Raw genomic sequence first — 107,467 nt, 5'->3', positions numbered from 1 at the left:
TATGCATGGCCAAGAGGCACATGAAAAGCTGCTCAACATCACTAATTATTAGAGACATGCAAATCAAAACTACAATGAGGTATCACCTCACACCGGTTAGAATGGGCAGCATCAGAAAACCTACAAACAGTAAATGCTGGAGAGGGTGTGGAGAAAAGAGAACGCTCTTGCACTGCTGGTAGGAATGTAAATTGATACAGCCACTATGGAGAACAGTACAGAGGTTCCTTGCAAAACTAAAAATAGAACTACCATATGACCCAGCAATCCCACTGCTGGGCATATACCCAGAGAACACCATAAATTAAAAAGACACATGCACTCCAATATCCACTGCAGCACTATTTACAATAGCCAGGAGATGGAAGCAACCTAAATGTCCATCAACAGATGAATGGATAAAGAAGATGTGGTACATATATACAATGGAATATTACTCAGCTGTGAAAAGGAACAAAATTGGGACATTTGTAGAGACATGGATGACCTAGAGACTGTCATACAGAGTGAAGTGAGTCAAAAAGAGAAAAACAAATATTGTATATTAACACATATACGTGGAATATAGAAAAATGGTACAAATCAACCAGTTTGCAAGGCGGAAATAGAGACACAGATGTAGAAAACAAATATATGGACACCAAGTGGGGAAAGTGGGGGGGAGAGGTGTTGGGGGGGAATGAATTGGGAGATTGGGTTTGCCATATACGTATATTACTAATAAGAAAAAATATCAAATTGTACACAAAATATATGCAGTTTATTGTATGTCAAAAAAAAAAAAAAAAAAAAAAGACTTGCTGAAGACCTTAGTCTTGTCCACCTAGCCAAGCAATTAGGCTACAAACTCTGCCCAGTCCCAACCAGGTCCCCAATTTCTTTAAGACCTAATGACCCTATAAATATCCTCCCCTGACTTCCTTATTTTCAGACCTGTGAAGGCTATCAAGGTGGTGTCTTCTTACTACATAGAATGGGTGTAATAGACTTAGTGTTGCTTGACCAACGGAGTTTTCTGGTGGTCTTTTGGGTAGTTGTCAAAAGTGAAAAGTTGCTCTAAGCTGTGAAACAACAGTTTTATTGTAACTTGTCAGAAATGAGGCCACTATGTCATACCAAATTGCCTGTACATTTTGAGTATTGAGTTAATTGTCAAGATTTCTTTGGATCCTTCCAATAATTTTGGATCTAGTAATCCTTGGATTCTTTCCACCCTTGAAAATTCATAAAGCTCAGAAGCTTTATTTCTCATATCAGTCCTGGGCAACTCTTACCCTCCTTCCTTCTTTCCTCTGTCCCCATCCCCAGAAAGCGGAAGAAGTTGACCAGGGACCAATGTGAATTTGAAGCCATGTACTGTCAAGGATGGTTGAAGTAACAATGGCTATTAAATGCATTCAAAACCAAACACTTACTGGATGTGCACAGTGCTTGTTTTCCTGGTGGAAGAAGAACAACCTCCAAATAAACAGACAACCTCCAAATAGATAAATATGTAGACAATTATAAGTTGGGGAAAAAAATGAACCAAGAGATACAAACAAGGTGCAATAATTACAGGTTATAGGGTTGGGAGGTAGAAGGATGAAGGGACTTATTTAGAGAGAATAGTCAAAGAAGGCCTCCCTGAAATGTATACTGGAGCTAAGACCTCAGAGGGGGCAAGGCTGGATGAAGGTGAAACAGGAGAGGGGCTTAGGACACAAAATTTTAGGGAGACCCTCCCTCTCAGGTTCATGTAAGTGTAGGTTCAACCCTTTCACGACCCTGAGATGGAGGGCCTCCTTAAGGTTTTCTCCCAGGTGTCTCTCTTTCCCCATCTTAGTCTACTTGGTCTGCTGGGGAAGAGAAATAGCCAGTCTCACAGGGACTGTGGGGTGTGTGTGTGTGTGTGTGTGTGTGTGTGTGTGTATGTATGTATGTTGAAGAAGGCAGTGGGACAAGGGATTGGGGTGAAGGAAGCATGAAAGAGTAATTCTAGACAGAAGAAACAGGATACACAATGGCCCAGATGTGGAAAAGAGGTTGGCTTGTTTCCGGAGTTGAAAGGATGCCCTTACACCTGGATCAGAGTGGACAGAGGGAGGAGAGACCCAAGGTGAGGCTGGAGAGGCAGGAGGTCCCAGCTGAGCTGGCCCTCGTAGACCCCTAGAGGTACACAGCCCTCATTCTTAATGCAATGAAAATAGGTTTGAAACTGGGAAATGATATGAATGAACATACATTTGAGCAGATTTCTGCGAAACAGATTGGAAGGGAGCAAGGGTGAAATCCGGGAGACTTTAAGAATGTGTTTGTATTTCTGCAGGCAAGAGAAGATGACCTAGACCAGATGGAGGTAGAAAGAAGTGGACAGAGTTGAGATCTGTTTTGAGGAAGAAGTCATAGGACTTGCCGACCTGTGACTGTGGAGCTTAGAAGGGAAACGTGGCTGGAGCTCTAAGCTGTGGAAATGGGTGGGCTCCTCTAGGGAAGGAGATAGAGGAAGGGAGGGAGCAGAGGAAGCGAAGCAGAGAGATGAGGGGCCGGCTTGGGAAACTCCACACTCAGAAGTCAGTAGAGAAGAGACCAGAGGGTCTTCCCTGGTGGTCCCTTAGCCACTAGTGGTCCAGTGGCTAAGATTCCACACTCTCAAGGCAGGGGCCCCGGGTTCGATCACTGACTGGGGAACCAGATCCCACATGCATGCCCGATCCCACTAAAGAGTGCAAGTGTGGCAATGAAGATTCCACGTGCCACCTCTAAGACCCGGCCCAGCCTAAGTAAATAAATATATATATAAAAAGAAGAAACCAGAGAGGAAATCAGAAGGTGAGGACACACAACCCACTGTCCATTGACAGATGAATAGATAGATGTGGTAATATACACACATAGTAGAATATTATTCAGCTACAACATGGGTGAACTATGAGGACATTATGCTAAGTGAAATAAGCCAGTCACAGAAAGACAAATACTGCATGATTTCAAGTACTCGAGGTATCTAAAGACGTCAGACTCGTAGAAACACAAAATAGACAGTGGTTACCAACAGCAGGTGAATAATAAGGTGTTATCCTTCAATGGGTATAGAGTTTCAGTTTTGCAAGATGAAAAGATTCTAGAGAACTATTGCCCAAAAAATGTGAATATACTTAACACTAGCAAAATTTTAAAATGGTTACCATGGTAAATTTTATGTTATTTTTTTTAACCACAATTTAACAAATAAAAGTAATTTTTAAAAAGAATGGTGTCCACAACATTGTAAATCAACTATATGCCAATAAAAAACTTAAAAAAAAAGAATGGTGTTTCTAAAAACTGACGCACAGACATAGGGAAAAGACCTGTCGTGGCCAAGAGGGAAGTGGGGTGGGAGAGGGATGGATGGGGAGTTTGGGATTAGCAGATGCAAACTGTATAGAATGGATAAATAACAAGGTCATACTGTAGAGCACAGGGAACTGTATGCAATATCCTGTGATAAAACACAGTGGAAAAGAATATGAAAAAGAATATATATAACTGAATCACTTTGCTGTACACCAGAAACTAACACAAGGTTGTAAATCAACTACACTTCAATAAAATAAATTTTAAAAAAGAAGAAGAAAGAAAGGATCAGCTTTAAAAAAAAGCAAACACAAGAATGATGTTTCTGTAAAGGAAGAGGTGGTTGACTGAGTTGAGGGCTGCCAAGAGAGCAGGCAAAAGAGAACAGAGAGTCAGCACGTAGGTTCACTAAGATGGAGAACAAATGCTGGTGACTTTTGTGCAGATGGCTGCAGCGGTGTGAAGGAGGAAACAGGACTGAGAGAGAACTGAAGGTTAGGAAGAAGACACAGCCCATGTGGACAGTTCTCAGGAGAAGGTTGGCGAAGAAGGAAGTCGTGGGGTAGAGAGAGTAGGAGGAGGGGCATCCAGTTTTTCGGTTTTTTAGGGAAGAAGAGACTTGAGTATACATGAAGGTTCCTGGGATGATCCATTGTAGAGGCAGGAAATAGGAAATCTAATGCATGTCACCCTGGAGAAGACCTGAGGAGACGAGGACAGAGCTCCTGGGAAGAGACGAGTGCTGACAGGGAGACAGATGCTGCCTCTAACATGGCAGGAGGGAAGGAAGAGAAGGTGGGGGTGCCTGAAGGTGGGTTTGTGGATTTGGAGGTGAGAAGTGGGTGGAGTTCTCATCTCACGGTTTCTCTTTTCTTTGTAAAACATAAGATGAGGTTGATAGTGTGAGGACTGGGGGGGACGTTACATCAGTGGTTGGAAGAGAGTGAACGTATATCATCAGTCATCCAGGATCATGGCAGATCGAGCCTGCCAGTGAGTCACAGCAAAACTGACCAACCCATGGAGGGGCTGTGGGATTCTGCATTCATTATTGTAAAGTGATAAATATACATTTTTAAAATAAATTTATTTGTTTATTTATTTATTGGCTGTGTTGGGTCTTCATCATTGCACATGGGCTTTCTCCAGTTGCAGCAAGTGGGGGCTGCTCTTCGTTGCAGGGCGCGGGCTTCGCAGTGCAGTGGCTTCTCCTGTTGCAGAGCACGGGCTCTAGGTGTGCGGGCTTTAGTAGTTGTGGCACGTGGGCTCAATAGTTGTGGCTTACGGGCTCTAGAGTGCAGACTCAGTACTTGTGGCACAGGGGCTTAGTTGCTCCACAGCATGTGGGATCTTCCTGGACCAGGGCTCTAACCCATGTCCCCTGCATTGGCAGGTGGAGTCTCAACCACTGCGCTCCTAGGGAAGTCCATAAATATAAATAGATTTTCTATTTTATCAATACTAAGACACATCTCTGAAATTGAGATAGACTCTGGTACTGTTGCATGGTTTCCTAGCATTGATTCAGAGCTTAATTACCTGCATTTTTATTTCTCAGTGGTCCATAAAGCAATGGGTGTCTTTTAATCAATGGCATCTTAGAGGCAGTGAAATATGGTAATTTTATTCCTGCCAGGTTCAGCTGCTTGTGTGCAGATGCAGAGAAGGCCTTTCTTTCAGGATTTCAAAGACAAGACAATAGTTGTCAGTCACAAAGAGACTTATTTGAGTCCACTCGAAGAATAATATAATTACGATGTGATTGTGAGCACTGCCTTCTGAGGAGATCAGCTCTTCGTTGCTGGAAGTGTTTCACGAGTTTAGTCTACAAGGCTGATCTCTAAGATTGTTTGTCAGGTTAAGATTCTCACAAAATTCTCTTGTAAGCTTAACTGTCATGAGATGACAGCTCAGAATCCCTTCACCAGGATGTCCAATATTTCAGGGGTCCCCAACTCCCAGGATCTGATGTCTGATGATCTGAGGGGGAGCTGATGTGGTAATAATAGAAATAAAGTGCACAATAAATGTAATGTGCTTGAATCATCCCGATACCGCCCCCCCACCCCCTGTCCTTGGAAAAATTGTCTTCCACGAAAACAGTCCCTGGTACCAAAAAGGTTGGGGACCACTCAGGAGCTGTGTCCTTCACGGAGGTATGGTTATCAAAGAAAGGGTCCAGAATAAGTCTCCATTCATCAAATATTTATTAATTACCTACTGTATTCAAGCAGTCTGTTAGTTTTGAGGTAGGAGATAGATGGCCTCCAGGCTAGGTGTTTACAGCTGGCCTCCCGTTTACATCTCATGAGACAGGAAAGAAGATGAGCTCTAGGCCGGGCATTCATTACCAGCCCCCTGTTTACATTTCCTAAGGCAAGAGACAACTGGACTTCGCATTACATATTTATGACCAGACTCCTGTCTACGTTTTGAGATCTGCACCTCGAAATAAGAAACAGCAACAGAAATGGAGTAAATAGCTGGACGTTTGGACACGTACGGCAGGGACAGAGAGGGGCTAAACCCTGTTAAGAGATCAAGAGGTCATATACTCCCCATCTTTGGGACAAGGGGGACACTATGCTTGCACAAAAGCCTTCATGGGATCAAAAAGGCAGGGGATGCCAGACCATAATAAGTCTTGCTATCTCCCTCCCAGAGGCCTTTGTGATAGGATCCATCTTAATTGAGGGGTGCGTGCGCACCCAGGGGAGGGTCCAGAGGCAAATGAACCCTGGGGTCAAAACAATATGATTGGTCAAGCAGAAGACAAAGACCCAGAAGACCACCCCTTTATACAGAATTTAAACGCCCCAAAGGCATGACTCTGGGGACTCTCTTCCTGAGCTCCCCCGTGTGTCTTTCCGCGTGTACTTTGCTTTTCCAATAAGCGTTTTTACGCTTCTCTTTACCTTCTGCCTCCTCGCCTGAATTCATTCTTGACATGGCAGGCAAGCGCTAGGGACCCAGGCCCTAGCCACTGGCCCCTGTGGTCCAGTGGTTAGAACTCCCAGTCTGGTAACGAAGAATTAAGATCTTGCTTCCAGGTACTGCGCGCTGCTGCTTGCTGCAAGCTGCCGCTTACTGCTGCCTGCGTCCCAAATCAGTCTGGGGGGGGGAAATAAAAATAAATAAAATAAAAATCTAGGTCTCTGATCTAAAGGAGCTTATAATCTTCTGTAGGAGACAGTTAACAAAGAGTTGTCACCAGAGGTGTTCACTCATCCAATCACTTGTGTAACACGTATTTATTGAGCTCCTACCAAGCACCAGGCACAGTTCTAGGTGCTGGAAATACAACAGTGATAAAATTCACCAGGTTCCTGCCTCCATGGTCTTTACCTTCTTGTGGAGAAAGACAACTAACCAAAATACACCAATTAGCATTATCATTTGCACTAGTGATATGTATGAAGAAAATACATGGAATACTATAGAGAATGACTGGGGTGCAACTATCAGAATATCATTTTAGCTACTTTGGCTACAAGAATGGAAAACCTAATGGTCACATCAGTCCTAGGAGCATTAATTATTTATCTAAAAAGTCCAGAGAAAGTTATTGATCCCAGAGTGGGTTCAGTAATTTAGTGGTATCATTAAGGACCAAGGCTTTTTCCATCCTTCTATTCCCCCATATGTTGAGACATACTGACATTTTTCCTCAGACTTCTTGCCTCATGGTTGCAAAACAGCTGCCATAGCTGCAGACATTACATTCTCCTACAGTTTCCAAAGCCAGAAGGGAGAAAGGGGTAGGTGAATAGGGGCAAAATAACTATTTTTTTCCTAGTGTGGCTCCCTTATATTATCAGGAAAAATCCTTTCTAGAAGCTCTCTTTTCCCCCAATAGACTTCCTCTAAGACTCATTGAACACAAATGGTCATCTGCCTAGAGTAGCCAGCAAAGAGGATCTGTATTGCCACAGTTGGTTCAAAATAATGATGAGTCATCAAATCTAGATTTTTTGGCAAGAAAGAAGACGGAATGACCTTGGGTGGGTAAATAATGATTACAAAATAAGGGGATGCTTCTTTAAGGAGATGGCATTTGAACTGAAACCAAAAAGGTGAGGTAGTGCTAGTCTTGTGCACCATGTACCCAAGTGATGCAGAGGCAGGACCTGGGCCAGTTGGTCACGGATGGTCTGACAACAGAGGAGACACTTGAGGACAAGAATGAGTCACTAGGTGAAGCTCTGGGTGGAGCTGGGCAGAGGCCTTTCAGGCTGCAGGAGAGGCCAATGGGAAGGAAAAAGAATGTGGCTCAATTTGTAAGTGAGAGCAAGATGAACAAGACAGGTTAGGTCACAACCCTGGTGAAGATGACTTCAGACGAGAAGAGTCTGATCCTAAAATTACAAAAGTAGTGATAAGGCAATTGTATGCAAAAGGTGGTTACTCAGTTTCACTTCAGGCTGTGGAGGAGACTTCCTCAAGAAAGAGAAAGGTGGTTTGGAGCTTTGGACACTTGAAACAACACCATGAAACGCTTCAGCAAGGCATTACCAGTGTGTAAGTTGTGAGTCAGGGAGCGACTGATGACGAGATTGGAGCCATGCTCGGGAGGTCTGCTTTACTTAATTCAGGCCAGTACTTGCCTTTCCAAAAGGTGAGAGTCCCTGTTAAAAATAAATGAGCTGGTATATCTCCTTTGTGCAGTGTGAAGCTGGGCTTGGATGATCTCAAAGAACACCTCCATATTCCAGGTCTCTAGTAGATGCTTAAGAAAAGTTTAATGAACAAATGAACTATAGACAAACCTCAGTCTTTCCTGTTGGCAAAACTTTGCCTATCAGTATAAATTGGACGTTCCTTCCAGGCCTGGCCCAGCCCTGCAGGCTCCATTAATTGGCCCCAGGGCCAGCCTCCATCAACCCTTCCCTGCTTTGGACTTACTGGTTTTGGACTTACTGGTTTAGCTCTTAGCCAAGAAGGCCTTGTACATTTCCCATGTTCATGTTTCTTTTCTTCTCAACTAGACAGTGAGCTCTGAGAGGTCAGGAGTGATACTTACATAAATCAGTATATCCACAAACATATAGGACATTGGGTATATGGTATATACACAACAAAAATATTGAATTTTCACATCTGATGGATGGACTTGAGTGGATTTCAACCCCAAAAGATATTCTCAAATCTCTGGTTGTTCCCTAGAACAGAGGTCCCCAACCTTTTTGGCACCACAGACTGGTTTCGTGGAAGACATTTTTTCCACTGACAAGCTGAGGGGAGACGGTACAGGCAGTAATGCAAGCAACACGGAGCAATGGGAGCAGCAGATGAAGCCTCCCTCATTCACCCGCCGCTCACCTCCTGCTGTGCGGCCTGCTTCCTAACTGGCCATGGACCAGTACCGAGGTTGGGGACCTCCACCCTAGAAGATCCAGAGCAACCCAGGAAGCAAAATGAGGATGAGGGTGCTCAACGATTGAAAATGAGGAGTGCCTCTCACTGTGTTACAAGAACTCCTTAATGTGGGTTTTGAAAAATACCACACCTTAGATAAATGTGAGTGTGGTTTTTGAAAGATGGGCTTGGGAGAGCTAGAAAGTCCATGAATGCTAAAAAAAATATTGGAAACGATTTGTGAGTATTTCAAAGTTAGAAAGATACATCACTATGCATGTTGTCTTCCAAGAGCCTTGGTCCTTGTGTCCGTCAGTAGAGGCTAGGTTATGCTGAAGTAACAAATAGTCCCTAGATTTCAGCAACTAGAGACAATCAAGAGTCACTTTCGCTCATGCCCGTCACAGGTCAGCAGGGCTCTTGCTTATTACTCAGGAATGCAGGATGGAGTGGCTACTGTTTTGAACTGCTGGTCACCATGGCAGAACTACTTGTATGACCCCATCCAACCACAAGGAGGTTAAGAATGGCAATGCCACCTTATGCCTGAACTAGGGACATCCAGAAACAATGTCTGGATGCCACCATGCTACCATAATCCTATTTGCCAGAAAGCCAGCCAAAGACAGAGCTCCAAGCACAGACACTTGAGTTTTCCATATCCCATTTTCAGGCTTAGGCAGATGCGTGAGGATGTTAATAGCTGTGACCAAGTACCACAGACCTTGTGCCACCTCTGTACTCCTGGGTCCCTTGCCAAAAAGGGAAGCCTTGGCTTTTTGTGAGAGTCTGCGTGTGTCACCCAGTGTGTGACTCAGCCACGCTCCGGCACTCTGCCCCTCCCACTGCAAGGGCTACTCCCAAGCAGGACTTGCCTGTCAGGATGCAGGGTCCCTGCCTCTGGGGCTGGCTGCCTGTGCCAGGGCAGGGCTGGCCTGACAGCCTCAGCCTGGGGAGCTGCCATTCAGGGCTAGATTGACTGCTCAGAGATACAGGAGCCCAGACTTCTGATTTGTTGCAAGATATGGCAGAGCAAAGCCACTGATACCTGCATCTCCAGCTGCCACGGAGTGGGGCACATTTGCCAGTGACTTTGTCGTTGGCTAGCCAGGGTGAGTAGTCCCATGCCTTTCTCCCTCCAAGGACTTCCTTTGGAGAATTTCAGAGATGAGCAGCCGATTGTGATTCTACCCTTTCGAGGCTTTGTAATTTGGGCTTTCATTAATAACATGCACAGGGAATAAGTATTAGAAAGGCATTTGGTAACCTGGGGACATTTGACATAACTCAGTAAGAGCACTAGTCCGGTACGAAAATATTTTTGTTTTTACTGATTACTCTCTGCTTCTCTGATCCCATGCAAATATCAGAGTCCAGGAAACTGGACTCTTTAAAGGAATTATTTTCTTTTTCTGATGACCTGGAAGCGATTTATTACAAATACAGAAGGTAATTCGCTTTTTTAAAATCATTATTTCCCCCATCACATGCTGTAATGTTTTCTCTATAGTTTTCACTTATTATCAAATCATCACCTGCTTTAAAATCTCCTTGAATACAGAGGAATATTTTTACACCTTCACACACACACAAATCCTGCACTTCTGACGACTCACCTGTGGCATTAGAATTCTTGATCCTGGACGTTATTTTCCTCAGATCAGACTTTCTCAGGAGGGATGTAAGCTTTGGGAAGATTTCTCTTGGCCCATAAGCTAGTCTGCACTGTGTTGTTCTTTGCACAGGGGCAGCGGGTGGCAGGGAGGGCACCTAAATGTCTCCATGTCTATTGCCTTTCATGTCCTTCCTTAAAATATTGTTGGAATTGATGCTTAACTTGATTCCTGCCTTTTCCTGAAGGATTCTTTGTTAGCATTTGTTGAACTTTGAAAGTCTAGTTCTGCTTAGAAATTGTTTTCCTTCACATTTTGATAAAATGAGTTTTTCCCCTCTAAAGTGAACTTGCAGATTAAAGAGTGAGGCTGGAATGGACCTCACATTTATTTGGGTTTATGAAATTTTCTCCTACAAAGCTCATTCATATTCTTAGAGTTTGGAAAAATCAGCTTACTTGTAGCTTGCAGAAATGATTTCAGATACATTTCTGGGCAAATGCTTTGCCTTAAAAGCTGCAAAACTTAAAAGACAGCAAAAACAATTTTGCTGTCTTTAGGGATTGTATCCTAAGATCACGCAGACCCAAAGCCCTTTCCAGCAGTATTTGCATGATATAGAGTTATGGTATCACTGTCCTTTTGCAAAATAAATGAAATGTTGTAAACAGAAACCAAGACTCTTATTCAAATATGATGTGATCAGGGGACAGCTCTAAGCCTGGTGACTGCCTGGTCTTTCTAGAATTGGACATAGGAGCAGAGGCACAGGCGTTGTGGGTGGAAGTGGTTTGCCTGAGTCCAGGCAATAACCAATAACGGGTATAGTGTCTACAGGCAATCATATTTCTAAATATGTTCTAAAAAACTGGAACTAAAATCAAACAAACAAATGAAAAACACACCCCCAAAAAACCTGGAACTAACTTACAGGCAGTCTACCTTTTATTGTCAGCAGGTTCTGGTCATTCTAAACCACATCAGTGATAAAAGACTTCTCGCTGCTGGGGCAAATCGCTCCCCTCCTCCTCCCCCACTCCCCTCCTCCTCTCCCACTCCCCTCCTCCTCCCCCACTCCCCTCCTCCTCCCCCACTCCCTTCCATCCCCTACCTGTCACCCCTTGGTATGGCGCCTGCCTTGTACAAGATTTGACTTAATTCACCAGTGGCAAAACAGTCTGCTTTAGAACACGATGGCTACTTCCACAAAACCATTGTTTATCATATGGTCTAATTATCTTTAATCTCACTATCTTGGGAACACATGTCTTCGGGTTTTTAAAAAATGTATTCTTCTTAATGTGATCTTGATCTCTCAATCCAGTAAACCCTCTGTTTCTTTGTTTTTTTATTATTACTTAGGGATGAGGCTATAGAATTTTATCACCTCTGCATATACTCCTGAATCTCTTGATTGCCATAAGCAAAATCCTAAGTCACGCTACTTTAAGCCCTGAAGGTGATTTTACGATGATGATACGGGGGTATCTCATAGAACTGAAGGCATGCAATACAGAATCCTGAGTGTCACCAGGACGCTCTTTATAATCTTTGTCTTTCTTGGTGTATCTACTTTTTGCGCTATTTTTCTTTCTGTAGTTGGGCTGTTCTCAATTCCGTTATACTAATATCACCAGGGGAGTTAAAAAAAAAAACAAAAAACCACTCATCCCTCAATGTTAATAATTAGTGCAACCTAGGTGAAAGGTGTGTAGGTGTTCACTGCACTATTCTTTCAACTTCTCAGTGGTAATGAAATTATTCAACATAAAACGTTTTGAGGAAAATATTAGTGTCTGAGCCTTACTGCTAGAAATTCTGATTCAGTGGCTCTGGAGTAGGGTTCAGATGTTCGCAATTAAAATATCAGTAAAAGGTCCGCTGGGAATCCTAATGTGTAAAGCTGGAAATTACTGGTATGGGCTGCCGTCTTTTCCAGCTTCTCTAGAACGGAGTGAATCCCGTTTCTTTCCTGAAAATTCCTGGGGTGAGGACTGGCCAGCCCCAGCTGCCTGTGGTCAGCTGCCTTTCCCTAACCCAGTCAGCTCTGGCCAGGCCCATCGTTCAACATTGCTGTGTGCACAGTAAACCCAGAAGACGTAGGCAGTTTCCAGAAAAGCGTGGGTGAGGTGGGGGGTCAGCGAGGCAAAATGATTAATAATAGTAGTAGTAGTAATAATAGTAATAATAGGTGTTCAGTGTATTCCTCCAGTAGAAATGCAAATTGAGTCCTGAACTGCTGCACTTGACAATATCTGACTGTGGATAAGCCAAAGCCTTTATGTCCTATTTTAGCTATTTTTCAAATTATGTCATTGTTTTCAAAGAGTGGAATGATGGAGAATTATTCTTTGTTAGTTTGAAAGTTTTGTATAGCAAAATACAAGTTAAATATGTTTGATAACAAAACCCAAAACTCTGTCCATATCAAAGCAGCAGCTCTTACAAGTTGCTATGTATTAAATCACGTAGAGGAATAAATACCATTCATGCCAGTCATGTCTAGGCATGATATACTGATTGCAGCAGGTATGTTTTCCACCATCACATACATCTGGTCTTTAAAATTTCACATTTTCATAAAGAAATTCTCTAAATCAGCAAGTTGGCTCTGTCATACCTCCCCTCACAATTGTCATGTAGGAAATTCTATCTCAGTCTTGTCTTTGAAGAGGCTGCTTCTTTTTCTTTTTTCTCTCTCTCTCTCTCTTTTTTTTTTGGCTTTGTAAATATTTATTAAATTACTAAACTGGATTAAGTAACGTTTTAAAGAAAGTTCTCTAAGAGCAGTGTTGGTGAGCCCAAACCAGGAAGATAAAGTTTAATGGAAACCAGCATCAAGTCCTATTCTTAGGTTGATATCAGTAATAAAAGGGCCTTATGTTTGTACAAATTTGCAGAGATTACTAGTCATTTACATATACTTATTCCATTCAATGCCTACCCCAAAATGCCACATTCCTATATTACCACTTTTTAATAAATATAGACAGTGTAATTGTGATACAGACAGTATAAACAACTTGCCCAAAGTCACACATCTAGTCAATTGCTACTGAGCTCACGATCAGGTCTTCTGATTTTTTTTTTAAGCTCTTTATTGGAGTATAATAGCTTTACACTGTTGTGCCAGTTTCTGCTGTACAACAAAGTGCATCAGCTGTATTTATAGATATGAAGGGGCTGCTTCTTGCCAAGGACCTGGCAAGAATTCTGAGAGTCTCACGCAGTCACAAATTGTCTTGTAGCTGGAAGAGAGTGGCACCATCATTGCTGTGCCAGCTTGGGGATGGTCACCTTTTGTGATGGTGCCCCATGCTGTGGACCTCCGACTGCAGCCTTCCTTGTACCCTGAGTCACCCACAGAAGGTCTTGTCCTATCTCTGGGCATTGGGTCCCTGGTGACCAGGAAGTCTGTGCTCCTAGGGGATGGTATTGGTGAGGTGAAAGAGGCGATGCGTGAAGCTGATGAAAACGGCTGAATGATGACGTGTTCCAGCTGGTTCCAAGAAGAGAGCTGGGCTTCCTGGAGTAAGGACTGGAATTTAGGAGAGAGGAAGACTCTGTGATTCCTGAAGGAATCAGAGCAGGAAGAGAGAGGAGGACAAACACATGGAGAAGAAGGGGCAGGTTCCCATGCCCCTGGGAAGTTGCAGAGATGGGGAGTGATCTGATCAGTCTTTGGCCCTTTAGAAAAGAGTCAGTGTGATCTGTGTGGACCTGGCTACCAGAGAGGAGAGTGGGACCCAGATGTCTCAGTGTGGGCAATGCGGGACTGAGCACAGAGGCCCAAAGACCAGTAGTGGTTGTGCATCTCTGGCGTGGCCGGTGTCACATCCTTGCATGCCTCTCTCCTGATGCCAGGATATCATCCCCGGGGAGGAAAGAAGAGGAGAAGAAGGAGCAAGTGATGAATTTATCAAAAGAGACCTAGCTTAAACTGCAAGTCAACGAGTTTGCCTTGTAGGGGCAAATTTTCCATCATCAGTGCTAATTAAATTCAGTTACAGTGCAAAAAACTGTTCCATCCGTGCCCACTTAGCTTGATGACTGGCTGTGTACTGGTACATAGAGGATCATAGTCTCTGTGGACTCATCCTAAATGTAGACTTAAGTACTGATTCTTCCAGAGGGTCTTGCTTCCCTCCGAAAAGCTGGCTGTGCCTCTGAGATGCTCTCTCTCTTTCTCCTGAGCCCTCTGTGCCTTAGTTCTCCTTGGTTGCTTCCTCTGTCTAGGATCACATCCTGTGAAAGCCATCATGAAACTTATTTGGTACAAAAACCTCTTCCTGCCCAAGGACCAAATTGTAAATAAATTGTCCTTTGAATAGAAACATCAATACTATTTACTCCCTCATTTCATCACCCAGAATGAGAGGAAAATAAGAGTATTTTCAGACATTCAAAGATTAAGAGAGTTTGCCACTCAGAGATCTTCATTTAAGAAGTTTGAGAAGAAATGTAAAATAGATAGCTAGTGGGAAGCTGCTGCATGACACAGGGAGATCAACTCAATGACTGGTGATGACCTAGAGAGGTGGGATAGGGAGGGTGGGAGGGAGGCTCAAGAAGGAGGGGATATGGGGATATATGTATAAATACAGCTGATTCACTTTGGTGTACAGTGGAAACTGGCACAACAGTATAAAGCAATTATACTCCAATAAAGATCTGGAAAAAAAAAAAGAAGTTTGAGAAGATACATTCCAGCAAGAAGTAAAGTGAATATAGAGAAAATGCATGTAGTAGAAGAAAGAATGTCAAACGTAAGGGACCGCAAGAGGAAAGGTGTCTTTTTTCCAAAACTCAGAACTGAACAGGACAGACATATTCTTTCAGGTTTAGGAGTTCGATGGCTCCTTGTTTCCATACTGTTTTTTAATTTCTGAAGGCCTATTTGGAGACATTTTCCCTTTTCTTTTTATATTAGAAAATAATTATCCGTGACTCTTCCATATGTATGAGTTATGAAGAGTTATCTTCATATATATGATATAAATGGGAAAATACCAAATGTCAAATTAGATGGAGTTAAAGTTCACACAAAAAAATCATGAAACGTGCATCTTATTGACAGATGTTCCCATTACTATCATGACATTATGATATTATATATAGTACTGTTACCTCGTACTAATATATTATCAAAGCTCTTGATAAATGTTTCTAATGTTTGTATAATATTCCTTTATATAGATTTATCAGAATTTACTATGCACTTTATTATTATCTGACATTTATACTGTTTTCATAGTCTTTTTTTGCCACTATATATCCAAATGCTATGAGCAAACTTGCATATCATGCTTTTTCCCTGTACTTCAAGTTGTTTCTATAGGACAGAGTCCCAGAAGTGCTGCAGTACCACAGTAACTTGAGTTTCCCTAGTTACTTAACCTTCCTTTCCAAACTTTGTACTAGTTATAACCTCTTACATTTATCTTGGCTGCTTCTGTCAGATTAAACTCCCGCTCTGGTTTTGTGGTGACTCACGGGGCAGGTGGTTCTCGGGGTACACCTTCACCACGTGCCTGACATCGATGCCATCTGCCCATGTCCCTTCTGTTCACTCTTTACCTTTCAGGTATGAGTAATCATCCACTACTCAGCACTGCTAGAAATCTGTCTGCACAAAGAGGAAAGCATCCAATTCAAAAGAGGGTTCGCCAAGCTGGCCAATGGGGAACCAATGAAAATGATTTAAAGTTTAAAAAAGTGAGCATCTGGAGAAAACAGAGGACTTATGTAAACATATGGCCGGGTAGCTCTGTGGGTGTGGTTGGGATCGTGGAGAGCCATTCTTGCTCCCAAGAATTGGGCCCATTAACCTGGGTCAGTGCCTTTACTTCCTACCGTTGGAGAGGTTACCTCTCGAAAATCCCTGTTAGGACGAACATTTACTTGGGGTGATTAAATCACAAACTATTGGTATTCATTTTCACGTGGCTGGTAGTCAGCCTATCTAATTAATTAATTGTGCCTTCTTGGCAGAGGAATTCGTAAAGCTTAAGACCTAACAACGGAGGTCCTTGATGTGGGAAAGTTTGCCTCATAGTAAGGAACTCTGTCTAAGGAGGGAGATTCTAGACTGGAGCCAAAAGTGAGATCCTGAGCATCGCAGTACAGCATGGAGATGACTCAGGATGAAGACCGAAAGAGTTCTGAAGGCAACTCTACTTTGTACATTTTTAAAGGTTATTTAAACCTAGATCTGTGTGTGTGTGTGTGTTTATTTTATGGGGGGTGGAGATGGTGATCAGCCCTTTTACATCTCCAGTGAGGACAGGAAAGAAAACAGGGACAGAGTGATGTAGTTAAAAGTGCCCCGGACCAGGACTCAAAAGAGTTATTGGTTCTTCCAGTAACTTGGGGTGTGAACTTTCAAAAGCCACTTCCTATCTGGACAATTTCCTCTTCAATAAAAAAAGGAAAATGAAAACTTCTCTGCCTGCCGCAACAAAGGGAGATCAACTTGATGATGGGTGATGCCTTAGAGAGCCAGAACAGGGACGGGGGAAGGGAGTTGCGGGAGGGAGGGGATATGGGGATATAAGTGTAAATACGGCTGATTCACTTTGGTGTAACTCAAAAACTGGTACAAGACTGTAAAGCAAACATATTCCAATAAAGAACTTAAAAAAATTTTTTTTATGGTCTCAAGGTGAGAGTTATGTGTGAAATGTTCAGAAAGAATTAACCCCATACGAAGATAAGCTCTTTCTTATAGTAGGAAAGCCACATGACATACTGATAAAGATCACAGACCTGGGTTCAAATCCCAGCCATGCCACTTAGTACCTGTGAGGTTAGCCAGAGTCAACTTTTAGCCCCTTAATTTTGGAAAATTGTGAAAGTCACATTAGTCACTCAGAACTACCCGATGGCATTAAAAGAGTGAATGTAGATATAGTGCCGGATGAAGAGTAATAGATTGTATCTATTTGTTTTACCTTCCTCTTGCCTTCCATAATGGCTGCATTCAGGCAGGAGGATAGGATTGGTCAGTGACTAGAGGTGAAACGGTGGGATGTCTACATGACAGATGCTATGGAATTCTCTGAGATCATCTGGAGTGTCTTCCCACAGTCTGTCTGGGGACTTCCATGGTGTTTTGTGGATCTCACTGGAAGCCTCAGCAATTCACGACAACACCTAATCATGCAAGGAGAAGCCGCAGATTGTCCGCTGACGAAGCTGGTGCTTGAAACACTCCTGGGTGTCTGATCAAAGTCTGTCTGGGGTTTTGTTGACTCTTACTTGTGATTGCGGTCACTGCTATTCCAATACTTTCTCTTCTCCTAATCAAGATTTCAGGGTTGAAGTTGCAAATTTTTTTTTTTCCTCCAAAACCACCCTATATAGTTGCTCTGGTCTCTATCACTTGTGTATGTGAGTGTGTTTAAATTAAGCACGTGTTTTGTCCCGACGGGGCCACACTCAGAACAGGTCTTGGCGTACTGCTCATATGTTTTCTTTTTGCCTGTTTTGTCTTTGCCAATCAACCAAATGGCTTTGGGGTGGAGGAGTTCAACATAGAGATAGGAAAAGGCACTTCAAAATTAAATTGGTAACAAAGATGGGTATCACTTTGTGGAATCTGGAACTTGGGGACACTTCCTGTCACGTCTCTTTGTCTAGCTTTGACTTTGAGGGTCAGGAGGTCTCCAGGGAGCAAAATCAGCCAGGTTCCCACCCCCAGTGGTGCTTCTTGGAAGCGCCATTAGGCCACGACTTCCCGAGATGCTGAGGGGATACGGAAAGAAGTCATCCTTGCTGCCATTGTTTAATTTCTATTTAGGACACTGTTTAGTTTCTGTTGAGACATTGCTTGGAGAGGAGAAGCTCATTTTATGTTTGTTGAATAAAGACATAAGTTAACACCTTAAGCACCTTGATCCAATTTGGAAAGCAGTCAACAGAGAATGAGAAAACATTCTAGGTTGGATGGTTGGAAACATTATCTCTGCAGATCTAGCTATTGTACTCACACACTTTGCCGAGTTTGTTTTTGTTGTTGCTGTTGATTTTTTTTTTAATAAGGGAGGGGGAAGCAGTTTCTTAGTAAAAAATATTCCAACCCTTTGTATTTGGCATGTTTTACTGTGTGAGATTTCACTGCAGAGGTGATTGCTTCATGAGTTTGTGGGGTTTTTGTTTTTGTTTTTTTTTGGTGAGAGTCACATGAAGTGACTGCTTTTTCAGGTTGTATGTTCTCAAGAGATAAGCCTTTTCTGAAATAAATGTCTAATGAATTTTGTTTGGCTTGGGCTACATGAAACCACCATTTTTAAACATCTGCTTGAGAGGAAAGAGTTCCACTTCAGCTACCCCTGCATTTCAGGAAAGTGAGGGGCTGACCTGGGAAAGGAGGTCTGGACCATTAGAGACTTTGACTTTTTAAAAAAAATAGGAAGGAGGCTGGGTACAAGGAGTGGGTAGTCAAAGATTGGATTCCTGTTACTGTTTTGCCACTATACTCTTTTGCTGCTTCTAAACTTCCTGTTTTCACAGAACTAGAGAAAGAGCTCATGACTTTGGCTAACTGTCAACAAATCTGGAAGAAAAATGATTTTCCTTAAGTCCAGATTAAAATACATCACTTTTAGTAAGTCAGACAGGGAAAGACAAATGTATGATATTGCTTATATGTGGAATCGAAAAAAAAAAATGATACACATGAACTTACTTAAAAAACAGAAACAGACTCACAGACTTAGAGAACAAACTTATGGTTGCCAGGGGTAAGGGGTGGAGGGAAGGGATAGTTAGGGGGTTTGGGATGGACATGTACACACTGCTATACTTAAAATGGCTAACCAACAAGGACCTACTGTATAGCACAGGGAACTCTGCTCAATATTATGTAACAACCTAAATGGGAAAAGAATTTGAAAAAGAATAGATACATGTACATGTGTAACTGAATCACTTTGCTGTGCACCTGAAACTATCACAACGTTGTTAACCAACTATACTCTAATATAAAATAAAAAGTTAAAATATAAAAAATATGTCACTGTATTCAGAGAGCAATGTATTATAAGTGAAATACACAAAAACATCAACTTTAGAAAATGCTCAGTTTGGTTAAAAGAATTGAAGCAAGGCTAAAAATGCACTAAAAATTAATCACACTGTTGCTGAAACTTGGGGAGAGATAGCATTGCAGAGTTGTGGTCCCCAGTGCTATGACAAGGTAGCCCTGGATAGTAAGGAAGAGGGCAGAAAATTCTGGGCCCCAGGTAGCAGTATAACTATCAAAAAAGACCATAGTGCAAAGTATAGCGAAGGTCATTACCACATAAAACACGAAGTACTCATTTTGCCGCACATAGAAAGATGATTTTAGTAATAATCAAAAGTTAATAAATTATTAACGTGATAAAAACAAAAACAACTATATTCAAAATTTAAAACAAAATGACAGCAGAGAAATTTTTCAACATGTCTTAAAAATATTAAGCAAACAGAATAGTTTTCATCCTGATTGGCTGACCTTAACTAACCATTCAACTCCTACTCCCTTCCTTTTTGCAGCATCTATTGGAACGCCGGGGCTGGGCCATGTTAACTCTAGGAAAGTTTGTTGTCTTATATCATCCGTTAAATGATTTAGCTGATTAATTTTAGGTAGGAGAAAGAACATGATGAGAATTTTAATAAACATTAATGTGATTCAGAAAAACATAGACATGCTCAGGTTTGGAGAATTTTGTCAACAAATTCATCAGTAGTTTTAATTTTTTCCAATTTTGATGAATGTACCCAAAGTCCTAATTGCACTGGTGATGATTCTGACAAGTGCCTATGATGATTTTCATCCTGAAATTTTCATGCATTTGAATGACTTAGGTTGGAATAAAGGATGAACACAGGACTTCAATTTACTTGAAATTACTTGTCCATCTGGTTGGCTAATATGTTTAAAAATAATGAGCAAAAAAGTAATGCTTTGGCTTAAAGAACTATAGACCTTTAATATACATATATAATGGAATATTACTTAGCCATAAAAAGAATGAAATAATGCCATTGGCAGCAACCTGGATGGACCTAGAGATTATCATACTAAGTGCAGTAAGTCAGACAGAGAAAGACAAATATTACATGACATCACTTATATAAAAAATAGTACAAAGGAACTTATTTACAAACAGACTCACAGACATAGAAAGCAAACCCTATGGTTACCAAAGGGGAACAGGGGAGCTATAAATTGGGAGTATGAGATTAACAGATGCACACTACCGTATATAAAATAAACAACAAGGATTTACTGTGTAGCACAGGGAACTATATTCAATATCTTGTAATAAGCTATGTAATGGAAAATAATCGAAAAAAGAGTACAGATACATACATATATATGTATAACTGAATCACTTTGCTGTACATCTGAAACTAACACAACATTGTAAACCAACTATAGTTCAATTAAAAACTTTTTTGTTAATTAAAGGAAAAAAAACTATAGGACCTTCAGAAAACTGTTAACAACAGACTGAAATAAGCAATGCAAAATATTTGAAATAATCATTAGATTTCAGGGGAATTTCAGTTAGGCAAGTATTTCAATGCAGCAAACGTGACAAAAATGTATTTTATCTAGTCTAAAATAATGGCATTTTTTGCTATAGAATTATGCATGGTTCTGGCTAAAAATGGCCAAATAGCAAATATCAACCATTGCAAAAGCTCCTGGTCTTTGTTGACGACATCCAAGGCTTCTGACTCCTTCCATTGTAAAGCAAAGAAACAACTAATAACTTTCAAAGAGCATCTTACTCAGGGACGAAAAATATTGAAGTTATTAAAATTTATATCTATAGAGCATAGACCCTCGGTGCAAATCCTCAGTTCTTCCCTGACCCCGTCGCCTCCTTCTCTCCTTTTCTCTTCCACACTGAATATTCTATGTCCCCACCCTGTGTCCAGCACTGTTCTAGGTGCCAAGAAATCATTTTAGTTTTGACATCAATTTTGGCAGAAATAGCAATACCGGGGCATGTCTAAGATCAGTTTTGAGGAAGTTGCTACCTACCTATGGAAATACAGCTCCAGAGTTAGGTGGAAACGAGGGATAATAGGCCAAGCCTGGCCCTTACTTCCCTTCAAAAGATGTTTCTAAGCTGAGTTTGCATGTGGGAACTCCAGCTCACTTTCCACCCTAGCCACCCACAGGTTTCTCAGCCCAGAGAATGAACCATCATTCCGGCTCCCTGAATACAGGCTGTGGTGTATCACACATCAGCAGGCAGCTTTCTTTGGAGGGATTCCCATACTAGGTGTCACATACAGGGCAACAGCAGAAGCTGGAGGTTATTATAGAGACTGCCTGCACCTCCCAGGTCCAAGCTGGTGCTCACACCTGTAGCATCCCGGTGAAGTCAATGAGAGACCGCGGGGACCCCACCTCTGGAGCAGAGGAGCCCGAGCAGACAGCAGTCTCAGGCTGAATGGATCTGCACAGAACGTTGAAAGTTTCAGATTGGAGACATTTTGCCTTTTCATTCATTTTTACAGAAGCAAGAAAGGCAGCTGTGCAGAAGACGATGACTCGGATGCTTTTGCTGTACTGCTTAGTGTTTCTTTTGCTCACAGAGTCCTGTAGGACATTACTCCAGGTAAGAAAAGGGAGGTGGGAGGATGAACTGGTGGGGAGACCAAATGGAAACTAGAACCCATCACTTAGCCAGCCCATCTGAGCTGAAGTGTAGGAAGAAGATAGTGATAGAATGGTCCAATCAGAAGAAATTGCAACTACAGGTCACCAAAACCCATTTTAGTTATCGCTGCAAATTATTTTCCCATCCACTTTTTCTATAAGTTCCTGAGATGCAAAGGGCTTCAAATGATGTAAGGGTGATCAACTCTTCTATCCTTTGATGGTGAGGCTCTCAGTTGCTGGTAGCCAGGGCAGTGCCGCTTCCTTAAAGGCACTTGAGAATGTGGGGGTGGGTAGGGGTGTTTCCGTGAGTGGGAAATGGTTAATGGCACTGAGTGGGCAGGACCTAGGAATGGTCCTGGCACAGTGAAGCACCGTCGCACCCCAAATGGCATCTCCTTTGAGAAACCTGACAGTGAATCTTACTGATGGGCTGAAGGAGTAGCGAGCATTGTGGTTAATGGTTAGTCAAGGTCTGGCCAGGTTGGAGTTTGTAGCCATGTACTGTTTGTAAGTTTTGTGGAGCAGTGAGCTGTATGGCTCTCTGTGGAATATTTTCCCACATACGATGTCATTAAAATTTCCTTATTAGTTACTTATTTAAAACTAGGTATAGAGAATCATCGAAAGAGAGAGGACATAATATTTTGAGTTTCTTGGGAAGAGAGTATTATTATTTGACCACGAGATCTGGAAGGGAGCTTTGAGCTCAGCTGGTGAAGCTCCACTCACTTTTATTCTAGAGAGAGAAACTGAAGCACATGGTGTGGGAGTGTGATTCACCTGAGGTTACACACCTGCCCAGCTACAGGGCCAAGGCCAGGACCCCTGTCTTCAGAGTCCCAGTTACTTGTTCTTCCCATTTTAATATGTGCCTTCCTAGCAAGAGCCTCCTTAGGAAAGAATGACTTTGAAAAGCCTTTCTAGAAGTTTCCAAGTAATATTCATCCTCTAAATAATTAGAGCCAGTTTCTGGGAGACATTAGAGATCCCTTCAGAAAGACCTTTTCTGGGAGGCACCCCAACCCCACGGCTTGGTACTATTTCCTCTCTTCATTTCCTCATCCTCACTTTCCCAAAGACGGAAACTGGAGGCTGAGAGTGGGAGGTTGGCTTTGTTTTCTTGGTTACTGGGACTCACCTTACCAGAAACATTCCATCCTTTTCTTTTTTCTTTTTTTTTTTTCAGCTGCCTTGGGTCTTTGTTGCTGTGCGTGGGCTTTCTCTAGTTGCGGAGAGTGGGGACTCCTCTGCGCTGTGGTGTGTGGACTTCTCATTGTGGTGGCTTCTCTGGTTGCGGAGCCGAGGCCTTAGAGTGCACAGGCTTTGGTAACTGCAGCACGTGGGCTCAGTAGTTGTGGGTCACGGGCTTAGTTGCTCTGCAGCATGTGGGATCCTCTTGGATCAGGGCTCGAACCCGTGTCCCCTGCGTTGGCAGGCGGATTCTTAACCACTGTGCCACCAGGAAAGTCCCTCTGTCCTTTTCTTAATTTACAAGTTGCTGGAGGCTGAGCTTCTTTTTGGGTGCTTCCCCTCTCCTGACCTCACGCAGGCAGCTCTGCAGGTTTAGCAGGTAACACGTTTGCACGTGTCTTTTTCACAGTATTAAGTTGATGATTATTGGCATCTGAAGCTAAAGTGGCCTGTATTGGATGCCACCCTAGAGATGAAGTGACCAGGAAGAGTTGTGTATGGGTGGGCTTTGGCACATTAACTGGGAAGTGAATCATTGTCTTCAGCTTAGAAGACAGAGTTTCCAGAATTCCTTGTAAATAGCATGCCGTGGCCTTCTGCCCTCCTATCTGACTAGCATAACGTGCCTTTACTGGAGTCCCTTTAACGGGCCAAGTCTTATCCAGAGCTGTTCATTTTTAAGTGCTTTATTGTGGTGCATTGGAGACCATGGGTTTAGGGCATCTTGAGATGCTTGTACTTCCATATGTCTTTCCCAACCTTCTCCATTTAGATGTGGGTGGAAAGAGCTCTGTTGTAGGAGTTAGGAGAGCTGGGCTCTAGTTCTAAGAGGAATTCCCTGTGTCACCTTGTGCATGATACCTCATCTGTCAAACCCTCACTTTCCTTATCTGTAAAATAAAAGGGTTGGACTGGATGAGTTACAAGGTCTTCCAAAACCCTAAAAATATTCTTTTAGCATTCTTGTTCAGTGGAAGGCCTTTAACTCTTCCATGTATGTAAAAAGCCTTGATTCTCTTCATGGTGAAATGAGAAGTCTTCTTACACTGGTGCTTTGAAGGGTATCGTAGCTCATGAATCCTTACTGTTACCTTTTTCACCTTGGCCAGACCTCAAAAGCTCAATTCAAATTTTCCGTAAATTCTCATTTGGAAGATAATATGGAGGATTTAGCCTTGCTTTTTGATAACATAGAGAGAAACGATATCGTGAAGGAGAAAGGGACATGAACTTACACAGCTGAGTCACTGGTTTAGAACTTGGAATGCAAGTTGGAGTAACTGTACCAAAGCTCTTTCCAGCCACTAGAGGGTGAGCTTTTGGTGCAGAAACAGGGAGTTTCAGTCTCTCTCCACACACGCACACACACACACACACACACACGTACATACATGCACATATCTGTCAATAGTACATACATGTTATATAAAAAATATTTTCTTTATACATACATACGTACAAGACACAGAACTATCTACTCCGGGGCATATAAAGATGGACGATACATGATCCATGTTCTTAAGGAGCTTAGGGTTTTATTGATAAGGTACTATACAGACATAAAAAAAGTTAGATAAAAAGATGGCAGGTCACGTGTGTATATGCCAAGCACTGAGGAGTGGTGGGATGGCATGGATAGGAAATCCTTTAAGGGCCAAAGAGGGAAAGATGTATCATTTAGAACTGGATCAGTAAAGACTTCTTGGAAGAGGCGAACCTGAGCTTTGTATCTAATAGACATTTAGTAAGTCCATGTTCAGAGAATAATGACAGCCAAATCTTAACCACCTCTTACAATATTCCATGCCCTGTGCTAAGTGTTGTCCATAGATGGTCCCTTTTATTCCCCATAAAAATGCTCTGAGGTATCATACAGTTATAATGCTATAGTTCCTACCTTAATTTATGGATAAAGAAACTGAGGCTCAGAGAGATGAACTTTCCGTGGGTCTCAGTGGTGATTTTGGGATTTGAACCCAAGCAGTCTGCTCCCACAATATGACTGACAGTGCTTCTCAGTGAAGGGTCTGGTATGATGTGGGTGGGTGGCATAGAGAGGGGTTTCTAATCAGGTGAGGTAGGGATGTTCATGATGTGGGAGGAGCCAGATTTTGGGGGAGCTCCCTTAAAAAAAAGAATAGAAGATGACAAATACAAAATTAAGGGAAAAGTGAATATCTACTTGGAATAAAAAAACTAATCATAGCACATTTCAAATTTAGAAATGCTGAAGAGTACTACCTTCTGTAATTACTCAACATTCCACAGTAATAAATTAATAACAATATTTTTATGAGTGAACTGCCCACATTTCCCCCCTACATTTTTTGGCTGCATACTTACATGTCAATAATTTTGTCGTTTTTTTTCCTATAAAGAGAATAGAAAGATGATTCTGTTTTACCTCTAACACTGATGATCAAATTTGTTTTTTATTGTTGCTTGTTTAGAAAAATACATTTCAGCTTCTCAGTTCATTATTGGTAATGTCATGTAAACAAGTAAGACAGACTGTTGTCAAATTTGGGGAAACCTCTAACAAGCTTTTTCCATATACGAGCTGCAAAGTATCCAGGGCACTTAGGATTTTCTTGTTGTGTGACTAATTGTTAATACTCTGAGAACGAATGCCACTTATATGTTGATAGCCTCCTTGTAATGCAGATGTGATTGCAAATTAGATAAATATACCTTATTAAGTCCAAACTAAACATATCCCCAACTCAACTTCTACTTGCCCAGATTCCATAAATAGCTACATCCTCCAAGTGCTATCCAAAAAGAGAGAGAGAGTGAAGCAGGGGGAGTTGGAGTGGGGAAAAAAAAAGGACTGAATAGATAATGGTTAAAGTATTTTGCTTTTGAAAATTTCATAAAACGTGTGCTCATGTGAACACATTGCTAGACTCTTTTGGTGCCTGGAAGGGGCCCACCTAAGAAAGGGATTCTGAAGCTTAACCTTCCTTAACGTCCCAGTAAGTCCACCTCTGCCCAGGATGCATTTCCTGGATAGAAAGCAGATCGTTCTTCCTGGAGTGGAAGGAGGCTTCGTGCTGAATAGCAGTGGAGACAAAGCTGTCCAGGCTGAAGGCAAAATGAGGCCACGGGGACATGTTTCACGGTCTTAGATCTGGTGGTGCCCTGGCATTATAGCTGATATATATAGATGTGGTTGTTAACCTGTGATGAAAGTGAATCATTGGGTGGACATATCAGTGATGGATTTCGACCTGAATTTTGATTTTCCCTTCCTAGGTGGCCAGCAAGAGCAAGGAGCAGGTGTCAGCCAGGCCACACGGTATGTTGGCAGCAGTTACTAAAGGATGGGAGTGTTCCTGTCCATCTGCTGTAATGCAGGGCTCTTCGCAGCCCTCTGTCTCCTGACGTGGTAGATGGGACTCCTTGATGGCTTGTAATTGGACTCTTCTTTTTCTCATCTTAAATTGTACCTTTGAGCCCTTCTCCCCACTTGCTCCATCCTGGTCTGAGAGTTCTTTGCCATAAATCCTTTGGACTGAGCCAACTCAGAATAGAGCAGTGGCTGGCACTGGTCTATAAGACCTTGTTGATGACATAACTCCTTGTAAAGTTTTGGAGCTGGGAGGTTTCCTAAAGAATATCAGATGCGGTAGCTTCCAAACTGTATTCTGGGGAGCTGTAGGGGGTTCCTGTGACATGAGAGTGGACTCTGTGGACTGAATCCTGGGCTCCTCCCCCTCACTTCAGCTGAGACAGTTCCACTTTTATCTATTTTAAACATCTGAGTTCAGGATATGAGTTTGTTGGAAAGGATAAGACACTGACACTGAAATAGATGATGGTCACTGATCTATTTCAATCATCTTCCCCTTTACAAAGAAAAGACATCTGATGTCCACGGGATTTATGTGCCCTCACTGCGCTGACACCTTGGTGATTGGCCCATGCGGTCTGGAGCTCAGTCCTCTCCATCAGATGCTGACACTTTTAATTTCCTCAGGTATATGTGCTGGTGTTTGTGTGGACAATTCCTACTGTAGCCAACCTTGCCCTCCAGACACTCAGGGGAATATGGGGTTTTCATGCAAGCAAAAGAAATGGCACAAGATCACTGATACCTGCCGGACTCTTACTGCCTTCAACATCTTCGAGGTAACACCATTTCTTTCTTATGTAAAGAGGAGCCCCAGATTAGCAATGCATGTTAACACTCAATACGAGAGAGAGGGCTTGAGGCGGAATACAAATGCACCTACCTGTCCTCCCTCTATATACGGGAAGGGAATTCTTTGAGCATCTAAAGGTTTGTGCTCCAGTCTCTTGCACCTTGTCATGACATAAGGCACCTGATAGGTCAGAGCTAGGAGAGGCTACTTCTCCATCTTCACGTATAGCTCTTTAATACTCCTAAGCCTCAATGGATACTCAGTGTGTCCTTCACTGGACTGTAGCCCGCGGCAAGCCTGAGAATTTTGCAGAATTCAGGCCCCCACCTGAGACCTTTTGAATCTGAATCTTCATGTCATCAAGATCCCCAGGTGATTTCTGTGCTCAGAAGAGATGAGAAGCAAGCTGCCCCAAAGGGAAGGACTTTATGGCCAAGCAAATGAACATATTTCCACCTATACTTAAGTCATTACACATTTGGAAAAATCCAATTTTTATAAATAAAATCAGGTCCAATGTTATTTCTTCTTCTTTTGTTTCTGTTTGTCCTCTTCTGGTGGGGGATTCACCTTTCTGACTTTCAGCTGCTGATTCCTCCAGAGGAGTCAATGCCTTAGCACCTCTTTTGTCCTGGGAACTTTCCCATTCCCTGTTTTGGGGTGTGGCCAGTGGAGGCTATCCCTGAAGTTTCCTGATCAGACTTCATAGAGCTGCCTGCCCCAGGGTGTCTGCCCACAGGCCCACCCCCAATGTGAACCAAGATACACATGGAGACCCACATCCCATATGTTTTCATATTGAAATGCTTAACATCAAGTTTACAAACTGCTGAATAAAATACGTTCTGTTGGTCTCCCTTCCCAGATTGCATCCTGCACTGAGGGCAGTAGAAAGCCGAGGCCACACATCTATAATCTGAAAACAGGTCCCTTTTCCTGTCTCGCTGCCTAGGGGTGAGCATGATGGTGCAGGGTCCAACCCTGGCAGCACAGACTTAGGGAAGAGGTCCCGGAAGCGGGCTTGGAATTGTCGAGCAGGGAATCCGAGTATCTAGGGGCAGGGACAGGGCTCTGAGTGGGCGTAGCCTCAGGCCGTGGACTCCTTGTCTCATGTGAAGGGGCTGGCTGGACCAGAGCCACAAAGGGGGCCTCTGAAGCTATGGTTGGCAGTTTTTCTTGTAAAGGACCAGATAGTGAATATTTTAGGCTTTGTGGGTCATAGGGTCTCTGTTGCCACTACTCAAATCTGCTGTTACAGTGTGAAAGCAGCTACAAATGATAGTTAAATGAATGATCAGGCTGAGTCCCAATAAAATTGTATTTACCAAAAATCAGGTGGTTAGCCTGGGGCTGTGGTTTGCCACCCCTGCTCTGGGGTGGGGTGGGGGGACCCAGAACCTGAATCTGCGGGAGGTCTATCTCTATTTTCAGTCATTCTTCTGTCTGGGTGTTCCAACTGATTCATCCAAATCCAGTTCGGAATTTCAGTTTTAAAAATATGTTCATGTCTCATGCTTTGTTGCTCAGCAATAGCAGAAATAACCTTAAGTGGCACTAGAAATTTACCTGTATGCACAGAGTGAACGTGCAGTCTATGTATGCAGAGGGGTCGGCGGGGTCTGCTGAAGACCACAGTTGCTGTTTTGGGGAGGGAGCAGGCAAGCTGCGACTTTCATTTTGCGTGGAAACACCTTGGTATTGGGCAGGTGACTCCACAGCAAATGTGACTCTGAAAATGTAAAATACAAAAGCATTATGCAATATGCAATTGTGTAATCAGGCTGTCCTAAATTTTAGTAAAAGTCATTTTACATTTAAAACAAAAGGAATATTGTAAAAACTTCTTTGTTTTTGTCACTTCTTAGGCAGATGCCTATTCTGTGCAACTGTTTGGAGGAGTAAAAATAAATGAATATGCCAGGAAGTCTGAGACCATTACAGATTTGTTAATGGAAAAGTGTCCACATGATCTGTCCTGTGTGATCAGGAACATTCAGAAGGCTCCCCGGATCCCGGGAAACATTGCCGTCATCGTGCAGCTCTTACACAACATCTCGACTGTGCTAATGACAGATGTGAATGAGGCAAAGATGCAGGTGAGTGGCCTTGAGTATGTGGTGGAGTATTATTTTGGTGGGAAAGGAATGCAGGTGAGTTGGATACTCTGTGAGCTTTTTGGGGTCTGAGGACCATATCTTTCATCTCAGTATCTCCAATGCTTAGCACGGCAAGTGTTCAGTAAATCTTCATTGAAGAACGAATGAACAAATGAATAGAAAAAATGAAAGCATTCAATCAACAAATATTTAGAGAGACCACTTACCAACGCCTGGATCGAACATTGGAGTACATTTTTCCAATGTTTATTTGGCTACTGAAAACTAAGAACCATGCTAGATCCGCAGAGAGAAAGACTTCTCTTACTTTCATTCGTGAGTCAGAACATGTTTCAAAAATGGAAAATAACTGAGTGCAAAGAAAACAGCTATACATGTCTGCTGCAGGAATGTAAAATGAAACTGGATTCATTTCTTTTTTTATTTGGTCTTCAAAGCAGAGGATATTAAAAAGTAAGTTCAGCCTCTGGGGTCAATTTCCAGTTTGGTATGTTTCTGTGCAGGGTCCTACACACACTTGGGATTCAATAGATGCTAATTATGTAATGGGTGCTCTGGCCGGGGTGAGCAAATGCTAGTTTCACCAAGGTGTGAAAAGGAATTGATGATGGCAGTGGGCAAGCGGAAGCTGCCACTCTTCTGTCTCATAGGAAGGAGGTACATGAATGGGAGGAGGGCGATTCCTTTGCAGCTCTAACCTCACCTGGGAGTCTCATTAAGATGCTGATTCTGCACAGATGTAGAGAACAGACTGGTGGTTGCCAAGGGGGTTGGTGGTGGGAGAGGGATGGATTGGGAGGTTGGGGTTGGCAAATGTAAACTAGTATACAGAGAACTGGATAAACAACAAGGTCCTACTGTAAAGCACAGGACCCTATATTCAATATCCTTTGATAAACCGTAATGGAAAAGAATATAAAAATGATGTGTATATATGTATAACTGAGTCACTTTTCTGGAGAGCAGTAAATAACACAACATTGTAAATCAACAATACTTCAATTAAAAAAAGAAGATGCTGATTCTGATTCATTAGGTCTGGGATGGGGCCTGAGATTCTGGAGCTCAAGGAAGTTCCAGGGGTTGCCTATGCGGCTGGTTGGAGGACCACACTTTTTGAAAGTAAATCTTGACCAGCCAGGCAGATTCAGAAGGCACCTCAGTACTAATGCCAGTTCTTCATTGACAGAGTTACAGCACCATGGCCAACCACATTCTTAACAGCAAAAGCATCTTGAACTGGACCTTCATCCCCAACAGAAATAGCAGCTGTGTCCTGCTACACTCAGTCAATTCCTTCGCGAGAAAGCTATTTATAAAGAAGCATCCCATTGACATTGCAGATGTCTTCATCCACACGATGGGGACCACCATCTCCAGAGACAGCACCGGAAAGAATTTCACTTTTTCAATGAGAGTTAACGACACCAGCGACATGGTCACAGGGAAGGTGTTGATCAGTAGAGATGAACTTCAGCAGGTGGCTTCTCCTTCTCAGGCCGTCAGCATTGCGTTTCCAACTCTTGGGGCCATCTTAGAAGCCAGTGTTTTGGAAAGCCTCACCGTGAATGGGCTTGTCCTATCTGTCATTCTGCCCAGGGAACTTAAAAGAATCTCACTGATTTTTGAAAAGATCAGCAAGTCAGAGGACAGGAGGACACAGTGTGTGGGCTGGCACTCCCTGGAGAGCAGATGGGACCAGCAGGTCTGCCAGATGATTCAGGAAAACTCCCAGCAAGTGGTTTGCAAATGTCGCCCAAGCCAGTTATTTACCTCTTTCTCAATTCTGATGGCGCCCCACGTCTTGGAGAGCCCGATCCTGATTTACATCACGTACATAGGCCTGGGTGTTTCTATTTGCAGCTTGATCCTCTGCTTGTCCATTGAGGCCTTGGTCTGAGGCCAGATAACAAAGACAGAGATCTCGTATTTACGCCATGTGTGTGTTGCTAACATAGCGACCGCCTTGCTGATGGCCGACGTGTGGTTTATCGTGGCTTCCTCTCTCAGTGGTCCGACGAAGCACCACAGCGGGTGTGTGGCAGCAACATTTTTTGTTCACTTCTTTTACCTTTCTGTGTTCTTCTGGATGCTCGCCAAGGCGCTCCTCATCCTCTACGGAATCCTCATTGTTTTCCATACGCTGCCCAAGTCAGTCCTGGTGGCATCCCTCTTTGCAGTGGGCTACGGGTGCCCTTTGGTCATTGCTGTTGCCACAGTCACTGTCACTGAGCCTGTCAAAGGCTACCTCCGGCCTGAGGCCTGTTGGCTCAATTGGGACATGACCAAGGCCCTCCTGGCCTTTGTGGTCCCAGCTCTGGCCATCGTGGTCATCAACTTGACCACGGTCACACTGGTGATCGTCAAGACCCGGCGCGCGGCCGTCGGCAGCTCCATGCTCCAAGAGGTGAGGGCCATCGTGAGGGTCAGTAAGAGCATTGCCGTCCTCACGCCCCTGCTGGGACTGACCTGGGGATTCGGAATAGCCACCGTCCTTGATGGGGGCTCGCTGGCCTTCCACATTATCTTCTCCCTGCTTAACGCCTTCCAGGTAAGTCCAGAGGCTGCTGACCAAGTCCACAGTGAGAGCGCTCAGGAGGAAGTTTTGTGATCGGGAGCATGTAGAGTCATATTTCTTTATAAAAGACAAAGAATTTGAAATAGCGTATTGACTCAGGAAATAAGCTTTTGTTCCAGAAAGACCTGGATTCAAATCTTGACTCTTTCATTTGCGAAAGTGTAATATTCTCTTTGCCAAGCCGTGCTTTCCTCACTTACAAAATGGGTAGAAGAATTCCCACTTTATAAAAGTGGCTGAAAATGAAATAAAACAGTGAATGGGAGAGTATTAAACACTAAAATGACTGAAAGATCATCAATAGCCTAACAGTAGGTTCAGCTGTTACTGTTTAGAAATTAAATGATACCACTTCCCCAAAAATCTAGGTATGTAAGTGGAGGTGTTAAAATGTGCACATTTATCACATTTCTTTCTGTGTAGAAGTTTTAGTGACCATTGGAAACCATCTTATTTTAATGAGGCACACCATCCAGAGTGGTAGTAAAGATAAGTGGTTTTACCTCTCCTCTCCCATCTCACTTCTGTGAATTAAGCAAAGTTCACAGTTTTATGTGTATCCTTGCCAAGTTTTCTATGCTCATATACAAATATATTTTCACATAATATAGGGGTTAAAAAATGTATGTTATTATGCAACTTACTTTTTCCATGTTAGATTATATTTTCTGTATAAAAATATAACCTGACATTTTTATCAGGTGACTATGTATAAATGTATCTCTTTAATGATTCCCTTCCTGACTGAAATTTTGGTCTTTTCATTTTTTTCCGTGACGGTGTACCAAGAAGTCAAAGTTTCTTATCTTGAATGCTAAATATGTAGATAGCAACTAATCAAAAAGAAAGCTTTTATTTTTCTAAAGATCTCTAAAATCTTGTTTTCCCTGAATGTACGCTTATTTGAAAATAAGACTATTTTCAACTACATGTTTTACCTGCAATAGAAATTTTAAGTCAAATGTTTTCCTGTTTTGCTCTTTCAAAATTTAAGTATACATGATTTCATTCTACAAGAAATATTTTGATGCCTTGAAGAACAATGTTAATAATAATAGGGGTGCCTCACTTTTTCCCCCCAAATTGTGGTTTTTTTAATTAATTAATTAATTAATTTATTGTGACCTTGGGTGATTCTCTTTTTTAAAATTAGTTTTTATTGGAGTGTAATTACTTTACAATATTGTGTTAATTTCTATTGTATGGCAAAGTGAATCAGCTATATGTGTACATAATCCCCTCTTTTTCCGGATTTCCTTTCCATGTGCCTCACCTTTTGTATCTCTGCTTTTTGGCATTTCTTTGGAAAATATTAATTGCACCCTACATTTTTTGTATAGTTCTTGGTAATTATCGATTGCCCTACCCATGTTTATGCAACGAGTTATTGGTAGGGCTGGGATCAAAACACGATGTGCCTGAACTTCTGTTTTGCATACTCCATGGCCATTCGTCATGAATCTTAATGAGCTCATGTCTCACTTTTCAGCGTTTTCTTTCCTTGTCTCCCTTGGGCCCACCTTGCTGTGTTTTTTGTTTTGAACCAGGCTGTGAGCACTTGTAGTTTAGTACCTTGAACGCCTTTTACCTATTATTACAGGGTGCACTTGTAACTTCAGCTCAGCTTCTGCCTTGACTCCTGACAAGGAGGAGAGTGGGGCCATCTAAATGCCGGTACCCGTGGGATAGTGCGGAGCTGAGAGCAGGGTCTGGGTGAAGGCCAGACCCCCCAGGGCAGGCGTGAGGCAGCGCTGGGCTGGAGCTGGCTCGTACTGGCTCAGGAGGGCCGACTGTTACACATTCAGGAATTTTGCGAGCTGGTTGTAAACTTAAACATCCTTGTAAATTAAATTATATGAACTTTTATTTAAATAAATTCAATTGAAAACAAAGGTCATACATCCTCAAAATGCATCGCTTTGTAATTGTTTGCCTCCATTTCATTATGCTCTTGAGGCTATTGGCAACTATTGTATCTGTGTGGTGGGAACACTGGGTCATGATGTGCCCATCTCTTCCTAACTCCATGTTTAGTGACCTCACGTTGCTACATTTAAATAAGCCATAGTGGGGTACATCCCTGGTGGTGCAGTGGGTACGACTCTGTGCTCCCAATGCAGGGGACCAAGGTTCGATCCCTGGTCAGGGAACTAGATCCCACATGCCGCAACTAAAAAAAAGAAAAAAAGAAAAATCCAGCATGCTGCAACTAAAACTCTAAAACTCAGCACAGCCAAAAATAAAAATAAATAACAAATATTTTAAAAAATCAGTCATGGTGGGAGTATTTAACCATGGAGATTGGCAAGCGCTACACATTAGGAGAGTTGGTTATTTTTATTTACCAGCAAATCTGTGGATCAGGGCATCCTCAGGATGCTCAGTGTGGGAGAAAGAGACAGTCCTAGGTCTACTGATGGGAAAGATGCAATCAATTAGGCAGGAAGAAGCAGGACACGTGGTGACTTAGGAGGGACTGACACGTGGAGCAGCTGAGGCTGATGGGGCAGACAGAGAAGAGAGACTCCTAAACATACTTGGAGGTCAGTAGGTTGTAGACACTTTTAAAGATTTCCCACAGTTTCCAGTCCTGTGGGAGCATCTCCACTGGTTTTAAAGCTCAAGCAGCCCTTTGCTAGGGAAGTGTTATTATGTGGTCCGTTGCTACTGTGACTGCTCACTTGTCAATCCATAACTTCTGGCGGGTGTCCTCCCTGGTATTTACTGAGAGTAACTGTGGGCTGGGTGAGGTTTGGGGACCCCCTGTAGCTGTTTTGGTGGGAAAAAGTAAATGTCGCCGTCCATTTGGGCTGCTATGACAAAAATACCATAGATTGGGTAATATAAACAACAGACATTTATTTCTCACAGTTCTGGAGGCTGGGAAGTCCAAGATCAAGGCACACACAAATTGAGTGTCTGGTGAGAGCCCACTTCCTGGGTCATAGATGCACACCTTTCTTTTCGCCATAGTCCCACGTGGCGGAAGGGGCCAGGAGCTCTCTGGGGCCTCTTTTATAAGGACACTAAATCCCTTTCCTGAGCCTCTGCCCTCATGACTAATCACCTCCCAAAAACCCCACCTGTAAATATCTTCATACTGGGCATTAGGATTTAACATATGAATTTTGGGAGGGTACAAACATGCAGTCTACAGCAGTAAAGCACATATTTTAAAACCTGGCAGAACATCTTGAGATTTATCTGCTCAAATTGTGCTTTATCTACCAAAAGAAATTCAAAGAAGCTGCTACCGGTGAATTCTTCTCAATCAGATACTAAAGTCTAGGACTAATATTTTATCTGAATTTTCTGAACTATATTTTTTGTAACTTTTCCCAAGGTAGCATGGACCGATGAAAAATGATGCTAGTGAAATATTTTCCTGTTACTTATTTATTGCTATACAGATGCAGGTTGCATAATAAGGCAATTAAACACACTCACAGACACAGACACATACACACAAATACACAGAGACATGACATTTATTATTTATTTTATACGAAGCACTGTGCTCAATGTTCAGATATGAATATAATTAATACAAACTCAAGAGATTAAAAATGTTACAAAGAGAGAAATGATTCTTAGTTCTTTAACCAAAGGCACATATATTTTTGGAGGAAACAGTCTAGAACTGTTGTTCCCAGATCTTTTAAAAATTTAATTCCTGGGAAAAAAATCATGAAGATTTCGATTTAAAATGTATTCCTAGTATCAAAACCAGACTGGGATGTATTTGGCCCAAGCATTTTTATACAAATGATACTTTGTAACTGAATGGACCATGCAATCAACGATATTTTCTTAGTAGACATGATGACAGATTTCAGTGTTTTTCTTGCAGGCTAAAAGTATCACTAGAAAGAACAATGTGACAGAAGCATTCCACGCTTTGGAGTGCTTGCTGGACTGGCTGAACAGGAAGGCATATTTTAGTGTGTCTGGGGGAATGGCTGAGCTGCGTGGCCATGCACTGGTCTCTGTGAAGCCCTCCACCTCTCAGCTGAGCTTTTATAGATCACAGTTGCAGGGGGTTTGGTATTGTTTCTGCTGATGGTCACCTGGTTGTAACATCTTTATGGTGCCATTTGTATTAAGCCCATGTGCCTTAACCTGAGTAAGGGTGACATTTGATTGTGAAATTGAAGCATCTTAACAAGGATGCCTAAATCAAATGTCACTCTTTCACATCTCTTCTCAGCTGAGCCAAGACCTGAGCAACCACATCTCCAAGAGAAATTTTGTCTAATGAATGTTGCCGCCTATCACGTTCTGAAAGTTAAATCTCTGAGCTTCCTTATGTGAAAAATGGGATGAATACTTTTCCTTCCTTCTTCCAGAGTAGTTTTGTGCCAATACATATGAAAAAAAAATAAGTTGAAAACTGAAATGAATTGTAATAATGGAGGAACAGCCTCTATGGGACTGTAATGGAGTCTATCTTTGTATGAATGACAAGAGATACAAGAACTAATTAGTTCCCTCTATCTCATCATATCTGGAACACCCCTTTCTGAGTACCTGTTAATGTACTTAGAAACTCAATCACTTTTCTGAGCAGCCATGGATTTGGTTTTTCTTTGCAAGTTTTATAATAGTTTTTAGTTGTGGATGGGGGAAGGGGGTTGAGGGTGTTAATAAAAGCTGAGCACAGCTGCTTTTGTTATTTTCTGTGGCAGTTTCTTTCATTACCAATTGTTCAGGGACTGTGTGGCGGCCGTGCATTGCCTAATGTCTCCTCGGACTCTTTCTTGGACCATTATATTCTGGTGAGATAAACAGGTCCTGATAAATGCAAAACACTTTATTTTGCCCAAATTAAAAAGAAATTTTTATAGTATTCTTGTACGAATCAGGGTCCTTGGTCTGCTTGGTTTACTGAGGTACCCCAGGTGTCAAGAATAGTGGCTGGTGTGTGGAAGATGCTCTATTAATATTTGTGGATTGGATCAATCTAGGTATTGTGGCCTTAAAATGAGAGTCAAAGATTTAATAAAATTGTTTTTATGTTAGTTTTCTTTTTAAAGATTTAGTAAGATTATTTTTATTTTACTTTTCTTTTCTTCCAGAATAGGAACTGATAATGTTGATATTATTTAGTATTATCATTATTATTTTGTTTAATGACTCTTCCATCTTTCTAAGGGCTTCTTCATCTTGGTGTTTGGAACAATTCTGGATCCTAAGGTACCATACATTCTTCCTGTTTCTTTTTTCTACATTATCAGTATTTGGTCCTGAGATACTCACTTATAAAGGCCACCTATTGGGAGTCTTTGACTTCAACCGTTTGTGCAGACACTTGGATAGGATGTCACTGTTCTCTCTGATGCAGGTACTACGTACCAGCTTTCAGGGTCTTATGAGGCTAAGCATTTTATGCACATTCGCTCCCATCCTCACAATGATCCTGGATGTTCCTATGTTTAGTGCTACAGATGAGGAAACTGAGACCCAGAGGGACTAAGTAGCTTGCCCACGATCTCTGCAGAAACCCACTCTATCTAGTTGAAGCAGAAAAGGAAGTTATTGAGTCTCACAATATTATCTTTGGGAAGGTCTCTCTGTGGCTTGGAGGCATGGAGGCTACACACAAAGGATGATTCCCAATTCATAGCACAGATTGTTCCACATGAGAATCCACTGCACCCCCCCCACCCCCAACTTTGCTGGGCACAGAAAGCACAGCTCGGCGGGGGAACATCTGACAGTGGATGTTAAGCTAGAGTGCTGTTACTGCAACACCTCCACTTGGCCTGTGGAGGACCACTGGTGCCTGCTTCTTGTGTTGTCCTGTCTGATTGGCTGAGCCCCGATCATGTGACTACATCTTAGCTGCAAGGGAGGATGAAAAAGTGAGTTCCTGGCTGCTACCTTAAAGAGCAGTGGACTCAAGGAAGGAAATTCTTCAAATACAGGTAAGTGTGTATAGGTGGTAGGTGGTGAAAGCAAATGAAAAATGAACAAATGAGCGAAACATCAAATATTTACTCAGGTTTCTAAGATCACCTTCTTACCATTGTATTACACTGCCTCTTGGATTGAGAAAAGCAAACCTTCTAAAATGTAGATGCAAACGCCCTTATTGCAGGGTTGATTTTTTTAATTTTATGTATTTATTTATTGTACTATTAATGCTATTTTACTATTAAGTTAATATCCAAGGTTTGTGAAAGAGATGTTTCACAGAGGTCCTTTCATTTTCTAATGAAGATACCATATCGACATAAAAAAGAGGTGAAGTTAGGAAATTAGTACTTTAGTCCTGATATTTCTATAGACTAGCTGTGCTCTACTGGGAAGTCCTTAACTCATGAACCCTAGATTCCTCAAAGGGAACACAGAAATGACACCTGCCTTCTCCACTAGATTAGGGTAAAGAAAAAATGCAGTTTTGCAAGTGTAAGCACATAAAAAGCATTGAAGGCTTTATGTACATAAATATAGACCATACGATTCTGTTTTATATTAATTGAATACCACAGCTAGTATTTGTAGCCAAAGCATCAACAACAACATTATTACGTATTAGTAAACCAGTGTGAAGTAGATGTGCAAAGAACTCTAAGACATGGAACCCTCTATCAAGATCAAAACCTCTTACATTAAAAATTATAATGTAAAAGGTAAATACTCAAAGGTGTCACAGGACCATACAGGATTAGTTGACGAAACATCGTATATACCAGTAGTCTTTAAACTTTTAGGATCAGTAAAAAGAGTGAGCACGTATCCCCAGATGTGTGTATTATTAATTTACAAGGTTTGTATTATACACATTATGGAACATACAATTTCAAAAAAAGGTGAGAAAAAAATTAAATAGTTGCTCTAGTGGGTCTTCATGTATCCTGATGGACACCCCAGTGCACAGACCTACCCCACTCCCCAATCCCGGGCAGTGTGCCTCCCTCTTTGGAGCCTGGGTGTGACAAAGAACACAATATTTTCAGGGAAGGGTAAGGTTGCTCTGAGCTGGAGAATTTTGGCATACATAACTGTGAAGACAGAACTTCTACAAGGCCTTGGAAGGCGAATACCATTTTGTATAGCAGTGGCGAAGTAGGAGTAGGCGTAAGCAGAGAGTGCCCATAGGCAGTAGGAGAGATCTAGGGAAAGTGATGTGATGGTCCAGAGTCAGGGAACTTGAACTCAAGCCTGGCTTTTCCTCTTAGTAGCTGACTGACTTTGGATGTCACTTAATCTCCGAGTCTTAATTTTCTCACTTGAAGAATGGGGATAATAACATCTACCTTACAGGGTTAAATTCTGGATAAAATGAGATGACAGGCATGAAAAGCACTTTAAAATTATAGAACAAAATACAATTATTATTTATTATTATTTTCTTGGTTCCATGGGCCTCTGCTATGTTGTGTAGGATTCTTTTTTTTTTTTTTTTTTTTAACCATAGGCTGTCCTTCTAGAAAAGGAGGTTTTAGTAGTTGACAAACTGTGGGAAATGTTCAACTATTCAAGAACTCAAAGGAAAAACACACATAGACACACAAAAAACCTCCCACAGCTGTGTCAAGGATTCCTCAGACTTGTGGCAAACTGCATTTCTCAATCACTGGGTTCTTGTTCAAGAGTCCTGACTATGAGCCTCCTATTTGGGCTCCAGGCTTCTCATCTCTGCCCGTCTTCCCACCTTTTCCCAGACCACTGCCCCCCACCCCCACCCCGAGGTTACTGGAGGTCACTGATCCCTCCATATCCCGCCAACAGGACCTGGCTGGAGACACACTCCCTCCCCACAGTGTTTGCCAGCCTCAAGCATGTATGGTAGTTCCTCATCACCTTTTGATTCTTAATTTCTTTTGTTAACTCCCCAGATAAGAAATACCTTAAAGGGTCGAGTAACCTCTGCAACATGGATCTCCAGAATATCAGAGGTAAAGCCTTCACTTTCATTTTTGCATCTAAACGTTTGACAAGGTAACAGCCATGGTGGAGTTTCTGGCATCTGGAGTGTTGCTCAAACCTAACACTTTGTGGTATGGATTTTTCAGAAGTGCTGAGTGAGTGCCTCTTTGAGCTGCTCAGATTCTATCTGGAGCACTGGGACCACATGCAAAGAGATGAAAGTAGACAAGTGCATTTAGAGGAGAGTGACGAGGTAGCAGGGCCTGGAGGGGTGACCCTCAAACCATGGAGCAGGAGAGCAGGTGATGAAACAAAGAAATGAGAGAAGATGGCAAGTCTTGGGTCCCCACGACAGCTCACTCGTTCAGTGACTCTAATTGGTTGAACCACACGCAAAGTGTGAAAATTCCAGTGAAACAAATTCTGACAGGATGCAAAGATCTTCCTAATATATTGATTTTCAGTAGGGACTGTTGCCATGGTTCATGGACTTGTGGAAAGCTAGGGGCCTGTTTGGGGTGTGGTAGAGAAGTTTCAGTCACTGGGTAGTATACAAGCCCTATCATTTATCTTCAGTTCCTATAAAGTTAGAAACCATGTATTGTTATGCAAAGGTGTGACCCTTCAGCTGTTCCTTTTTTTTTTTTTTAATAAATTTATTTATTTATTGGCTGCATTGGGTCTTCTTTGCTGCGTGTGGGTTTTCTCTAGTTGCAGACAGCAAGGGCTACTATTCCTTGCGATGTGTGGGCTTCTCATTGCGGTGGCTTCTCTTGTTGCAGAACACAGGCTCTAGGTGCACAGGCTTCAGTAGTTGTGGCACATGGGCTCAATAGTTATGGCTGGAGGGCCCTAGAGCTCAGGCTCAGTAGTTGTGGTACATGGGCTTAGTTGCTCCGCAGCACGTGGGATCTTTCCGGACCAGGGCTCGAATCCATGTCCCCTGCGTTGGCAGGCAGATTCTTAACCACCACGCCACCAGGGAAGTCCCCCATGTATTGTTATGCAAAGATGTGACCCTTCAGCTGCTCTGAGTGAGGAAAAAGCTGGAAAAAATTTAAATGGCAGAAAAAGGGATTCAGGGTTGACCCAGGGAACAATCTCAATAACAAGAGGAGTGTTTCCTACACCAGCATCTAAAGGGGTCCCTGTGGCCCAGCGTGGACTGGCCTTGCAGATCTTCATGGAGGGGGCCAGGTCAGCGTGGGGGCAGGGCACGCTGTGGCCCCAAGTAGCAGCATTGCCCCCTCCCTAGATTCCTTGCCTTTCCATTCCCTGCCCTTTGATTTCTTTAGTTGCCATCTTCTCTTCCCCCATTTTTCCCCTTTATTTTCCTATCCCCTCGCACCTTGCTCTTTTTTCTTTTAATTTTTATTTTATATTGGATTATAGTTGATTAACAATGTTGTGTTAGTTTCAGGTGTACAGCAAAGCGATTCAGTTACACATATATATGTATCTATTCTTTTTCAAATTATTTTCCCATTTAGGTTATTACAGAACATTGAGCAGAGTTCCTTGTTGGTTATCTATTTCAAATATAGTCATGTGCATCTGTCAATCCCAACTTCCAGTTTACCCCCCCATCCCCCCCCCCCACCTTTCCCCTTTGGAAACCCTAAGTTTGATTTCTATGTCTGTGAGTCTGTTTCTGTTTTGTAAATAAGTTCATTTGTATCATTTTTTTAAGATTCCACATATAAGTGATATCATATGCTATTTGTCTTTCTGTGTCTGACTTCACTTAGTATGAGAAAATGCAGGTCCATCCATATTGTTGCAAAGGCCTTTTTGCCTTACTCTTACCGAAACTTCGTTCTTGTTCCCAGTCCTTAGCCTCCATTCCTGGCAGATTGCTGACCCCTCTACATCCTTCCCAGAGGAAAAAAACAAAAAACAAACAAACAAAAAAACAAGTTTTATTGTGAATAAACATTAAAAGTTATCTAAAGCAGTGGTTCTCAATCTTGGCTGAATAGCAGAATCGACCCCAGAATCAACCGTAAAACTTACAAAAAATGTGGCTGGGTACACTCCTCCCACCAGCTGCCCCGAAATGCTAATTGAATTGGTCTGCAGTGTGACTTAGGTTTGGGGAATTTTACAAGCTCCCCACATGGTTCTAACAGTAGTCAGGGTTGAGACACTCATCTAAGCCTTCCTGAAGTATCTCAGCAATGTAAAGATTTGCCTCCAATCAGCCTACCTGATGTAAGCATCCCCACCTCTTGCCTCAGGTCAGCCGTGATGCTCTCAGGAGAGAGGCCTGACTCTTCCAATCCTTTCCAGCTTAGCATTTGCTCCTTTATATGTTTTTGGTATTGATCCATTCAGCCACCACAGGGAAATTCTGCTCTTCATGGTTATAGAAAAATAGTTATTCTGCTCCCTTCTCTTTTGTGTTTTTCCATGCAAGGTAAGTCAGGATCATACCCAGAAGTTCATTATCAGCTTGTGGATTGCCTGCGGCAGTGGTTTTCCATGCTGGCTGCACCTCAGAAACACCTAGAGAACTGGTAAAAAATACCACTGTCCAGGTTCCAACCATGAATAATTAAACCAGAAACTCTTGGCGTAGCACCAAGTCTTTTTTTTTTTTTTTTTTTTTAAGCTCTCCAGTGTTTCTAATGTGGTGCCAGGGTTAAGAACCACTGATCTGGGTTCTAGGCAAATTTGTCCTGACTTCTTGCAACCCTTCCTTCATTCTGCCCTCTAGCTGTAGCCATTGCAAGTCAGTGTATTCAGCCCTACTCAGAGGAAGTAGGCTATCTTCCGTCTTCTCCTCTCCTACTTTGTAGACCTCTGACTTCTAGGTCACCATCTCCTATGGTCCAGATTTAACTCTTTCTCCTTGGGGTACCTGCCTGGGGAGTGTCAGTCCCAGCTCCCCAAAACAAGGATAATAAACATACTTGTCTGCGTTCATTTTATACCCGATGTGATGGATGAATCTATGCTCATGTGGTAATAATTTCATCAGTGAGTTCATATATTTCTAATCCACAACATATACCTGAAACACAAGGATGCTTTGGACTCAGGTGCATCACAAGGGAATGATGGTACCGTTGAGAGTTTCAGCAGCTGAGAAAGAGCTGTTGGAGGACGAGGGGTCGTTTTCCTGTCTCTCTCTCTCTCCACAGCACTCACCTTCTTTCTCCCTGCCTCCCTCCCAAACTAGAGGCTCCTTCAGGAGGGGAACCCAGGCCCGACCAGGGAGGAGGAAGATCTCTCACACCAGCCTGTTCCCATGTTGTCAGTGGTCCTAAAATAAAAAAGGAGAGGGATGAAGTGAAAGCATGAAATAAACTGCTGTAGGTCACAGTTCTCCATGTGCTTTTTTTAAAAAAATTGAGATTTACAATATTATGTTATCTTCAGGTGTATGCCACAGTGATTCAATATTTTTATAGATTATACTCCATTTAAAGTTATTACAAAATAATGACTATATTCCTCGTGCTGTACAATATATCCTTACAGCTTATTTTATACACAGTTATTTGTACCTCTTAATCTCCTACCCCTATCTTGCCTTCGCTGCCCCCACTGGTAACTACTACTTTGTTCTCTACATCTGTGAGTCTGTTTCTTTTTTGTTCTGTTTACTGATTTGTTCTTTTTTAGACTCCACATATAAGTGATAACATACAATATTTGTCTTTCTCTGTTTAACTTGTTTCTCCATGTGCTTTCAGCAATTGTGATAATCGAACACAAACTACGTATGACAAGTCCAATATCCTTTGTCTTCCACAGAACCTTTCTTCTGACTTTTCCCGTCATCCCACCAAAGGGCCAAGCTAGCAGACCAGGCTATACTCCTAACTTGGGAGGTGAGTACAAAGCAAAGGGGACCCCGTATACCTGGCCTGTATGTGACATTTCTTTTTTAAAAATCACAATTTGGTTAATTCTCATCAGAAGTGATTTTTTCTTGATTGAAAGGATTCTTCTCATACAATCTACTCTCACCTAGCTCTGGTTGGAGATATTCTGATTCTTGGACTTCTGAAATGTTTATTGTCGCTGTAAAACAGTTAGGCCTGTCTGAGGATGCGTGAATATCAGCCTCAGTGTATTTGAGAGGCGAGTGAGCAGAGGGGCCAGCGCTACCCAGCTGCACCCTCTCCCCCTCCTCTTTAATTCCCCACCCCCAGGACATCCTCCACGATACCAACAACATCCCTAAATTTCCCGCTGTTGCCCCCTCTCTTCCCTGGTGTTAAAAGATCAAGAAATTATGATAAACACTGTCTGTGGGAGATAATACAGAAGTTAATTTACCTTTGCGGGAGGGTCTGAGACAGAGAGAGACAGAGAGAAGGGAACTACAGGCGGAAACAGACAGACAGGGACACTTAGCAATATGGCATGGCAACTCAGAGTTGGAAGAGAGCCGCCCAGATACCCTGACATGCGCAGACAGGTCTTTCAGTCCTCTGTCTCCATCCCTCTAGATCAGGAGAGAGAAGACCAGACAGGGAGATGCAGACACCCACACCGGGACCCCTGCCTTCACAGTGAGACAGAGAGATGCAGAGAGAGGCTGAGGGTTGCAGAGAGAAACCCAGAGAAATACAGAGAGAAACAGACAGAGCAACACACACAGAGACTTGCACAGAGACACATAGAGTGACAGAGACAGAGAGATGTAGAGAGAGCCTCCCTCCCCCACCCCAGTACATCCGGCTCCAGCAGCCTCTGCGGCTGAGCCCTTCTGCAGCAACCCAGGGCCTTGTACAAAAAAAGGAGGTCTTTTCTAAGAGAAAAGGACGTGATCCAGCTTAGAGAGAGAGATGGTTTGTAACTCAGCATTTGCAGGCGAGAGAACAAAGCCATCGCCAGGATCCCAGAGTGACTTAAAGGGAAGAGACTCTCCATTTGCCAAGGGGGTTCTACCCAAAGGGGCTTATTGTTCAAGAAAGAGTGGATCCATGATGCCGTTCTCATGAGGCTTTTAGATCTTGCCGCTTGTACATTAAAGCTGTGACCATCTGTTCTTGATCAGGTCCTCCATTTCACGAGTGGCAGAGCCCCCAGGAGAACTGTGCCGATTCCTGTCTTCTTGCCTCTGGGGAGTATGAAGGAAGCCTCCCTCTCGGTGGTGCTGATGGATGAGGGTGTGAAGTGTGAAGAGAATGGAAGCCCCCCCACCCCCACCCCCCGTCTAAGTTGTTCCGTGCTGCGAATGTTTCTCCCCCACCTACTGTCAATATATATATATATATATATATATGCCATGCTGGGTGTCCACAGGGGGACAGCAGACCCTTAGTCTTGCCGGGGCCATGAGCTCCATGCTGTTGGAATCACGTTTATCCTCAGGAAGAGAGCTCTGGCTCACCTTGGCAACGGTGGCTTGGGATGTCAGCTGGCGGGATTCCATGGGTTGCTGAGGCAGGGCCCTCATGAATAGTCACCAACAGTTGGGCCAGCTCTAAATAAGTCATCGCTGGTTCTTTGGACAAAAGGAACCCAACAACCAGTATGTTCCACTCCTTCAAATTTAAATTGATTGCACAGTCAGCCTTGCTTGGGCCTAGGTGCAACTTCTCTGGCTGTGAGCCAAGCAAAAAGCACAGAGCTTTTGAGCCAGAAGGATGTTTAAGTGAAGGAGATGAAGTCTGGAGTGATGGGTAACAGCTAATGAAGGCTTGAGCCAGAGGTAGAAACCTAAGTCCGCTGACACCCGGTCCTGGACTTCACCTCAAAACCATGGAGCCAGGGAGGGCCTCTCTGCCTACTCTGACTGTATAAGATTAACCCCCACCAACAATATGGTGTTTTGAAACCTGGGATGAGGAAGGAGAACTATTATATTCAAGTAGAGAGCTACTCATTTTCTTAACCTTGTATGTAAACAGATTCAACATTCGAATCAGGAGTCACCTGATAGGAGAACAGTATTATAGGTCAAGCCCTTCTAGAACAACACAACAACAACAACAAAAGCTCCATTACAAAGCAAGCACACAGGCAGATGTAGCAGAAGAAAATTAGTGGATAAAGGAGAAGGGGCAATGGGTAGCCCCTAATTATCCTACCAAGAAGCCAGTATTAATGATGTTACATTACAAATAGGAAAGGGAGACTCACTTTGTGAATGAGTGGGGTCTCTTTCTCCCTCTCTCTAACTTTTTTAACTACAAAAAACTTCCTCTAAGTAGGGAAGTTTGAGACAGCAAAAGTATAATAATCAGAAGGTAGAAAAATATACCAACCGGGAGAATGAGTCATCTTTTAAGTGGCATTGCTCATCCTGGGACGACAATTGCATCCTTTTCAAATGAAGTCAGAAAGAAGTTATAATTTGGCATTTCCCAGGATCTCTGTAGGGTCTGTTCAAGGGAAGGGAATGGAATGGGCACAGTCCTGGCTTTCTCAATGTAGAGATTTCAGTATGAAGGAACGTCACTTATCCCAAGTCAACATAGTGAAGTAAGGATGGAATCTCATGGAGCTAAATGGTTATAGGGTTATAAATCTGAAAAATGCTTTAGAAAAGGCTGAGTCCAATGGCCTCATTTTAGAGATGGGAACCCTGAACACGAGAGAGAGAGAGAGAGAGAGAGAGAGAGAGAGAGAGGGAGAGAGAGGTGGGGGTAGAGAGAAGGAGAGATTGGCCTTTCATCCGTATTGTGCATTGAGCAATCACATCTAATACGAAAACACACTCTGCTCAGATGTACTCACTCCCTAAGAGAGGATGGTGGGAAAGACATTCTACCTTGGGATTATTATTAGTTAAGAAAGGCTCATGGATGCTAACAGAGAAACCCTGGAATCATTTGTGAATCCCTTGAAGAAGCTGTGCCCTCTCTCCTGCTGCCCACAAGCCAGTCTGCCCCATCCTGAAAGGTGTCAAGGAAGGGCGTGGATCAGGCTGACCATGGAAGACCCAGGGTGGAGACACATGCAGTGTCCTGTTCACGCCTCACCAAGGGAGTGACTTGGTCAGGTGGCTCAAGGAGAAACTGGTGGTAACAGTGTCTAAGGCAGATGCTTGGGTAGAGCACTTAGTATTTGATAATCCTTGGGAGAGTTATTTAAATTCCTGGGACTTTGGTTTTCCCAACCGGAAACTGAAGCTAATGGATTCTACCTCATAGGGTTGTCGTAAAGATTAACTAAATAAATGTAGGTAAAATACTTAGAATAGTACTTGGCAAATAATAATTGGCCATTCAAATGTTAGCTGTTTTTATTAGAGTACTTGTGAATTCATGCATACCGCCCCCCCGCCCCCCCCCCCCCACACACACGAGCAAACACACAGCCATGACATTTTGCACGAGTTTGGATGCGATCCTCTCCTGGAGTTGGTTTATTGGCATCTAAATGAAAGTATTGTGTTGGATTCAGTCTGTTTCATCAGAGCTACCAGCCAACAAAATATGCCGGAGGCTCTTTTCATTCAATGTTTCCCGAGTTGTGATATATAGTTCTCTGCCCCGGAAAGAGCATACGTCAGAGAGTACAGACATGCTCAGGGCACTCTGAGCTCTGCATCACTTTTTGCCTTCTCTGCGAAGCCTTCCCTGATCAGTCCAACCAGAAGTGTTGATTCTCCACACCGATTTCCTACAGCAGTTATCCTCTGTGCCATTCGCCGTATGGTGGGTATTTATTATGTAATATTGTTTATTTACTTTCAGCTTTTCTGTGCGCGTATATTTTCTTTCCCAGATGAGACCGTAAACCTTTGGGGGCAGAATTAGTCTTGTTACTTGCTATGGCACTCACTTTTGTACGTCCCAAGAGCAGAGCGAGGTGCTTTGCAGTTCGAATATGTTTAATAAAGTCTTTTGATTACACAACCAAAGGCTTGATGATACTGGATTTTTTAATTTCCAGATGATGCGGTACTTAGCTAATGACCTAAATGGAATGGCCCATTTCCACAAGCACTGCCTCCTTGAGCCTCACGACTACAAAAGACATAAGAAAACGCCTTTCACTTATTTCTCCTTCATGTCAACATCTCCCCTGGTAATATTCAAATGCAGGTTTGCATTGGATTGCGGAGGTGGTCAGAAAGGTAGATAAACGGGAGACACTAGGATTGAGATATGTGGGACTATTTGGGGGTGAGAAGGACAGTCTTACTGGCTACCCTGTCCCAAGTCAGATCGAGGGAAGTTTCCCGCAAGTGGAACTCTATGTCTGAATTCCCCAAGGCCATGCAGGGTAGAGGCTCAATAAGAACTCCTCGGACCAGTCATTAAAAAATAAAACAAAAATATCTTTGGTGTTAAGGTAGGGATCGGATCATGATGTGCTGATCGATGTCCTACTCAGTGTTTTCCAAGTTCAACATCAGTACAGGCCAAAACGTGATCACCTTTTAAAATCAACAAACAGGGGCACAATCTTGCATTTTACTTCCTGTGTTCCAATTACCCCAGTGTAGTAAGTGCAGCAGTCTCATGCGATCATCTGAGATAAAAAGGAGGAATGAAAAGACAAACAAGTGACTCATTTTAACGTATTTCCTTCAGACGAGAGAAACCTGTAATTTCTCTTAGGCGTGTTTGACGGACCAACTGTGCAGTGAATCACAGACTTACACAAGCCTCAAAACCCAGGGCAGGTTTACTGTTCTCACATCAGCTTCTCACCACCAGCGGCTGGTTTACACCGGGGCCTCCCTGGACTTCCTTTCAAACATGGAGAAGACAGATCACAGCCGCTGACGGGCACCGTGGGCGGTTCTGGGGCCAGCACAGTGATGGTGGGGCACGGTGCGGGGGAGCTCAGCGCCGACCCTCCTGCTGGACTGCTGGATCTCCTAGATGCTGTGAGTACACATGCCACACCAACACCCTTTCCTACCGAAGACAGGATTTTTGTTACATGTATCCCAGCATGGGGAAGATGTGTGATTTATGATGGTATTTTCCTCGGTAGTATTTTCTCGAACGCTTGATTCTGCAGGAAACTTCTCTACCATTATTTAGAGATTGGCTAACTCAAGTTTGGAGTATTTCCTCAGTCTCTTTTACATTTATTTTTCTTTAAAACGTCATTTGTCAGGCTCTAAATTGCTCACTCCTAGCGGTGAAAATGCAAAGCACTTTATTGGGCAGTTAGAGTCTCTGTTCTCCAAGAGTCCCCCATGTTTGATAAAGTGGATGAGCAGCCTAGCTTTCAACCCCTTGCTTGAGGCTGAGTGTGAAGCTAGGTGTTTTTTTATGAAGCATGTTTTAATAGTTTCTTCTTTTAGTGGGACTGACAAAGCTGTCCTTACATCAGCTTAAAGGGAAACATTTCCTCCACTTTATGGTTGAAACCTTTTTGCAAAGGCATCTCCCCTCGTTTTGAGTGGCCAATATTATGCCATCTGATGGTCCATATTTCTCATACTCGGAGGACAATTGTGGGAGCTCTAAAGTGTGCATCGTAGGATGCTGTTCTTTTTTTGTGTCAGCCCTCCAGAGAGCTTTCTTCATGGAGCAGGGCAATTGCCTGTCGTATCAATTTCTTTAACATCACATACATATCAAGATAGTTGGTGAGATGCTGGAAGCTTTCCAACTCTGAGAGGATGTGATCCTTATCAGAATTCAAATCCAGGCTGCAGTTCTCAGAGAAGATACTGAGCCACAAAGACACTGGCTGGACGCCATCAAAAATCACCGAGGATGAGATGTTTCTGATGCTAGTAGATCTTTCGTATCTTTCTTTTTCCCCAAGGCTCTTTGTGAAACAGCTCATCCATGGCAAGGGAGAGACCCGTAAGAGAGACTGAGTACATTCTATTATGGAGGCCAAGAAACACATAAACAACTTGTTTAGCCGTCTGGCTGTATAATCGGTACTAATTACAGAAAATTAGGCTGGGGGCAGCAAAATATCCCCCCCTCCGCCCGCCAAAATGTGGGTCACCTGACCCTTAAGTTCCTCATCCTCCAGTTAACTTTTCTGAGTTGGTCCTTCCCATCCGTGGGATTGGCCAAGGAGTAGGCAGTAAGATGCTATTTGAAAGGTTAGTAAAGAAGAGAGAATAGGTCCTCCCTCTCCCCTTGGGGTGAAGTTCAATGGAGCAGAACACTTTGGGAAAGTATCCACGTTGTTTACAAACAATCCCATCCAGCTCACCTCAGCGTGTTTTGCATGAAGAGGTTTGAGAGATCACACTCTTCCAGACATTCCTTTCTGCCTGACTGTGGTTACAGTTCCCAGGCTGTATCTCCTTTTATTTTCTTTGCCCGCCCTGATGCCAGCCCTCACTCAGCGTGTTCAGACAGGTGGGGAGCGCGTCTGCATGAGCCATCTGCTCCAACTCCATCCAGGATCTAAAGTCAGAAATATGTTCCAGGACCCAGGAAGCCTAACTGTTTTTCAATTCCAACTCATTCAGAAACTCAGCTCCAGGTACAAGGAAGATGGGACAAATGGAAGACAGCGCTTAAGAACAGCCAGCATCTTCTGGGTTTGTCCAGGGAAGCAGTGGTTTGTGATTTCCAGCTTTGCAGAGACAGTGTAGAAAGACACTTGCCCTGTCATGCCTGTGGCAGATATCACTAATCTGGTTTCCTGCTGAACCTAGATGAGATCTCACAATCCTTTTTTTACATAAGGCTCCATGTAGTATAACAAAGAGGAGGTCCATTAGGCTGGGTACATTTCTACTTGAATTACCAGGTTCCAAAATGATCTAGTATTGTAAATATGCTCATCTGCTTTCCTAAGACGGGAAAGCTGCCTTGTGATTTTATTTTATTTCATTTTTTAGTTTTTTGTCTATATTGAGTCTTCGTTGCTGCACGTGGGCTTCCTCTAGTTTTGGCAAGTGGGGCTACTCTTCGTTGGGGTACGCAGGCTTCTCATTGTGGTGGCTTCTCTTGTTGCAGAGCATGGGCTCTAGGCACACAGGCCTCAGTAGTTGTGGTGCGTGGGCTCAGTAGTTGTGGCACAGGGGCTTAGTTGCTCTGCAGCATGTGGGATCTTCCCAGACCAGGGTTCGAACTCGTGTCCCCTGCATTGGCAGGCGGATTCTTAACCACTGTGCCACCAGGAAAGTCCCTGTCCTGTGATTTTAAAACAAACTCTGGCAGAATCCGGCATCATTCATGCCTCTATTCATTTATCCAACAAATGTTTACTGAGTGTCTATTATACATCTTACGCTCTGGTGGATGCCAGGGACAGAGAAATGTCCTTCTGTGTCCACCTCCTAATTAACGATAACCTGATTTTTCCAAGGGCAGCCTGCTTTCCCTGGGGCTCTGGGGCTGAGAGCACTAAGCCTAGTGCTCTGCTGACCCCTTGCCATTAGGTCTCAGAGCACAGGCAGTGGTGTGGGAGGTACCCATTGCCATGAATTCTTCATGGAGCTAAATCCTGAGATGCACCGCCCCCTGGGACTTTTAGGTGTAGCTCTATTTTCCTTTAAGCCTCTGAACCCAGCAAACACTCCTTTCTCTCTCTCCCTTTTAAGTAATCACCGTGTTAGAGCAGGGAGCCTGGCTTCCATTCCACCACCTAGAACGGCTGCTTATTATTAAATGAAAAACAAAAGCAGATGGTAGGAGGTAATTCACACCTTTGTGAGGATGCACAAAGAGAGGCAGGTTGTGGGAATAGGGAGGAGTGATCAGAACTTTTCTAGTTTCCAAGAAGCTGCTATTCCAGATTGCTTGTTGCTTTTATCTCTGAAATAACTTTTTCAAATACTTTGGGAAGAAGATGCAAAGTTGTCATTATTGGGTGACGAGAATAGAAGCTGGAGGGAGTTTCTTTGTAAGTGTCAGATAGCTATTTATTTACCTAATTACCATAGAGAGCCTCAGGTGAGAGTTCCTTTGCATCTTGTTTTCTTTTGCTCTTTTTAATTCTCCATTTCTGAGTCTGTCTTGCTCTGCCTTGTGGTCATCCCTATCTTCCGCCTGCCATGCGTCTCTACCTGCCTTCCCTCCCTCTCTACTCTGAGTGTCACGTCAAGTTTCAGGATAATTCTTACTTGTTTCCTGGATTAAAGATTACCCACCCGCTGCCTCCTTGTTTCAGGACGCACTAAGGCCAGGACTATTACTCTCTGCTGGGTTACTTTGGATTACAATGTGAGCGAATGAAAGGAGCTCCCATGAAGGTATTAGCACAGGACTGGCATGGGGTAGGGGTCCGACAAAGCCATGCGAAGCCTGAATCTGGAGAGATTAATATGTTCCCAAATAGCATACTGTCTTTGCATAGCAACCGTCAACTCCCCCAAAGCACTTTTGATGATCAAGTAAATTTGGTAAAACCTGGGTGACAGTCTTGTCACTTTAAGAACTCTCAGAACTTTGCTATGCAAATATATGTGTGTGAAGTGGTGGGGGTGGTGGTGCACGATGTTTCCCAAACTGATCTGACCACGGAACCCCTTAGCCTTGTATGAGACCAGTGATCCACAGAAACCCACTTCAGGACACAGTGCCTTGGCCAAGTCCAATAGACATCAATTTCTGTATTATTTACCCATGAAGAGTAAAGCAGGCAGATTTCCTGAATTCATAGAACATTTATACAAATGTCCTCAGTGTCGTTTTTCCTCCATCCTTTTTTTCTCTACCTTTTGGTGCCTGGGACGAATTGTAGCCACACAGGTGGTGGATAATATGTGTATCCCAGGATAAATATGCATTGTCACAGCGCTACTCGGTCGGGATTACTGCTCACTTTTTTCATTTCCCCCCAGCTGGGTACTAGGATCTTGTTTTAAATAGCCAGTGACAGTTCTTCCCAACAGTGTTTTTCTGCCACTGTCTTCAAGGGGTTTGTAGAACTAGGGATTGTATAAAGACACACGATTTTGTTGATAAAGTGAACACTCTGTAGAACCAGAAGTCAGTACGTGGTATAAAGGTAAATTAGGCATCCTGGACAGAGAATAACTCTGGATTCTCCGTGTAGGATAGGACTTGGCACAGACTCTGGCCACTCTTCACGAGCAACTAGTAAACCCCTCATCCGGGCGAGCGTCCAGGCGAGCTGGCTTCGGTTATGTTTACATTTGAAAGCTTCTCCTTTCAGTTCTGCCTATGTGTTGCTGATGCTCTTCTAGACAATTTAATGTTTAGATTTCGTGTCTTTGTTCTCTTTTCCTCATTCAAAACCTAGGTTTCTTCTCCTCATTCACTGGTACTGTCATCTAAATGTCAGTGCCAATGGGACAGTGCGGAGCTGAGAGCAGGGTCGGGGTGAAGGCCAGACCCCCGGGGCAGGTGTGAGGCAGCGCTGGGCTGGAGCTGGCTCCTACTGGCTCAAGAGGGCTGACTGTTATATTTTTTCAGGAATTAAATTATATAAATGTACATCATGAAAGATTTTTCCATATTGGTTTTATTTCAACTTGACATTTGGACCATTGAGATGAAACAATATGAACCCAGAACCATAGATTCACAAAATGCCAGAACTGAGAAATAAGACATGAGTTAGAAATGAGATTCTAGTCTAACCTAGTCATTTCATAGGTAAGAAAATTCAGACCCAGAGTACATGTGAGATCTGTCTAAAGTCACCTAACTATTCACGAGAATTAGCATCGTCCTCGCTTTGGACCTTTCAGTGAACCACACTCCCTTGAATTCAAGTCTCTGTGTATTTATAGATCTTGAAGATGAATTTGACCTAGCTCTCTGTCTTTTCAAGTACCAACTGAAATTGCCATCCTTGTTATATTGATTAGAAAGAAGTCATTTACTTGACCAACATTTTCCCAAGAAGAGCTACCACCTTAAAAACAAACAAATAAAAAGCTTTCTGGACACACTGAGAGTCAGAATTTATGGTCAGCTAATACTGAATGTGACTTTTAATGCCATAGTTCATCAATTCTAAGATAGGCATTTTTTTCACCATTGAACATTTCTGAAATCAGAATGTATTGTACAATTAGTGGCATGTCATGGTTTAATTGGCAATTTTTTTTTTTGTTTTCTTAGTGGAGATAAAAACAACGATGTTGCTTACAATGTTGGATTCAGTGAAATATGATAATTTAATTCTGTATAGCGGTGCCAATTTGGGTACTTTCCTTCATGTTTCCATTTTTACACATTTATCTCTAGTCACACATGGACATGAATATAAATATATGTGCATTTTGGTTGATGTCATTCCTCATTGACTTCACTGTTATTTTTTCCCCATTTAGAATGCATCGTTGAGCCCAACCAATGGATTTAAATTAATGAATCATTGAGGATAAGATGTGAGTATTAAAAACTCAAGGAGAATCTTACTATATGTAGACATTGGGCTAGGTCTTGGAGAGGCATTTTATTTGTACTTGCAGAAAATTTTCAGTTTGGAATTATGCAAAACTCAAAGTTCACCCTAATTACTGTCTTAACGGTTAATCTAAGAAAGCATGCTTCCTCCTTTCTGTTCTATACAATGTAAGCTTCTGATTAAGGATTATGCCGGCAATGCTTTTTTTTTTTTACTTGGAAATTCCTTATTCTCAGCGCTCTTAAGCTTTCCTTATTCTCTGCTCTGCAAAGCACTCTGGCTTTTGGCTTAGCCAACATCTGAATTCTGATAGGAAGGATCCCATTCAACTCTTTCTGGTGAGAAGAGAAACAACCCAATTGGGACTAACTTGAAAACATCTATCCATCTGACTCATCCCCACCAGTCAAACCAGGAGAAAATAAGAATGCTACGACTCATCTTGGGTTACATTGTTAAATAGTGTCTCCGCAGCCTTTGTAGCAACTGAAGGAAATTTACCATATAATTATCACACCCAGTGGTATGTGCGTTACATGCACCAGACTATAATAACGTGAATGACCAAGTAGCAAATGAACCCCAAACGAGCTAGTTTTGCTTAGCTAAAAGTGTGTGTTTCTTATGCTCATGCTTATGATTTCATATTGCACTATATATATTTCTGCTAGTAAAATTTTTCTTAGTTTGTGTAAATACATGAAATGTATCATTATTTCATAATGTTCCACAAAGAGCATAATGGTCTACACAAAATGCCAGGGCTATTGGCTTATTTACTTCCTGAACATTCTTAGGAACTGTGGACTTAGAGGCCCTAGCATTGGTTGGGGAACATTTTTGGACTCCATAATCACATCACATCACAGCACTTGACTTTCTTCCAACAAGATTAGCTTTGAGCAAAATTCCTATCATGAAAACAATGGAGAATAAGAGTGGCCCTTCTCCTGAAGCCTTAGATAGCAGGCATTATTATTTATAAATGCCTCCCTTTGGCTCACCCTCCTTCATTTAACTGTGCGTTTTAAACGATGTTCTCCAGGAGACGGAGAATTGCCCTTACCCTTCAGTCCTGTTATTTGGTCCTGAATGTAGGTCTCTTTTCTCCCTGATACACATGCCTGGGGAAGGAGATTGCAATAGAATTGTGAAGAAGAGCAAAGAGAAAGGATCGACATGGACCAGTTTAGTGGGAGAAGTGAACAGTTTTCGACTTGACAATGAAAATGAAATCTTATAGTCTATATTTCTGTTTTCCAAATTGCAGATTACAATCCATTAGAGGGTTGTGAATTCAATTTAGTGGGTGGCAACCAATTTTTGAGAGACTGTCAGATAGAATAAAGTAGAATACAAGATTAAAATCATGGATATGTGAGTGTCCTGCTTGCAGGTGGGAAGAATAGTATTTTAACATAAAAGTTTTTAAAATATAAAAATTACATATTTTTTTAGTTTTATATATGGATAGCTATATACATACATAGTTTTGTCTGTACACACTGAGGCACCATGTATGATCTGTTTCTTACTGTGTCAGGGTCAAAAATTATTGAAAGCTACATGTATATGTGAAACATATGGATACTTTTAAGACAACTCACACTCCTTCTTCTGTAATTTCCCTTTGTAAGGATCAGTTAAAAATATATCCTAGGGACTTCCCTGGTGGCCCAGTGGTTAAGATTCCACACTCCCAATGCAGGGGTCCTGAGTTTGAATCCTGGCCAGGGAACTACATCCCACATGCCACACCTAAAGAGCCCACATGCCGAAGATTCCACACGTGGCAACGAAGATCCCATGTACCACAACTAAGACCCAGTGCAGCCAAATAAATAAATAAAAAATATATGTATCCTAAACAATATTAATATTGCAGCGACTTTCCTGATGGCACAGTGGTTAAGAATCCGCTTGCCAATGCAGGGGACAGCGGGTTTTCCCTGGTCCGGGAAGATCCCACATGCCGCGGAGCAACGAAGCCTGTGTGCCTCAACTACTGAGCCTGTGTGCTGCAACTGCTGAAGCCTGCGTGCCTAGAGACTGTGCTCTGCAACAAAAGAAGCTTCCGCACTGTCTGCACACTGCGACGAAGAGTAGCCCCCGCTTGCTGCAACTAGAGAAAGCCCGCGCACAGCAACGAAGACCCAATGCAGCCAATATATATATAGCAAACCCATCCCCCAAGTGGTTGCATACATGAGAACTTCTTTCTTCCCACACTGTAAGATCATGAATTCCACACAGAGATCTCAACACCTATGCAAATCCATCACCACACTTCTGTCATTCTACCATGTTCCCTTTCCCCTGTTTAGACTTGCTTTACAAGATGATGGTATAAGTCAAAATACTTTCCTCCTGTTCATTGGTTAGGAACTCAAAGACAATTTGGAAGCCTTCCTGTAAGTGCTGGTGGATTGTCCTCTCAGCAGAAGGCTCAGTGGAGCTGTGAAATTCCCTCTTAATCTTGACCCCAACCAGGAAGTCTTTGATCCAAGATCAGTGAGTTTTGTCTGCTTCCTGGTCACAGTTTGCCTCGGATCAGAGTGAGATCATCTCCATTAGAGCATAAGGAAATTTGTGTTTGCTGAGGACTGAGTGGTTGGCTAGTTGGCCAAGTATTGTAGTAGTTATATGCTGTTGTCACTTTCAGCTGGATCCAACTTTGTTGTATATTGCAGGTAAAGATCCTCATGTGTGAAAATGAAGTCGCAGACAATCACAATTTGCTGTTTAATGTTATTTCTGGCTGCAGAATGTTCTCATCCAAAATCCAAGACCCACATAAAAGTAAGTTTGATCCATTTTTAGGTGGTCCCATGAGGAATTGGTCCATTCTTTGAGATGACTAGATTTATGATAAATAACGTGTCATTAAAAAAAAAATTTCAAATGACTACGATTCTACCCTTACCAATGGCAGCTTTCTATAGAAAGGAATAAAGGAAAGACAGTACAGTATTGATGTGACAGGGTGCAATGATATTATAGAAAAACCTCCTTGCAAGCTACAGAGAATGTAGACAGGGAGCTGATGAAAGGAGGAAGCACTAGCCTGGCAGCTGAGCAATTAACGTTCAGACCTTAACTTTGCTTGCTAGTTGCACAAGTTGGTTCACTTCTCTGAGTCCTTAATTTCCTTAAATATAACAAGAAGAGTGTTTTTTTTTTTTCTTTTAGATCTTTACAGTCCTTTATAGCTACAAAGAGAGTTCGTGATTCTCTTATTGCAATCTAGCACTCTTTCCTCTCTGAGGATATACAGTATCGGGTGGACCATTAGTTCCATACCATAGTTACAGTTAATACAGGCAGAGAACACTTGGTACCATAATTGTCACCACTGTGTTCTCCATGGATACTTAAACTTTCCAAAAATGTATGCAATCCACTGACCGTCAGAGCCTAAGTGACCGCTAGTAAGTTTCTAACCTTCAAGAGGGGGCAGCATGTTCTGTAGGTGCTCACATCCCTGTTTCGTTCAGCAAGTTCTTGCCACATCAGCTGCAGTTTTCTTCCTAGTCCTGAACACATTTTCTTTGCATAGCCACATGGAGCCTCTAAGTTGAGATGAGAGAGGAGAGTCCCACAGTAAAGAAGACGTTTGGGAATTTATGTTTTACAGGGTGGAGATAAGCTTCAAGGTCCTGAAGGAAAACCCAAGACTGGAAGGAGGCAAGGTATGTAGCTACAGAACAGTCTTTTTCCATTTGAAGACTGGGCAGAATAAAGGAAGGGCATGGATATTGCAAGCCTGTCCCCTGGCCACAATTGAATAATAATCTTTAATACATTTTTTTAAATAAATTTATTTATGTATTTATTTATGTGTTTATATTTATTGGCTACATTGGGTCTTCGTTGCTGCGCACAGGTTTTCTGTAGTTGCAGAGAGCGGGGGCTACTCTTCGTTGTGGTGAGCGGGCTTCTCATTACATTGGCTTCTCCTGCTGCAGAGCATGAGCTCCAGGCACTCGGGCTTCAGCAGTTGTGGAGGGTGGGGTCAGTAGTTGTGGCGCACGAGCGTAGTTGCTTCATGGCATGTGGGATCTTCCCAGCCCAGGGCTCGAACCTGTGTCCCCTGCATTGGCAGGCGGACTCCCAACCACTGTGCTACCAGGGAAGCCCTCTTTAATACATTTTTAATGCTTACCAGCATTGACAGATTTCTTTTTATAATTATACTATTATCCATGGCATAGTCAATGAAGCAAGTTGACAAATATTCACGTGTTCTAGAATAGTAGACAAGATTCCCTTTTAAAACTCAAAAAGGAAATCTGTTTGAAATAATGAGTTACCAAGAGGCAGAAGAGGGAAGAGGACAAGATTCATTCTTTCCTTCATATTTTTGGATGCTTAAATGTATGTAACACTCTGAGGCCGAGAGGTCTATTGAAGTGATATAAGAGGTATTGTGTTGGCAAGACTGGTCACACTTGAGAAGTTAAACTACGGAGGCATCATGAGTAGTAAGATAGTGAAATCATGTGGTTCTCACCAATGCAGCAGTGATCACTGGGTTCTGCACAGTCATTGCCAAGTACATTTCTGATGGCAAATACATCTCCACACAGATGGGAAATTCAGAAAGGAAAGAGGAGACAAAGGTAGCTAACATTCATTGAGCATTTATGACAACACTGATCTAAGTGCTGTACAAGATGCTGTCTTGTTCAATGTTTGTAACAGGACTATGGCATTACCTCCAAACTATATATATGAATGAAGAAATTGAGAAGCACTTGGCTTAAATAACTTGCAAAATTGCTACACTTGGGTAGATGTCAAAGAAGGATGTAAAACCACTTGCTTCCTTTCTCCATAAATGGAGTCACCCACAGAGTTGTCCAAACCATAAATATCAGTGCATCCTTTGACTCACAGCTAGTAGGGCACTTCATTGTATTTGTTTCAATACCTTAATAGCTCTTAGCATCATCTGCTTCTTTCCATTGCACTGCAGCTATCCGAAGGCAGTTTTTCCTGGGAATACTTCAATGGCTTCATCAAGTCAGTGCACTCTACTCATGGGCCAAATTAGGCCATTACCAGCTTTTATAAATAAAGTTTTATTGAAACACAGCCATGCCCGGTCATTTACATATTGTCTTAGATTGCTTTCATGCTGCAAAAGCAGAGCTGAGTAGTTATGATAGAGACTGTATGGCCCCCAACCTGAAAATATTTACTCTTTGGCTAGCTTTGTCATTAAACGTGCTAAATATTATGCTAAATGCAAATAAAAACCTAGGTCACCAGGTGAAATTTAAATTTCAGATAAACCATGAATACTATTTCATGGGTCATATGTTTATGAAAAAATTATCCATTGTTTTACGGAACTTTTTTAGCTGGTCCTTTTTATTTGTGGATTCTGTATCTGCAATTCTCCTACTCACTGAAATGTATTTGCAACCCCCAAACCAATACTCACACTGCTTCTGAATCATTCACACACACACACACAGAACAGCAGAAAAATTGAGTTGGCCAAGCTACATGTGCACAGCTGAACGAGGTGGCACTTGGCCTTCTTGTTTTGGCTCTCCTACTATAAACAAGTGTTCTTTCTGTGACCACACGTTTTGCTTTTTTGTGCTTTGTGTTGGTGATTTTTCTGTTTAAAATGGTCCCCAAATACAGTTCTAAAACGCTGCTTACTGTCCCTAGGAAGGTTGTGATGTGCCTTAGAGAGAAAATACATATGTTAGATAAGCTTCGCTCGTATGCTGTCATGAGTTATAGTGCTATTGGTCGTGAGTTCAATGTCATATATATTAAATGGAAACGCACAAAACAAGCTTATATTTGATATATTGATCGGTTGATGAAAATGGGAGCAGAAGTTTGCAGAAACCTAACCTTGTATTTCTCCCAGGAGTGATGGTTATGTTCTCACTAATTCCGTGTCTGTGCCAATGACCTTATAGAACTTAACTGCTGCAAATAATGAGAATTGCCTGTATCTGAAAATAAAATTCATATTGACCTGGCATTTAACCTGTATTTTATCTGGCAACTCTGTTTACTTGGTCCTTGAGAGAAAAGTTTCCTGACTGCTGCTCCATGCTGTGATTAGTGATCTTGCAAACACAAATCCAGTCGTGTTTTCTGGTAACCCCCCTATTAGCACAGGATCCAAAGTCCTTCACAACTTGGCCCTGCGTTCCTCCCCACCCTCCTCTCTTGCCACTCTCCCCTCAGATGCTCTGAACCAGCCTTTATGAACCACCCGTGAGCCCTCCTTTCCACGTGCTCTTCACTCTGCCTAGACATCAGCTTCACAATCTGCCTGACAGGGCTTACGTGTTGCTGAGAGCTCCATTCAACCTCACCTCCTCTGGGAAGCAATCCCTTAGCCCCTGGATGGAGTTAGTTGTCCCTGTCAAAGTGTGGACATGCTCATTTGGCTTCTCTCTCTCTCTTTTCCTTTTAAGAAAAATGCCATGGACCTTGTACCACTTCTTCCAACTGCAGCCAGCCCTGTGCTCAGCACTTTCGTGGAGAAATAGAATTTATCTGTAATGGAAACAAGTGGCAAAAATCAATTGAAACATGCACAAGCCTTTCTGTGGAAACACTCTTCATGGTGATGTATTTGCATATTTGCATCTTATTTGCATATTCTACAAGAGCCAATCCCCCAGGATGGGGAAGAGGCATTTTTAATGTTTTCTGTTCAGCATGACAATAATTCTCTCAAGATCTAGACTTGAGAAATTCTACGGAGCAGATTCAGGTTTCTCTTATCACTCCTTCCTCAGCCAAACTCTCAGCTACACTGCCATCTCCCTACTCTCTCTATTTCTCCCTCTCAGAATCTTTTCTCAGAAAAAAATCTGAAAGTTATCTACACAATGATAAACACTTAGAGATTAAAGTTTTAGCATTAAAGATGGATTTGCATACCTCTTATGCTAATTAGTTAAGCAACTAAATGTGTCTAGCATCAAATTCAGTTTGATATCTTTTCCTAATACTTTCAATCACTTGACCAAAGGAAGAGAGAGATGTGTGTCCCAGAAGGAATAGAAATCCAATGACTACAACAATTCTCAGTTAAAATATTTTATCTTATATCCTTTCACTTAGCGACTGTTTCCTTGTGCCTCCCCTCCAGTTTTGTAGAAGCACATGGATCTCTGAGTCTCCTAAGATGTCAACAGTGTTTTTATAAAGGGAGTATCAATGCAGACTCTGTCATTTAGTATATGTAATCACATAGATATCTCTGCAACTACAGTGGCTTTCAAAAGTGAGTTTAATGAAGTAAATTATTGCTTTGACGTATCCTAAGTCATATTCTGGGAAATTTTGGGTAATAGGTATGAGGAAATGAGCAAATAACTTCTATTTAGTGAACTCTAAACTTTTAAAAATTGCAATGCCTTAGCATTCTGTATTTAATTGCCAACCTCCAAAAACCACTCCCCTCTGAAGTTCCATGTGGCTCCTGTTTAGAAAATAATTTAAAATAATTAGACAAATTTTGTCTCTAGAATTTCTCCATATCTCTGGAGAAAACTGTCTTGTTATAATACTTGAGTTAAAAATCACTGCTCTGAAAGAAGATTCCAATAAGAAAGGTCAGCACCCCGATCACTATAGGAAATTTCATGGACTCTCCTACTGTTTGTGAACCCACTTACCTGCTCAGCATGTTTTCAACAGCTCAGATACTTTTCAGCATCTAAACTACTTTTCAGGGCCACTTACTTCTCTGTCTGTTTTTCCCATGTGGGTTATTTGTGCCTTTAACTCCTTTAGTCTGGCATGTTAGGTGCTTAATCATTTTGAGTGAAACAACTTTTTTTTTTTTTTTAAATAGGACTCAAAGAGCGTATCACGCCTTTCTGTGGCAGCACCCCCTAACTCTCCGCACATGCTTGACTACCACGTCCCAGAGCCCGTCGAGAGTGTAGCTCAAGGCATCCAAAAGAACTGCCCACTTGATTATGCCTGCATAATTGATGCTGTGAAATCATCAGAAACCACGTCTGGAAATATTGCATTTATAGTGGAGTTACTAAAAAATATTTCCATACACTTGTCTGATAATGTGACCGGAGAGAAAATGAAGGTATTCTTTGTTAATTTCATTATAAATGCTGACAATTTTTTTTTTCAAATCTTGCATTTTAACAGTTTCAAATGTACTTTTCAGGGTAAAGACTACAGTAACCACAGCAATCAGAACAATTCGTTTCAGTTTTGCATATGGATTTATCCTAGTTTATGGAAGTTTTCAAGAAGTTAAAACATTTTTTGTACAGGTTTTTGTACAGACTGAATATTTTCAAGAAGCTATCACATAGTAAATGGCCGTGGGGAAGACTGTGCATGCTCTAATGTTTCCCAAATTTATTCTTGTAGAGTGTTATTGTCCTGAGAAATCTCAGCAAAGTTTCCATTTTTAAAAGATCTGTCGCACAGCAGATATAGGCACTCTGGATTAAACAAAGTCAAGTAGGTTTCCTTATGGCAGGACTTTTTAGAGCTTATAATGTGTTAATGAACCTTGGCACTTTTTAATAAGAGTGGATGGTATAGGGATATGGTATGCTGTACTTAAACTTAGATTGCCATAGACTCTACTCCCAATCTCCTTAAATAGTCATTAATATCTCATGGGAAGCGTGGGTTATACAAGTTGCAGTTTGGAAATATTGCCCTGAGCATATAATAAAGAAAGCACGTAACTCTGATCTGTGATTCATTTAATTTAATTTATTTTATTTTATTTCATCTTATTTTATTTCCTTTTATCTTATTTTATTTCATTCTGTCTTATTTTATTTCATTTTATTTTATCTTTTCATTTCATTTCCTTCTATCTTATTTTATTTTGTTTTCAACATGCTTTTACTTTTCTCCCCTCTTCATAGGCCTACTAGCATGAGATTCTAATAAACAGTGAATCTGGAGAGGAATATGTCAAATAATATCAAATCACGTGATCTTTAGAAATTTCAGGTTTTAGAAATCAACTTTGTACAACAAGGTGTAAATCCCCAGTGTAATACCCACTCTTCTCCGCTGCAGAGCTACAGCAAAGTGGCCAACCACATCCTCGACACAGCGGTCATTCCAAACTGGGCTTTCATTCCCTACAAAAATGCCAGCTCAGACTTGTTGCAGTCAGTGAATTGGTTTGCAAGGCGACTCCGCATCCGGAATGAATCGGAGCACATTGCAGATGAACTCTTCATTCAGACGAAAGGGTTTCCCATTGACCACAATACCTCAGAGAGAAGCTTCAGTTTCTCCATGAACACAAGCAATACAACAGAGAGTATCCTAGGAATGATAGAAATCCCCAGGCAAGAGCTGTGGAAGCTGCCACCCAATGCATCCCAAGCCGTCGGCATAGCTTTCTCCACCTTGGGGGCTGTTCTGAAAGAAGCCCACTTGCAAGATGCCAGTCTCCCCAGACCGTTAAATGGGCTGGTCCTTTCGGTGATTCTACCAGAAAGACTGAAGCAAATCTTATTCACCTTTGAGAAGATGAATAAATCCCGGGATGCCAGGGCCCAGTGTGTTGGCTGGAATGCCAGGAAAAGGATGTGGGATGAGAATGTCTGTGAAACAACACTGGATACCACCAGCAAAGTGAAATGCTGGTGTAACTACACCCACGCAATGATGTCCTTTTCCATTCTCATGTCCCCCAGATCTGTAGACAACACGGTCCTGGACTACATCACCTGCATTGGGCTCAGCGTCTCCATCCTTAGCTTGATTCTTTGCTTGGTAATTGAAACCGCAGTATGGTCTCGGGTGGTCATGACGGAGATATCATACATGCGACACGTATGCATTGTGAACATAGCTGTGTCGCTCCTGACCGCCAATGTGTGGTTCATCCTAGGCTCAATCTTTAACAAAAAGGCCCAGGACTACAACTGGTGTGTTGCGGTGACGTTTTTTACCCACTTTTTCTACCTCTCTCTGTTTTTCTGGATGCTCTTCAAAGCACTGCTCATCATCTATGGACTGTTGGTCATTTTCCAGAGGATGATGAAGTCCCACATGATAGCCATTGGCTTTGCCATTGGCTATGGTTGCCCACTGGTCATTGCTGTCACCACGGTTGCTATCACGGTGCCAGGCAGAGGCTACCTGAGACACGGTGCCTGCTGGCTTAACTGGGACGATACCCGAGCTCTGCTAGCATTTGCCGTCCCAGCCTTGGTCATTGTGGCTGTGAACCTTGTTGTGGTTCTTGTGGTTGCTGTCAATACTCAGAGACCCTCTATCGGCAGTTCCAAGTCTCAGGATGTGGCCATAGTTATGAGGATCAGCAAAAATGTCGCCATCCTCACCCCACTGTTGGGACTGACCTGGGGTTTTGGAATAGCGACCCTCATAGAAGGCACTTCCTTGATATTCCATATAATCTTTGCCCTGCTCAATGCTTTCCAGGTAAGTTCCAGAAAGGAGACATTTTATTAACTGATATTTTATTTATAAAATATTGTTATTATCTTATAATTTGTTATTCTGACTTTACAGCAAAACATGGCTGTGTTTTAAAAATATAGAGCACCACATATTCCTTCCATTTCCTTCCACATTCTTAGAGACATTTATCAATGGCATCTCTCACTCTATTGATCGTCCAGTTGGATTTAGATGATCAGGCTGGTTGGGTAGGAATCTCCTTTCTTCTCTCCTCGCTGGTTTACTCATATCCCTCCTAAAGTGTCAACGTCAAAAGAAGCTGACCTTCACTTATGGAGGACTAGTCTTTGGTCAGGGATGTGTGAGGCTGCACTTATATGTTACGCCTCAAAACAAGCACCATTTTTGTCCTCTCTCAAGTAAGTTTGGGGACTCGGTGAAATAAGAATAGTCATTTTTCACAGTATGAAGAGATGGCCCATGCCACACACTTTGGATATTAATCAGTCAGGAGTTCTGGTACTTCTTCCCTGCTGTTCTCTGTGAAATAAATGCAAGTTGTTATTCACAGAAATGGATCTTGACACGTGTTATTTGATCCCAGGAATGCCACTGTCTCTGGTCCTGATACTTCTCCTCTGTAAGATAAAGATGCACCTAAAATGATTTCTATTGTCTTTTCTTGCTTAACATGCTTGGTTTGACAAGATTATCCATTTAAAAGTTGTTTTACTTCATCTGGGCTACTAAGCCACTTTCAGGAATCTGTCATTAGTCAGGCTGCTTTCCATACCCATGGGTAATAGAAAATTTGGCAAGTTCATATTTTTAATATGTTTTACATCATGGGCTGGCAAACTATGGCCTGCTGCCTGTTTTTGTAAATACTTTTAATGAAATACAGCCTTACTCATTGGTTTACATTTTGCCTACCGCTGCTTTTGTGCCACAATGGCAAAGATGAGATAGCTGCAACAGAGGCTGTAGAGACTGCAAAGCCTAAAATATTTATTACCTGCTTCTTTGCAGAAAAATATTTTCAAAAAAAATTTTTGACCATTGCTTTAAATACAATAAATATAACTATTTAATAAAGCAACAAAGTATTCCATGTCACTATTGCTCTATTTCAGAACTTGATACAAAATAATAAAGCCAAATTTAAAGAAACGCCAACTCAGTTCAATTATATATCTTACTCTTAATTCTTTAATAACTACAAAGAACGGTTATTTCGCTCTTTCCTTTGCGTTGCTTTAAAGAGAAACCTTTTACTTAAGGATTTCTTTGGGGGGGAGGCAAGAAATCAAAAGCTCTTGAACTCATATAAATCTCCCCAACTCTTGAAGCTACTCTGGTTACTAATGATCTCCTCCTATTTTCACTTTGAAACTTAATTAAACTGCAGGAAATTTTGTTCTGCATTTCTTTTTCAGATCATTTCTCTTTCTATCTTTTGGATAAAAGAAAAATTCGAATCCCCCTTTAGTTACACACACTCCATTTTTCTAAGTAAGCTTTCTCTGTGACTCACATTTAATAATTTCAGTCTTTTGATCAGTGTTTTTTCTCCATGAAACCATCCTTAGAAACCAGGCTTCCCTCCACTCTCATGGCAGGATCCAGAGTTTTCTTGGACCCCAACTCCCATCTCTTAAAAGGATTGACTGCCAATTATTGTGACTTTATAGGTGACCAGATAATTTAAACTTGAAGAGACCCTGGCCTTACAGGTCTCTGTAACCTTTTCTTTTCCTTTCTTTTTATAAATAAATAAATAAATAAATTTATTTATTTATTTATTTTTGGCTGTGTTGGGTCCTTGTTGCTGCACATGGGTTTTCTCTACTTGCAGCAAGTGGGGGTTACTCTCCGTTGTGGTGCACAGGCTTCTCATTGGGGTGGCTTCTCTTGTTGCAGAGCATGGGCTCTAGGTGCACAGGCTTCAGTAGTTGCAGTACATGGGCTCAGTAGTTGTGGCTCGAGGACTCTAAAGCGCAGGCTCAGTAGTTGTGACTCATGGGCTTAGTTGCTCTGTGGCATGTGGGACCTTCCTGGACCACGGCTCAAACCCCGTGTCCCCTGCACTGGCAGGCAGATTCTGAACCACTGCACCACCAGGGAAGTTCCTAACCTTCTCTTTCTTTTATGCAGAAATTTCTTCTACCACCTCAGAGGCTCTAGCTGCCTAATTTTTGACTTTTCCACTAAAAGTAGACTAGAATACATGTTTCATTTTCTCAAGACACCTTCCCTGATTATGTCATTTTAAAATGACAAGAGTTTATATTGTTTGTTATTGTCATCATGAGTAAGAATAGCTACCTTAATATTTGGGAAGAAAGTAAACAGATTTAACAAGGTTGCAAACTCTATCCTACATCTGAAGCCATTCAATAAAATATCAATAACTCTCATGCACAAACACGAAAGTGCTCCTCTTTCTTTGAGATACACTCAAAGAAAATACTCACCAAAGCAGTTTTACCAGAAATCAGTGGAAATTGAAGTTCTAAGGTCTGATCAATATCTTTGAAGGAACCTAGAAGAGTAGTATTGGGGATACAGTCTGCAAAACTCTCCCTCATACTTTGTTGAATTTTGCCACAGGGGTTCTTCATCTTGCTGTTCGGAACCATTATGGATCACAAGGTAATTTGAATTTGTTTCGCTCATTGTAAATGTTTTTCATTTGGTTGAGGGGAGCAGGAGGATGAAGCAGCCTTGATCAGAGTGTAGTCCGGAAGAGTTGAGTTTATGGGGTGGTTCAAGGCATCAGCTGCGAAGGGAAAAGGAAAGAACTATACACTTTCATGTCCTGGTCTTTATCAAGTCAACTCGATATGTTTGAACATAACTGGTGAAAAGAATAGAAACCATGACCAGAATTTTAATCTTAATTCTAAATTGAGTTGTAACTACACCTCAACTTTTATCCAAGTCTTTTTTCCCAAGCACTGTGCTAAACCACTTGATGCTGCTTCTGCCAAGGTTGCTGGCCTCAAAGTTTCATAACCAGGTCTGGGCCGTGGGGATGGTGTCATTTTTCACTGTCATTGTTTCTTTAGATAAGAGATGCTCTGAGGATGAGGATGTCTTCACCGAAGAGGCGGTCAAGGGTAGCAGGGTAAGCCTCTCCCTTTTAGTCTCAATACTGGAGGATCAGTGTCCTCGGCACAGTCACACAGAGACAAATATTATAGCTCAGAATTTAGGATTTGCTAGCAAAGAGACTCATGAGGGCATACCTTACCTTCATTCATTCATTTCTTCATTCAACGAATTTGGAGTATCCTGCTAGAGCTTAAGGTCAGTGGAATATACCCCTCAAGAAAAGTTTCCAGGGAATTCCCTGGCAGTCCAGTGGTTAGGACCCAGTACTTTCACTGTTGGGTCCCGGGTTTGATCCCTGGTTGGGGAACTAAGATCCTGCAACGCAGCCAAAAAAGAAAAAAACAAAACAAAACAAAATAATACACACAAAATAGAATGAAAAGCAGTGTTTCCATTCTGGTTGTATTTCAACTAAATACATTCAGACCATTGAGATGAGACAACATGAACCTAGAAACTTAAATTTAAAAAAATGCTAGAGCTGAGAAATAAGACATGAGTAAGAAAGAAATGAGATTCTAGTCCAACCTAGTCATTTCATAGGTAAGGAAACCAAGGCCCAGAGTTCTTGTGAGGTTTACCCAAAGCCACCTAACAGTTTGTGAGAATTAATATTTCCCTTGCTTTGAGCTTTTTCAGTGAACTCCCTGGAATTGAAGTGTCTGTGTGTTTTTAGATCTTGAAGCTGATTTTTCATCTAGCTCTCTGTCTTTTCAAGTACCAACGGAAATTGCCATCATTGTTATATTAATTAGAAAGAAGTCATTTACTCAATCAACAGTTCCTCAAGAAGAGCTACTTTTAAAACAAACAAATAAAAAACTTTCTGGACACGTTGAGAGTCAGAATTTATGGTCAGCTAGTACTGAATGTGACTTTCAGTGCCACAGTTCATCAATCCTAAGATAGGCATTTTTTATTCACCTTTGAACATCTCTGAAATTGGAATATATTGTACAACCTGTGGCATGTCATGATTTAATTGGCAAGTTATTTTTCTTTTTTCTTCCTTAGTAGACATAAAAATAACGATGTTGCTTACATGTCAGATTCAGTGAGATGTGATAATTTAATTCTGTGTAGCTGTGTCAACTTGGGTACTTCATGTTTTCATTTTTACACATTTATCTCTAGTCAGGCACAGACATAAATATAAATCTATGTGCATTTTGGTCAATGCCATTCCTCATTGACTTCACTGTTATTTTTTCCCCATTTAGAATGCATCGTTAAGCCCAACGTGTGGATCTAAATTAATGAATCGTTGAGGATAAGATGTGAGTATTAAAAACTCAAGGAGAAGCTTCACTTGTAAATTGTGACAAACTCCTCGATGGCCCCTGGTAGCACACTATTGCCTACTATGTGATGCTGGAGGGAGGTGGGAAGGAAACAGGGGGATATCTTTCAGAGAATAGAAACGTCCTTATTGCCCAGCACAGAAATGAAAATATGCACATCTTTAACACCTACGTCATCTCAGTTTACATGACCAAATCTTAAAAGTACTTTTTTTTTCTGTCCTCAGTGAGAGGATGCTGTCATCATACCTGCTCTGATACAGGATACATCTTGCTGTTTACACTCAGCTTAATTCCATCTTGCCAGTGAGTGTGGACACTCATAAGAGTCCCATTGTTGAGAAGGAAGACTTAATTGATTGGAATCACAAAGCAACAAGCCTGTCAGTCCCTAATGAAGTTGGAGCTCAGAATCATTCTAAAGGAGTATGGGTGGAGTTGCGGCAAATTAGCTGCCTACTCACAGCCAATCTCTGAGACATATTTCTATACAGGTGAAATCAGGGGAAAACAAATATTAGGCAGCCATGAAGGGGACAGTAACTTCCAAAGTGGCAGCCAGAGGCCTGAGAGGTAACAGGAGAACGTGGGCAGGGATAATATATCTTGGTATGTTTTTGTCTTGGAGAGCTTTCGTGGCCTTTCTGCTTGGATATAGATGAGCCCCAGATTTTTTTTTTTAACACCACCTGGCAACAGGTACATCCTCTTTCACATTCCTTTCCTTTCTGAGTCATAGCCCATATATTGAGCAATGCAAAGCAAAGGGTTGAAACAATCTCATGGAATCCAAAACACTTCAAGTTGGAAGAATCTTTAAGGGACCTCCTGGGTTACATGTTATAGAACCCTGATGCTGTGGTGCTGTGGGCACTGGCTCACGGTCCCAGGAAGAGGGAGGGGAGGGAGAGGGGTTGGGGGTCAACCACAGGGCACAGGCAGTATTTCAGACCTTAAGCCGGAACATAAAATCTTAGACTGACCGGGCCTGGGGAGGCAGGCTGAATTCCAAGAGCCAGAAAGGCGGCAGGAGGCCAGAACTGGCCTTGCCCAGATTTGGGGTCCCCTGTGGTTGGAAGGGCCACATGTCCCAGTGACCTCAGGTCAGATTATTCTTAGCAACAAGGTCGAGCCAGGTGTACAGGGAGGTCCCAGAGCCATGGAAGGACAGCAGAGGTGTGAAAACCGGGCAGTTTTCTCCCTCTTTAGATCCTAACCGGTTAGCAGGGAAACAGCATTCCTACCACGCGGCCACAGCTGCACAGCGCCCTCTGCTGTTCATATGAAGGGCGGGCCTTTACTATGAGCCAGCAGAACTTGTGTTACCCAGTGTGATCTCAGGCTCACCAGGACGGTTCCTCGGTTCCTCTGAAATCTCTTCCACATATTTGTTCATGCCTAAAATTCATTTTAAAAAATCCTTTATTACACAATGAGAAACGGGACGGATGGAATACATACCCTGAGAGAAACAGCACGGTTTTCCTAGTAAAGTCGCAAATTCACAGAGGCTGAGTCATTCTAGAGACCAAGCTTAAAGGAGGAGGAAGAGGGCATTGAGAGTTTAGGCTTGAGGGAGCAGCATGGAGAAGGCAAAGGGCACAGAAAAATAAAGCTGGGAGAATAGCCTTCCTACTGTGTGACCTTGAAGAAATTGCTCAGTGCCTCTGTGCCTCAATTTCCTCATCTGTAACATGGGGCTATAAATAGTATATACCTCCCAGGGTGGTCTCAGGATTCAATGAGCCAACACATTCAAAACTCATAGACTAGTGCCTGGTTCAAATTAAGTTATTGGTACATGCCAGCTATTATGCTGTTAACCAGTGCTTCATCCGTTTTGCCTAGGCTGCCCCACTCCTTGTGGACGTCCTTTGTCCTGGCCGGAGAGTTGAGCTCCTGGAGAAAGAGGCTGGAAGGCAGGCTGGAATGTGGAGGGACAGTCATGTTTCTTTGGAAGACTTTCTCTTCTTGCCAGGAGAGACACCTAAACTCTCAGTATCATAAGGTTTGCTGAGGAAGAGTTGAGGAGAGCATTTGATGACTGGCTTTAAGGAGGTAGATCTACAGACCCTTTGATCTACTCATGACCTGCAAAAGCCTGGCTGCTTGGTCAACGTTGGCAAGACTAAGACTCAGCCCCCTTTCACCACCAAGGGCTTGCTCTGTGGTTCCCTGGCTCAGCCATCCATCTCTCTGCATGGATTCTGGGCACTTTGGGGGCCAGGGGCTAGATCTGGGTTCAGGGGCAGGCTGGGGGTAGGCGTGGGAGGTGGGGTGACAGGGGACTTACTGAGTCTCCTTTGGAGACAGTTAAGTCATGGTAGGTTTCCTAAAGCTAGGGAACAGAAGAAGAATAAGAGGACTTTTTTTTTGGTTGCGCTGCACTGCTGGTGGCATCGTAGTTCCCCAACCAGGGCCCGAGCGAACCTGGGCTCTTGGCAGGGAAAGCACGGAGCCTGAAGCACTGGATTGCCAGGGGATTCCCAAGAGGACTTTTCAGTGTGCTTGTTATTTTACTCTATTTTAGACTTTGAGTAAAATAGCTTAGCTCCTAGGACCTTACTTTCCTCACTTGTGAAACAGAAAAAAATATTCGTGTAGGTATTATTATTTGTGTGTGCATATATGTGTGTATGTGTCTGTTTAAACCACTGTACTAGTAAAACAATTCCGGTTGTGATGTTAGAAATAAAAATGAAAATATGTTATTTTCTGACTCCAGCATCCAGGTGTGAACCTTAGGCAGAAATATCTTAGAGCTGAGGAACTCAGCTTGAAGATAAATTCTTTTCCTTCTTGGTAAGTCTCATCTTTGGACATAACTCAGTGACTCCATTGAGAAATCCATTTTTCACCTGCATTCGGTCGTCAAGTGATACTTTGTCATCTTCCTCACCTCCCCACATCCCATTCATTCCTTGAAGAGGTGTGGCTAAAACTTTGCATTGCAAACAGAAGGGGTGGCTTTTACTTGGTGTTTGGTTTCCCAGCCCAGCTCTTCAAAGAGCTAGCAATCTGCTGGGGGAGTGGGGAATTGATTTCCAAAGAGTTACAGGATCTTGGGGAAACAGTCAGTTAAGAAGTGGCATCACTTAAAGAGGCAACAGAGAGTGGAACTCATATCCTACCCTGTTCTTACAACTTCCTGTTAAATCTTCCACTAAGATTTATGTCTTCAGTACAAGTTATGATGAACCAGCAAAGAAAAGCTCTTAGCTGATGAAACAAATGAAAAATGTTGAAACTCGTTCAACAGGAAATGATCAAGGGTAGACAGAAGCCATTTTAAGACAGTGGATAGAACCTTTGTTTAGACACATGAATGGTCTGTGAAACTCAGGAGTGAAGGCCACAGACATCTCAGCCTTTGGGCCTGGGGAATTTGGAGAAGGGGAGGCATGGATTGAGGTTGTGATACCTTTTATACATAAGCCGTGTGGGGTGGTGGAAAGAAGGCAGGACTTGGAGAGAGATGTGTGTTTTGATTCTACCTTTCCACCTTCTAATGGGTGACTTGGGGAAGCTATTTAGTCTCTAGGAGTCTCCTATTTTGCTCGCCCATCAAATGGTTCTATGAAACATGCTTTATGGGGTTGTGGAGAGCATAGAAGAGGATGTGTATGAAAGCCCCTGCGCCCCTGTCTAACACGTGGTAGACGTCTGAGAAATGTTAGTTCCCTTCCCCGTCCCTCCATCGGTTTGGCGGTGGGATGTGAGTGTGTTGCTTTTCCTGTGGAGGTGCTTTTCATTCTGCAATGAGCAGGGTGGTGGTGTGGGCTGGAGAAGAGGAATCAAGGACCTAGAGCTCTCATTAGACTGAAGAGCAAGAGTTAGAGGAGGACTTCCTGTGTCCTTCTAGTGGTTTGGCCTGGTCCCAAGATAGGAAAAGAGACAGCGTTTCAGAGCAAGAGATCTGTTTCAGGAATAAAAGTTAAAACTGGATCTGGAAGCTGGTGCAAGAGAGTAAAGAACTCTATCTGGAAAACAAGAATTTTCAGAGTAATGAATTATAGAGAAGATAAATTCCATTCTTGAACTACTTTAGTCACTTAATTTCACAATCCAACGTAAGCTTCATGGTGGATTAGTGGTTAGGGACTTCTGTGTGCTCAAACTAATAAGATTGTACAAAAGGTTCTAGGAGGAGAGACATCCCTATACTGACATTACTGTTAGAAAGATACAGGCACCGTCTAAAGGCTGGGAAAGACAAGAAATGAATTCTCTCTTAGAGAAGGACTGTAGTCCTGCTGACACCTTGATTTGAATGCAGCCAGACCCACTTTGGACTTCCCACCAGCAGAACTGTAAGATAATACACTGTATTGTTTTAAGCCAATAAATTTGTAGTAATTTGTTACCGCAGTGATAGGAAGCTAATAGAGTAGCTGTAACTACATAGTCATAAATAATTCACAGGCAAATTAGTTTAAAACTTGGGAAACCAACAGTGCAAAGGACTGATTTGTATAAATTAAACACTTCGGTGCCACCTGGTGGCTGAAATCTTACAATGAATGACTTGAAATGACATCAACCTATAGCTATGCCCTAAAAAGAGTAGAAGTACTATCCCCCAAGCATGGAATGAGGCTAGTTGTTTCTGATCAAATGATTAAACAAAGGTTGAAATGGTTCATATGAATTACCCAATAATACAGTGGGAAAAGAAGCTCACCTTAAAAACATTCAGGAATACAGCATGTTATTATCAGGACCCGTGATAGAAAATAGGCCAGTTAAGACCTGCCTAGGAATCATTAGCCAGTGATGGTGGTGGCAGGTGGCTAGGGGAGCTTTCACTCCATTCAAACCTTACTCCATCAAGTTTATCGTACTTCTGGGCTTCCCTGGTGGCGCAGTGGTTAAGAATCCACCTGCCAATGCTGGGGACACAGGTTTGATCCCTGGTGTGGGAAGATCCCACATGCCACGGAGCAAATAAGCTGTGTGCCACAACTGCTGAGCCTGTGCTCTACAGCCAGCGAGCCACGACTGGTGAGTCCATGTGCCACAACTACTGAAGCCCGTGCGCCTAGAGCCCATGCTCCACAACCAGAGAAGCCACTGCAATGAGAAGCCCACACACCTCAACAAAGAGTAGCCCCCTCTCTCTGCAACTAGAGAAAGCCTGCACACAGAAATGAAGACCCAATGCAGCTAATAAATAAATAAATAGATTTATTAAAAAGTTTATTATACCTCTACTCCTCCGATATTAGGTATGCACAATTAACATTTCTCAACCCCATATTAAGTATAGTAGCATCGTTTTAACCAGAAAGCACTGCTAGACCTTGTCTATAGAGAAAATATGAACCGGTCTGGACATATATGACCTATATGAGTAACTTACTGTCACTCATAATAAGGGAAAGGAAAATTAAAAACTGTACTAAGAAACTATTTCTCAACTATCAGACTGGCAAAAATACAAATGTTTGACAACACATGCTTTTGGAGAGACTGTAAAGAAATAGATACTCTCATGTACTGTCGGTTGGAGTGAAAAGTAGTGTGACCTCTGTGGAGGGGATTTGGGAATATTTACAAAAGAACACATGCTTTTACTGTTTGCCTGCAGGGAAACATTTCTGGACTCTCATGTGATAAAACACCTCCCTAAATATTAGACATCATATTCATAAAGTTACTCATTGAAGCTCTAATTGTAATGAGCAAAGATTGGAATCAACCCAAATGTTGATCATGTAAGGACTGGCTGAATGAGTCAAGGAGCATCCTCGCCATGGAGTCCTGTGCAAGGGGAACAAGGAGCAGGAATGCATGCTGTTCAGTAAAAAAAGCAAGGGGCGGCACTAGCGTATAGTGTGGAATCTTTAGTACAAGAAAGAAAGAAAAAATTGAATAAACATATATGTATTTGTTTATTAAAAATATGTCTACACAGGAAGCAGAAGGTAGGAAATGTGGTCACCGATAGCAGCAGGGCAGGGTAGGGATGAGAGATGGGCTGGACTTGATAGGTGGGGATGTCAGTTATCCACAGCTACTGTAACAAGTTGCCACAAATTTAGTGGCTTAAAACAGCAGAATTTTACATATTACAGTACTGGAGGTCAGAGCTAAAATTAAATCTCACCACGTGAAAAGATGCTCAACATCACTGATCACTAGAGAAATGCCAGTCAAAGCCACAATGAGGTATCACCTCACACTGGTCAGAATGGCCACCATCAAAAAGTCTACAAATAATAAATGCTGGAGAGGCTGTGGAGAAAAAGGAACCCTTGTACACTGTTGATGGGAATGTAAATTGGTACAACTATTATGGAGAACAATATGGAGTTTCCTTCAAAAGCTAAAAGCAGATCTACAATATGATTTTATAATCTCACTCCTGGTCCTATATCTGGAGAAAAGGTACATGCACACCAACTTTCTTTGCAGCACTATTTATAATAGCCAAGACATGGAAGCAAACTAAGTGCCCATCCTAAGTGTACAGGTGAATGGATAAAGAAGATGGAGTATACATATACAATGGGATATTAGCCATAAAAAAAGGAAATAATGCCATTTTCAGCAACATGGATGGACTTAGAGATTATCATACTAAGTGAAATGTCAGACAGAAAAACACAAACATCATATGATGTTGCTTATATGTGGAATCTAAAAAAAGGATACAATTAAATTTATTTACAAAACAGAAACAGACTTACCCACATAGAAAACAAACTTACGGTTACCAAAGGGGAGGTGGAGAGGGAGATAAATTAGGAGTTTGGGATTAAAATACACACCCTACTATATACAAAATAGATAACCAACAAGGGCCTACTGTATAGCATAGGGAACTATACTCAATGTCTTGTAATAACCTATATGGAAAGGAATGTAAAAAAATATATATCCCATATATATGTGGATAACTGAATCACTTTTGTACATCTGAAACTAACACAACAATATAAATCAACTATATTTCAATAAAAACTTAAAAAATAAAATCAAATGTCAGCAGGACAGGGTCCCTTTTTGGAACCCTAGGACAGAATACATTTCCTTACCTTTTCTAGCTTGCTCAAGATGCCCACATTCTTAAGCACGCTTCTCTTTGCCTTCGATGATGGGAGTAGTTATGTAGAAAGCCAAGGGAGGCATGTTCTTAGACCAAGTATGTCAATTTTTCCTTACTTCACTGGGCAAGGGGAGGGGCTGGGCATTACTCCAAGGGTGTCACTTCCATCTGGACCCCTTACTGATGAACTGGAAGATTTCTGGAGAAGCAGATGTGATGTCAATTGCACCTCCCTTCACCCATAGTGATGAGGGCTGAAGACATCCTCTGTTTTCCGAAACAATAAAGCATGAAGTTAAAAAAAGTAGCAGGTCAGGAAACAGAGTTTAGTTCGCTAAAAGAGAGGACAAACCTAATTGATGGTATCTTCCCAAAGGACTAAAGTTTACATTCCTGTCATAGGGAAGCGTTCAGTGGCACTGAGGACAATAGAATCCCAAGTTCTTTCTCCTCAGTTGATGTTGGGTGTTTACCACCGCTTAGCTCTGTTCAGGTACTGCAGGATGTTCAACAAAGAAGCAAGGCACAATTGACCCTTGAAGCCAACTCCGTGAGAAAACCATGGAAAATATCATTATATATAAAGCCAGTGCTGTCCTGAGGGATATAGGCTTTGATGCAGATTGTTGAAATTTATCTTCTTCTGTTATTCTTCTAGAATTTGACTTCTACAAAGTATCAGCAAATCTAGAATCAAAAACAGATATTGATTTCTGTGGCCTTGTATTGTTTTCCTGTGGGTATTTTGGGTTTTAAAATTTATTATTACTCTTTTAATGCAGACTATATGTACATGGCAATCAGAAATGCCAACGGCCAATAAAGGAAGTTCCTTCCTGCATTTTTAAGATTAAGATATTGAGAAATTAGTGTTTGTATTTTATATTCCCATTTTTATAGATAATCACAAAAAGCTAAAAGTGATAGATTAGGGATTTTCATTGATTTCAAAACCCATATAGCCTATTTGGTCTTTTTTGTGATTTTTTTTTCATCTAGGTCTTGCCCTGTACCACCATCTTTCTTGATACCAATTATACTGCTGAATCACTCTTAAAAATAGGGACTCACATGAGTGGGTCATCTGGAAACGTATGTCCTATTTTAAGAACAAATTAAAAGTTGCCTCTGTTGGTGGTGTCTGACTCTTTAACTTAGGCGTGAGAAAATATTAATAGGAATCAACTCTGCTTATTTAACAGGTCAGGTTGGTCTGTGGTGTCCATGGGGATGCTTGAGGAGAAGCCGATTAACACTGAGATGTGTGGAAACAGGATCAATAATTTTCAGTAACTGAGGAAGATTACCAGAAGTCAAGGAAGTCTTCAGCAGGGATTGTGCAGCCCTGTGCCCAGGCCTGTCGAGCACTTGGCAGGCGATTGAGAAAGTCTAATTGTGTCTAATGATGAGTCATTTTACACTGTTGTCACACCTCCATTCTCCAAGTTCCATTTTAGGAACAGCATAACTTGTCCAGCCAGAAATTGCCCAATTTAAACCCTGACTTTTACCTGTGTGAATCAAAATGACTCAGAAAGTGCAAATAAAATATTCATTTTATTTCTCTCATAGCTTCTCTTCTCAGAACTGAGTGCGTGTGTATAGAAGAAACACAAGTACTAGAGAATTGAATCTGGGTGGCCAGGGGAAGAAGAAAGTCTCACATGACAATAAATCAGACCCTACATGTTTTTCCCCGGTAAGAGGATACAGGGTAGGCAATTTTACAATTTATGATCAAAGTCTTAATTATACAAAAAATATAGTACTGATTCTTTAAAAGAATTGCTGCCTTTTTAATATAATTAAAACATTGATAACAAACAAAAATAGAGGGTGTATATGGTGTATATATACATATATCTATGTGTGTGTATATATATCTTGCTCCTTTTATATTTATTTAATAATCACAGCCTAGATTCTAAAAAGAAGACTCGAGAACTCACAAAAGCATAGCATATTGGCCTACAAAGTGAGGAACAATCAGCAATGAGGAGTTAGGCAATTCACAAGATGTCACTTATTCCAGCATCCAAGAAATATTGATGTCTACAACAATAGCCCCGAATCACCTAGAACACAACAGTTAACTTCTTATTTTTGTATGGTACTTTCCAATTTTGAAGATGCTTTAACAAGTATTATCTCATTTGACCCTCACAAATACCTTGTGTGCAGCCAGAGTATAAAATTTTATTTCCAGTTTACAGGTAAGGATCAGAAATACAAAAAGCTCAAGTGATGTGCCTAATGTCAAATTATCCTATAAAGCATGCATGTTGACTTCTAATCTAATGATGGATAGAAGTATATAATACATGATCCACAAATTTCCACCATAAAAAAATGAAGATCTCTGAAATAGCACGGGTGTAAAATGGATGGCTTCAACTACTCAAACATTACATATGTGAAATACATCATTTCCTCTGACTAATTAGGTACCACTATACTTTAAAAATATGTTGTAATTCCTAATGTGCAGATTATTATTCCTTGATTCCTTCTATTTCATTTTATTTTATTATTACAGTTAGGTTGTTTATTTGAGGTCTTTTTTTTTTTTTTTTTTTTTTGAGGTCTTCCATTTTTCTTAATGTAGGCATTTATCACTTTAAACTTTTCTCTCAGAACTACTTTTGCTGCATTCCATAAGTTTTGGTATGTTCTATTTCCATTTTCATTTGTTTCAAGATTTTTTTGATTTCTCTTTTGATTTATTCTTTGGCCCACTGGTTGTTCAGGAGCATGTTATTTAATCTCCACATATTTGTGAATTTTCCAGTTTTCTTCTTGTGATTTTATTTCTTTAGCTTCACACCATTGTGATCAAAAAAGATACTTCATGGCCTTCCCTGGTGGCACAGTGGTTAAGAATCTGCCTGCCAATGCAGGGAACACAGGTTTGATCCCTTCTCTGGGAAGATCCCACTTGCCACAGAGCAACAAAGCCCGTGCAGCACAATTACTCAGCCTGCGCTCTAGAGCCTGTGAACCACAACTACTGAGCCCATGTGCCACAACTACTGAAGCCTGCACACCTAGAGCCCATGCTCCACAACAAGAGAAACCAGCACAATGAGAAGCCCACACAACACAATGAAAAGTAGCCCTTGCTCTCTGCAACTACAGAAAGCCTGTGCGCAGTAATGAAGACCCAGTGCAGCCAATAATAATAATAATAATAAAAAAAGATACTTCACATGATTTCAATCTTCTTAAAATTATTAAGGCTTGTCATGTGGCCTAATGTGTGACTTATCCTGGAGAATGTTCCACATGTGCTTGAGAAGAATGTGTATTCTGCTGCAGTTGATGCAATGCTCTGTGTATATCTATTAAAGCAATCTGATCTAACATGCAGTTTAAATCCAATGCCTTATTTTTTAACTGATTTTCTGTCTGGATGGTCTAACTATTGTTGAAAACGGGGTGCTGAAGCCCACTACTATTATTGTATTGCTGTCTATTTCTCCCTTCAGATCTGTTAATGTTTGCTTTATATATTTAGATGCTCCAATGTTGGGTGCATAAATTTTTACAATTGTTAGATTCTGTTGATGAATTGACCACTTATCATTATATAATGACCTCCTTTGTCTCCTGTTACAGTTTTTGGCTCAAAGTCTATTTTGTCTGATATAAATGTAGCTACCTCTACTTTGTTTTGATTTCCATTTGCATTCCTTCACTTTGAGCCTACATGTGTCCTTAAAACTGAAGCAAGTCTTTTGTAGCATATAAATGTGTCATGTATATTATCCTCATAGTGATTCTGTCTTTTGATTGTGAAATTTTGTCCATTTACATTTAAAGTAACTATTGATAGATATGAATTCACTATTGCCATTTTGTTAATTGTTTTCTGGTTGTTTTATATTGAATAGTTCCTTTGTTCCTTTAGTCCTCTCTTTTTCTCTTCCTTTGTGATTTGATGGTTTTCTGTAGTTATGTGCTTAGATTCCTTTTTCTTTCTCTTTTATGTACTTATTACAGGTTTTGCTTTGTGGTCATCATGAGAATTACATGAAATACCTTATAATTATAATAGTTTATTTTAGGCTGATAACAACCTGACATTGAATGCTCTACGCTTTTATACTCCCCCTCCCACATTTGGTTTTTGATATCATAATTTAAAGCTTTTAATATTGCATGGCTATTTACCATTTATTGTAGCTATAGTTAATTTTAGTACTTCTGTCTTTTAACTTTCATACTAGAGTTATAAGTATAATGTACCACCATTGCAATATTAGATATTCTAAATTTAACTATATGTTTATCTCTACTAGTGAGTTTTATACTTTCACATGTTTTTTATACTGTTAATAAGATCCTCATTTCAGTTTGAAGAAGTCCCTTTAACATTTCTTGTATAGCATGTCTAATGGTAATACACTCCTTCAGCTTTTGTTTCTCTGGAAAATTATTTTTCTCTCCTTCAGTTTTGAAGGATAACTTTTGCCAGGTAGATTATTCTTAGTTGGCATTTTTTCCTTTTTAGCACTTTTCATATATCATCCCACGCCCTTCTGGTCTGCAAAGTTTCTGCTGAAGAATCTCATGATAGTCTTTTTTAAAATTAATTAATTTATTTATTTTATTGGCTGTGTTGGGTCTGTTTTTGCTGTGTGTGGGCTTTCTTTAGTTGCGGTGAGTGGGGGCTACTCTTTGTTGTGGTGCACGGACTCCTCATTGCCATGGCTTCTCTTGTTGCGGAGTACTGGCTCTAGGCGTGTGGGCTTCAGTAGTTGCAGCACATGGGCTCAATAGTTGTGGCTCATGGGCTCTAAAGCACAGGGTCAGTAGTTGTGGTGCACGGGCTCTAAAGTGCAGGCTCAGTAGTTGTGGCACATGGGCTTAGTTGCTCTGTGGCATGTGGGATCTTCCTGGAGCAGGGATCGAACCCATTTCTCCTGCATTGGCAGGAAAATTCTCAACCACTGCACCACCTAGGAAGCCCCCTGGTGATAGTCTTATGGAGGTTCTCTTGTAACAAATTGTTTTTCTCTTGCTGCTTTTAAGATCTCTCTTTGTCTTTAACTTTTGACAAATTAATTATAATGTGTCTTGGTCTTCATATTAATTTTGTTTGGTATTCCTTGTGCTTCTGGGAGTTCCTTCCAGGGAATAACTGGGAAATGGGCATTTTTGTCTGCTCCTTGTGTGCTGGGTGTACAGCCACAGGGGGTGCTCCTGCTCCTACTTAAAGACTGCTTCTTTGTTTGTTACTGTCCTATGGGACCCATGAATGGAAGCCTTATTGGCTATTAGAGCTGGGTCATTTGAGGATCTGTCCCTGGGCAGCAGCATAAAAGTTGGGGTGCTACATGTGTAGACAAGCTCTTTCTAGGGAAATATTGGCAACTTGGGTTTATTGTTGGAACAAGCAGGAGGGAGAAGGCTGTGGAAGTGCCCACTGGCTCCCCTGGGCTCCAGGGAGGGTTGCAGCCAGCCCTTTGATGTATGCTAATTAGAAGTTGGACTCTCAGCCAGCAGTGTGTAAAGTGTGTAATCAAAACCCTTTCAGGGGGACTTCCCTGGTGGCACAGAGGTGAAGAATCTGCCTGCCAATGCAGGGGACACGGGTTCAAGCCCTGGGCCGGGAAGATCCCACATGCCGTGGAGCAACTAAGCCCATGTGCCACAACTACTCAATTACTGAGCCTGAACTCTAGAGCCTATGAGCCACAACTATTGAGCCCACTTGCCACAACTACTGAAGCCCACATGCCTAGAACCCGTGCTCCGCAACAAGAGAAGCCACCGCACTGAGAAGCCTGGCACCACAATGAAGAGTAGCCCCCACTCACCACAACTAGAGAAAGCCTGCATGCAGCAATGAAGACCCAATGCAGCCAAAATAAATAAATAAATAAAAATATTAAAAAAATAAAAACCCTTTCAGGGAAAAACTGAGAGCTCTGTGTTTTTGCCTGTTCCCACTACGCTGAACACCAGGCGCATAGCCTCTGCAAGTGCTTGTAAGAGCACCCATTAAGAACTGCTTCTATGTTTACTTCAGTCCTGTGGGACTCGTCTTTGCAAGCCCCACTGGCTATCAGGGCCAGGCAGTCTGGAGACCCACCCATCGCGTGGCAGCTGCAGAAGCTGGGGTATCAGGCATGTGTACCCTCCTTCCAGAGAGATGTTGGGGACCTGGTTTTATTGTTGGAGTGAACCCCCTTGGTTCCTTTTAGAGTGACTGTTTCCTCTTATATGTTAGAGATACCCTTTCTCATTCGTACTCTGTTTCCATATTGAATTGTGGTGTGGGTTAACAACATAGTGTAACTTTTTTTATTTTTACTAATTGTAGAGGTAATACACACTCATTACAGAAAATTTGGGAAACATACAAAGACGTGTTTAAAAAATTAAATTACTAATCTAGAAAATAATGATTCTCTGTTTTATTTTGTTTTCTATTGATTGTCACTTTATTCCAATAGAGACATTTTTAAAAAATGCAGTGAGGATGTACTGTGCATATAAGTTGTGTATTATTATTTTTCTTTTTATTCCATAATGATTTTCATGTCATTAACATTTCTTTGAATATATTTTAATTACTGTGTAGTATTTCATGGATAATTCACATGCTACATAATTTATGTAACCACGCCTTTATCATTGGACATTTATGCTATTTCCAATTTTGTTTTTGTAATTATGAATAATGCAAGGATGAACATTGTCTAAATTTGTGGTTATTTCTTTGGAATAGAACCTTAGAAGAGGCAACATTGGATCAAATTATGTGAACATTTTCAGTCTGTTGACATATATTCTCAATTGCTTTCCAAAGAACTTAAACACCAGCTGTGTAGAATGCTGCATCACCCAATGCGGGATTATTTGAGCAGAATTAGTGTTGAAAGATATACTGCTGCTGTAACAAAATGCCACCAACTTAGTGGTTTAGAAGAACACAAATGTATCATCTTATAGTTTGGATGTCAGTAGTCCTAAAATCAAGGTGTTAGCATGGATGCATTCCTTCTAGATGCTCGAGGGGAGAATTGTGTCCTTGCCTCTTCCAGCATCTACAGGCCTCTTGTATTCCTTAGCTGGTGGTCCTTTCCTCCATCTTCAAAGGCAGGAGTGAAGATTCTTCACATTTTCTTCCCTTCGATCTCTGCTTCTATCAGCATATCTTCTCTCTCTATGATCCTCCTGCCTTCCTCTTTAAGAAGCCTTGTGATTATACTGGTTCTTCCTGGATAACCTAGGATACTCTTTCCAGCTCGAGATCCTTAACTTACTGACATCTGCAAAACGTCTTTTGCCATGTAAGGTTCTTGGGCCTTAGGACATGGGCATTTTTGGGAAATCATTATTTAGTGTAACACAAAAGATAAAACATAATTTGACTTTTTATTCTAACATATAGTTTGCAGAACTGCTAATTAGTGTACTGATCTTCATGTCCTGATAGTTCAGAAAATTTTTCATGAGGATTTTTGCATGGTTGAAGAAATAGAACATAAAGAAATGTATTTATTAAGTCCCTACTAAGGAAACTGAGATTCAGTGAGGTCATGAAACATCTCCAAAGTTAAATGGCCAGAAGATGAAAGATCTGCATTACCTTTTTTTCGTTGTTTATTTCTTTTTTGGTTATATTATCTTCAATTAAAAAAATCTAAGGATGTGTATCAAATCATCATGTTGTACACCTTAAACTTACACAATGCTATATATCAGTTGTATCTCAATACAGGTGAAAAAAAAAACCTAACAATATCAATACCAAAGTGTACAGTAAGTTTCCGGCTTTAAAAAGTTAGTTGCCAATTCTGCAATATCATTACTGTTATAAAAGTAGCCTATTTTCATGTCAGCAATATTGGCACAGTACAGAAACAATTGTGGGAAGGTGTCCAGGCATGCTGTTTCCCTGCAGAAGGGTGCCAGTGGCAACATTGGTGGCTGCCAGACTCTGTATATATTTTGGCCCATTAATCTTTAGAAATCATATATCTTTCAAGATTTTTATACACTTAAACTTCAAGAAGAAATATGTGTTAGAGGAAAGAAGATTTTAGTGGACTTCATTTGTCAGGAACGAGAGAGTGTTTTATAAATCCTTTCCGTGGCATTAGCTACTTCTGGGAAGGTGTAAATCCATCTAAGCATATAAACTATAGAGCATCCTTTTGGAAAACCTTACAGAGGTCTTATAAGGACAATCAATCCACCCCATTCCTTCAAAATATTGTTTTCCTTCAAGGTATTAAAGACAAAAATTAACAGTTGGCCATGACTATAGTAAGTATGTTTCAGAGAAAAAAACATGAATAATTATCTTTAGAGTTTTGGACCAGATGAAATTATTGTTTTATATATCATGGGTCTGTGATTTGGTATAATTACACCTCTTTGCATGAAGGTGTTCTTGCTAATATTAATTCATGCTATTTATATTAATTTTGGTATTTTACGTGGTATGAGGGTTCATATTAAACCTTGGAAAAAAATCCAGCTAGTATGAAGTATATCTGTCTGGAGCATCAAAAGGCAACTTCTGATCTCCTCCCACACATGACAGTTTTTAGCCGGGTTACTAACTGTGAAGATGATAAGCAAAGATTTAAGAGAAGTGTTGGTACCTTTCAATGAATGAGCATACGTTGGTGCATCTTGTCAATTTGCTTGATGCAGTTATCAATAATTTTGTATTTTTGGCTTTCTTCAGGGAACAGCCCACTTTGATTTGTTTGTCTTCATAGCAAATTTTATGGAAATCCAAGAAGGCAGGGTTGAGAACATTGACCCCATGATAAAGTGGATCGGGTATCTGCTGATTCAGGAATGCGAGATTACTGTTCTAATTGTAGACTCACAAATGCCTATGAAGAGAGGTTACAAACTTGGCTTTCGAATCTTAGTCAATTTTGAGGCCATAAAGAAAGACACGGCACACTGCAAAAAGATGTCCTTGCTTCTATACTGTGTCTGGCATCACTGAGAAGAGAAGTCTACAAAGGTCTTGGCGGCAGAATTGATAGTAATTAGTGGAACTGTGTACGTGTCACTGGCAGAGAGATGCTCAGAATTGCCCTTTAGATCTTTTTAGCATGCCAGGCATCACTGATCTTGCCATCTTACAAATAGAAACGCTATTAGTATTTATCCCTTTCTTGATGGTGCTGTGCAAGTCAAGGATATCTAAAAAATATTCAGGCACTCATATGACATTCCCATATTCTTTATTGGAATACTAATTTCCAATAATTATCTTCTGATGCAAGGTCAACGACAATGAGTTTTGTTTCCACTTTGATTTTTTTTTCTATTTCACTGGAAATCTGGTTCAGTTGATCTTGTGATGAGCTATAAGCATGACTTCGTTCCACTCTTTGTTAACTCTGCTACATAAGGTTTCCAGTTCCACCAGTCTACCTGTGATGACTGCTTATTCAGTGAGCTCCAGCCTGACTTTTATCTCCTCACCTAATGTTCAGACCATAAGAGCAGTGAAGAATGAAGAAGGGAAGCAAAGAGCCCAGAGGTCATAGTGCTGGTAACCCTCCCAATGCTGGAGGTCAGTGGCCAGGACCGTGCTCTTTATGGCTTTCAACTAAGCCTCCTACATTTGTGAATAAAAATGAATGAATGAATTCAAGACGAGGTGTCAGCCATCGTGGTGAAGATCACTGTATTCATTAACTTGTGACGTAAATCACAAGTTAAGAAGAGAGAAAATGAAGAACAGCTTATTGAGAAGCAGCATTGATAGGTTATATTATAGATCTTGACAATAAAGTAGGCAAATTTAATATTTATTTGACCTATTTATTTTGAATTTTTTCTTCACCAGTAACCATGCTATTTCACAAAGGATCTGAGGTAGCTTAAAGGAAGAAGACGACAAAATAAAAATATAAATTAAAAAATAAAACTAAGAAAAATATTGATAAAATAGCAAGGCCAGATAGAGGGAAATTTAGAAAATCGAGCAATCTGTGATCTGCATCTTCCTGAAGTTACAGGGAGAGAAGGAAAGTGTTCTTTGGCTCTTGCTACAAAGACTCTTCTAATGCATTAATGGGAGCCAGGAGATCTGGGGAAATTTACTGTAATTCACTTTACTCTCCCTAGTGAGCCAATTTAATCTTTGCTCTTTAAATAAATACAGTTTTTTAATGGCTACTTGCTTATTATCCTTTTTACTTATAATATTGAACTTCCTGACTACTGCAAGGGCTATTTTTTTTAGTATCCAATTAAAAGTTTAGGCTACTAGGGACTTTGTAAAGCACAGCTCTTCTAAATCAGCCAACTGGTGGACAATATTCACACATTCTTGGTCTTCGTGAAACAAGTACTGAATGTGCAAATATAAAGGAAAGTGTTAGTTTCTAAAATGGCTTGTTTTCTATCCTATTTCTGCATGTATTGAACCCAAATGAACCTGAATGGTTCATTTTCCCCCCCCCAAAATAGCACCAATTTTATTTTCTAAAAAAGAAAAAAAGAAATAAAAAAAGAAGAGAAAAAGAAAATCCCTTTCAACTGTCCATCAATTGGCCCAGAAATTAAAGAAAATATATTTTACTTATTTGTGAATCATAAGAGTTACTTTGTTAGTGGATTTATTTTTTTTAAATAAATTTATTTATTTATTTATTTTTTTGGCTGCTTTGGGTCTTTGTTGCTGCACTCAGGATTTCTCTAATTGTGGCAAGCGGGGCTACTCTTTGTTGTGGTGTGTGGGTTTCTCATTGCGGTGGCTTCATTTGTTGCAGAGCACAGGCTCTAGGCATGCAGGCTTCAGTAGTTGTGGCATGTGGGCTCAGAAGTCACGGCTCCTGTGTTTTAGAGCTCTGGCTCAGTAGTTGTGGCACACGGGCTTAGTTGCTCCGCGGCATGTGGGATCTTCCTGGACTAGGGATCGAACCTGTATCTCCCTGCCAAGGCAGGGGGATTCTTAACCACTGCATCAGCCGGGAAGTCCCTGGATTTCTTATAAAGCAAATCCCATTATTAGATTCCAGTGGTAAAAAGTTCTGGGTTTTTGTGGGTAAATACTGAATGATCATTTCAGAAATCCCACCTGTGTGAATTAGAAATTAACTTGAGCCTTAAAAAAAATCTAATTGTAAGGTTCAAATTGTAATGCTACTCATCGCGGTATAGTGTCTTTCAATTTTTTCCTTTTTTTTTTGTAATTCAGAAATACCATTAGGTAAGATCTCACTTTTTCAAGCTAATAAAAGGCATGTTTAAAAAATGTTAAAATATTGTCTTCAACAATTTTACTGAAAATAGTATCTGAAATACCCTCTAAGATTCTTTTGTATAATATTTATTTTTAAAATATGTACTATTTACATGGGTGTGGGCATGTATGTTGTTTTGAGTTCCATGTTTTTATGCAACATTTGTTTCTCACATGTAGCTTTTGTTCTTCATAGTTTTCATCTTAAAGATTACATAATATGTACATCTGGGATATTTTTGTTTCTTTGAGTATTATAGCTTTGAATATATACTCACTTTGGATATTTTTCTTTCTCCTGTTTGTTTTCATTATTATAAGTGTACAGCAAATGTACTCATAAGCTTCAGAACATACTTTTGATAATTTAAATTCTTTGAAAATTATTGACACTAACTTTAGGGCCAAGTATGTGATTAATTTTGGTAAATGTTCCATGTGCACATGAAAATATGTGTGTTCCACCGTTGTTGAATGCAGTGTTCTATACATGTTAATTAGAATGTTGGTCATTCTTGCTGTTCAAATTATTTCCACGTCAGTGTAGCAGAATAGAAATATAAAGCTATCCACATATATAATTCTCATTTTAAATTTTCTGGTAGCAGCATTACAAAGTAAAAGAGCAGGTGAGATTTATTTTAGTCATACTTATTTCAACATCTAATTAGCATAAAATCATTTATGAGACTTTTTTGAATTTATCCTTTAACATATGATGCATGTTTTACACTTACAGCACATCTCAATGCCAGTGCTCTATTTGATCCCTACTTAAATTTCATAAAATTTGCTATTGAAAAAGTAAACACACTCACATATCCAGATTGTTCCAACCAAATTTGAAAGCTTTCAATACCTAGATCAAGTGCCAAAAAATCATTTTCCTTTAATATTTATATTCACAGAGCAAAACTGGTTTATCTGTTTTAGAATACTTGATCTAACTTTTGAAGCAAAAACATATAATTTTCAAAAATATGTCTTTCACGTTTAATAGATTGACTAACTTTTGTGCCAACTCAGTACTATTAACATCAATTTCAAAGGCATATTGTTAAAGTTGAAAAGCAATTTTAAATTGATCAATATTAAGAAAGCATCATTCAAATTTTCCTGTAGTGATTGCAGTCAATTTATATATTGTCAATTATAATTAAAATCTTCATGTTGATTCATGTTAGAAAAATGTGCAAAAATAAGTATTACAAAACTTATAAGTTTTGATGTCAACATAAATTACCTTACCTGTCCAGCTAGGTTACAAGTTTTTTCTTTCCTTGGAACTTGAAAATTTACCTTGTTCATGTGCCCTGTGATACCGTGAGGAAACATAAAACTCATTTTTTGTCTGATTATTGGATATCTGAAATGCATTTCTTTTGTTTTGAGAAAGTCTTGAATTGGAGTTAACAATATAATAAATGCTTGTAAGAATCTTCCACAATTCAGCCAATGAACATTGGCAAAGAACGCAAGGTGATAAAACTCATTGTCTTCTATTTCTTTCAGTAAGACCATGACTTGGTGATGAATTCTAGCATTTGCACGTATGCATATGCAATATATATATATTTATACATGTAACAATTTTAATAACTATGCATGACACTTTTCACAGAGACTGTTTCTGGAAGGTGAAAAAAAATATTTTCAATCGGTATCACACATTGGAATGAAGTCATGAGGAAATCATGAGTATCTTATTTAAATTCCTATAAATGTGGATTTTGATCTAAAACAACCAGAGCACTATCTGTTTTGGCAGAAACTAATTTTTTTCATATCTGGTAGAAATTTTCCTTTGACAAATGTAAAAGATTTGAGAATATCTATGACATCAGTTCAAATTTTTAGGCTGTGAATTTCCAATTTCTTTTTGTAAATTGCTAAGTCTTGAGATAATATGTATCCCAAATATTAACTGGGCATAGTCTGTTATACTGTATGACTTATCTGAAGCTCAAGAGAAGTATTGCATTTCCACAATATTGGTGTACCATTGGTTAACAAATCATTCACCTGTTGTATTTATGAGTTACCCCCTGTTTTTTTGTTGGTAGGGTACTGAGCTTGCAAAATGATGATTTTAGAAAGATCTTTACAGTTTAGAATAACAACTAGAAACAAAGAAATTTAGTAAGCATATATTATAGTCTTTTTAATAATTTATATTTTAGTTTCAAAAGAATAAAAAATACCAGTAAGATACCAGGAGAGCTGACATTAAAGAAGACTCAGGCACTTAATTTAATTGGATTCTCATTAAAACGATAGTTGTGACTTGTGATAATGTGATTTATACTAAGAAATATATATTTGGTCTTTTTTTCCCCATTTCTGGTACAGTACTCCTAAAACCGTTGGAATTCCCTAAGTGATAAGAGCAATAAAGGTGCCTTTTGTTATGTTAATGAGTGACTTTGGGAAAACACCAGAAGATGGGGACTGGTTGCCAGTGGAGCCAACCTGTGATTAGACGGTTGGTCCTTTCAGGCCCCCCTCAAAATTTCTGGGTAGGGGAGATGAGCTAGAGGTTGAATCACTTGCCAGTGGCCAGTGATTCAATCAATCATGCCTTGTAATGAAGGTTCCATAAAAATCCCCCTAAAGGACAGTGTTTGGAGAGCTTCAGTTTGGTGACCATGTGGAGATTTGGGGAGAGTGGCAAGCTTGCCCTATGCCTCTCTTTCATCTGGCTGTTCCTGAGCTATATCCTTTCATAATAAACCAGTGATTTAGTAAGTAAAGTGTTCCTCTGAGTTCTGAGTGCTGCTCTAGCAAATTAATCCAACCAGAAAAGGGGGTCATGGAACCTCCAATTTACAGGAAGTTGGTCAGAAGTACAGGTAACAAGCTGGACTTGCAGTTGGCATTCTGAACTGCAGAGGATCTATCTGGAGCCTGCAGTTTGTAGCCTGTTGTTCAGAAATAGATGAAAACCTGGGCTTGCAAATGGCTGGTGTTTGAACTGGGGGGCGGGGGCTAAACAGTCCTGTCCTTGACCTGTGGAATCTGACGCTATCTCCAGATAAATAGTGTCAGGATTGAGTTGAACGGCAGGACACCCTGTTGGTGTCTGGAGAATTGCTTGCTGGTGTGTGTGGGGGAATCCTCCTCCCTCCGCGCCCCCAGACACACACACACACACACACACACACACCCCTCGCACGCACATGCACACTGGAATCGGTCATTAATGTGATCTTAGGATTTTAATGTAAAAGTCCCTCTAAACCCTGATAAGTTTATTTAGGAAAAAAGAATTATTTGAGAATGAATGAGGACAGTGCAAAGTCAATACATGCCAAGGTGATTGCCCACATATATAAAAACGAGCTTCAGATTTAGACCTTTAAAGGCTGATCAGTGATGGCAATGACTAATATTACTTTCCAGAAATGTTTCCTCCATGACATCATGGTAATAGTTATCTCAGGGGTCTAAGGGTTCTAAATTAAAGACGCTATTGGACAGCAAATGCTAACTTCCAGTTCTGCACATTGATGAGTCAGAAAAATGCAATCAGAGTAGAATTCTTTAAATGAAACCTAACCAATCCAGTCCTTGAAGTTCTTATTCCACCATAAATTTCTAATACATACAATATGTGGATGTCAAAGATGAAGGTTCACGGATGGGGTGAAGGGGAAATAGAGACCCTGGTATTTGCATAGTATGAAACGTTTAGTTACAATTACTGTTTACTCAATATGTTTTTTTTTTTAATTGGGGTATAGTTGCTTTACAATGTTGTGTTAGTTTCTGCTATACAGCAAAGTGAATCAGCTATATGTATACATATATCCCCTCTTTTTTGGATTTCCTTCCCATTTAGTTCACCACAGAGTACTGAGTAGAATTTTCTGTGCTAAACAGTAGGTTCTCATTAGTTATCAATTTTATACATAGTAGTGTGTATATGTCAATCCCAATCTCCCAGTTCATGTCACCCTCTCCCTTCCTCCCTTGGTGTCCATACATTTGTTCTCTATGTCTGTGTCTCTCTGCTTTGCAAATATGTTCATCTGTACCATTTTTGTAGATTTCACATGTACTATTTTTCTAGATTTCACATATACTATTTTTCTAGATTTCACATGTGTTAATATATGATATTTGTTTTTCTCTTTCTGACTTACTTCACTCTGTATGTCAGTCTCTAGGTCCATCCATGTCTCTGCAAATGACCCAATTTTGCTCCTTTTTATGGCTGAGTATTATTCCATTGTATATATGTAGCACATCTTATTTTTTTAGATTAATTTATTTATTGGCTGTTTTGGGTCTTCGTTGCTGTGCACAGGCTCCTCATTGCGGATGGGTTCTAGGTGCGTGGGCTTCAGTAGTTGTGGCACGTGGGCTCAATAGTTGTGACTTGAGGCCTCTAGAGCCCAGGCTCAGTAGTTGTGGCACACAGGCTTAGTTGCTCCGTGGCATATGGGATCTTCCCAGACCAGGGCTCGAACCCATGTCCCCTGCATTGGCAGGTGGATTCTTAACCACTGTGCCACTAGGGAAGCCCCTGTACCACATCTTCTTTTTCCATTCATCTGTCAATGGATATTTAGGTTTTTTTCATGTCCTGGCTATTGTAAATAGTGCTGCAATGAACATTGGGGTGTATGTGTCTTTTTGAATTACAGTTTCCTCAGGGTATATGCAGAGTAGTGGGATTGCTGGGTCATATGGTAGTTCTATTTTTAGTTTTTAAGGAAACTCCATACTATTTTCCCTAGTGGTTGTATCAATTTACATTTCCACCAACCGTGTAAAGAAGGTTCCCTTTTCTCCACACCCTCTCCAGCATTTATTGTTTGTAAATTTTTTTGACGATGGCCATTCTGACCCATGTGAGGTGATACCTCACTGTAGTTTTGATTTGCATTTCTCTAATAATTAGTGATGTTGAGCATCTTTTCATGTGCCTCTTGGCCCTCCGTACGTCTTCTTTGGAGAAATGCCTGTTTTACTGGTCCCCTGTGTGTAATTCTTAAATACAGAGACTGTGTTTTGCTCACCATCTTTGTGCATCTCACAGCCTCACCTTGCCTGCCTCGTAGTAAACATTTCAAAGAAACATACTGAGGGCGTGGTAACTATTTTGGAATGTTAGGAGTTACATAGAAGGGATTGGCAAGGGCACGGGGATTAACTAAGGTATGATGAAATGTGTGCTATAATAGTCAACGTAATAGTGGTCGGTATAAGGAACTATGGGAACTGAAGTGAGTGAGGAATTCATGGTTCTCTGTACTGGAGTGTGATGGTGAGAATGGAATGATACATACAGGTGACATTTAGCTGATCTTGGAGGACAGAGGATGAGTGTTCCAGAAAGCAGGGCAGCACATGAAGAGGCAGAGAAAGATCATCTCTTTGACAAAAGTCATCTTCTAGCTAGACAACAAGCCATGGAGCTTATGGGTCTATGAAGACTTAAAAGCAGATAAATATAGTTCAAAAGTCTTTTTAATAAAGTGATTGCAGTCAAAGAGGTTTTCTTCCTTGAGCTACCCAGAAAGTTCTTAATAATTTTGGCAAGCAGTGTGCGCTACAGGCCAAATCTCATTAATTTTTCACAACAATTCTTTAACATGGGCATTATGTTGGTATCTCCATTTTGCTTCTGGAAAAATGAGGTTTAGAGCCTTTCAGCATCTTCTTAAGATGGCCCAGCCACAGCTGGTATTTGAACCCCTGCGTTTGTCTGTAAGAACATTCTCTCAGCTGCTGTTTGTTTTCTAATCATTCAGGTCGTGAGCTTCCAGCTGTGCTGTTAGACTTATTTTTAGCCTACCAACATGGGTGGGTGGACGCACATATGTACCATGGTTGTTTATCATTGCCTGACCGTGTGGATCACATTGTTCAATTCGTGCACATCCTTTAGACTCATTACCCCTGTTTAATTCCTCTCCTATTTAAATTCTGACAGCCAAGCTTTCTTGCACTGTTCTCAACACTTTGCCTGTTTTCACTCATTTAATCTTTAGTGAGTGTGCTATAATAGTCAGCATAATAGTGGTCGGTATAAGGAACCCGAAGTTATACAACTAGTAAGTAGTGGAGCCAGGATTTGAACCCAGGAAGTAGAACTCCAGAAGCTATGCTCATAACAATATACTTCATTTCAATCTTAATTACCCTTCAAGTTCGCACACTTGAGATCATCTCGCCTATTAAGCTGTCTCTGTCTCAGGCTGAGCTCCCAAGCACCATGTACACCTAACTTACAGCCCTGGAACTTTTCTACATTTCTGTGCATGACCACACATCTTAATTCTTCTACTCCTACCAGGTGAAAAGCCCATAGAGGTAAGCACCTATGACTGACATCATCATAAACCATGTCTCCTCTCGCTTCAATGTTTGTCACCTGGAAAACACTTAATAAATATCTGTGTAATGACTAAGATCATAATTATAAACATCAATTATTCATCATTACACTGTGTTAGAAAATACTAATGCCCCCAGAGGCTGTCACCATATGCGGAGATGGTTATCTTGACCCTTTAGATTTTAATTTTTTTAATGAATTCTTTATTTTGTGTTACACACACACACACACACACACACACACACACACACACACGTATAATCTGAGTTTCCCTTTCCCTTGCTGACTGGTGGTCTGCAATCACCTCTTTTTTATATTCATAAACTTTATTTGTTAGAGAAGTTTTAGGTTCACAGCAAAATTGAGCAGAAATCACATACTTAGCCATCATATACCTTCTGTCCCACATGTGCCCAACCTCCCCCACTAACAACACCCCTCACCAGAGCGGTCCATTTGTTAACATGGATGAGCCTACCTTAACACATCAGTATCATCTAAAGCCCATAGTTTACATTAGGGTTTACTCTTGGTGTTGCACATTCTACAGGTTTTGACAAATGTATACAGACACGTACCCACCATTTTAGTATTGTACAGGAGAGTTTTAAGCCTCTGTGCTCTGCCTACTCACCCCTCCCTCCCCTCTAGCCCCTGACCACCACTAATCTTTTTTACTGTCTCCATAGCTTTGCCTTTTCCGGAATGTCCCATAGTTGGAATCATTCGGTATGTATTTTTTTTTTTTCTTTTAGGATGGGTTTATTTCACTCTGTAATATGCATTTAAATTTCCTCCATGTCTTTTCATGACTTGATAGCTCATTTCCTTTTAGCATTGAATAATATTCCATTATCTGGATTTATCCATTCACCTACTGAGAAGTACCTTGGCTGCTTCTAAGTTTTTGCAATTGTGAATAAAGCTGCTATAAACATCTGCGTGCAGGCTTTTGTGTGGACATAAGTTTTAACTCATTTGGGTAAATACCAAAAAACGTGAACATTGGATCGTATGGCGAGGCTATCTTTAGTTTTGTAAGAAACTGCCAAACTGTCTTCCAAAGTGGCTGTTGCAATCACTCCTTGCTTTCATCTTTGGCATCTCTAGTTTTCCTCTGTACATTTTTTTATTGTGGTAAAAAACACATAACAGGATAGCACCCTCTTAACAATATTTTAGGTGTACAGTACAGTATTGTTAACTATATGTGCATTGTTCTGCAGAAAATCTCTAGAACTTTTTCATCTTGCCTGATGGACAGTCTATAGCCATTGAACAGCACCTTCTCATTTTCCCCTCCCCCAGCCCCTGGCGACCACCGTTGTACTTTCTGGTTTTGCTTGAGTTTGACTACTTTAGATCTTCATATGAGTGATCATGCAGTATTTGTTCTTAATACTATATCATCCAGCAATCCCACTTCTGAGTATTTCTCCAAAAGAATTTACGGTAGGATCTCAAAGAGGTATTTACACTCCCATTTTATTGCAGCATTATTCACAATAACCAAGAGGTGGAAACAACCTAAATGTCCATCAATGGATGAATGAATAAAGAGGATGTGATATATACATACAGGAGGATATTATTCAGCCTTAAAAAAGAAGGAAATTCTGTCTTACATTGCAATAAGGACGAACTTTGAGGAAATTATGCTACCGCTCTACTTACACATGAAGTATCCTGTGGTTGATATCTACTTTTTTTTTTTTTTTTTGGCCACGCCATGCGGCTTGCGAGGATCTTAGTTCTTCGACTTGGGCTGCAGCAGTGAAAGCCCCGAGTTCTAACCACTGGACCACCAGGGAACTCCCCCTACCTCTGTACTTTTAATCTCTTCCTTTCAACACCCTGCAGTCAGGGCAGCCAGGTCACTAAGCTAGTTAGAATTGTGTCTAAAGTAAGAGTAAATAGATATGTGAATCTGATCAAATAAATTCTGTGATGCACACACCCACATCTATATGTATGTGCTTAGAGAATTTTCTTGATTATCCTGTTTTCTACTTTTATATTTCATGATACGCATTATTACATGATTATACGTAATAATGTCAATATAAAGAATATAACTAGCAAATAGGAATAAGCAAAAAATGTTTGCACAAACTGCATGGAGTTGAAAATATGTAATGAACAGCAGTAACAGTCTGTATAAAATTTGTAAGTGAAATCTGTCGTTCAGATATCATGTAGAGATTCCTGACGCCCACCGCCACTAGATGACTAGCTGTCCCATTTATGCCTCGCATGGACATGAGAGAGACTGGGAACATTTTGTTTGCTGTTAAAATAAATTTTGAGGGTTAATCATTTTTAAAAATTCTATCATAGTATTTTTTCATTGCATGAACGTGTCACCTGAGGGGTTCTTACATTATGTCTACACGGAAATTTCAATTGATGCTAAAATAACTATGTCTTAAAAGATCATTTCCTCTGTCTCTCCTACTTTTTTTCCCCTTTGAAAGTCTGTGAAGGGAAGAAAGTATTTCTCCACTTTGCTCCCTGTAAATCTTCAGAGAGCCAATTTGATGAGAACTTTTATAAATTCCCTTCCAAACATACACCCACACAGCTCCTTTTCAACATGCTTCATGTTTCGTTTAATCACAACATTCAGCATTTACTCATTTTCCAGGGACGTGCATTAGCACTTGCGAGTGTGCCCATGAAACGTCAGTGGGTTAGGCTCTCCGTCTTCCTCTCTGCCTCATTTGGGCAGGAAGATTTGCAGAGTGAAGATGGGCAGCTTATTTATGTGCCAGCAACTCTTACTTCACTTTCTTTGAGGGCTTTTGGAAGCTCCTCTTTGAGATTGCTGGACAGAAGATGTAAACACTGCTCCCCACCGTCGGGTCTTCAACTGATAAGCCAGGATAGTTCCCAGAATTTCAGGGGGTTCAGACAAGGGATAATAACTTATCATAACCTAAAATATGGTTGTGATGGGCATGATTGACTTGTTGGTCCAAGATCAAAATTTCTTGTCAACTCAGCTTTCAGGACTGTGTCCTTACTCATACAAGATAATTACCACTGTTACGCAAACTCAATCTCTCCCTCCTGCTACACACACACACACACACACACACACACACATACACATGCACACACATGCACACATGCACACAAATAAGTATAGGCTGGCATATAGAAGCCACTCAATAAGTGGTAGGAATTATTATTATTATTAGCATCAACACCATTGTTTTTTAACTATCTTCTTAGTAATCAGGTGAACAAAATTTCCTTTAGGTAGAAATAAGTTTCCCCATTGAGTACTGTTTAATCTTTGTTTCTCTTGATGATAAATTTGTCCTATTCTCATTATTTTAGAACCTATAGACCTTGCTGATATTTTATAACACAGGTAGCTGCTTTCATGTTTAGTTGTGTTTTATATTCGATTATGTTTGGAGCAAATACCTGGAGGACATCCGGCTGCCCTGTTAAGCTGTCATGGATGGCATCTTGCACCATGGTTGGGGGCATGTTGTTATGTGGGAGGGAACAGTCTAGTGCTTTTCCCATTTCCTGTTTTCCTGATGTTTTGTCACTGCACACACACGTTCATTTCTGAGGAATTCTTTACTTTAGGAGAACTCTGTGTCATTACCTCTTCATATCAATATGGAAAATAAATCAAGGACAAGCAGAGTCTCATATCATGTAAATCATAAGTCAAGAGTTTATAAGTGTGGCTGTGTGTCCATCAGAGTTACCAGAGGGGTTTTAAAATTCTTTTTTTTTTTTAATAAATTTATTTCTTTTTGGCTGCGTTGGGTCTTTGTTGCTGCAGGTGGGCTTTCTCTAGTTTCAGAGAGTAGGGGCTACTCATTGAAGTTCGTAGGTTTATTGTGGTGGCTTCTCTTGTTGCGGAGCACCGGCTCCAGGTGTGCAGGCTTCAGTAGTTGTGGCACATGGGCTCAGTAGTTGTGGCTCACAGGCTCTAGAGTGCAGGCTCAGTAGTTGTGGTGCACGGGCTTAATTTCTCTGCGGCTTGTGGGATCTTCCTGGACCAGGGCTCAAACCCGTGTCCCCTGCATTGGCAGGCAGATTCTGAACCACTGCGCCAGCAGGGAAGTCCCACCAGAGGGGTTTTAAAGATGCATAGCAAGACCTGAACCAGAATCCCCAGTGGGACTCAGACATGTGCATTTCAATGAGCTTGATAAATGATTCTAATGTCCAGTTAAAGTTTCAAATCACTGATCTAAACCCACAGAATTATAAATATACTCCCATTGTGCAGTCATTCACTGAGGCAAAAACATAGACTGTTCTTTCAGGAGATATTTTAATGCCCATCAGTGATTTTATTAAGTTATTCTCTAGTGTTTTTCTGCTTTCTATTTCATTGATTCTCGTGTTTATCTTTATTATTTCCTTTCTTCTGTTTACATTTGCTCTTTTTTCATTCTTGGTTCTTAAGATGGAATCTTAGGTCATTGATTTGAGGCTGGTCTTCTCCTGCCTTTGGGCTTGGACCAGAACTTACATCAAGAGATCTCCCAGTTCTGAGGCATTCAGACTCATGCTGGAAATATACCATCTATTCCTCTGAGTTTCTAGCTTGCCTACTGCAGATCTTAGAACTTCTTTTTTTTCTTCCAGTTTTATTGAGTTATAATTGACACACAGCACGGTATAAGTGTAAGGTGTGCAGCTCAATGCTTCGACTTATACACATCATGAAATGATGACCACACTAAGTTTAGTGAACACCCATCATCTCCTAAAGATACAAAATAAAAGAAAAAAATTTTTCTTTGTGTTGAGAACTCCTAGGATTTACTCTCTCAACAACTTTCGTGTTTAACATACAGCAGTGTTAATTATATTAATCAAGTTGTACGTTGTATCCCTAGTTCTTATTTATCTTATAATTGGTTGTTTGCAACTTTTGACTACCTACATTCAACTCCCTCTTCCCCACCCCCTGCCTCTGGTAACTTCAAATCCCATCTCTTTTTCTACAAGTTTGTTTGTTTGTTTGTTTTTGAAGTTTAATTGACCTACAATACTATGTCAATTCCTGTTACACACATAGGGATTTGATGTATCTATATTTTTCAATATGTGATATTTCTGTATATTTGCTATTTCTATATATGATATTTCTATCATATTGATTTAATTTCTCTCTATATTTTATAGTGATTCAATATTTCTATATATTCTCTCTATAGTTGATATTTCTATATATTTCTATGTATTTATCCCCATTATAAGTCTAGTTATCACTTATCACCATGCTGAGATGTTACAGAGTTATTGACTATATTTCCCATACTGTACATTTCGTCCTGTGACTCGCTATTTTGTAACTGGAAGTTTGCACCTCTTCCTCTCCTTGGTCTGTTTCATTCACCTCCCATGCCCTTCCCTCTGACAACTACCCCTTTGTTCTCTGTATCTATGCCTCTGGTTATGTTTTGCTAGTTTGCTGTAGTTTTAGATTCCACATATGAATGAAATCATACAGTATTTGTCTTTCTCTGTCTTATTTCACTTTGCATAATATCCTCTAGGTTCACCCATGCTGTTTCAAATGGCAAAATTTCATTCTTTTTTATGGCTGAGTAATAGTTTATATGTATAGATATATAGAATATAGTAATATATAGACATATAGTAATAGTCTACATATCTATATATAGAATATAGTAATATATACCACAATATATATGTGGTGTATATATATATATACACCACATCTTCTTGACCCATACATCTATCGATGGATACTGAGGGTACTTCCATATCTCAGCTATTATAAATAATGCTGCAGTGAACATAGGGATGCATATATCTTTTCAAATTAGTATTTTTGTTTTCTTTGGAAAAATACCCAGAAGTGAAATTGCTGGACTTATTAACCTCCATAGTCATATGAGTCAATTTCTTCTAATAAATCTCTCTCTCTCCACACACACACACATACACGTGTGCACACACACAAACCCTATTGTTTATGTTTCTGGAGAACCCTGATGAAGACACCATCTAATCTTTGTTCCTCCTTCCTCTTTTACTTTGATATCATCTTATTTCCTTTGTTGGCTTATTAGCTACAACTCTTTGTTTGTTATTTTAGTGATTGCCTTAAGAATTATTATACACATCTTGGGACTTCCCTGGTGGAGCTAGTGGTTAAGAATCTGCCTGCCAACGGAGGGGACATGGGTTCGATCCCCGGGCCAGGAAGATCCCACATACTGCGGAGCAACTAAGCCTGTGAGCCACAATTACTGAGCCCTTGTGCCACAACTACTGAAGCCTGCATGCCTAGAGCCATGCTCTGCAACAAGAGACGCCACTGCAATGAGAAGCCCGTGCACCACAATGAAGAGTAGCCCCCACTCTCCGCAACTAGAGAAAGCCCGTGTGTATCAATGAAGACCCAACACAGCCAATAAATAAATAAATTAATTAATTAATTAAAAAAAGAATTATTATTCACATCTTTAACTGATCACGGTCTACCTTCAAGTGATAGACACTCTGCATATAGCATAAGAACCACATAATAATATAGTTCTTTTTCTTCACTCCTGATCTTTTTGACATTTTCATTTGCTTTACTTTTACGTATACTATACATCCCATACTACATTTAAATAATAAGATTTAAATAATAAAAAATTATATATATAAAATTCTATTTGTGTTGTTTCATATTTGAGATTCTATTGCTTTTCTTCAAATTTGCCAGTCTTTTCTGATCTAATACCACCACCCAGAGTATTTTTTAATCTCAGATGTTGTAGTTTTCATCTTTAGAAGTTTGATTAGAGACATTTTCCGTTTCTCTAGTTAAGTTTTGAACATACATACAGAATACAATTATAATAATAACTACTGTTTTCATGTCCTAGTTTGTTAATTCTAACATCTGTGTCAGGTCTGGGTCAGTTTCGATTGGTTGATCTATCGCTTCATTAGAGATGATATTTTCCTTCTTTTTCCCCTCCTCATTTCCATCTCTTTAACTCAGTGAGTCTGAATTCTTCATCCCTGAGTTACATGTGGCAACTGTCTCAAAGCAGAAAGCTGGGTAATTTTATACAGGGTGGCCAGGGAAGGACACACTGTAAAGATGTTGTTGGTGTAGGGTATGAAGGAAGAGAGAGGGAAATCCTTGAAGTGGTCTAGAATACGAACCCTCCAGCCAGAGAAAGGGGAAAGACCCCGAAGAGGAAATAAGGAAAATTTTTTTTAAAAAGCTATAATAAAACTTAAATGTTGCACTAGTTTATTTGTTACAGGACAGGGATATTCAAAATAATAACTGTACATCCCTTAAGATGACTTGGATAAAATTGAGTTTGTTCTCAGCTTAGGTGGAAGCAGTCCTTCAGAAGTATGGACCCAGGGAGCTGGATACAGGTTAATATTCTGGGGAAAAATGCTGCTAGATATATTATTCGTTGTAGTTCAATTGACAAGTTGGATTATTTCACTTAAGTTGATGCATAGGTTTTTTTGCTTCCTGGGTGGAAAAAAGATTCATTGAGATGGATTTTTATGGTGATTGCTTTCCTTATATAAAAGGAGAAATAATTCTGCATCTTTTCTAATGCCCAAGTTTAAATGTTAAATCCCAGGGAAGCAGCATTAACTTACAATCATCTGTTTGAGTATTATTGGTGTTAAGTCAAAATGACAGATAAAAAAGATTAAGGGCAAATAAATGGATGAGAAAATCTTCCTTTATCAAAATCTGGAGCCCAAGAGCTTATACCAGAAAAGTTGTATTGAAGGATCAGAAATATAGCACCATGACTAATAATCAGAAAAACTTAGAAACTCAAATTCCTACTCTTTCTCTCTTTTTTCACGAGGGAACAGTCCACTCCGTCCAGTCTCACTGTGCAGGACCTCTGCCGTGTCATCCTGACTTTTTGCCTCTTGGTTCTAGTTCTAACATGGAACACCCTTCTCTCCATTGACTGATTCTTTTGACAACTGTTTACTGAGTGCCTACCGAGTGTGCTTCTGATGCCCTGGGACACCGTTTGTGATCAAAACACATAGTTTCTGTTGTCATGAGCTTTTTTGTCAAGCAGAAGAGATATGCATCAGAAAAGGAGCTTTATGAAGGAGAAGTTCAAGATTATTTGGGAATATGTAACAGGGAACACAGTTCAGTGGACCAGATAGTGGGAGCTACACTGTCCTGGTGGTGGTACTGAGATCCTTTAGGCTGAGACACTGAGATGTGTGTGACGTGTACTTCACAGGTTCTTGTTGTGGGTTGGATACCAGGAACCCAGCAGAGGTTAGGTCCTGTCTTGGGTTTGATGGTTTTACCTACCTCATCATCCTTATCAAGCACATCCTCTCACTTCCCTTGGCCCACCTCTAAGACAGGGATTTCCCGCCACATGATTTTGGAGACATTTGTAATTCTTATTAATGTTTTTTGAATAGGTGCTTATCTCAATGGTAATGAAATGAATTTTGTGTAGTGACCTTTCACCTCATTACAACGGAAACTCTATGGGACTTCCCTGGCTGTCCAGTGTTTAGGACTCTGCATTTCCACTGCAGGGGGGCATGGGTTTGATCCCTGGTTGGGGAACTAAGATCCTGTAAGGTGTGTAGCGAGGCAAACAAACAACTTTCTAAAAAAGGAAATGCTGTGAAGGAAGGAATAAACTTTGTTGTTTTACTGGTTTAATCCCAGAACCCAGTAGATTTGCTGGCTTATGGTGGAAAACTGATATTTTTTATTTTACAAAATAGATAACATTACCCATATTGTCCTATGGACACTGTTATATTGCATAGAAGATATCGGCCTCCTCCAAACCATTGGTGTGTTCCTTCTTGGAATTCCAGCATTTGTGCCTTCCTTGGACACTTAACTCTGACTTTCTGTGGCCATTAATTATCTTTTCATATCAACTGTGAGTGTAATAGTCTTGGAAAGTGGGTCTCCTGAATCCACACTCAGAGATTTCGTTTTGTGTCAAACATGAATGTGCACAGAGGGCATGGTGTGGCATTGGTAGAGAATCCACGTGCAAATTTGAAAAGTCAGTGTTCTTTGTACTGTTTCTCCGCTCCCTCCATTTAAGCATCTTTCCATTACTTTTCTATTCTAACATCTTTCTTTGGAGAGACATAATGATTTCTAAGTTTTAGAAAATAAATCACTGAGAATTCCTTGGAGGTCCAGTGGTTGAGAAGCTGCACTTTCACTGTTGAGGGCCCAGGTTCGGTCTCTGGCTGGGGAACTAGGATCCTGCAAGCTGTGCTGTGAGGCCAAAAATTAAAAAGAAATTAAAAATGAAATAAATCACACACCTCCAAGAAAGACCAACTTGTCCTCCAAGTCCAGGCTTTGAAAAACAAGGTATCTGATCTCCAGGTGGAAGGTAAGTGGGCGATGGGAGATGAATTGGGGCATGATCTATGGTAAGAACATTTTCAAAAATGAGATCACATCATGGAAACAACCCAAGTATCCATCAAAAGATGAATGGATAAAAAAGATGTGTATATGTGTACAATAGACTATCATTAGGCCATGAGAAAGAAGGAAATCCTTTTGTGACAACATGGGTGGACCCTGAGGGCATTCTGCTCAGTGAAATAAGCCAGACAAAGACAAGTCCTGCATGGTATCACTTACATGTGGAATCTTAAAGAAAAAAGAGTCAAACTCATAGAAACAGAGAGTAGAAAGTGGTTGCCAGAGCTGGAGGTTGGGGGGAAATAGGGAGAGGTTGGTAAAAGTGTACAGACTTTCAGCTATAAGATGAATAAAGTCTGAGGATCTAATGTGTAACATGGTGACTGTATCTGAAATTTAACACTGTGTGGTATCACTGAAATTTGCAAAGAGAATATAAGTTAAATGGTCTCACCAAAAAAAAAAAAAAAAAAACCCACAAAAAGATAAATACGTGAGGTGATAAATGTGTCAGTTAACTCAATGGAAGGGAATCTTTTCACAATGTATATATATGTCAAATCACCATGAGGCATACTTAAAATATCTTACAGTTTTGTATGTCAGTTATAACTCAATAAATCTAAAATTTAAAACATGGGATCATATGACTGGAAGAGCACAATTATAGCATTGATAGGATAGAATACTGAAAATTGAGATTTTATTGGAAAAATCTGGAAATATTTCTTTTGGGGACTGGTCTGAAGTAATCTTATCTTTTAGGAGGCTTTCCCGAAATGACTGTGTTTATTGACACATACACTTTTTTTCCTCTAAGATAAATACAATTTCCCCCTTTTGTCCATGAAAACACATTTGAAGCAATGGTATGTGTGGTTGAAGGGTTTGTTCACTGATTTAGTCCACAAGCTTTTTTTAAACTTTTTTATTATATATATATATAATTAAAGTATAGTTGATTTACAATGTTGTGCCAATCTGCTATACAGCAAAGTTACTCAGTTTTACACATATATACATCCTTGTTTAAATATTCTTTTCCATTATGGTTTATCCCATGAGACTGGATACAGTTCCCTGTGCTATACAGTAGGACCTTGTTGTTTATTCATTCTACATGTACTATGATAGTCTGTATCTACCAAGCCCAAATTCCTCTCTCCCCACCCCTTTGGCAACCACAAGTCTGGTCTCTATGTCTGTGAGTCTGTTTCTGTTTTGTAGATAGGTTCATTTGTGCCATATTTTACATTCCACATGTAAGTGATATTATATGGTATTTTCTTTCTCTTTCTCACTTACTTCACTTAGTCCACAAGCTCTTCATGAGATTCTACTAGGAGCTAAGCAGTGTAACCATGTCTGAGCTGCTGACTTTCTCTAATCTCAGTATTCTTATTGACAAATGGTGAAAATAACAATAACCTACTTCACAGCATTACTACCATGGGGTTATAATCGGACAGTGCATGTGAAACATTAAACACAGTGTCAGTTATGGGAAGAGTATCCGAATAAATACTAGATGTTAGATCCCGTGGATGCTTCATGCCAAAGAACAAGAACCTTGCTTTCAATTCTGATAAACTTTAGAGCTGTAAACCAGGTCTGGACAAAGTGTTAAGGTTTATGCTTTAAAAATTACATGAGCTTCTCACTTTCTGTTTTTGTGCTCCTTCTCAGTCAGTTTTGTTAGGTAATTGAAGAGAGTATGCTTTGATTTTTTAAAAAAGCCTAAGAAGATAAACCATAAAAAGCTTTAGGATTTAATTCTTGATCATAAAGAGTAATCTGAGATTTAAAAATCTGGGGGAAAAAAAAAAAGTAAGCATATGGTGTCTTAAAGTACAGTCAGCAAAATTCTAGTTTCTGATCAATACCAGGGCCCAGTAGCTGCTGCTGGGCTTTTAATCACCAATTAGTTAAGCTTTCCAAAAATTGCATCTCTTCTCAATAATTCAATACGATGAGATTATTTTTTTTCCAAAGATGTGATTGGTCCTTTCAGCAGAGGGGTGGAGAGAGCAGGAAAGTCTAGAAAATGAATACCTTTCACTTGATACAGTTTAAAAATCAGCTGAAGTGCAAAGTAACTAGTGTTGCTTTGGGAAGAACCAATAGGAAGACATCGAAAGATCTGAGCAAACCCAGCCTGAGAAGCCCAGGGAAAGACATTTCTTTTTGGCAGGCCCCTAAATTGGTGAGTTTTAACACGGGGACAAAATAACAAAGGAACAACAAACTCTTAGATGATCATCGGGAAAATAGAACTTTGAGTTGAATGGTCAGTTAAAGGGTGTGTTGAGGATTGCCAAGGCATGATTCGTGGGCACAGAGACAGCAGTTCTTCGTTCACTTTTAGGGCATTGCTCCCTCTTCTTTGGGGTGGTAAGAACTAGATGCAAGTTAAAGCCATTCAGTCTGAATCTTTATTCTGAATGCCGCTGTGTAATTGACGAAGCAAATTGGATTTTTTTCTCTCCTCCTGTTGAGTTTAGGGCAAAATCTATCAACTAATGCTTGTCAACTTATGCTTAAAGGGCATGGCAGGAACAGAGTTTCAGATCAGGAACAAAACAAGGAAGGCACCCAGCAGTGGAACAATGAGAGACTAAAACTGCACTTTCGGATGTGTCTGAAGTGCTCTGAGTTTCCTGCCAAAGTAACTGTGGGTCTAGCTAATTTGTTCCTCCCAGTATTTTTTAAACCTCATGTGGTAGGGCTTATTTCTTCTCAAAGGAATGAATAGATTCAGTTGCTAAAGATTCTGCATGTGTTACATATTGGCTGTTATTATTACTGAGGGCAACTTTATGATGAGGGATCGCAGCTAGCACAATCTGATCCGTAGAGGTGGATGAGCTCACAGCCTGCAGGACTTGAATTGGGGAAGGAAGTAGGGGATGTCATACTTTTTTTTCAAAGTTATTTTATTTTGCCCAAGTTTCCTTTTACACTAGAATTTGAGGGCTGGGGGAGGAAATAAAATGTCCACCGTGAGGGTGCAGACAAAAGTATTTCCAACTTGAGTAGGGTTTGCAGGTCCCTGGTAGGGTTCCTGTGGTTCCAGCATCATCTCTGGAGTTTAAATTTTCCCATATGCTCTTGAGACGATGCCGGGGCCAGGTGCTACCTTGATTATCTGCAGAGGTTTGGGCTGTTTGATTGTTTCCTGAGGAAGGGATCCTAAGGTATAGGGTATAGGAAGACCCCTGGGAGAGGAAGAGGAAAATGTGCCCCATGCCAGAGCCGAACAATGTTGTCTGGTACATGAATTGGGGTGGGAGGGTTCTTGTTCTGGGAATGAAAAGCATCAAAGCCTGGAAATTAAAATAGTAATTATATGAAATTTGTACCTCATCCTTTTTGCCTAGGAAAAGTGGTTTGGAGAGAATGTGGGATAAATTAATTTGAAATGCATTTCTCAAAAGTTCAGGAGAGGAGCGATGGTTGAAATAGGAGTTACGTGCCAGTTGACACATAAAAATGAACACGAACAATTTAAGACAATATTAAAGCAGACCTCTATTGCTTGCAATCCCCCCAATGCCTTAGATGGGTCAATTTGCTTCAAGCTGAACTGCTTAGGAATAAATTGACTTGAAGGTTATTACTCTCAACAGACAACTCGGCCCCTTTTTCACATGGCTTAGAAGCTATTGAGTTGAATTGACTGCTCTCTTCCTGGCATGGTTCTGCAGCAGAAGATGTTCTCTCCTTCCTTTTTCCCTCCTTCACAACCTCTCTCTCTTCCTCCATCCCTCTCTTCCTTCCTGTGTTTCCTGTTCTTGTGAAGTGGGTCCAAAAATACGACTATTTTATTTTCTTCTCTGGCATCATATCGAACCGTGGCAGAAAAACCTGAAGGGTGTTACATGCATTTCTGTGTGACAGCCAGCCTCAGCTGGGCACTAGCGTTCTTGTGGCTGTGAACATTTCCCCTGTAGAGAAGGCAAGGATCTCATTAGCACTAACTAACAGACAAAGGGTATCTCTCTGGAGACCTGCCCCGGGGGTATTTGGGCTCCCAAATTAATGTTTTTCTTGATTGTCACTTTGTTGAAGCTCTTACAGGCTCCTTTTTTATACATAAAAGAAACAATACTATATCCTTACATATGCCCAAATCATCCAAATCGCCGCAACTAGGATATAGATCTGGTTCACAACATGTTAGTATGAGTATTATTACTGCTTGATGTACCTAAAGCCCCCGCAGCTGCTGACCCGGAAAAACACATGAAGAGCACGGTTTATGCTTATTGAATTTACGCAACACTCGGTGAGCAAGAAGAGACTCAAGAACGGGGGAGAAAATTCCCGAGGTGTCCACTTGGCTCCCTGACCTGCGGCTGACATACATCCAAAGCAGTGCCAGGCACACGATCGGGGCACAGATGTGAGCTGCTCCATGTGCGGTGAGATTTCAGGGCTGTGAGTAGAGTCTTTTGCTGAACAATCTCCTAACTCAGCTCCTGTGAGGCACCGCATTAATGACAAAGCCCCAG

The 107,467-nt window shown here is 40.9% G+C and overlaps 2 protein-coding genes across 11 annotated transcripts; both read left to right on the top strand.

Moving 5' to 3' along the window:
- The first annotated feature begins 9,700 nt into the window (after positions 1 to 9,700).
- On the top strand, positions 9,701 to 45,057 carry LOC130831813 (adhesion G-protein coupled receptor F2-like). Its single transcript, XM_057700219.1, is given in 10 exon segments — positions 9,701 to 9,785; positions 21,810 to 21,910; positions 26,401 to 26,443; positions 27,125 to 27,276; positions 29,156 to 29,386; positions 30,597 to 31,958; positions 37,137 to 37,178; positions 39,827 to 39,886; positions 43,617 to 43,693; positions 44,869 to 45,057. Coding segments are annotated over 8 exon segments (2,010 nt in total). The 5' UTR covers positions 9,701 to 9,785; positions 21,810 to 21,838; the 3' UTR covers positions 43,665 to 43,693; positions 44,869 to 45,057.
- Positions 45,058 to 47,344: 2,287 nt separating this feature from the next.
- Positions 47,345 to 77,517, top strand: ADGRF4 (adhesion G protein-coupled receptor F4). 10 transcript variants are annotated; one of them, XR_009048090.1, is made up of 13 exons: positions 48,440 to 48,657; positions 54,004 to 54,060; positions 56,771 to 56,879; positions 57,715 to 57,769; positions 60,530 to 60,681; positions 61,921 to 62,172; positions 63,135 to 64,514; positions 67,104 to 67,145; positions 67,562 to 67,620; positions 68,828 to 68,884; positions 69,136 to 69,214; positions 71,634 to 71,710; positions 77,159 to 77,517. XR_009048090.1 is itself a non-coding variant. In XM_057699935.1 (11 exons), the coding sequence occupies exons 4-11, from the start codon at positions 56,793 to 56,795 to the stop codon at positions 68,360 to 68,362; spliced, it is 2,064 nt and encodes a 687-aa protein (XP_057555918.1). In that variant the 5' UTR covers positions 47,345 to 47,476; positions 48,485 to 48,657; positions 54,004 to 54,060; positions 56,771 to 56,792; the 3' UTR covers positions 68,363 to 68,588. The 10 variants fall into 10 exon arrangements, 8 of the variants coding, with proteins under 8 accessions (XP_057555918.1, XP_057555921.1, XP_057555919.1 ...); XR_009048089.1 differs by lacking the exons at positions 71,634 to 71,710; positions 77,159 to 77,517 and adding an exon at positions 70,757 to 71,613; XM_057699935.1 differs by lacking the exons at positions 68,828 to 68,884; positions 69,136 to 69,214; positions 71,634 to 71,710; positions 77,159 to 77,517 and adding exons at positions 47,345 to 47,476; positions 68,326 to 68,588 and having other exon boundaries at positions 48,485 to 48,657.
- Positions 77,518 to 107,467: the final 29,950 nt, after the last annotated feature.

Source organism: Hippopotamus amphibius, chromosome 11 (assembly GCF_030028045.1).
Source record: "Hippopotamus amphibius kiboko isolate mHipAmp2 chromosome 11, mHipAmp2.hap2, whole genome shotgun sequence".
Taxonomy (NCBI): Eukaryota; Metazoa; Chordata; class Mammalia; order Artiodactyla; family Hippopotamidae; genus Hippopotamus; species Hippopotamus amphibius.
This window is presented reverse-complemented; position numbering and strand designations above follow the sequence as displayed.

Excerpts from the sequence above, each read along its gene's own strand:
- ADGRF4 (XM_057699935.1), top strand. The coding sequence starts at position 56,793 with ATGAAGTCGCAGACAATCACAATTTGCTGTTTAATGTTATTTCTGGCT. Across the intron at positions 56,880-57,714 it reads AATCCAAGACCCACATAAAA|GGTGGAGATAAGCTTCAAGG; the intron begins GTAAGTTTGATC and ends TATGTTTTACAG. Across the intron at positions 67,146-67,561 it reads GAACCATTATGGATCACAAG|ATAAGAGATGCTCTGAGGAT; the intron begins GTAATTTGAATT and ends TTGTTTCTTTAG.